The 142172-nt window shown below is 43.8% G+C and overlaps 1 protein-coding gene across 1 annotated transcript; it reads right to left on the bottom strand.

The window, feature by feature from the left end:
• Window positions 1–44844: 44844 nt before the first annotated feature.
• Window positions 44845–131268, bottom strand: LOC141019425 (RNA binding protein fox-1 homolog 3-like). Its single transcript, XM_073494337.1, has 12 exons — window positions 131179–131268; window positions 81412–81663; window positions 71644–71787; window positions 67238–67291; window positions 63393–63485; window positions 62540–62600; window positions 62392–62445; window positions 56319–56451; window positions 53923–53962; window positions 51555–51613; window positions 47107–47185; window positions 44845–44889 (listed from the first exon to the last, which is right to left on the bottom strand). Exons 1-12 carry the CDS (start codon window positions 131266–131268, stop codon window positions 44845–44847), a joined length of 1104 nt encoding a protein of 367 aa, XP_073350438.1.
• Between the last annotated feature and the right edge of the window lie 10904 nt (window positions 131269–142172).

Here is a 142172-nt window from a genome sequence, read left to right as displayed (position 1 = left end):
TAATGTGTCGTACGTAGCTCTCATGTAGAGAGGTGATGACTGTCACATCAACTATAATTCACATCAGACACCTGTGTCTGGTTTCTTTGGCTCATTTGGACAAAATATCTGTGGTTGCTCCATTTTCTGAAGGTCAGGTTTCATAATTCCTGATTCCCGCGGTGACTGACTCCTGAGCAGCTCGGCTCAGAGTTCCCCCTGTTGGCCATCTCTAAACCTGTCTGCTGATTTACTGCTCCATTCTTTATGGTATAGTTTTCTGTATAAATGGCAGGCTCACGCTGTCATGTGAAAAAGTGTACGAGCGAGCCGGTGTCCAGCAGCGTTTCCTGCTGAGGTGCACCCAAAGCTAAACCATGATGGAGGCTTTTCAGTCCAAACCACATGTGATTTATCCGTCCCTGCTGACCCCTGGAGACAGAGGGACATGAAACAGATTCACTCAGTGATATTGGCTTCTGTCACAGACTTCTGCCTTTAGCACTGCAGACATATTTAAGACATGCACGGCTCTACATTAACTACACACGACAAGTGATTGATCGGCCACAGGATGGAAAACTGTCCTGGAGAAATCCCAATAAATCTGATGTGATCTTTACCGCTGTGTCTGAGGAAGAGCAGGGGGGTTATAAGTGAAGAGGGTCCTGAAATGTCTTGTAAATTTTCACACACTGCAAGAGGAATCAATTGAAGGGTATTCAGGCCTTTGGCTGGTGTCTGTATGCATTAAAGGATTTAAATATTCAGGAGGGAAGTGGAGCTGAACTGAGCAGTTGGATTTTCTGATTCTATAGTATCTGAGGGGCCGTGATCAGCAGGTTTTAAATGCCACAGCAGATGGAAAGCGATGCAGTTTTGCTTTATTACAGTTCTGTCTTTGAAATCCCATCGAGCGCTGAAGCAAAGCAGCTCCCTGTAACTGTGATCACGTGACACAGCTCGAGTCTTTTGTGTAGCTTTACGTTAAAACAATCAAAACGCATATAAAAAGATTGATACCGCAGTAAATGAATCAATGCGGTTCGAATGAGATCATCATTTACGACAAAATGCCAAACAGGATTTTTTTTTCCCCCAAGGACACGGGTCCATGTGCCCGCTCGTCATTGGACAGATGTTTGATATATATCTCTCCCCTTTGCTTTATCACATTTATTGCGAGTGCAACGCTCCATCAGACGGCTTTGTCAGCACGCCGTGTAGCGAGATTGAACAGATTGTATGTGCAAGTGTTTGGAGGGTAATAATCTTTGCCAGATTACAGGACAGTGGTGTTGCGAATGTAATCCATTTTGCAATAACACATGGGTGGATGTTTACCTGTGGCTTACGGGCCTCCACACGCAGCTCTGATATTAATATTCCTACTTTGACCCTGCAGGCTGACCCGGCTATAAACCCGTGTCGGTTAGGTGAGCAGGAGGACCTCCGTCAGTCTTTGGCGGCCCCCGCGCTCAGCGTCATGCGCGTCCGTATGTGGAGCAGGGATCAGTGTAAGACCCTGGTTAAGCTGAAACCGTGGCTGCCCGTGCAGAACCAGACCACCCCCCCCTCCGCCCCTGCCACCGGTCCAGCTGTCACCGGCCTGCTCTCCCAGTTGACTCTGTGACTGCTGCCCACACATACAGCTGATCTCTGACATACACACACACATACACATGCTCTAATCCACATATGAGCATACCACTTTGTTTTTAATCTATTCTGTGTGCTTGTGTGTGTTCCTGTGGTCCTATCAGTGCAGTAAATTGCAATTCTTCTTCTGCCCTTCCTGCTAATGTGTTTAAAGCATGCAGGAAATAAACCCAACTCAAATCAGTTTAAAGGGCCAGTTCACCCAAAAGCACACTGCTTATTCTCAGTGGTATCCTATCAAGCAGAGTAGCTCTTCGAATGTCTGTATCTTTAGATGGTTTGTTTTCTGTGCGCTTATTTGGGAGGCGCTTCACTCTGCTGCTTTTAATCGCCAAACATACGACACATACAGGATTTGAACTTCCTTTAGAAAGAACGAACATGTAACAGTCTGTCCTTTCTGGATTAAAAACTCTGTTTTTGTTGTCAACTTTCCTATTTATTTTTTTTGCACACACCATGTGAAATACCTCTTCTCTAACTAGCTTATTTCTCTAACCGTTGTCTCTTGTCCCTAAATCGGTGCCGTAAAGGCTTGAAAAGTCAGGATTTAAAATAGAAATGCTCCATCAAATTTTAATAATACTCAGTTAAAGGTACTGAATGTTGTAGTAAGTCGTCTGGGTCTAGACCTGGACCACACTCCGCCTATTAGTGACCTCTGCCCTAAAGCGTACCCTGCTTTATCGTCTATTTTACACTAAATGGGAAAACAAACAACATGCTGTATTGAAGAAGACTTGAAACTAGAGAATGAGACCATAAACTCATTAGGAAACTGTTTACTAAGGTAATAAATCAAATGAGAAGTGGGGGTCATTTTCTCATAAGCTTACATACAATCAGTGGATTCGCCCCCTGCTGGACTTTAGAGAGAATGCAGGTTTTAGGAACTTCAGTCCGCCACACAAATCACACATTTTTACTAAAAGGGATATCGATTTTAGCTTTTCCACAGCCTCTATCACACAGTAGAGTTCCCTCAACTCTTCAAAGTTTCAATATTACATTTTTGGCCCTGAGGACAGAAGAATACCAAAACTCATAAAAACATAAAAACACATAACAACATAAAAAAATATATCTGATTTTCTCAGCTCACTGGATGGTAAATTACTGACCAAAACACCAAAAACAAAAAATCTGCCGTGAACAGCTTGTGGTATATTACAGGGTAATTTTTTATGCTTACATCACAAATATTGAACAGTGATTTAATAAAAAGACATTTAAAGTTAGTAGAATCAGAAGAAAGATCAAGGTCATCTGTTTTCCACAATCTGTAAAACCTGAGTGACTGACAGACCCGGTCCCTCTAATTGCAGCTCAAACATGTAAAACTGCTCCATGGAAAGCAATCAGAGCGTGTCGTAAACAACTCTGGCTTTTATGGTTTTCTCTCGAGATGATGTATTGATTTTTTTTTTCGTGCAATAAAGAGTCTCCAGGAAAGTGAAAACAATTCTTCATCTTTTGGGAAGGGTGTTTATGCAACTCCTAGAGCTAGTCTGGTGCCAAAAGTTGTGCCTGTTTTTAGAGCGTCTCTCTAGGTCTGTTGAGCATTTTGCATGTGTTTGTTAGGTGACAACGGAGAGTGACAACACCGATGGGAGAGGGAGGGAGGAGGCATGTGACAAGAAAGCCAGAAAAAAACCTGAAGCACGTCAGAGTCACACTCTGCCAACTGAGCCACCAGGACGCCCTGTGTCACTTTTTGTTAGACTGTCGTGAGAGTATCCAGCCTGATTTCCTTAGCTTCATCACGCAAAGTCAATTTGCTCTTTCTGTGTGGACGCTGAGAGCCGTCTCACCCCTCCTCGCTTTGCAGGCATCATTTCTAAGGTTATCGTTGTCATCATCTCTCACGGAGACGCTCCCCACCGTGTCACTGCTCAGGGCTAATTGTGAAAAATTAACCGGCACACATGCAGCTGTGAATAGAACGCAATTAGGCTAACCAATTTCCCGTATTACAAATTACATATGCACCCATCCACGCCACACATGCACAAACACTCAGGTTGGTGTCGGTATCCACAAGAGGCAGAAGAATGACAAGGAAAGAGAGGAGATGGCCCCCTCCCCGGCCCACGGCGTGTCAGTTTTCCTTCTCAACAGGGACAGGACGTTAGACGAGGTGCAAGCGGCGCTGCGCCATGAATATAAATGGGCCCGGAGTCTCTGTTGTGCCCGTGAGCGCAGCCATAAACTTGGGGAAGGGGGAGCAACACAGCCTGCCAGACTTCTTCTGCCCCGAGTTTAAGATCTCATCAGATAGCTTGCATAGTGTGAGAGCACCCCGAGGACTTGTGCATCTGCGGTATCGAAACGCAGATCTGTGCTTGAACACGTACAAGTGGCCTGTCAGGTCTCTATAAATTGGCGGGAAAACGGGTCACGTGGTGATGCAGCATTGCCTGATTCGGAGTGAAATTTACTACCCCTCTCTCATGACCTTGGATAAATTGCTCTGATATCCTGCAACCTCCGTCCCTCCCCTGCAGTAAATGTTTTACTGCCCTGGATGCTCGTGACTGGCTGTCAATCAGTGCAATATCCATTTGAAGCAGTTGTCTCAGCGAGCATGCCCAACATATTTTTCAAAATCTCTTTGGCCGGTTCTCCCAACACACATTTCCCCCTTTTCTGTCTTTCCCCTGTCCTGTCAGCCTCCTCCCATCCCTCTCTCTCCTCTGTGTCTGCAGAGACTCTGAAGATGGCGTGAGGTCTGGTGTTTTAACAATTGATTAAGCAGATCGGCTCTAAGTGTTCGTGGAGGAGCTGGACAGCTGACAAAGCAGCCGCTAACCCTGAGATACAAACCCAGAGGTCGTTTCAGTCTGCCTGCAGGCTGCAAAAGCATGTGAAGTTGCTACAGCAGCACATGCAACACGGCAGGTCATCATTTTCCCTAAAAAGTCCTGAAGAAGAAGAATCATTTTAAAAGATGTGTCTTCAGGAATTTAACACTTGAGAAGTCTCTTTTGGGTTTATGGCGTTTTTGGTGATGACATATACTTGTTCTGCACTCAGGACACTTAATCAGTCAAAGGAGGTGAAGGAACTGCTTAGCATTGCTCAATTGCCCGGGGGGAAGTAAAATGCCTCGCCAGGCTAGTAGATCTAGCAACACGCTTCCCCACTTGGGCAAGTGGTTTTTCAAGAGCTGATGGTGGAAATAGCATCCTTCTCATGTCTGTTGAGAGCACTGTGTCCTTCTGATTCATTCAAGATTAAAGATAACAATTAATTTTAAGTCTAATAAATAAAACACAGTAGATTTCTGACTTTACCAACCGGGCAAACAAAAAACGAAACACATTACCTGACATAACATAACATAACCCTGACATTTGAATGGAAACAGTAGCGAGACAGGAAAGATGAAGTTGCAGTGTTGGTGTGACACTTTGACCTTTAACTACCCAACAAAAGGTGCAGCTAAGAGACTGCATCGCCCCTGTGGCTGTCTGACTGTGTCAAGACTGTGTATTGACTACTAAAGCCACTTGTCTTTGCTGTGCCTGAGGTGTCAACTAGTCCTGAATAATTCGATTTTAGTCCGAATAAACAGAGTTACGGTAGTTAAAGTTCAAAACACAAATGCCAGTCTATACAATATTTACACGCAGAAGTTTCTTAAGACTTTCATTCCACTTTTATTGTGAAGCTACTGCAGGAAGTGTTGACAAACCTGGTTAGGTTTGCTAAGAAATGCTTAATTTGCTGTGTAGTTAATCTTAAAACTACATAGAACATCAGTACATTTAATCCATACATTTTATTGATTGAAACACTTCTGACAGGACAGCAGATCAGCAAACAAAAATATATAATTTATGCCTGCGTTCTGTATTTTAAGGGTAACCTCGTAGTACAAAGCCTTTTGCGGCTGCAGAGGAAGCTGCATGTAATCTGATAAATTGCCTCCAGTGATGTCATGACTCATTGGCTAAGTTGCATTGTGGGTACTGTAGGCACCAAGGTTTGGAAAGCAGTCCACTAACACTGTTGGTCTCATGGACATTCATAAAAACAAATGGTCAACATTAAGACAGCAGATACAGAGCTATCACCATCCTTCTTCCATACATTCTTCTTCCTTTTCAAAACCTGCCGCCTACGTTACCCACAATGCAACTTAGCCACTGAGTTGGTGGAGTTATCCTTTAAGTTCGGTTTCCGTTTTGGCTCATGAGCAAAAAGAATGAAGAAGACGGAGAGACACGCGGGGGAAATAGTCGGATGTAGGTCAGGAGCTTTTTTAAAGTTTCCCTCCTGCATGATGATTTCCTGCGGATGTAACGTTACAGCCGATCACGGCCGATCAGTACTGTCTGTAAGGATTGATCAGTATCAATACACAGGACTGATACTCCTTCATGCCACGCTGTAACCAATACATGTGTTAAACAAGGCAGGCTTAACTTCAGCTGGATTAGTGGTGACGAGCGGACGACGTTGGAAATGTTGGAGAAATCCTCGATCCTCACACGTTAAGACGTACAAACGTGAGTGTGTGTGTGTGTGTGTGTGCGTGTGTTTGGGATTAGTCGAGCATCTGTTTGAAACAAATCTGCTTTATCACTGAATGTATCAGAGGTGTTATTGATCAGGCTCCTCCTTCAGCCTGACGTCCAGTATCAGCTCCCTCCATCATGGCTGTGTGTGGGTGTGTCACCTTGTGTGCGTTACCTTGTGTGTGTGCTTGTGTGTGAGTCCTCCTGTCACATGTTGCCTCGTCACGCACATGCACACACACTCACACACACACACACACACACACACACACACACACACACACACACACACTCTGACAGATGCACGGGGGGTTCATATTGCGCTCACATGCATACCAGTACATCCAATTACTGAAACTAGGATATGGTTGGCATAACATAATGAACAGCCATTTTTCACCTGCCTAACTGGCGCCGCGCTGTTCCCGCCATCTCATTCCACACTCTCATTCACACTCAGGTGGAGGAAAAGAACATTTTATCCACACAGAGTTAAACCTCCGCCTGTGGGACGGATGATTTTCACCAAAGTTATAACCAATAAGGCTTATTTAACGACACTCACTGCTGATGTCAGACTCATTTTCAACCAAACCACAGAAATAAATGAACCTTTCTGCCTCATTTTCAAGCATCAGTTCAGCCAAATTACAAAAGACATATTTCCTCATTACCCACAAAGCTGCGAGTACCACAGATGACATTTCAACCACCTTCATCATGTTGGGGTGGAGGCAGAAATCTCAGAGACTGATATCTCAAACAGGAGCACATGAAACCAACAGCTGCTCCCATCTTTGGGTTTGTCAAACGATCAACAAGAAGTAGGACATAAGAAAGAAGAAGAAAATACAGTATTTTCCAAAATGTTTTAGTACTTCAGACTAAAAGAAACCTTTCAAATAAACAACCAGAGAAGGAAACGTTTCAGAACGTTTTCTGAAAGTTTACAGATACCGACCAACAGCGCAGTACCGCCTGTAGTCGTCGGGGGGCAGTGTAGCAGTGCAGCCAAGAGTTCAAGCAAGACACGACCGCAGGACAAGAGGAAGAAGTTTTAAAAATGGTGGAGAGGCTCTGCGAGTTGGTGAGAAGTTCATCATCTGTATGATGTAACTTCGCCCGGGCACAGAGACGAACGGTTACTACAGAACAGCTGGGAGGAGACTGGACGGATGGATTTGACTCTGAGCTGCCATCTAGTGGTTTGTTAACATCCATGCCAGCGTGAAGGACGCACAGAAGTATTTGGGCTTTGACGGTTATAACTTTTGAAACAGTCGTATCTATTTCTGGAGCTTAAGTGAGCCTCAAGTAGGTAATGCTTGGCTTTGAAAAAGACTGGGAACCATTGTTGTGTTGACTCTTTCTGAGGAGCCACAAGAACAATCTCGGGTCATTAAATGATTAACAGATTAGGTAATTAGAAAAAAATATGTATTTAAAAACCAGAGGCACCTCAAAAAGAAAAGAAAACGTTTCCAATGAGGAAGGAAATATTAAAAAGCGACCACCAGGTCTTCATCAGAGCTTCAAAATGTTTATTTATTTCTTTGTTTCCTTGTTTTTAATATTTGCTCCGGTAGCTGCTTTTTTAATTTGAATCATTAGATATTATTTACTTCAAAAATCATCTATGACTGGGAATCTATGCTCTAAAGGAATTACATCCAACCTTTTCTGCTTTCATCCTTTAAACACAGGTAACGTAGATTCATGCATCTCAGATTGTTTCATTAGAATGGTTTTTAGAGGCCAGAACTGGTTTAAATATCCAGAATTTCCCACAAAAAAGCCCAAATAAGAGACCAATCATTAAAAAATGCCAATATGTTTTGACCTCTAGTTCTTCATCAGTGCTCCAGAGTATGTATGTATTTCTTTGTTGACTTATTTATCAGATTTTGTTGTAATTTTTGCTTTTTTATTATGAATCATTCGATATTTTTTTAGTCTGAGAGTTCAACACAACTGGTCGACTTTGCTTCCTCTGAAACCAAAAGGTTTTGGGAAACTGTGCTCAAGATTGTTTTGTCACAGGTTGTATATGTCAGTCAGCTGTGAGTAGATTCATGCTTCTCAGGTTGTTTCGAGTTTTCAGAGGTCATAAGAGGTAAAACTAAAACAAAAAGAGCATTATATCTAAACGCAGCAAGAATATATTTGATTTTTCTTTCCTCTGCTCCTGTCAATCATCTTGTGACCTCTCAGATTTATCTTGTGACCCTTTGAGAAATCCCCGACCCGTACTTTGGGAATCACTGTCGTAGAAACAACTGAAGAGGGACAGCTGAGAGAAACACCTGCAGTCAGTGTCACTAAATATCCTGCTGTTGATGATCGTTTTGACCCTTAGTCGTACTCTGCATCGATAAAGTAAGCAAATCCTCCGTGAGCTGCGTGGCCAGATACCACTACAGAGAATAGTAAGCAGATACAGTATGTTTATTTTGTTTCCAATGTAAGCTGACCCTTCAAATCAAACTGTGGCTGCTGGCCAGAGAGGTGGAAAGAGACGGGTTGAGTTCTTGAAAAGCCAAACGAATCCCAGTGGATTCTTCATCTCACTGCACCACTGATTTGAACCAATCAAATACACAAACCTTCCTCTGACGTGTGACCTTTTATCGCTCTCATTTTGCAAGCTTTTTGCAGTCTATGACATAATGATCTAACTGTTACCCCGAGATAAAGAGGCAGTCATTCAGTCACTTATTCAGGATGATCTGATCAGTTGTTCTGGATGAATTCCTCCCTGTGTGCAGACGGCTTCCTCACACTTTGTAATGAGGAAACACGTTGCTGATAAATATATCTTTGTTCTTGTTCTGCCCTGCTGCTCTTGTTTCCCTCTTATCTTTTTTATTTATTGTCTCATGTGTGATTGTTTCTCTGGGTCGTCAGTGTGAGTATCGTGTCGTTAATTTGCTCTACATTTCAGTGAGTCACTTTCAGCTGACAGAACTGAGCTGTCAGTTTACCAATTCAGGTCTCATTCTCACGCCTGTTTTGTATTCATGGAGCCAAAGTGCCAGAACGGATCCTTCAATAATTACAGGAACCTCTCATTCTCACACATCCTGAAAAGTCACTCTTCAGTGGCAGTTCAATTTCCCATGCAGCATCAGCATCGGCAGCAGCAGCAACAGCAGGAGCAGCGGCGGCGGCACTATCCCAGGTCCGGCGGGCAGGTATCAAAGCCCCTCTCAGCTGCTCTAACTGTTTACAATGACGCATCGATCCGCTCTGCCTAATCCCCCGGCAGCTCAGTGAGTTAAAGCAACAGTTACAGCCACCACACACACCTACAAGAGGCACAAAAGCCAAACACAGCGTGCCGTCTGATCCCCCCCGACAAGGATCCTGCCGAGTGCTGCTTTTGATCTGATCCTCTGCGCTCTGATAATTCCTCTATTGACAGTTAGAAGACAGGAGGAGGAGGAGGAGGAGGAGGAAGGAGGAGTGGGATGCTACTTAAAAACTACAACACACTTCCCAACACAATAAAAAGCAGCAAGAAAGCATTTCCATACTTGTTCACACTCAGTTTTTTAAAAGTGAAAAGGAGCACTTGAGGGTAGATTCTACCTTTAAACAGACAAAACGCTCAGTGAGGTGATGAAGGTGATGCGTTACCTGTGATGGCAATCCACATCCAGCCCTGGCTCGTCACCACTCATCCCGTGTCTGCAGCTTCAGCTGTCCTGTCCCCGTTTCTCTTTTTTTCTCCTCTCCTCTCCTCTCCTTTCTCTTCCTTCTTCCTCTCCCCTTTGGCCCTCTTCTTCTCTTCCTCTCCCTCCCTCGTCCTCTCCCTCCCTCCTTTCCTCTTTCTCTCCCTGCACTTGTTTGAGTCTATTTCAGTGGCAGCAACAGAGGAGCCCGCTGCGACGGTGGCATGGTTTCCAGCACTTTGGCAGAAGGTCACATTATCACTCGCTGGTAAAAAAAAAGGGGGGTGGGAGGGAGAGAAGAAGAAGAGGTGGAGGAGGAGGAGGAGGAGGAGGAGGATGAGCGGAGTGATGGAGGGAGATCGAAGTGAGCAGGTGCCGGAGGAGGAGGAGGAGGAAAAGGAGAAACAAAACAAATCGTAGCTGTCCGCAGGTGCACTGGTGCTCCTGGCGAAATGTTCCAGGTTACAATGAAAGTTGAGACAGCTACCTCAGAAGAGGCTTTTTAGGTAAGACGTCCCAGAATGCTTTGAGGAGAAACCCATGAGCGTGCATATTTGTGTGTAAAGCAGTTGCCTTTTTTAAGGTCTTCAGCAGCTGCTCACCTCTGGGGAAAAGATAATTCCTTCTCTTGGCTGGAGAATGAGACTTCAGAAAAGCTCTGAAAGCTGCCAGAAACTTACACCATGCTATGTATCGGCACAGAGCAAATCCTCAACATTCAGTCTCGTCCTTCTCCGTCAATGCCCCGCTTCGTAAAGACACATGTACTCCATCTTTGGCTGAGACACCTGTCCACACTGTGAGTCCCATCTATCACAGATTGAGCAGGGTGACCCTGGTCTTCATTTCCCAGCCTCCCTTCTTCGCCCTCCTCTGGTGCGAGCGGCGCTCTCGTGGCCGCTCCATCAAAATAAGACTCGAAGATTTGATCCAGCTGCCCGGGACGAGGATGTCAGCGAGCGGCGACAGATGGCCGGGGCAGGGGGACAGATGCGAGTCAGCCGCTGGAGTTTTCTTCCAATATCTCTGTCTTTGCTGGGATCTGCCCCCTGCCTCTCCTTGAAACACACCTTGTTCGTTGTAATCTTCAGTTAACTGCACTTGTTGTCCTGTTTGTCTTTTTTTTCTGTTCCCACCTGAGCCCCTCCTTCCCCCATCAGCAGAGCTTTCACTCTGGCTTCACTGGCCGGCTGTAATCCTGATTCCTACACTCCATGTCACAGGAAGGGCTTGTGAGCTCTAATCATTATGTAGTAAGGATTTATCCTCTCATTCTCCCTCCCTCCGCTCTGTTTCCCTCCCTCCACCCATCCCGTCTATTTCCCTCCCTCTGCTGCCGGAGCACCGGCCGCCTTACAACTCTCAACATACTACAGCCTCTTTTTCACCGTATAATGCATCATCTCTCCTCACTCTTCTCCTCGACTCAATCATTTGTCAGTTCATCCTTTTTTAAATTTTTATTTCCTGGCGTCTCCCGCTCCGCTGCGTGTCTTCTCCGTCCTGCTGCAGCTCACATCAACAGGTTTGTCCTTGAAATGTTCCCTGGGACAAACAGAGTCGACGCTCGTCTTCTCCTTCCTTTCTTTCAGCTTTATTTCTTTAACTATGAGCTGTATGTGATTGTATACATACAGTGCACATGGATGTGTATGTGTACGCATGTGCGGTATTTATTTACAGTACTGTTATATGTACATTACCATACGCAGGCATACATTAGAGGCTGACCATCTGGCAGATTTTAGCGTATCAAGGATTGCCTCAGTATCAGCGACGTGTCAGCTCATACGAACGAGAAATCACAGCACTGAAATGCGAAAGATTTGATCGAGTTAGTTAAGAAACAGTGTTGTTGCCATAACATCGTCTGTCCACCAGAGAGCACAGACAAGTTTGTCCCACTCAGTACATACACATGGCCAAAAGTATGTGGACGGCCGAACGCGTCATCGTAAAACCACAGGCTTTATTCTGCTGCTGTAACCACCTCCTCTCATCTGGTTTCCGGCTTTTCACCAGATTGTTAGGCTGCTGCAGGGATTTGCTCTGATTCACATTCAGGGAACATCAGTGAGCAGAGCTCGAGACTAGCGGCATCAGTGTTGAAGTCGGCAGGAGCAGAACTAGTTAGCTGTTAGCAGCCGGGAGGCAGCAGAGTCGTGCTGTTTGTTTGTCTAACAGAGCTAAACACACAGCAGGACTGAGAGTTTCTGCTCAAAGGATCATGAAGCGTAAAACAGTGAATTGCAGTTTAATGTGACAACACAACAAGTTTACTTCTTGGAGTTTTACTTCTTTCACTTTTATTGACGGTTGGCAAACCATTGAGGAAAATTCTCGAGAAGTTGTCCTCTGTATTCCTCTTACTATTAAGTAGCCTAATAATTAAAAGCTTGACTACGCTCCCTGATGTCTTTCTGAGCAGGTTCCACAAATTAATATCATGTTTTCTATCATTTCATCCTGATATAAATGTCCTTCTTTCTTCCTCGTACCTGTTGCAGTCTATCAGTACGTGTTAAGGTCTTCCTCACATTGTTTGCACAAAGCTGGAAGAAGACTATCATCTTAAATATAGTTGCATTCTCTAGTATTAGTGTCCAATAATTAAATGATTTGTTATTGGATTGGTGCATAGACTCGTGTTCTCACTGATACCCATTCCAGCATTGGAAGCTACATTGGAGGCATTTCTGATGCTGGTGTCCATGTCGGAAAACAACCCTGATTCAGTTTCATGTTTGAATTCGTACACATCCATCTTTTCTCCTGCTGTCATTTGTAGTCTGAGTCTACATGAAGTCTACTTGACTGAGCCTTTTAGCAGAAAATAATGAAAAAAAAGAAAATGACTCCTGTCTTTTTCTCTGGAGCGTAGTGATTCATTTGGTTTCACCCAGACTCAATAAGCTGCTTGGCTTCAGAGCTGCAGGACGTGAGCCAAGTACCTGAAACTGGTGGATTTCCAGCAGGTTGTTTTTAATTAGGAGATCTTTGAGTTTGCTCACCTCGAAAAATGTTTTTCTGTTAGTGCTGGAAAATGAGAATATATACAGTTTATGTTGACATATCACTCACCCAAGTATATTAATGTGAGTAAAACCACATTCTGACTTAATTGCAGCCGTTTCATTGACTAAGTTGTACTCGATAACACCAAATACAGATCAGAGTAGCATTTGTTTCGCAATATTCATGAGATTTATTGTGCTACTTTAGGTTTGATAAATCAAAGTGAGTCCTCGGATTTAAAGTTCATGTGGTCTTCAATACATTTAAGATTGCTACGATGCTGGATTATAATGATGTAATATCATGTTATATAAAAAGTTTGAGCTAAGTTTGAACTATTTAATCTGCAAAGATTCAGTCTCTGAATCTAACCTGTTGTATACCTTGTTGCCCTCTCAATAAACGATGCAATTGTTGGGGGGAAAATGGAGAATTGCAAGTCATCCTAATAGATAATCAAGACAGGTTTTTTGATAGAAACCTGTATAGAAACATTATCTTGACATTAACTAAACTCAGTTTACTTGTTGGCATACTATGCGTTCACATACTGTCAGAATTATCGGGAAAATGTTTTTATTTGACCTTTAAAATTCACGTGAGACGGCACCTGGAAAGTCAGAGAAAATGTTTTGGCGAATTGAAGTCGAGTATGACGCTGAAACATTGTGGACGAAAGTAAAATTTAGGCTGATGGAAAGAAACTTTTAACCAAGTCATGTATTTAATCATCATTGTTTCCTTTACTCGTCTTTGTCACTTACGTACTGGAAACAGCTGTCAACGTGTTGTTTAAACGCTCTGAGCAATAGTATACAAAACAACTTCTGTTCAGCGTCCATGTTGCTCCCACATCCCAACACGACGCACATGAACACACCGAAGTCGGAAGGACGATCACAATCGGGAAATGGACCATCCGAGGAGCACCTGAATGCAGCATAACGTCCCACAAGTGAGACAGCAGAGGCTTGAACAAAACCAAGTCAATGCTACGAGGTAGTTTAGGATCAGGCTGCATCAGCTACAAATTAATTAGAATGAATTACGTGATAGTTTTCACTCGGTCCAAATTAATTCTTTTAAAATGAATTTTGACATTTAACCTTTGTGTCTAGTTTTTAAGGATTTGGAGGAGAGACCACACAGTACAAACGTAGGGAACAAAATGTTTTTTGGCAAATATTTCCTTTTGTTATCAACAATACTTGGTGTTGTGTTTTTACACTCAAACAGAACATGATGTTCATATCACCCTGGGCATTTGTCATCACATAAAGTACAAAATCTTTTATTCCTTTCCAGACCTTTATAACTTCCTGTTGTTTCAGGAATTCTGTTATTAGATACTGAGAGTACAAATAACCTGGACACTTTTCACTTCACACCATAGGTCACATGATGATGGTTACAGAAATTATATAATTTTGTGATGATAAAGTGAATCAATCCTTCAATCACATGTTTTCTCTGCTTGATTCCAGGTATCAGCTGTGTCCTGCATCCCATTAACATTTAGTTTGAAAATGTTCCATTAAGCTCGCAGCATGTACGTACAGACTGTAGTCACGGTTCAACATCTCACTGTTCCAGAAGGATGAGCTGTTCAGGAAACTTTTGACGTGCCGAAAACGGTGATGCTCTTTTATGATGATGCACCGTAGTTTGTAAAATCCACCAACCTCAGCTTTGACATTGGTTGACCTTGGTCGTCACCCAACAGTTGCTCTCTTCACTTCTCTCCTCTCAGCACAGAACCTCAGTGTTGTCGTGAGTCCGCGGGTTGTATAAAGTTATTTTGAAAGGTCACGCTGGTATTCAGGACGTGAAACAGCGCTGAGACAGACTTGACTTTAATAGACCAGCACAGGCTGTCTGCAGGTGACTCATGTCTGTTTCCTCTTTTCTCAAACTCACCACAAACCCGCTGCCTCAAGCTATCTTAGCTCCATTTTCCTGTTTGTGTCAGGGCATGATCCCCCCCTAGAGTTCAAAGAGGAGAAATGCACCTGCTGATTTGCACGAGGAAGTATTGTCTAGAAATAGCCTCCATGCTTTAAAATGCACTTTGACTTAATTCTTAACATTTTAGTGTTTTGGCCCATCCTGAGTTTACGCTTTAAAACCTCAGCTGAGACCGTCAATAAGCACACAATCATTCTGTGAGCACGTTTATGCACTTCCAGGTCACATTTGCATACATCACATTGCCAGACTGCAAACAGTCTCCCTCAGAAAGACAATTGCAAACTGTAGCAGAGCACAAAAAGCCATTAATCTTAATTTTTTTCCCCCTGTGGATGAATCCCTCGAAAAAATGAATCCATTCTCTCAGGCAGGAGGACATCAGTGGGATTTTATGAGCCTGTCAGGGCTGCACTGAGAGATGTGTCAGCAAGGCCATATTTGTTTCTCTGAGGCCGACGGTGGAGGCTGGGCAGCGTGACCCCGATCGATCGCTGTACAATAATAAATGTCCATGAACCCCGTGCTTGTGATCAACAGCATATAGAGTTGGCTTTCCTCGATCGAAAGGTTATCGATAAGGCAAACAGATGGGACTGTAAAGCAAGAGATAATTACGTGTCGGTCGGTGTGGGGTGGGTTTTCAGGTTATTGCTTGTTGTAGGAGATAAGAGGAACAGCTTCTACCTGCAGCCTGCCTGGTGATAGTCAGTCACATGAAACCACAACACACTGACGAATGGTTAACGCACCACAGCTAATGATGTTTAGAGATATCTCATTTTGTAAAAATACGTAAACATGAAAACAGATTCAGACCTTTTTAAAAGGTAGTTAAGGCTTTGCATCAAATAGAAAATCTTTTATACTATTAAGTATTACTTTTATGTATGTATTTTATAAAATCTTGTTGCACAAAGATAAGAAACAATTGAATAATGCTAGATTCAATAATCTTGTTCTAGTCCGGCTGGGCGATATGAAATTCCAGCGATCTCATTCCTTCAGTCACTACTCACAGCTCATGACCATAGGTGAGGGCTTGAAGGAAGATTGACTGAGTGAATCAAAAGCTTTGCCTTTGGGCTTAGCTTCTTCTTGAGCACGGTGGTCCGATGTAATGCCTGAAGTACTGCTGACGCTGCACCACACCACCTGTCCATCTCTCGCTCCATTTTCCCACCACTCGTGAACAAAACCCAGAGACAATTCAACTCCTTTACTTGGGGCATGAGCTGAATCCCCCATTTTACTGTTTTAAAATTCCTGATTATTAATGTAACGCAGAAAGTGTACATAAGTGCTGTTACATTGAGCCGCTTTAAAAAACAAATTCAGTTATTTTGCCTTGTGTTGAACAGTGGGTGCAGGGTTGTTTATCATGATGTGGCATGAGTCTAACACACCATCGTCAATTCTTTGCTACAGTGGTCTCAACATTAACGTTACAGTGACCTCCTTGAATGTTCCCATGTTGATAACGTTTACATTGACCAATATCTGAAGTTATTCCATTCTTGATCAGGCTTGATTTGACCCTGATTTGTCTCCTGGAGGATGTGCTTTTGATGTGCTCCATGAACTAAACTACTGTCTTTTTGAAATGCCCTTTACACTTTAGCCAGACTTGAAACAACTTATGAGTTTAAACATTTGCACCATTAAAAACATTTTACTTTTTTGGCACCCGAGAAAGAGCCACATTCATCCAATCATACTAGATGCATAGTCATCTAGTTGGCTAACTCACTCTGTTGCTTTGTTCACAAAGCAACAGAGATAGTCGGTGAGATAATGTGGAGTTTGGTTACAGAAGTCAGAGGACATTAAATACCGCGATCTCTACGAGGAGCCCTCAAGATCGACCCCCAAGTCGAGTTTTCATACGAAGGCACTTTAATATATAAGCATATTTGGCTTTTTAAGCACAGAGATTAAATGGTTGGTTTTAAAATAAGTTTTCTATTGAATTCTGTGTAAGAAGTATTAACGACAGACTGGTAATTGACATTATTTTAGAGCACCTCTGCTCCCAGTTTCTTCTCTGATGAGCCTTAATCAGACTAATCTCTGCAGACTGACACATTCTGCATACTGTTGCTGTAGGCTGGCATTCACAGTAAACTATAATGCTCGACCGAGCAGGTGGGCTGAGTGAGGAGGAAGTAACACATGTCAGGGGCGGCAGCGGAGGGAAAGGCAGGCATATGCTCTCTCTTTGTGGCCTGGCCTTCCTGCTTCACTGGACAATATGGCAGAGAAGCACATCTGACCCAAAATAATATCCTCACAGACGGAAAACCAAACGTCATCTCAGCCGTCGCCGTGGCTCAAACTCCTGGCATTTACAAACTCGCTCTCCTTTTATCTATCTGGGTTTTTCTTGGAGCTATTTTCAGAAGTGTTTCTGTGACAGAGGTGGGGAAAAACAGTGAGCTAAAAGGCCAAACTTAGATGTTGTCGATCCCAAGAGGGAGGCCAGATTTATCCCTGTCGTCTCCAAGTATTGACCAGTGCCATCTCAGCTTACACCCTTAAAACCTGGATTTCTGTGTTGCACAGCGAGGCTCTCAGTGCTCTCTGTCTGTTCTACTTCAACGCTGCTGCTTCTGACAACAGAGAATAAATCCCCAAAAACAAATATTAATCCTCAAACGTGTTGTTTGTTGATGAATTATGATCAGATGTCTTGATTTATTTGCCCTCTTTTCTAAAATGAACATTTTGTGCTTGGCTTACAGTATGATAAATAAAAGCAGCTGTTAAAGTATAAGTATTGATCTGTCTACTTTCAGGTCAAAAGAAGTGAAACGTGCTAAGATTCAATGGCTTTTTAGGTCAGCGATGTCCATCCACCTGTGGCAAGAGCAAGAGTCTTATCATCTTCAGTATCGTAGTTTTTATGTTTTCCTGTGTGGTGTCATACAGTTGTTCTTTGCGTGTTGACATTGTGGTGCGACCTAGACTTTTATATGGCTCCAATTCCATCACGAGACACGAATGCCCTTTCCTGAAACAATAACAATGGACCACATATTGTTGCATACAAATCTTGCTATCTTGTCTTGCCTGCTGAAGCTGAGTGTGCCAAATCGTATTCAAGGTGGTACACTTAGCCCTACCCCTCTGTTTTGCACTTTCATGCCCAGGGGTAGGGTGTGCCGATTCTTGATGGGATAGAGTGGTAGGGCGAATGGAGGCTTATGAAAACTGTGTTGTGTTGGACTTTGAGGTGGGAGAAAAGCTTTTTGCATCCTGTCTCTTTCTGACATTCAACATGGGTTGTTTTGACTAACATAGGACCTGTTTTGTAGTTTTGATATGAGGACTTCGGTACCAAAACCAAGCTGGGTTTTGTGTGACAGCTAGGCTTTGTTCAGACAGCAGGAATATACGATTTGCTTCTCAATTCAGATCTTTAAAATGGATCGTCAGATCAGATGTTGTGTATCCAGACCTCACCAGTCTATCTGCATTGGTTGCTTTGTTATTGATGTACCTGTAAGTAACTTTGTACGCTGATGACGCGGCTTTTAATGTTTTTGTTGTGTGTCACAATCTGCGTGTCGCTAAAAGGCACTCTGAAATCTGATTTCAGCGACCAAAGCGTCCGGACTAAGACGCATCATTAGATGTGTGAACTGCATTTAAAGTTGTATAAATGTAAAATCAAGCAACATTTCTCAAAGTAAAGTATTGCCCACAACAGTTCTCCCAATCTTAAAAAAAACATGTAATAGTGTTATGCCAGTGTAAGTTTTTGAAAAGTTGGCATTTTATCCAACACTAGCCATTTTTATCTAATTTTAACCTATAACTGCATTTGCAGTGTTACATCAGTGACAGTGGAGTACATCCATCCATCATCATCCAGTCCAGTCATACTTCCATCACCAGAGTAATCTGACAGATGCTTTCACATAAACACTGGTTGTAATTGAGAATAAGAACATGTAAATAACTTTGTAAAACTTTCTTCAAACTTCAGATCATATTATCGTCTTGAGACTGTGCGTCATGGTGTCATTCACCTCAAACCTCTTTTTAACCAGCCAGCAGCGTCTGAAGCTGCAGCCTCAGCTGGTGTGAAGAGCTGCTCTGAATGCTGAGTCCACTGGGTGTCCTGAGGCTGTCTGGTGTCTCCGTCCAGCAGCCAGCGGCGTTTCGGTTGGGGCCTGAGAGCCTGGACACAACCTGTCATGCCATTAAGCATCTGTGCACTCTGGGAACTCACGCCAAGCTGAGACCTGTTGCCTTATGGATGATGTAGTCACTGTAAACAACTCAACATCACTGCTGAGGCCTCTGCTACATTTTCTCTTTCTCCTGCCATATGTTGCCAAAAAAGAGAAACACAAAACTGATCCAAATCTACACAAAATGGGGCTCTGCTGCACTTTTACAGCGCTCGTCTGTTGGACGAGCAAGTTTATTTCCTCACATATCCATCTACCACCTGCAGCAGAGCTGAGCTGGGCTCTGTGTTCACAAACAAGTGTACACAGAGCTGATTTATCAGTTGCTTACAATCTGATCTCCGTCTTTTTCCAAACACACATCCTGATGGCAGACACCTGCCGCTGTGATCCTGTAACTAACAGGGAGAGATGTTTGCAATCCAAAGCCATTAGCTGAGCTGTCACAGAGTGATGGTAAGCCTCAGTGTTACTGGGCGGACAGTTACTGCAGCTGATTCATGTGATAGAAAACTTAAAGATGCACAAGGAGGTTCGGTCACTTCACTGCCGAGGCCTTGATGCTAACTGTGTGCTCCGACAGGACATCAGAAAATGCTTATAGTCAAGTGTCAGGTTGATTTATATAACCTCAAATCACACGAGTGCATCTGACTACTTTTGTAGCTTTTCAATTTGATAATTGTGCCCACATTCACTGCGATCGGACAGGTGAGTGGAGCTGAGGAAGTCGGCAGGGTTCAAACTTCTATCTCCGTCTCTCTTTAGTTTTTCAAACATCTTCCATTTTGTTTGAACAATGTCCAGACAGTGTGGACCAATATCCCCATTTGTACTGAAGTGAAGGCAGTGCGATGCAGCCTGAAGGAGAGTAATGATGGTGCCTGTGAGAGTTTCATAGATGACGTGGCATATGACTTAGTTAAATCCAACCATGCTGAAACCTTTGGAAACTTAAAATCAGGTTAAAGTCAACAAAAACATCTCAAGCCAAAGGCATAACTACGTGACTACTATCTAGTCCACATACTTTTGGAAACTTTTGGCCTTGTTTATCATGGTTTGGGTCAGGCTCCCTTAGTTACTGTGTAGGGAAACATAATTGCAAAGGCACACAGTGATAGTATAGACGATAGCATTTTGGGAATGCTTTGCCCTGTCTCAATCTGATGATGCCCCCATGCACAAAGCACAATCTATTCAAAAAATGGTCTTTCCAGTTTTCGTGGAGGAACCAAGCGTCAGCCTCTAGGGCTGTAAAATGAGGCCAGTGCGAGGTGCCAAAAACTGCAATTCCTTGAATGGCCACTTCAGGCTGGCTTCAAAGTGAGTCAGTCGGTCAGTCCCACAAGCCAGCTAGTTGTCTAATTAGGCTGTCTAGCTGGGCTTCATCCGGGCCGGCTCCACTGATTTTGGCGAGTGTTCAATGAGACGACGTCACTAACGACACTGTTGGCTGTGTGGTCTTTATAATGACGTATTTTCAGTCTTATATTTCATTAGTTTGATGACAAACAGAGACTTTACTGACTTGGAAAATTATCTTTAAACTGACAAACATCATATGTGTGATTCGTGACATAATTCAAACAGGATCAATCAATTATTTGTCTCTCTTAATTCACTACAAGACAAAGTTGATCTGAAAGGGTTGTGACTCTATGGCTCTTCAGAAATCTGTGGGTGACCTCACAGAGACTACGTCCATGTCAAAACCCAAACAACAATTTTGGTAGAAACTGTGAGTCAGACCTGAACACCAACATCAGTGAGGGACCTTATGAATGCTCTCGGGTTGGGGGTAATGCCTGAAACCAGAAGACTGTACTTCATTTTGGTGGATTATTTGTTATAATACCAAGAAGTACAAAAAAATGTGACACAAAAAAGCACCTGCAATACAGAATAACAGGATTTTAATACACAAACAAGAACATATCACTTACAACTTCATGTAAAAGCAAAATGTTGCATATTTACAAATTCTTTTAGACTTTAGATTAAAGATTTTCAAGCAAAGTGTGAAAGGTGTTTAAAGAATACTGACAATTGACAGTTGGACTGAAAAGCATAACAACATTCAGAGGTACAGCTTGTTCTGGTGGTCTGGTAAGTAACTCATTCTGTGAAAAAGTATAAATAAATACCTAAAAATAAATGTCTTTAGACTTCAGAGTGTGAATTTAACAAACCCATATTTAGATTTTTTCTCTCTGGTGTGATGACATGAACTAAGATCACCGTCAGATCTGAGATTTCCAACAGAGCAGCCTCCATGTTTTCCCTCCCGTGTGCCGTGACAGGCCCAGAGGTCTGATTGAGGACGCTCTCTGCAGGCGAGCGTCACTTGTTAGCACCATCCCCGAGACTTCACACACACACGCGGCGGCTGAGAAGTGTGTCCTCAGCACCTGTCCAGACAGCTGCTCTCATCACCAGTGTGTCAGCACCCTCTAAAGGCCGCTCAGAGAGAGAGAGACACCCTGACACCATTCAAACACAGTCTGATCTGGCTTTTGGCTCAAAAGTGAGAATATGGAAGGAAAAAAAAACACAACATGCTGATTGGAGGTATCAAATATATTCCACAATTTTCCGTGCTCTACATGCGGGGCATCCACCTGCATGGCCCTTTCTTGGCTTTCGGTTCTACTAGGGCAGCCTTGCCAACCCATCCTATAATCCACAGGGTGAATAAAAATGGATTTGGCTGGAACAGACGCCCAGTAAGCTGCCTTAAACCAACAGGCAGGATCGTCCACAACACAGATTCTCTCATGTACATCCTCATTTTTCACAGGTCACACTTTCCCCTGCTGTAACACTAACCTGCAGCTCTGTAAAACACATTTTTAAATCCAGATATATTTTTATCTGAAGGTAGAATTGTCACACAAAGACAAATAACTGCAGCTTATTACAATAATCCTCCTTGTCCATTTGAGACTGAACGTGCAGAATAAAGCATTTAACTCTCACTGATCACAGCGCAGATTGATCCAGGTGATCATGTGCTGATCGTCAGTTTGACAGCAAAGAGAGAAATACTTCCTCATTTGCTGACTGACTGGATTCTTTGATACCTCCTGGTCATGATTTTTTTTTCCATGAGAAAAGCAGCATAATTGCACATGTTTGTGGAGGACGGAGGCTGTCAGAGTGTTTCCTGGCACGGCGTCCTCTCCTGCCTCCGTCTCCAGAGGCCTCGGACAACAGACGGGTCACAGCGAAGCCACATTTTTAAATCCGGTGTGCAGATGGACACCAGTAGTGGTTCTAAATCCTGCACCGGGCGGCAGCAGAAAGAGGAGAGAGACCGATACATCATCGTGTCGATACTGTGGTTTTACTATGAATCACATGTCGGCCAGTTGGAACAGTTTTACCTGTGATATCAGAGCTCATTCACTGATTAGTGTGAGAGATAATTACGGTGCCTTTTATAAAAAGCATTTCTCAGTAATTAAACATGCAGCCAAGGTCCCCAGGCTGAATTATATTCTTAAAGGTGAGATGCAGTTGTGTTAATTAGAGTATATTTTTGGCCGAATGAATCCAGAGTGCTGCAGGAGAAGCCTCAGGCATCTGGACTGTAACATCTGTAATAAGACTAATGAAGATTTGCACATTTCTTGTGTTTATTCCATCCACTAAGGAGGTTTGACGGTCGGTTTGTCAGCAGGATTAAACAAAAACTACCAAACACATTTTGGCGTGTTAGTGTCTCGTATCTGCAGAGATTTTCTTATTTTCTCACTTTGTTGCTGCTCGGGACGCTTTACCAACCCAAAATGTGGCTTTTTGACGTCCTGGGAGACTGAACAAATCAACTATCTTTGTGGTGCGTTCAGGAACAGCTGGGACAAATCCTACTGATTCTACCTTTAACTTCAATAGTCTTTGAATTATATTAATATGACGTGAGCTTCAGTTAGCTTTGACCACAAATAGACGAGACTTTTTACTGTGATACTCTGAGTACATTTCAGAGCCTGTAATCTATTACTTTTACTTGATTTCTAATGCAATCACACTTGAGCTCTCTCTGCTTTTTATATCACCTTCAGAAGTGCAACATTCTGCGTCAAAAAAACAGTTTTAAGAATTTGCGTACAGCCACAAAATATCAGCTATAAGCAATTCAAACAATAAAAAATGGTTTATGTTTCAGTCATATGATTTTTGTGGAGGCAAGGCGTGATTCAGTCCGAGAACAGAGGATCAGGAACAGCAATGAAACACAAATCTTCAGGATAAAGTTGACAGAGTATCAGATCTCTGATGAAGGCCATGAGGCTGAAACGTCAGCGTGGCCAGAATGAACTGGTCTCCTTCGACCCTCCATCCTCAGAAAGATCCTTTCTTTAAGCTCATCTCATCATCAGATTGCTTTGTCAGATACAGTCTTCCTTCTTCTCACCTCTTCAGTCTTGATTTACCTGTACTGTGGTTTTCTCTTTTTTCTGTGATGTGCTCACATCTTTCTCACTCACTTCACTCTTCGTCAGAGCTTGCAGTTCTCGTGGCTGTTACAGATCGAGTTAATTTTGGAGATATAAAAAGAAATCGCCGCAGGAACTAAATTTAAGAAAACTTAAGGAGGCTGTTTTTAGCCTCAAACTGGAGAACGCAGCAAAGAGAAGAACCACATCCTCTCCTTGACCTCACTGTTGTTCCACTAGATTCTGTAACTCTTCATGTTTTTCTCTGTGACACTTTTTCTTAGGCTGAAAACATTCCTGAGATTTTACCGACCATATTATGAGATAAATGGGACCCACTGGACCGTAAAACTTATCGTTATCCAAAAATAAAAACTGTATTTTCAGTGTGAGGATTCAAAAACGACAGCTCATCTGAGGTTTTAACAGCTGAATAAAACTCATGTTTTTGGTTCGTTTTCTATTAAATTAACACATAATGATAAAATGACTCGATGTATTAATTAGTAGTGGATTAGTTAGTTAATCAATCATTTGTAATGTGTCAAGAAAACATCCCGACCATCTCTGGTTCTGACTTTTTAAATGTGATGATTTACGGTTTGTCAGATAAAGCAAATGAGTTCAGAACGTCTCTGGAGCATTTTTCACATCTTATTTTGGTCTCAAACAATTAATTGATTGATCAAAAAATAGACATTTTAGTTTTATTTATAATGGAATAATCATTTGTGCAGACCAGAACCCTCACCGACTCCTTCTTCTCTCTCCATTTCCTTTTTCTCAGCTTCCTCTCCTCATCCCTCCATCCGTCTCTGCTGTCGTCGATTTCGCCGCCTCGTGCCAACAAAATTAGTTTTCTAACTCGCAGCGCTCAGATCACCCACTTCCTCATCTGACCTTGCATTACTCCACACGGCTGCGGGTCATCGGCCGTGCGCTCGCCTAATTCCACAAATTGTGTCTGGGGCTCGTGTTCTGTCGAGCTCAGCACTTTGGTTTCCTTTTATAGCGCCGCCGCTTTTCAGGATTCTTATCATTATTTCTCCTGATAGGTTTGAAGGAGGGAAGGAGAGTTTTCAGGCCGGCTGAATTGCTAATGACAGCACCTCCACTGTGTCTGTTGTAATGGGTATTAAACCACAATCGTATTAAGCCGTCCAGAGTGGAGCGAGCGTCACGCGGGCCGGTATTTCTTCCTGCCCGTGTGCTTCATGTTCGCCCTGCTGACGAGGCCGAACACACGACTCGTTCAGAGGAAGTGTCCGGCTGAGAAACGTACAGACAGCAGGACGTTCAGTCAAATCAAAGCTGACGGACGTATTTATTTATTTTTCTATTTTAGCTTTTTGGAAGTAACGTCAACATGGTTTTATACTTTTTCTTTTGAATTCTTTTGTTTTGAAAACTTTTCACCATAAAACTTTTTAAAACTCCTCTCAGAGTTTTTGACACCATCATCACAAGCAGCGTCCTGCTGTTCAGTAATTCTCTCGCCGTTCAGCCCAACTTTGTTCAAACCCACAGAACTTTACTTTAAAGACTCGTGGTGATCCCAGACTTTTCCAAAGGCACCAGCCTGTCAGGATTAATAATGTGTATTAAAGTCTTTGGTTTGCATATTTAAACATTACATAGCTTCAATAAAGAACTAGAACACAGTAATAGAGAATACATGATCCAGTCAGACAGTGTGTGGGATGACATAAGGCCGTGAGTGCTAATTTAGGGAAAACTAAGATATTATATATATTTTTTAAATTTAATTTAACCTTTAGTTTACCAGGAAGTTCCATTAAGATCAAAATCTCTTTTACAAATTAGGCCTAGAGCCCTACAACATCCCATCATCTTAAAATGCAACATGCAACACAGAATTCAAACACAGTGGCCTCTGCAGAAGAACAATGATGTGGCTCTTTTTAGGCCTCACAAATCAACTTTCTTACAAATCGGACCTTTAACATCTTTAAAGAGTTAAAGTTGGTTGAGTTTGCTAAGATAGACTATCCTCCACATTTGTACTTTTCAAACAGAAAACATGTTTTATACTGTGATATTTAGATGTTTCTATGCTGGAAATCTCATACAATATTTGTGTTGTATTGGTTCATTTCAGCACCTCTCATCCACAGTTCCTCGTCCAGAAACTCGGCATTGTATCGCCCGAGGCCAGTTAGGAAACTCTCGGAGTAAAACGATCGTTCGCTCAAGTCGTGTGACAAAATGTTCTTTACTGGTTTCACTGCATTTTTTACAGATAACAGAAGAAGTGGCAGCTTCTTTATATTAACTTCGGCCTTCAGTCTTCAGCTTGCGCTTTAAGAATCCTCCAGAACTTAAATAAAAGTACGAATGTTTCAGTGATGTGGTCTAAATTATAGAGCTTGTTAAGATCATGAGCCTGATGTGTTCACTGTGTTCTCCCTGGATGTTTACAGCTCTGGGATTTTCAGGCGTTTGTCTCCCTCTTCTGGATCAACAGTGCAGTTACAGCCTGTTAAGTCGGCTCACACAACATGAGAACCACAACATTCAGCCCAACAATCACCTCGATCGATGCTGCAGACACAGCGTTCTGCATTTTATTTGCCTCTTCGCAGCTGCTTTGTTTCCAAACCGACATGTCACCACGTTTCAGGAAGTCGCTCCTCTTCCTTCTTTCTTTCTAAAAGCCACTCAGCACTTGTTGTGAGTCCAGAGTAAAAACTTCACAGAGCGATGTGAATGAAGTTGGCTGCAGATGGCACTTAGCAGGGCCGAGCGCCGCGGCGTTAGCAAGCAGATGGTGGAGCGCCGAGCTGATGGATGCTCCGTCTAAAGCTCCAGACAAGAAACCTGCTGCTCCCGACTCCGTCTGAGATACTCAGAGAGGAGGAGAGTCTGCAGCTCCCAAACATCCAGATAACAAACACACATGACGGATAAAACATGATGTTGATCATGCACCTGATAAAAGTTCTCACAGTCATGGAAATCCTGGAATTTCCTCTCTTTCCAGTCCTGGAAAATGAATGGAATCAGTAATATTAGTGAAAGTTTTGGAAAAGTCAAGGAATTTTGTTCTGTTTAATAAAATCAGTAGTACAATAATTCCACATAATGTTACATAACATTGAATCTATGACTTGATGCATGTTTGACTCCACAACACTTCATTTATAATCGTTTCATGTGACACAAATAAATCAGCGCCTCAATGTGGATAATGCACTTTAATGCAGTTTGGGTAATATTTTGATAAGTTGCTCAGCCCTTAATGTCGGGCAAGTGTGAATCAATATTTCATGGCTCTCTAATGGTGATATGAGCTTTGGTTGGAAACAGAACAAGTGTGTGATTTAGGCTTTACAAACAGAGCTCTGATATGTACGTATGTATTTGGGAACGAAACATCGGACATGAACATTTTGGGAAAGATGGCGTACCAGTCCAAGCAATGAAGTTCTCTTCGTGTACTTACAGGTTGTGTGTGGACACGGGTGTTTAATTATGAGGCTGTGAGTTCATCAAGGTAAATTTAGGACCTTTCTAAAAACACATCATCATACCTCAGCCATAATGGAAAGCCTGCTGTATATCCTGATATATCCTGGAAGTATTTACTGTTATATTTCATGTTTTCATTACTTCACAGCAGTCGACAATTACTAATTATGCCTAAATGCACATCAGACTGAAAAGTCTGTTGAAATGTTTCCGTGTCAACACAACAGCCTGCAGTCACGCAGCTCTTGATGAAACGCAGTTACTGATGTTCATGCTGTAATTCACCAGAGAAAAAAGGCGTTGGGGTTCTGAATTAATTGATTGAGAAACATATTAGTGTATTGGCTCGCTCCCTGTCTGTCACACCAGCTAGATCATCACTGAAAATGTCCTGGAAAATGATCTCTAGAAACAAGAGGGAACCTTGAAGTAATGCTGTAACAGTTTCAAGCACTTCAACCAAAATCCAAGTACTCTTCAAACCTTGAAAACACCAGAACAATATTCCAGCGTTTTCAAGGATTTCCAGCACCTGTATGAACCCTTGTCCCTTGTCTCTGCAGGTAGATTAATCAATCATTTGAAAAATAGTGGTTCGTTTGAGCCCTACAATAATCTTTGTGAATATACTTCATTAAATATATACTTTTTTGTGTTAACGAGTGTTTAAAATAACTCTAATAATAAAAAATACGGAAAAGAAATATACAGTATATACAAACAACATGTAAACACACTGTATGAACATACATATAAGAAACATTTACATAAAAAATGTATGCTAAATAAACAACCATCTGATATATAGTCAGTTTTGCACAGTTACACACATGTATATCCACTGATACACTGCAGGATATACACAAACAGTAGCGGTGGAAAAAAAAAAAAAAACCCTCCTCAGCAGCTCTCTCATGACAGCTGAGATTAATTAGTGTCATATAAATACTTGAACAAACTGAAGAGCTGACTGTGTTATCAGCTGCTTTGGCTTCAGCCGTCATTCGGCTCATGAATCATCTTTGTTAATTTCATTTGCCACCAAAATTACACGAGGGAATCCTGTACCTACAAAATTGATAGCGCCCCACAAATATCTGCGCCGTGTTTTTTCTTTGACACCAACAGACTTGCCGTTTTGTCAGCCCGCTCTCCGCTCCCCCTCTGCTAGATGTGCCGTGACTTGATATATCGGGTCTTTTAGCCCCTGCTTTGGCTCAAATCCAAGGCCCATTTGTACAGATGGGGTTTTACGTGGGCCATTTTAGCAAAGCACCCTCCCCATAAAGCCAAAGTGTCTCATCGCTTCATAATTGTGTGATTATGGTCAATTGCTGTGGTTGGGGTGACAGATTCTATTCGAGCCCAACAGATGCTTTTATCATATTTTAGATCCCCATTTGACCTTAATCAACCGTTACATGTATGAATAAAAGAGAGGAGATAATATTTCACTCCGGAGGTGGATCAGGTGTCTGAGAGGAGCTGCTGGGACAGAGAGACGCCGAGGCTGCGAGGGAAGATCAAACACTCGAGTTAACACCGAGCGGAGCCGGTCGGAGCTGAAAACTGCTGCTGTTGGATGAATTATACAACTACTGAGGCCTGCAGGAGAGCTGCAGCAGACAGATAGATGGTGCCACCCAGTGGGAATTAGAGGACATTACACTTACTGTATGGGCGCTTAATGTATGTGCAAATACAAACTGTAATTAAAGACCTTAATTGAATAATGTATTACAGGCAGCTGCTTCAAATCTCTGCAGTGTCGAAATCAATTCAGTTTTTTACAGTTTTTCTTTATAAAATAGTCGTTTTCATAGAGAATAAATACCAGTGAGACTTTCTTTGTGATTTTTGTCTTGTTCACTGCTCCAGGATGACGATATATCTACTAAATAATACAAACTATCTAACAATCAGCTGCAGTACAGCTGTGTCCCAATTTAATTTTATGTGCAAAGAAAAATACAACGTGCTTACTGTTGGAAACAAAAACAAAGAATTATACTAGCGTCAGTATAATAGCATGATGATTATAATTCATTCGCCAGGAGAACTTTTCTAAGACCTGATGAACTATTCAGAAGTCAGGAAACTTTTGTATGTTTCAACTGGAAACATTAAATTAGGAGAAACTTAATAAGAGTGAAGTATTTATTGCATTATGTGCACAATAAACATGAGAAATGTACATCGTCTTTGGCAATTAGACCCCATTGTGACATCATCATATTTTATAATAATAAACTTTATTTGTATAGCACCTTTACAGAAGCAGAGTTTACAAAGTGCCTTCACAATCAGACAAAAACAGGAAACTCGGGAAGACAACATGACAGAATAAACTGCTGAACGCAAGGAAGTCTCGTCTGAGGTGAGTTTAAACAAGAGGACGGAATAGAAAATGTAAAAACAAAAAAAGTATGAGTCATTACATATACGAACAAAGATTATGACAATAAATACATTAAAGATAACAAATAAAAGCAGTAAAGGACGGTAAGAAAAAAGGAAAGGAGGCAATGAATCCATGTGTGCAGTGCTGAAAGTGTCTCGCTGGTCGAACACAAACCTCCACGCTTCTGTACAGCATTCAGCAAATACTGAGCGCCACTAAAATCAGCAACAATAAAGCTGTGTGACGTCCAAACTAGTCTAAAAGGAGCAGGATATGTAGAGAGCATGGGGGAGTGAACAGAACATCAGTAACAAAGGTTTCTTTGCTAGGATTATCAGTGACGTCTTCATTGTTTGTTTTGTCCCACCAAGAGCCCAAAACCCAACACACTCTTCACTCACTGCCATAAATCACAAAGGAAAACAGAAAGTATCAAAACAGTTGGCAACTGACTTTCTTTTGGTCAACTGAAGTTGTTTTAGCTCGAATTTGCATCCGTTTATTAGCTCCGTTAAAAGTCAGTCATGTCAGAGTAAAGAAAATAGAAATACCTGGCAGAATTTAGGTTCTTTTGACTTCTCAAAATCCCGAACTCTTTGTTTACACACTGTTTATTATTAGTGTGTAGTATAGAAGGTGTTCTACTGTTCGTAGACCAAAGACCTAAACCAGGTGATTCCTTACTGTGGTCTACGATAGATCTCACATGCTAAAGCCTGGACTGTCAGAGGAGCTTTACACAGCAAAGCTACTATCATAACAAAACAATATAGCATAGCAAAGACGACATATACGATCAATACTTACACTTTATGAACTTCAATCTTGCAAAGTCCAGTCGGGTACGTTTCGTTTTAGGGGAGTGAATATCAGTACTTCCGACGAACCGGTGCTTCTACAAAAAGTAAACCGGGGCGTAGACCATCCATGGCGTGGTCCGGGACACTGAGCTGTCACTCAAACGACCATTAGCCAATGGGGCCACCCCACCCACACGAAACGTTTGTGCCAGAATAGCAAACAAAAAGTCAGGGAGTGCCAAGCAGAAAGCTGGCAGCGTAACCATAAAGCTGCACGTGAGCATACAGCTGGGCATACACTGTACGAGTTTAGAAATGTTGTTGTTGATTCCAGCTCATACTGTACGAGTAAACGGTGATGTAAAGCCAAAGCTCACGATTAATGTGATCACACTGTACGGTCCGATCGTCAAGCGACGACCTGAGAGCTCACAGTGTACGTGTAAAAATGGCCCGATGAAAGCTCCAAGGCAGCACCGATGCTAACAAGGCAGTAGCGTGCTTCCTCGATAATCTGTTCAATCCTGTGTGCTGAAACCTCCAAGAAAAAGAGGCGCCGGTATATATGGACTCGAAGATGGCTCGGAAGCCGTGGACAGTGTGGCTTGTCCATTTTGCCACTTTGCGCGGGCGCTGTCAGAAAAAAAAGGCGCTGACGTTGGGAATCGACTCGTGGCTCTGCTTCAACTGCACGAGGGCTTGCGTTGGCCGACCAAATTTTCAGACAAGTCAGAAATCCATCCGACTGTCAGACGGCCGTTCGGGAGCAGATAATCGTTTCTCGTTCCCCCTGTACACGGGTCAAAAAACAGGCTAAAATCGTACAGTGTGTACCTGGCTTAAGTCTGATCATCGGGAAAGATCCAGAGTCAACTACAAACTAAAGGACATGCTATCTAAAAAGTAAAAGAGCAAATAATTGCAAATAATGGGGAGTTTTTTCTTTACAGATGACTTTGTTTTTTGCTTCTGTGAGATTTATTTTCTCTCAAATTCTTATTTCTATTTGATATTTATTGGCACATATCTTATTCTACACTGATCACTCAGTCCAGATGATGACAGTAAGAACTGAAAGTCTGATATAAATGGGTTCCAGTTGAGGCCTCGGGTGAAAGACACTGAAATCTAAGCAGGATGTGTCGAACATTTACCTTCCTCACAGAGCAGGCTGAGCACATTTTGATGTGCCGTCGCAGTGACACAAATAACAACAGTGTTTTCTGGATTGTCAATTTTTCTTTCCATCTTTCTTTTTTGGGGGGCTGTGACAAAAAAAATCCCATCTCCCATTGTTTGTAGAGGCTCAAAGGATTAAACAAAGTCAACAGTGATGGAGAGGCACTGATCTTTTGAAGTATTTACATTTGTGTTTTTTCGCCGCGCCTCCGTCCCCCTGAAGGCGTGCGTCTATATTTTTCCTCTCGCAGAGTTTGTCTTCGCTCCGCTTAGGTAAATGGCGGCCTCGGCGACAGACAGGTGCTCTCCATCTTGTAAACCCGGAGGGGTTTTGGCATAAGACAAATGGGTCTGGGAGCGTCACCCCTCCCTGTTCCACCTGGCTCATCTCGTATGGTGTTGCAGCGATGTTGTGTCGTGGGATTTGTAGTCTTACCAGCGGTCCCAGTCCGCCGCCGAGCACGCAGAAACTCATCACTCACCACAAAACAGCGCACAGACACCGAGGCTGAAGTAGACAAGTTTATTAATGATAATAATGAGGATGATGAGGATGATGATAATATTAATAATTAGTCATAATTATAATAACGTTAATGTCATAATAAATAGAACTCTTCATCTGAAGCACGTAAAGAGAAGCATACAGAAAGAGAAAAAACAAAAACACAAAGTTCAGAGTACAGAGCCAGAGGAGGGGGCAGGGACTTCTAGAGACATTTTTTTAACCTTTCAATATATCCATTTAATTTTTTAACATTTTTAAACTTTATTTAACTGGAACATTTACAAAAAGGAGAAAGAGATAGATTTTAAAAAATCCTTATAAATAAATTTTGTCATTATTAGAACAAAATACAAGATTTCGGGGAGTCAGAGGATGTAGTTTTTTTTCTTTTTTTTTTTTTTCTTCTTCTTTTTCCCCCTGAAAGGACAGCTGGGGGAGGAGGGGTGAGGAGGGGGTGAGGGTTATTATGTACAGAACACCAGGAATACAAAAGGGGCCAGTCGACTCACATACTAGAAGGCTATGGGGGGGAGTGGGGATGGCGGGAGGAGGGTATGTCGGGGGGTCAGGGGGGGGAGGCGGGGGGGCTCTCAGAGGGGACATCCTGCTAGTGTCACAGCTCAAGCAGTTGTGCTCAGGAAGATCAGGACCAGTTCATTATACTGAAGGCATCTGAAGGAAGGAAGGGAGGGTCGCTCTAACCCCGGCCCCCCGCTTCATCCCGCTGCTGAGGCGCAGGCTGGAGTTTAAGACGGACATTTTGTTTCAGGCAGGACGTCTCCGGACGCAGAAAATAAAATCTTGTAGTCGAGTTAAAAGCCGAGCGGAGACGGAAGAACCACAGATTTACGACAAATGAAAGGAAAAAAAAATAAAAATAATGAATGATGGTTTTAAATCAATAACCACTGATGCTAGTAAGGCTACTAACATGGAAGACCAGCCAGACTAACGAGTTAGATTAGATAAGTTAAAATACTGATAATAAATATTCTTCATATACACAATGAGTCAAAGGATAACGCGAGACGTGAAACAGGTTATCACAGAAAAAATTCTAAGGCAATAAAATCTCAGGTGCATCTTTAATTGATTATTTTGTTTTCCTAGCGAGAGAAGAAGAACCAAAACCTTTGAGAGAAATAAAGTAATATTAGGGATGCACGATACATATCAGACCAATAAATTATCAGTTCATATTATTGGATATGTATTGGTGGAATTAAGGCCGATGAATAAAGCCAATAATACGAAGCCAAGCATCTACACACTGTGATACAGTTGGCGGTATGCACCTTTAAAGTCGTTTTTTACGATCTGCCAATAAACGCGAAGAAGAAGAAGAAGCAGAGCCCGCCAAACATGTTGTCGTTGATGTAAACGTTTCTGCTGAAGACAACACGACTGCAACTTCCTGTACATGTTCCCAAAGGGCCCCATGAGGAGGATAAAAGTCTTCCATCTTTGCTCCCGACATCTTATCCTTCTGCAGCCTCAGGTGTGTCTGAAGTAGGTCAGGACCTTTTTTTTTTTTTACAAATACAAAAATGTGAAATTATCGGTCAGCTATTAAAGTGTTTCTCAAAACTAGCACCTTGAATTTAAGGCTTTCAAAGTCTCACCAACGTTAACATAGAGTAGCGTTAGCATAGTCTATTTAGCTCGCTGTATTTGTATTGTTTTTTTGACCTCTGCTCGGATCCTGATAAAGTGGGATTGTGGGATTCCTCTGAGTACCACTAGAGGGAGCATGAGTACCCCACTTTGAGAAAACTGTTACTGTTATCAGTATCTACCACAAGAAGCAGGTAATTATTGGCTCTATGCATCGTTTAATATCTTGCATCCCTAAATATTACAGTGAAAACTAACAGAACAGGAGCTAACGGGGAGCTAACGGGGAGCTAGGGCGGGGCTTCAACCCCCAAAACATGTGGCTGCACCAAGAAACTCAAGAATCTTAAAGTCAAGAAGCTGTTTCATAGTTTGTTTTTTTTGGCTCTTGTTCACAACACATATTACAGGAAATATAATATTTTCATAAATGTTAAAGAAACAAATAACTATGATTTTAAAACAAATACTAAAACAGGAAGTGACTTGTCTTACATGTTTAGTGTTAACTGTGAGCTGCAGATGAAAATGAGCTTCAAGCTACCTTTAGTACAACACCTAAAAACACTTACGACACTTAATACTGATAAATAATACGTTACTAGCTAATAATAACACTAAAGAGACTGATATCTGTACCACAGAGCTCCATTTTTGTCTAAAAACTATTTTTGAGCGTTTTATACAAATTTACATCTTCAGTGGGAACCAGTCGGCTACAGACAAGAAGTCAGAAAGTATCGACAGATGGACAAACACGTTGTTCGTTTTGGTCTTTTCATGTGATTTGATGACGAGAAGAGAAAAATAAAGAACAGCACCAGCCTTATTGCCTCAGATGTAATGAACTACTAGCTAATAAGAATAAATAGATAACAGTGGTGTCTTCCAAAAATGTGCCTCTCACATGTGACATCATATTTGTTTTTGTTGCAAAGTGCATAGATCAGTCAGTGGACGAAATCAGATCATGTGACCAAACGTTGATGTGAAAAATGGAAAAATCAAACTGCGGTTCTTCGTCTCCGTCCGTTAACTCGACCGCTCGGCTGACTCCAGAGCAGCTCTGCCTCCCAGGAAGTTCCCGTCAAAGTAAAACTCCAGCCTGCTCCTGAGTCGTCTCTGACCCACCACAAGTCTGTAAGTAGGCCAGATGAATCATGTGACTCTCAGAAACAAACCTACAGGTATAAAAATGCTAAGCCTGCATATGATCGCTGCATGGGAGAACAAATGACCGACTTTACCCCAATTAGACTTCACAACAGTTAGTTGCCATGATATAGATACTCTTTGTAATATATGAGAAGCTGTCTACAGATGAACAGAGGTCGCGTGGGTAGGAGCCCTGATTCAGAACAAGATTTTTTTTTTTTTAAACCTGAAATAAGATGAAGTTAATCAAGAAGTGTGAGGTGATACTGTACAGGATATTAACAGTACACACTGTAGTTTTGTACAGGAAGTCAGGAGCTTAACCGAGTGTTACCCTCTTGGATCAATTCACACAAAACCACTACAAACTAAGTAGTGTACCCTGAACTCTCAAACAAAGTTGTGCTTCACCCGAACCTGCTCGCCTCTGATGAAAAAGTTTCTTTTCAGGGCCAGCAGGTTACTTCCAATATGCAATAAAACTGCCCGCCCACCAGGGTCAGCATGAGAACAGCAGTTCATAAACCGAGGGCTGCTGCAGGAAGCTGCGAGCCGGGGCCTCGTCAGCGCGGCTCCTTATATTAGCAGAACAGCGAGCTCTTCCTCAGCGGTGATGAGCGAATGAAATCTGGGTCACGTCAATACACATCCGGGCACCGCCGTCATCACAGAGTCTCGCTGTCTCCTGATCAAAGAGCACTGAGACTGTGTGTGTGTTCAAATCATACTTTGGTTCAAGTAAGAAAAGAAAAATCAATATTCATAAACTTTGTATCTGACACCCACAACACCTTTGCGCTAATTAGCGAGTCTTCCCAGCTCCAACGAAGGGCCGAAAAATTACTGCAGTTGCGATTTCTTTTTCCTGAAGTGTTTGTCGGCTAAAAGTAGGATGTGATGTTTTTGCATTTGATGGGGTAAAAATGTAGCGTGTGTGTGTGTGTTGTCAGTCTATCTGCACAGAGGGTGTGTGTGTGTGTGTGTTTGTGTGTGTGTGTGTGTCTGTAAAAGGGGGGTTCAGGGGAATTCAGTTCACACTATCACCATCACACTTTCAATCATATAACACATGATCACATGTTACAGTAAATATCAGGGACATATTTAGTTGGAGGGGGGGGGTCTGATATCTATGTTCGGGGGCCAGAGGCTTTCCTGCCCACCCCCTCTACTCCCTGACATCACCACAGCCCATATAATAGATATGTATATATATTTATATACAGAAAAAGAATACATACTTATTGGACACCCTAGACATTAATGTACATTCAAAGAACTGAACCAACATTCTTGTTTAAACACGTTTACAGTGACTCTCCTGATATAAAGAATTAAGGTTTCGCTTCCACCAAAAGTAAAACTTTTTTTTCTCTTTAAAAGTTTTCAGTGCTGCAAAAAAAAAAACAAACGAAAAAACACACAAATAAATATTCTCAGAATACATTGACAAAAGAAATTGACATATTTTTAGCCCTCGTTCCTTGTTACCGTTGGATGGGCACTACTGTATTTCTATAATGTTTTTATCTAGCGACATAGTCTATATGCCTCAGGCTTGTGTTTTGGTTATGCACCTGCTGATGTAGTACAATGGGATTATTCGATTATAATTCAATTTGTTACATGGACATTGATGAGTTATTCTCGTCAGGTGGAAACGTGCATCCTTGGTAGTAACGCACCTTCGTTATCGCGTCGGTCTGATAGTTTGTCCGTCGGTGCAGAGTGACACAAAGGCTTGGGCTCGGAGTCTGGCAGGTGAGTAAAGTCGGCGACTTCTGCGCCATTTTCTCTAACTAGTCCTCAGTCATTGACCTCTGCTGGGGCGTGGAGAGGGGCAGACCGGGGAGGCTCGGCTTTATACCGTCTCACCGTCCCGCCGTGGCTCACCCCCCCACTCCCCAACGCTGTAAACCAGTGACACTGCCCATTGGGGAGGGCGGGGATGCCCAATGGTGCTGCCAGGAGAAAGTGACATCACGACAGTATCCACGGGGGACGCTGCTAACAGTAGGCGCTGCCGGTCAGTGACACCGCAACAAGGAGGAAGGAGCGACATCACCGGCCCGGAAAAGGAAGGAGCGAAGTTTAAGGAAGGAGGTCGGGGAGGTTGGAAGGAAGAAGGCGGAGCAGTGAGACCAGGAGGCTGACCTTTGACTCCACCCACAGGAAGTACAGCGTAGAAAGTGCTTCTGCCTGGATGCCGAGCGCTCCCTGCCACCTTTCTGTTTATGTTTTTGTTTACACGACCTCGGCGACAGAGCAGTGTGCCATAGAGAGAGGAGGGGGGGTTTGGGGGTCCTCCCTCCTCCTTCCTGCATACCACAGAATCAGCATCAAGGGCCAACTGTTCATCTCCCTTACCAAAAAACATAAAAACAGATTTGTACATATATACTGCTTTATACACACTTTTTACCATTGTAAATCACAAAAGTATAGAAAAATAAAATGTTTTATAATAACGGGACACTTTTCTCTCTCTCTCTGTCTTTTTCTACCCGGCAAAAAGGTGGTCCCTGGTGGAAACTGGCTCACTCCGTCTGTCAAGTTTGTGGCTGGTTTGACACCGCTGCCGCGGCGCCACTTTGTACGCCTCCCGTCTTCCCTCGCCAGCCTCAGTAGAGGGACTCCTTCTCGTCTTCTTCTTCTTGTGTTATTTTCTTAAAGCTAGTTCTCCTCCCTTCGTTGTTTTCATCTGTGATGTCCATCAATACTGAGTACAGCTCTTCCTTTTGTATTTACTGGAAACAGGGGAGAAAAGTGGGGAGACTGGTAAATATGCAGAAGGTTATGTTTTTCGACAGGCATACATAATGAGAGGTGCTATGAAAAGTCAATGTGGAGCAGCTCAGTGCAAGTTTATTTCTTTCTAAACAAGTTTTTTCTACGAGTGGGGCTCTTGTCACAGAAAGTATAGGCTTCTTTGAAAACAATATGAGTAAACATATGAGATAATGTATGGAATAAACAACACACACTCCCTCTAAAGTCCTCCCACCACAACATGTTCTCACATTTATGTAATGTACTGTTACGAGAAGGAAAAAGTTCCCGATGTAATGTTAAAGAGACGAAAAGGAAACAAACGCTCAAAACTCGGCTGGAAAAAAAAGTTTGAGAGCAGAGAGACAACAGCTTCATTCACTTTTCATCCCCGCTCTTGTAATGTGGCATAAAAGAAGCGGGAGCAGAGGCCTTGCGCCTGCCAAAACTAGTGCCACTGCTCTCCCCAGAATAAAGATCAGAGCTCGCTGTAATCATACAAGTGGAGATCGGCACTTTGGCAGGGCAAAGTGAAAAGTCTTAGTGTAATGGGGCTGGATGGAAGCTGAGAAGGGAGGGCGGGTTTGTGTGGGTGTTTGGGGGGGCAGGCGAGGCGAGCGTCCCAGGACCCTCGTCATGACAGATGCTCGCTAATTCGGAGTGATCTTCAGCAGCTCCGCGGAGCCTCCGACAAAAAAAATAAAGAAATGAAAGAAGACGAGGCTTTAATTTGGAAACGCCTTTGTAGTGCATTACCCCCCCTCGCCCTCCCCTCCCCTCCCCTCACCCACTTCCAATCCAGAGAGACAAACAGTCAAACAAGTGGCGTGCTCAATCAGCATCCACCCTGCCTCCCCTTTGTATCTGAGGAGCTGGCCCGAGCCTCAACACCTCCCCTATCTATCCTATACCTCAGATTTACTGAGCGCTCGCTGGGGACCCACCATACAAAAATATCCACAGGCAGGCTTATAGCTCAGCGGGGAGGGAGCACAATAGCGCTGGAGCTACATATAGTCCTCACTGACAGGCAGCCTAGAACTGAAAGGGCTGCAGAGACAAATATATTAATCACCCACGGACGTGAAGGAATCAGGGGAGGGTTAGTTCAGGTGTTGGAGCCGTGCTTCTTTCACTCATAGTTTGTTAAAACAAGTCTATGTTTAGCAATTAAAACTTCAGCCCCCTATAGCGTCGGTTCACCCAGATTACAGAAAGATGCTTTGGTCTACGTAGACCTAAAAATATCGCGCCGTGCAGATAGTGTAGTGCAGGAGTGCGTTTCTTGAGATTTCTGCTGCTGCCCCCAAAATAAGTTAGGTGAGTGGGCTTTAGTTTGTTGCTCTCACAGCTTTCAAATGTCAATATCAGATTTCCAGAAAACTAAGAAGGAGGACGGGTCTCGAATGTGACTCTTGTGTCTTTAAATCGACACAGTTGCGTTGTTCTGATCCACGCTAATCGACGTTTTTCGGTCATTACTTTTCATGCTGTCTTGCTGGCTACGTAGTGAGGTATTGTCTCCATTCTTAAAGGTGTGATTGTAATATGGAATTACAAATCTTACAAATTGCACCTTTAATCTTCAAATTATTTGAAACAACTTAAGATACAGGCTGTGACCGGCAAGGCCATGTCAATGCAAACACTTCATCAACAAACATTACTGGGAGGAAAACTAAGTAACTCATCTATATTTAGTAACAGGCTGTATCTGAATGTGCTCCGTCCCGATTGTGAGGTGGTAAAGATGTTTTCTACATTTGTTAATTTCTTTAGTAAGTTGCCTTGCACTGAACTTTCTGGGCCACCATATCAATAGGAGTCAGTGAGTAAATGTTTTAAAGAAACAGTAATGTGCACATATACAAGAAAAAAAAAAATCTAAATCAGATTATGATTAAAAAAAAAACCCTTTTGTTGACAACAACAGCAACAACATCCATGTGTGAAGGCAGACATAATGTTCTTATAACTGCTTTTATTCTGACACTCAAAAACAATCAGAGATTACTTATATGTCACATATTGACAACAAAAATAATTCATGAAGAAAGAAAACGAGTCATAATAGTTATACTTTTACCTATGAAATTAATCCAAAAGAAAAAGTACTTTACACCTGTCAGACAATATATTCTCATGATAGAAATTACATACAATTCAAGAACAAGTTCAGCTGAATTGAAAATACACAGATAACCCCACTTCATATAGGAATACATATAAAACAGTTACTCAGAGAATTTGCGATATATTGTGTGTGTATATACATTTAAATGTATTTACAGGTACTGTAACTTTTTTGCTTGGTTCTCTTTTTGTACAAATCTTTTTAAGTGGATTAATAAATGCACCTGCCAGCTTATCAGGGCTTTAGTGGATACTTGTATTAAATATAAATGATGGATAAAGAGTGTTTTTCCATGTAAACATATCTCAATATTTATAGTATTAATAAGTTTGGATCAAATAGAGGTCTGGTTGCATATTAAGCTGGTTATGGAATACAACGAAAGCAAACTCAACGCAAAAATATCAAAGTGTTTGTTTCTATAAATTCACATTTAAATTACGTTTGACTGACTGTAAGCGTAAGTAAACGGCTCAGACCTCTACAATACTGACTACCAGAGTTATTTACATGTTATGTCTTTAACATTTAAGCCTTGATAAGCTGACACTGAAACAGTTAAACAATGCTTATATTAACTTTTTTCTGTAAACTGTCGACAGACCCGTGCAGACTGATAGGGAGCAATTCCAGATGACAACACTCAACACGTCCCTGTGATAACATGACAGCAGGAATACATGATAAAAATATAAAGAGGTGTGAGTCTGTAAAGGACCCTCATGGTGAGATATGTTCAGGATACGATCATGACTCTGTTTTCTTTATTTTCTCGATGTCTTGGTTGACTTTGAGCAGTTGACCAGCAGGTCTTTTAACATCAGGATGCACAACAGCAGACGTTCGTTATTTTGGGAACATTAATTAGCAGGTTTATGAGGCGCTGATGAAGATGAATAAAGTCTGCTGGCTTAAAGTGTGCCATTGCATATGCTGTTGCTTTAAGGACCTCAAGATGGAGTAGAACAGTGTGACTCGCGTGTCATTCAGAGAAACTATTAGTAATCTAAAGTTGGATCTGATTTATAAGGCAAAACAATTGAAGCTATTTATGCTCCAGACTCGAGGGAAGACTTATCTGCCACAGAGGGCCTGTTTTCTGTTTTCATGAGGATTCATGGTGTGATACGCTCTGTGGTGCCTCTCAACAAATGTTTTTCTGTCTTATTTTAAGCTTTGAATTAAGAAATAGAGATTTTGTCTGTTTACCAACCTGATATGGCTGATATGTGTCTCTTAAAAACACAATATATTCTTTATTCAACATTACATCAACTGGCCAAGCGTATATTTTTACAGGCTAACATGTCTGCACATTGCTATGATTTAAGTTTTTAATTATTTAAAAAAAACTGCTGTAAAAGAGCTTGGAAATGATCAGAGGTACTTTGGACCTGTTGTACAAGAATATTGTGTTTGCTGAAAACAATTTGATTTAATTTTTAGAGAATTTTTAAATCTGCCAACGTAGAAAAAGAATGGGACATTGTTCTGATTTTTGCATCTAATTATTAAACATGTTGTTGTTAAGAGAGAGTAAGTAATAATAGATGTAGGTGTATGTATTTCAACAAAGGAAAATAAGAAAAAAACTAGAAACTTTCCAGTTTTAAACAACCTTTGTGGCCGTTGGAGTACAGATTTTTGAGTTTACCAGGTGCACTTGAATGCACCATGGACCCCCTGACTACATGCTCTGCCATACAAAGAATTGTAGATATGAGAGGTAACGAGGTGTACCTGAACGCACCATGAAATCTGTGTCACTCTGTCTATTTTTTTTGTAAACAGTGTTGCCAGATTTACTCACTAAACGGACAAACTATCCACAGTTGGAGCTTTACGGGTCTTATTTTCTGACAACGAGCCTGATAACGTGACATTTTCTTCATTTCAGGACAATTCATCACACGAGTACTTATAATGTACAGAAAAGCGTTAGCTTGTGCACCTGCTGTGCTCTGAAACTAGTTAAGGAGATGAAATGGAGATGAGATAAAGCTCCCAAGAGCCCTGTAGTCCTTCATTACGTGAGATGAGAGAAAAATGATTAAAGGTTATGAATATTTATTCCTGCCCCTGATACGTTTGAGGTCAGAGTTCAGCTGCTGTGATGTTATTACAGGGACTCAGAGTGAAGTCATGTAAACTGTTAGCTTACTGCAAACTACAGTATGTTAGCAAACCGCCCTCACTTCCTCTTCCTCCGTCTCCTCCTCACACGCAAACACACACTCTAATGCATATATATATATATATATATATAGATATATATCCTCTATATATATTTATACACACACGCATTCAGATCAGAAAACAAAAAAAATCTATTTCATTCCAGTCTAGCTTACTAATAGTGGTCACTAACTGAACACCCACACATGTACTCTGCTGCAGAGTTTATACGAGAAACTCCTACAAATGCACAAACCACTTCTCCTGTTTTGAAAATGGTAAAAATAATATTCAAAGTTCGTTTCGACTCATATAAAAAACCCCAAACGGTGCGTACGTACTAGCATATAAAAGGAAGAACAACGTTTGTTAACCCACATAAAGATTTTCTTAAGACTCATGAGATAAATGGGTTAATCTTCTTTTTTTTTTGATATACAACATTACTCTATATCATTTTTAACATCTCGACTAAACATAACTAGCTTTATATGATACTTTTATAAATATGTTACATCTCGGAAAGTATTGAAAAACCAAAAAAAAGAACAAATAAAGTGCAACAAACATTTTTTTTTTTTATCTTTTGAGACCACAAACACTTTTGTGAGTACATTTAAATTAAATATTATTGGCAATAGCTTTGAGTCGTATTTCCATAGCTGCACTCAAATCTTGACAGCTAGCAGGAGCTACACAGAGAGTTTCTTTTCAATTCACCTCACGTAGCACAAAGTTGTAATAGAAGCCGATGCAACCACTGTATGTCGACTAAGAGGCGAGCACTGCTGCACTCTACACACATTAACACTGTGCCTCCTAGCTCCTGGGTGCTTTTATATTATATCTTACTGTACTTGTGTGTGTGTGTGTGTGTGTGTATACAGTTGAAATGTTTTATACAGTATATGTCTACATATATATAATACAGTAGCTTTAATAAAGAAACAACAGTACAGTCTTATTTTTATCTACCGCTCCTCGGGTCTCTGCTTAAACAGAAAATCAAAAAATAAGCTCTTCTAGAAAGCCGTGTTGCAAAGAGGAAACAACCTGCTGGTTTGTGTTAGAAATGAAACTATCCTGCCTGCTGAGAAAGTGAATAGCTCTGTATTCTAGTTTTTGTGAGTTTCAGTTAGCTTATCCTGAGGTAAAACATTTTTGTGCAATGCTTAAAAAAGAGACCGGTGACTTGTAAAGCAGAACAGCCCTCTGTCAGGTTCACCCACCTCGGTGCTGTGTCATTACTGTGAGTGTGAGAGTCGATGTGGGAAATGTGTTTCAGTGCTCCTTGAGTACAGTTTATCTGCCATGGTGTATTAGTGAGGATATGCAACCGTGTCTTCTGCAAATTAAGTTCACGTGCAACTATTTGCTTTCGGCGGTCATGTCGGGGGAAACACTCGCTGCAGACACTCAGACAACCCTTAAATTTAGCAGATCTGATAATGCTTTATACTACGCAGTTATTACACTGACTTTAAACTTTTATATCAACGAATTGGTCATTTATTTATTGATTCTGCAGTTTCTCAAGCAGTTTAAACATCAGCACATCTTCATTTTTTAAAACAATCAAGGTAATCGCTTGTGATTTTTAGAAAAACATTTATCTGCACCTTTTTTCCCGTTTACAAACATTTAAATGGACTATTGGGTGCAAGTTAGTCTGGAGCACCAATACGATATATCTGTATCGGACGATATATCAGTCAGGCGCTAGTTTTTTTTTCAACCAATGAACGAAAGGAAAATTTGATTTAGAATATTGTATAAAAGGCAAAAGCTGGAATAAATACATTTTGGGCGTTTTTCCGAATGTTTGGCTTAAAAAATGTTTCTTTTTTTTCTTTTGGATTATCAACTAATAAGATAATTGATAATAATCCAGTGCTGTCTTGTCATTAGGGATGCACAGTATTAGATTTGATTGGATACTGGTATATACACTGCAACAGTAAAGCTACAAAATGTCCCAGAGAACTGACACAGAAACTGAACTTGTTAAGAGCAATAGTCTGATTCAGCCACAACTATTAAAAGTGGATTACTTCTACAATATTTTTGAGCCTCATAAAGTCTGAAAAAAAAATCACAGTAATGATGCAATAAGTCTATAAATTTTCAAAAATCCTGCATTATGAACTGAGAGCGGAGTTTAAAAAAAGACGTTTAATGAAAGTTCACTTTAGAGTAAACTCATTTGAGGCAGCTCAGGATTCATTTGGTTCGTTCACAATTGCTCCTGTGAAGTATTAAAAATATCATCGCTAACCTCATCCCACCATATTTACCCTCAGCTCTACAAGATTTTTGTCCCTGAACGCACCCCATCCAGAGTTACATTTCCCCCCGTAAACATAACCGCCAGTGCAGAACAGTTGCATGTAAACGCAGAGTAACCTGCAGGAGACTGGGCTGGAGTATGAGCATCGTGAGTCCAAGACAGAAATCTGACCTTCATGACCTCTTTACTCTGCATGCTGTCATACCACATAGTACAGCTCGTAAGGCTCCACTGCAAGTGCACAACAGTAGGACTCCAACGTTTAAAGGAAAACAAAAGCAGTCAGAGCAGCGCCGTCTTTGAACTAAGAATCACCGAGGCATGTTGGTCAGCGCTCGGACTGAGCTTTACTTCTGAGCGTTAAATAGAAGATGAAGGTTAGAAGATTAAACAGACTGAGATGGATCCGTGATCAGACTCATCCTGATCACACCTGGTGTGTTTGTCATGTTTATATCATAATAATAAATGCCCCAGTATATTCTTAGTCAGATGACAGCGGCTGCGTAACACACCTCTGAGCATGCATCATGCGTGCTGCAGTAGGCTCACATTGGTTATGGTGACACAGCACCCATATACAGCAATCAAGATAATGCACATGTGCATAAAACTTTCCAAAAGAAAAACCAAAAGCACAAAATGAATACAAAAACAAGAGCAGACCAATGATGACATCAAATAGGTTGTTGTAGAAATATCAGCTTGAGAGGGTGTCAGGGGGGAGGGGCTCAGGATGGGGACCTGGAAGCTTTTAGTTTGATTTAGCTCTCCACCAAGGACCAGGTGTTCGCTCGTTATGAGTTTTTTTTTCTTTTTTTTAAGTTTGTCTGTTTTTTGTTTGTTGGGGAAATGTCTCTGTCTTTTCTCGCTTTTTTTCTTTCTTTTAGTAGGGAGTGAAGCGACTGTACCCTCCTCTGTATAGGCTAGCCTGCAACATCAAAGATGAAAAAGTACCAATCAGTATTCAGGTGACAGCTTTAGTCGGTTTTTCTCTTTGTCCACAAATTTCCTTCCGTTTTCTACGCGACTTATTTACGTCTGTTTTCACATCAGGCACATTGATTTAGTTTATTATATATTTAAGCCAATGATTAGAGTGTGTGTTAGGACCAGGGTCATCTGGAGTTCTGGTGGATCGGTGGACTCGGAGCTGAATCGGTGCAGTTGACTTTTTTTTTTTTACAGAAGCATCAGAAGCTTTCTTTAAATAACACTGAGCCTGGTCTGAAGTATTTTCCTTAATTTATTCCATTTAGAAATTAATTCAAAAATAGTGCGCTTTGTGCTTTTCTTTTTTTTTTCTTACTTGAGGAAACCATTCCTTTTCAGGCTGTAACAATATCAGAGATTGAGCCAAAGCAGAATAAGTTCAGAGAGGTTTAATCACAGCTCCTTTTCAAGTCTGTCGGAGGTGTCTGCACCTTTCTGGAGGGGCGAACCACCACAGGATATTAGCCCTTAGATTTAGCACCATGCTCAAGATATCTAGGGCAGACACACACATAAAGCATGCATGTGGGGCCTATGCATGCACACCTGCACATGCACACACACACACTCTCTCTCACACACAGGCTCTCCTCTCATCTTTCGGTGGCTCTGCTGCAATTAAGAATTCAGACTAACTCCAAAGGCTACTGAATGTCTTCAAAGGCTAATTTTGCCTAATTTCGGGGAGCCCTCATGCTTGTACAAAACTTTCATCCATATGAGATGATTCTGTATGCTGGAAATGCGTAAAGAGAATTTTTCCAACCTCAGAGGAACTAATTATTGTATAGCTTTTAAATGCAAAAATGACTCCTCTCTGCTGGAGAACCATTAATCAAATATGATTAAAGAATTAGGAGCCAAACTGGTCGTTTCTCCTCAGCTCACGAGTTTATTCGATGTCGAGGCTGAGCACAGCCCTTCTCCCTGAAGCCTCGCCATTTGCTCAGCACCACACGGACGCACACACGTGTACACACACACACACACACACACACACACACACACCCTCTCGAGTCTGTGTTAGCTCCCTGAGCTCCCAACACACACAAAACATTAGCTCTGATATTTTTAGGGGGCCAAATCCTGTCTTCTGCTTTTTTTTCATCGAGAGGACGAACAAAGTGTCAGAGAAATGGAAGGAAATTTGGAGGAAAAAGAAGAAAGAATAAAAAACATTCAAGCACATTTTTTTAATTAAGTAAATGAAGAGGAAAAAGAAATGTCTTAATTAATGAAAGCTTTTAGCTAGCAGCTGCACCGGGGAACTATACGCTTCTTCTTCTTTCTTTTTTTTTTATGTTGTTGAAAAATCGCATGCATGCCGCTATGGTAAATTTGAGTCATTTCTCAAGCAGAGAGCACGCCTCCGATCAAGCTTGTGGGCAAGGAGGGGAGGGCGAGACAACTCCCTCCCTCCGTCTCGCTCTCTCTTTTATGTCCCACGGCACACTGCTGCATGCGTTTGATGGTCCTTAATCTCTAGGTTTGGTCTGTGAGGCCGGTCCCATCCCCTCATCATCATAACACAAAAACCAAAGAGAAACTCTCTCTCTGTTTCAAAAAAGATGCTCTTTTATTCATCATCACTTTTCATCTTTGATGTTACAGTAGCTGCAAAAGCTAGCTAAAAACAGACATTAACAATTCAACTTCATCCCTTCAAGTTTGGTTTGGCTGAATGGGAAAAAAAATAAAGATGATGAACCAACTCACTCTGCAGCGAATTGAGTGATGTAGAATGAACAGAAATGTAGTTTGTTATGTAAGATGCAAAGTTTGTGTTAAAGAAAAACACGCTGCAGTAATCACTCATTCTCATTTCAGGAGGAACTCGTGTCAGATTAATGTTGCATGAGGTGAGCTTGCGTGGCGTAACATAAGTTTTGTTGCACTAAATGTCTGAGCCACTTTCCACATGCTGGGGTTTTTACAGTACTGCTCAGCTCCAGCAGGGTGTGCCAGATAGCATGACAAAAAACTAAATCAATTGATGAATAAACACATAAATAAAAACCAGCGACTGCTGCAGCCTCTGGTCTTTATTTTTGGAGTGTGAGTCGTGTGTGTGTGTGTGTGTGTGTGTGTGTGTGCTCGTGTTGTGATGTTTCACACAGGGTGCACACAGAAACGGGCGGCGCTCTCAAAGACTTACCATAGTCCCCACACTGTATGTGGCAGCAGGGCCAATCGTGTGGTGGTAGGGGTCTGCTGTTGCATAGACTCTGCCATAGCTGCACAACGGGAGGCACAGAGAACACGGTCATTGATCTATCATTGACTAGGAGAGCAGAACATTTATGCATGCTTGTTTAATGCTCAACCCCTCAAGTCAACTCTTTCATGTCTCTAACACAATCAATTATTTCCCTCCTCGGCCTCCTGGGCTTCCTACATTATACAAGGTGGTTCAAAAAGGGGAGTTCAAAGGTTGGTGAATTATACTTGTCTTTTCATTGTCATCTTGATTAGTTGGATAGAATAGGTAATGAGCACGGAGAGAGACAGAGGAAGAAGGATGCAGAGGCACCACAGTCGGTGCCGGAGGGCTTGGTCTCTCACCCTGTTCTTGTTTACCCAGGCTGCACACTGGGCTCACGCCCCTGTCTTTTCATTGTTGCTGGTTTGGAACTAATCCTTCCAATTTCCTTCTGAGACAGGACAAGATGTGTCTGCTTTATTTATTTATTTATTCGACTTCACATATTCCTCTATTTACTTCCCTTTTTTTTTTTTTTTTTTTCAATGCTCGCTTGCAAATGAGGGTCTGCATGGAGCAGATAAGGCACACCCAGCCAAGGACTGAGGGCACCAAATCAACCAGGAATAAAAAAAAAAAAAAAAAAAAGAAGAAGTGGAGAGAGGAGGAAATTCTCCTAAAGGAGACAACAAGACATACAGCGCTCATGCCTTTCGCATGAGCTTCATCGAGTTATATAAGATCTAAATATGGCTCGGCCCATTTAAGTCCAGCAGCACCCAAGGTCAGTGAGCAGGACGTGAAATCAGAAAGGGCTGTCTGGGCTCCCTGGGGAGGAGGCCGGTGCCATGAGATGGTCAGGGGAAGTCTCCGTGGTCCTCTTATCTTCAGTGAGCACCGAACCCCACAGGCCCTCTAAGGCTAATATATCTACAAAATGACTCTCGCCAGAGTGGCACTGCTGACGACCAGCAGGTCAAACCACCCTGTGCAATGTCACACAGCCTCCACAGAGCTGATTGGAAGCTAGCAGGGTCCCTCCAATGTGACTGGCTCCTCACAAGGCTCCTCTGATGCATCACACTCACTGGTTTTAGTTACTTAGAGGGCTTTGGTAATGCAGCCGGTGAGCACTGTAGGCTTTTCAGATAATAAATGTTTCATATTTTGCAGGGTTTCACACGCCTTTCACAATCCCGGTGACCTCTTTTTATGATTGGCTGACTGCTCCGCGGTTAAGTCTGATAAGGTATTGCTGAGACAATACCGACAAACCCTTATTGATCCAATGGGCATGACCGCTTATTCAAAAGGAAACAAACAGACAAAGCAAAACAAACAACTTGGGGGCGAATTACATTAAATCTCAGGGAAAAGTATAGGCAAGAGAAACAGGAATTAAATCACTCTGAGAGAAAAAAAAAGCTGCTGTCCAATTTCTGCTCTCGCCGAGCACGGCTGCTCATAATTCGAGCCGCGGCGAGGCCTGATAAATCTTACATTATCGATATGATCTTCAGGCTCTCAGGCAGGGTGTACGTTATCACAAGTGACATGCTCAATCCTTCCCAGATTAGATTCCCAAACCAGCCCACATCCCGGCTGACAACGGCTTTCAGGGGCCGAAATGAATCAGCGACGCCTCCTCAAACGGAGCACACCTGAACCAGAGTGACATCACTCAGAAGTGATAGAGTTCCTGCCGGTCCATCTCTCCCCCTCTCTCTCTCTCTCTCTCTCTCTCCGTCTCCCTACCTCCCTTCCACAGACCTGAGGCCATTCATAAATACCGCAGTGATATACCCACTCTCCCATCACAAGCAGAGAGTCACGACATATATCACTGCTTTTCTCATTGAGTCCAACAAGGTTAGTCTTTTTTTTTTGTCTTCTTTAGCTCCGAGCTAAAAAGAATACAGCGGTTTTCCTAATAGAAAAGATAACTGGAGAGGAAGAAAAAAAAAACCCAAGAAAACCCCAAATAACCTACGTAGAATATTGAAAATATAGAACACGCTGTTGAAGCAGCGCCTCATCCATCATGTACATTATTCATCTACGATTGTTATGAAGGAAACGCTTTAATTACCTGAAACACAAACCCACTGCTTTTATATTGTTAGATATCATTCTGTGATGCTTATTCAAAGACGTGTGTGGTGCTGAAGTTTGTTTTTAGGGCTGCAACTTATTGTTCTCACTGTAGATTAATCTGTTGATCATTTTCTTGATTAACTGATTAGTTGTTTGGTCCGTTTTGTCCTCAAAGATATTCAGTTTAGTGTCGCAGAGGAGGAAAGAAAATGCTAACAGTTAAGAAGCTGGGATCAGAGAAATTTTACTTTTTCTTTCTCATGAAATGATTGATTAATCGATTTATAAAATAGTTGCCGATTAATTTTACTTAACAGCAACTTAGTTTGATTGTAGTGGGTTATTTTTTTTAAGCTCTACAGTTTGAGTGAAAAGCTGAAACATTAATATCTCAGTATTTCCTCCTTTTACTTTAATAAGAGCATGCACTCAAGCTGGCATGGACTCCACACAGGATAACACAGGTTATCAGGTTTTTGCACAAACTTGTGGAGTCCATGCAGGCTTCGAGTGCACGCTGTCATCGAAGCAGAGGAAGAGGAACAAAGATTCAACTTTTTACTGGAATTGTCAAGCTTGTTTTAGCAGTTTAATCCGAAACGAATACTAACTAGAAGTATATTGACTTGTGGTCTCCTTACTTGATCTCTGCTTCAGTTAGTCATGTCTTGTGTTTGACAGCCTGCAGAATCAACTCGTTGTTCTCAGTCAAAGTTCATATTAAAGGTCCTATTTGTAAGAAAAGTTTAAATACGTCAAATACTGACACTTTGGGATTGTGGGTCGGGTCGGTCCCAAAGTTTTTGATGAGTTGGGCATGACAGTCAAAAATCTACTTTTCTAACAAAAAGGACCTTTCAGAACAAACAGAATAATAAAGTTGTTTGTCATTTTCCTCTGAACTCAACATTTGTTTTATCAGATTTACATTCTGGTTCTTCTGCTGTGAAAAAACTAGGGCTGCACAATTAATCGAAATTGCAGAAAATGTTTGTTTTTTTGCAGAGATGTCCTGGACTGCTAATCTTGCTCTGCAGATGTAAGAGAACATGTTTGTTGAAATGAAAGCTGCAATGCAAAAAAAAATCATTTCCACTAATCGTAAACCATATCGCAGTCGTAACTAGACGTGGGGTGAGATGAAAAAATCATGTCAGGATTATCCCGGCCAAATTGCGACTTGTGATATTATTCTGATAATCATCAGAATACACTTGAAACTCTAAATTAAAGGGACACTAGGATGAGTTTACCTTACATCTTATACGGAAACACATCTTCTTTATTTGTCCTTTTAAGTAAAACACAAACTTAAAGGTAATAATGAATCTTAAGGTTCTTCTGCATGAATAAAGGATAAATAAATGTTGAGCACCTCACCCCCCCGCCGTCCTTTAGTTGCAAATCCAGAGTATTTCTCAACTGTGTTTCACTTTTGTGTACGAGGGATAAAATTTGTAAGTTGTGCCTTCAGTCAATGACTGAAAGAAGCAAGTTCCTTCAGCGGCAATTTAAAAATAAATCAGGGAAATTAATGTACGACTGTACATTATGAGGCTAGACAGCTTTTTTAAAGTCACTCAGGAGGATGTTCGGTTAACTTACCCGGAGTGTTTTTATTGCAGTTCGTGATAAAATCTTACATTGTCCTCGTCCCTAATCATAATACCTGTCAGAATAATCGCAATATCATCTTCTTCTTTTTTTTACCTTGTCGTGCAGCCCGACTTGATATTATTCTGTGATGTTTGTGATGTTGCATTAAAGTCTCATTTTCCTTCAATCTTCCTCATCTATTTCTACTTCAGCTTCATTCATTTCCTCCATCCGACAGCCTGCAGGATCAAACTTATTGCTCTAAATCAAAAGTTCACATTAACAAAGATGGCTTGTCGAACATAATATAGACATGTTTATCATTTTTCTCTAAGCTCATTATGTTTCCTCTGCCTACTGCTGATGAGTAAAAAAATGCAATCTTTTCTCCTCTACGATGGATTTCTTTGTATCGTCTTGAACAGAAAATCGTAGCTTAAAGAAGATGCTCTTTTTTTCTCCTGCTCTAAATTGCATTTGATCTTTGCAGGAAATCTTGACGTGGCATCACTTTGTTTGTGCGTGATGGAAACATCCCCCCCCAAAAAAAATCACAAAATGGACCCAAGAGATTAAAGAAACATTAATCTAATTACGTTTTTTCAGGGTTGACTGAATCTGGACGATGTGGCTCTGCTGAAGCATGTAACACTTTACACGCTGGTACATCTCTCAATTCAGCCCTTTATTAAAAAGATGTAAGAGCTCCTCACCTGTCACTGTAAGCAGCGGTGGTGGTGGGCTGGGCAAATCTGTATGCTGCATAGCCACCCTGTAAAAAAATACCAGAGTGTTAATCAATGATTAAGCTCAACCTGTGCAGAGAAAGGTTAGATCTGAGAGACACAAGGAAACAACAATACACATGTAGAGCTTTAAATTGCCTTAATAGTTAAATGTCAGTGCACAGTGTTTGGTCATCACCCCGACTGCAGGGTCCCTATCAGACACCAGAGGGTGCTGTTTGATATATGGTGTATTAAGCGAGTGGTGGCAACTGGGAAATGAATGAATATTCGGGGGGAGCGAGTCATTGTCACACTAGAGTAGCATAACAGCATAACAGAGGCCACGTGAGCCCCACATTCAGCCGCTTTTTTAGATTGAGGAGGTTCTGCTGCTTCATTATTGAAGAGCCCCTTTTTTCCCTAACACGACCCCCCTGGCTCACAAATGAAGTAAGAAAGGCAGAAGACGGTCGGACCGTTGGAGAGTCAGGACCGCTGTATTAATTTGCCAGAGTGGGGAAGGAATTAAAGACCTCATTGTGGAGTGCTGCTATTACTCTCTTTGAAAAATGAAGCTGTTCTCCCACTGTTTTTCTATTAGTGCCAGTGGAGTGTGTGCCCATCTGCGTCCATACGGTGGATAGGTGGCTTTTAATAATGCATGTTTTCATTCATTTTTAAACTCAAGGGGAAAGACGTCCGACGGAGAGGCAGCGGTGTGATGGTCGCTGCCACGGCTGCACATGAAATCAGGTCAGGGGCCACAGCGATTGAATCTCGCTCCCCCCAGTTCCCCCTCAAGGTTTCCTCCATAGAGACAGGAAGTAGCTGCACTCGAGGCAGATGACTTCCTGTGGGACGGCCATGCCTTGGGACTGCGCTGATTACAGCAACAGCCTGAACAAACACGGACCAATAAATCACTCTCCCACATTGTCAAATCCTGCACACAACAGTGCAGCACATTTGTTATTTTGTCGTGCCGAGTGTGTGTTTGTGCATTCATGTATGTGTGCGCTCATGTGTGTTTCGACATGAAGGTGCACGCATGCATATGTATGAGCGAATGCAACGCGTGGCGTGTATATTTCCATCCGGTTTGCCTCCCTGCTAATGTATTAGCAGGTCATCTGTTTTCCAAGACGAAGCTTCGACACATCAACCAGCTGCTTCTGTGTCCACTGAATGATTGTGGGGGACACTGAGGGCTGAGGGACGGCTTCCTCTTGGTCGCTCGAGACCTTCGTGCACACTCAGCCAGTCTGAAGCAGTGCAGCGGCCAGTGCCAAAACTAATGGCAGTAAAGCACCAGGGGCTGGCATGACGGGTTGAGTGATGGAGCGACCTGGCCGGGCTTTGGTCAGGGGACGTCGGGGTGCAGGACTTAGCTGGAGGTGGCTGAACGAGTGTGAGAGACAAACAATATCACTCAGAGCGCAGCCCCGGTCTCGTCTACGGTGGTGGATGTCGCCACAATAAAAAACAGTGAAATACTGTCCTATCATGCGGGCTGCTGTGTAAGCCATATATCACTGGGTTTCGTTCCCAGACACTGGTCGTCGTCGGGGTGAAAGTGAGAGGCAACTGTCATTGCTGCCGTGCCCCGCTGTCATCTCGCTATCTCAGCAGACGGCAGAGCAGGGGGAAAAAAACGCAGCAGAATCAAAGGGACAAATTACATCCTCCCACAAACGTTTGGACTAATGTCAAAGTGGGGCAGCGTGGTAATTTCAGCATTATCTCCACAGCGGCCGCTCTTTTCTCTGTCAAGGGCGACGTGCAGCAGGGCCGGCCCCTGATGTGACCCTGCCTGCACGGACAGCTCCGGAGGGACAGCTAATCCCTTTATCTGCTGCCGCTCCTCTTATCTCCCACACGGTGATGGCTGGGAGGAACCGGCTCCACTCAGGCCCGCACAGACCCCCTGGGGGCAGGCAGGGATATCCCGGCCAAACCCTCCGAGTGTACACAAACACAACACAGGAGAGGGGTAGCGGGGAGATGGGGAGGAGGGGCTGCAGAAGACAAGCCACCTCAAAAACCCAGACAAATCTAAAGTAAGAAATGACCTAACTTGACACGGGACACTGAGCCCGGGTCTGCCTCTTTGCCAAAGTCTGAGATCATAGGAAGGGAGAAGAGAGAGAGGAGGGAGGAGCTGAGGGGGTTTTAAATTTTGTTGTTGGGTTTCTTGGCACAGTAGACAGAGGCCTAATCGACGCCGGCTTGGCAGCGAGGCTGGGAGAACGCTGGGGGCTGAGGAGATCACGTTTTTGTCTCCAGGGCTGGGCTTTTTGTCTGCTTTACTTCTGTTTCATCTAAGCAGGCAAGAGGAAAAGCCAACTGTACTTACATAGATCTCTGCACCATAGAAGCCATCTTGGTACACCACCCTGTGAAAGGAGAGAACAGGAAAGGGGCGTTAGTTGATTTCGGCGTACGTGCCACTGATGTTCTCACTATTTCAACCTTCTGTGGCTCCGTTGGGTCAGCTCGCAGCAGCTTTAGTCTACTGTACCACAAATAATGAATGACACATTAAAGGGAAAAGTGCAACCGTTTCACATCCCCGTCCAATTTTCTGCTCTGGTAAAAATTGTTGTCTTTCCAGTTGCTGCAGTGTTGTCAGGAGGGCTGGTGGCGGCGAGGGAGAGGAGGGGAGGACAAAAGAAGGCAGCGAAGGAGCTCCGTCACATGACTCCGCTATATAAATCAACCAGCTGCCATCAGTAGCAAAGGGCCCCGTAGTGGGAGGGAGGGGAAAGGGGACGTGGGATTTCCAGTTCCCGGCTTCAGCGGCGAGTCTCTCTGCAGTAAGACGGATCCTGATCTAATCACAGATAGACAGCTATACTGGGCCCTCGGCCGGTCTCCGTCAGACCTCTCCCACGGCCACACAGACCACTGCTGATAAGAGACGAGTGTGAGGCAGCGCTGCACAAAGCCAGGAGATCAGCATAGGCCCTGGTCACAGTCCAGTGAGATCTGCCCAGTAATACGCTATCTCAGCTCTCTACAGCTCTCCCTGTGGCTTTGTTAGTTCCTCCTTTGTCAACAGACAGCGTACAAATATAAGGATGAGCAGAGTACATACCTAGATACCAACAATGATTCTACTCCCCAAACACACCTCCAGGAGGGATTATAAAGTAAATGGTCTGCAAAAACCTGAGACCAGCATTATTACTTAAAAACAAACCTACATTAGTTAACTCTGTTTTTCAAATTAAACAGATTTCTATAATTGACAATGCGTGGTCTAATCCTATAATAACGAGGGCTGACCGAAATGCTCTGAGGATTCAGAGCTTCTACAGTTGCCATGGTAAGCAACATCTAAATCCTCGTGTTTCTGCGTCGACTGCAACAGAAATGAGGCAATAGACGGACAAAGAACAATAAATGGACCTTATCTGTGGCGTTCAGTCTAAAAACCTGATTTATCACCCTACTTCCTTGTTGAACATGAAGTCAAGGGTCTTGAGACATGATCACATCAATATCTGCTTTGAAATTGTAATATTACAACGACCGGCACACCTAAATTTAGAAGGAAATGCAATTACAGCTTGTTCAACTCCAACATGTGATTGCAAACAGGTGTACAGTCAAACACAACTAAGGCTATATTCAAACCTTTTTCTTTTTTCTTTTTTTATTTGCATATCCAGATTGATTTTAGGAAGTCTGGACAGCAAAAAAACGCATGAAATGTAATTTTTACAGATCAGATCCAAACTAATTGTGGAGGTGGTTTGAAATGCGATTCAAATCCGTTTTCTACAGATGTGTCTCAGTCCGGATGCTCTGGTGTTCATATCAGATTTCAAATCTTTTTGCCGGTCACGACGCAACACAACAGCGACAACATTGAATCAAAGGCAGAAAGTTGCGGCAGATTTTTAAAGTGCATCGGCTGCAGAATCGATGCTGCTACGAGAAAAGCTTTATGGGAGACAACACAGAGAACTGTGGACAATCATGTTGAAATAAAATAGTGTGATTGTTGTCAGATGATGGATCTCCATTTCTCACACTTCTAGTGTTAGAAAGTCACCTCAACACTGTATGTAGTTACTGACGCCTACGTTGTTACCACAGCAACACAAGCTGATAGGTTGGTGATGTCTGGACACAAAAATCGATCTGATCACTTGCAAGTAAAGGTCTGGCCCTATCTAAAGTAGGGCTGCAACTAACAGTTATTTTCATTATTGATTAATCTATTGATTATTTTCTTGATTTATTGAATCGATTAGTTGTTTGGTCTATAAAAAAATGTAAAAGCCCAAGATGATGTCCTCATATGTCTTGTTTTGTCTGCAAGCCAAAGATCGTCCGTTTACTGTCATCCAGGGTTGCAGTGGTAACTGGTTTCAATGTATAACGTGCTATGAAAGTTAGTGTACAGTTTCATTTGCTTATCTACACTAAATAAAATATATTCAAAGTTTATATCACTTTTCACATCGGTCAGGACAACATTTTGTGTGTTGCATCACTTCTTGATACAGTGAAACTGATATTTTCTGATTTATACTGTTACAACCCTATTGTCATAAAGAAACCAGAAAATATTCATATTTAAGAAGCTGGAATCAAAGATTTTTGACTTAGTTTTCCAAAAATGACTCCAACAGATAAATTGACTATCAAAAAAGTTGACGCCTCATCAATCAATCATTAAAGCTCACGTCTGAAGCGCTCATTGTTGTTTTTCTGGATTCAGGTTATAGATCTGATACTCACGCTCCATAAGCTGGGATTGGTGGTGGTGGTGGAGCTGTGCGGAACGTGTTGTACACAGCCCGCCCTCGACCTCGCAAGTGGGCACCCCTATAGGCCACCGTAGCGCCTGTGGCAGGGTAGGGAAACCCTGTGACTGGAAGGAAACACACGAGAGAAGAGAAAATGACTTTCAGAGAACATCCTCGGCTTGGCATTGCTTACCTTATGACAGAATACATTAGAGAGAGACGTGTGGCACTGCTTTCCCTATGACAGAATGCATTATGGGGAAGACAAGGAAACAATAGATTTAATCTTTTCTAGGTGCGCCTCATCGAGCACTCTCCCCTTTCCCAGCTCGCTGCTTTGTGCCGTACTCAGCAAGGATCCACATTTGCTGTACGCATCCTTTCCTGATGCCTGGCGAGGGGCAGCCTTGAAGCATAGGCAGGTAATGGATGCAATACCACTAGTTTCGCACCACGGCTTTTGCATAGTTTAGACACAATGGGCTAGCAGCGAGGAGAACAGTGGGAGGGTGGACGGGGGAGAGGTAGAGGGCGTTTCTAGGTGTTGGCGAGAGTCAAATGGGAGGTGAATGTTGTTGAACAACCTGACTAGATGTTCAGAACTTTCCCCAAGGGGAAATGGAGCAGATGGGCCGGACAGCCAAGGCCCAAACCTCAGCATGACCCCCATCTCCAAACCCATCTGGGAGCGTCTTTAGCCAATCGCACAGCTACATATGTCCTCTGCTGACGGCTACGGGTGAATCCGAACGGGAGGGCTGGGGTGAAAGCGTCAGAGGTTGGTGTGATGGTGCGACAAAATGCCCGCGGTCACAGATTAGAGGACAGACGATGTGATCCTCGGCTCTCTACTTAACCTTCAATCAGTCCAGTGGCTGTCTGATTACAAGCTGTGGAGGTGCATACAAACACTCCGGACTCCAGACATGATTAAGTTGGCCTCCTCTATTCCAGCAATCGAAATTCCCTCACATCCCCCCTTCGCTCTGCTCCTCACCCTCAGCCCATCACAACGCAGTCATCCCCATTATTCTTCATCCCCAGCGACGCCCCCTCATCACCCTCCCCTCACCTTATTCTTTTTTTATTCATTTCCATGACATGTTTTGGGTGAATTCATCACCGACCACTTCAGTTTCTCCAATCAGACATCACTGTGTGATGGGGCTCCTGTCTGGTCTTGTTGGGGTGGGGGTGCGGCTCAGTTGGGGTTAATAACATGAATCCAATGTGTTTCAAATGAACCCGCTGCCACAAAGGAGACGGCAGGCAGTGCCTCGCCATCGCAGATAAACTCCACTGCAATGAAGATCCATGGTAGCTCGTATATAATCACGGCGTATATGTTCCTGACGTGCCGGCGTTACCGTGCCGTGCGCAGCGTTAACCCTGCAGGTGGACGAGGCCAGTGAGCGCCCTAATGAACGATGCACACCCGAGCCCCGCTGCTTCAATAAAGCTGACAGGGAGACAGATTAGTGGTGCTTTTAAAAACACAGAGAGCCAGGTTTAATGTCTTCTGCCATTAACATCACGCTCCATTAGTGGGTCCGCACACATATTCAAACTCTGCGTCTCATTTGGCCAGGTAACGCCCACATAGCTCCCCTCAACACACCCGCCAAGGTGCATGGCACTTTGTTTGCTGCCAGCGTACCAATAGACTGCCTGGACTCGCAGGGTGCCCCCTTTCCCCCAAGTGATTTATAATGCTGACCTTGACATTTAAATTAGTCTCTTTTTTTGGAGCAGTGGACATCTGAGCGCAGTTGCTAAAGGGCAAAAACAATCCTCTTTGATAGTTTCCGAGGTGTGTGTTTTTTTTCCGCCCTGCTCTTAACAAATCACTACTGTTTCTGGGCCCCAGAGAGTCCAATTGCCTCTTTTCTTTCTTTTTTGGAAATTTGTATGCAATATGCATGCGGTGATGTATGTGAATGTAAACTTATAATGAGTTGGCGATAGGCTACACTGCTTCAATAATAACCCATAAATCAAAGGCACTGTCACACCTTGGTAAGCCTGTGAAAAGCAACAACAGCCACGGTGTATGAGAGCACAAACCTGGTCTAGCCACCAAAGTCAAACACCTTTTTCCGGGAGGGGGGCTGGGGGAAAATATGAGTTATGCGCTGGAGGGCGGCGGGGTCACGCTGCACCTCATATGTCATACGTGTCAACTTGAGAGAAGCTCAATACCTGCAGAGCCAGTTGGACCTGAGGTAATCCAGCTCTGTGCCAATGATGGGGTCATAACCGGCTCCCATAAAGAAAGATCTGATTTTCCACAAGGTTGATCTCTCTAATACTTCCTGCTCAAATACATCGGGCAATGAGCACTTAATCCACGCACTGGGGACCAAAAACAGCTTAATCTAATCAAGAGTCTGGAGCTTAATTATCCCCCTAACGTACACTCCGACAATGAAAGGATCTGTCTACATATATTAAGACGGCAATTAGCCTTTCTTTTTCTGTCATTTACACAGCTGGTAGCTTTCCTCACACGTCCTCAAGAAAACTCCACCTTTGTAGCACAAAATATGAACTGGTGAATGAACAAAATTCTCATCTCCTGTCTCCACGGGAAGGAGCTGCAGAGGAGAGACTCTCTGTTTAGCCTGAGGGGAGCGACCATATGAGAGGGGGTTTCTAGGTGGCAGCTGTCCACGGTGCTGAAAACATCCAACACGAAGAAGGATCCAGAAAAGTTGGCCAATTCTGGTAAAAAGCGCTCACAGTGCAGAATGTACTGCGAGCAGATCTGCCTCTCTTCTTCATTCAGTTCCATTTCTGCGTGTTTTCATCCAACATTCATCTCTGTGACTGATTTATTATTTAGTGTAATAAATGACAAAGTAAGTTTAAATCTGGAAATGATCCATATTTGATCACATACACGCACAGATACATGCGTGCACAAAGATAAACATGTTCTTCATCTATGTAGATACAGGGTTTGGTAGTAACAGATGACATGTAATCAGGATTACCTAATCAGATTACAAAAGAGTAAGCAACTATAAGCATTAGACCGTCATCGATACTGGATTTTTGGGGCTGACACTGATACTAGGGAGTACAAAATGCAGATAAAGGTATATTTTGGCCGATTATAAACATGTTTTCTGTAACAATCCCATCAAGCACACAGGCGAGTGGTGGAATGTAACTAAGTACATCTACTCAAGTACTGTCCTTGTAATTTATTTAAAGGTTTCCATTTTCTGCTACTTTATCCTTGCACTTTGCATTATGTATTTTTTACTGCTGCGTCAGAGTCAAAGTAGCACATTTTAAAATTATTTTATTTTGTCGACAGCCGAATTAAAAACACACTCTGATAATCAGAAAAAGATCAGATAATCAGCCAGGCCAAAAATCAGTTGACTGATAGTATACAGTATATACATACATGTAAATATATGTATAATTTACTTTTACCTGAACTTTTTGATACTTAAGTACATTTTCTATCATATACTTTTTTTCATCAATGAAAAAGGAACTTTTTACTTCCTAGTATCAGTGTCTGCATCTGCCCCAAAAATCCAGCATCAGTTTAGCTCTAAAGTACATAAAGTATTCAGATTACTTTTTCCAAACATTGCCACGTAATTTGTGGTCAGTAACTGATTACATTTGAAAGTAATCTGAACCAACCCTGCCCACACACGAACATGCTTATCAGAAACAATAAATTAAAACTTCATATAAAGATATATATCTTCAGCTGCACACCCACTCCTTGCATATATAAATATAAACTGTATATGCAGACAGGTCAACATGTGTCTCTAATAAAATAAAAACAGACCAGGACGACGACAGTCAGCTGGTTGTTGTTATATATGAACAGATATATATAGACGAGGCGGAGGAGGACAGATTCTGGGGTTTGCTCTACAAAACTTTTCATGTAAACCAGATCAGCGCTCAGTAAAAGAGGACAAAGGTGAGCGCAGACGCTGGATGCCTACCAGCTGCCACACACTGTGATTTGTGCCATTGCCATGTTTTATTGCCAATCCCTCCATTTGACTGGGAACCCAATCACCTTGCTCCTCTTTCCTGGACCACCACCACCCCCCCTCCTCCCTCCATCGGGGCTCTGGGGGAGGTTTGGGTGTTCGGTGGTAACAGAGGACATGGACTCTGGGTTGGCGCCGCATGCCTGTACCCTACTGACTACTCCACACCCCCACCCCACCTCACCACCACCCTCCTCCAGCGGTAGGAGGAGCCAATCTACCCTGGAAGAGGTTAAGAGCGAGGAGCCGGCATGAGGCTCTCATCCGTCATTCTCCTGAATGGGTTTTGAGGACAATAAACCTGTAGCGCCAGGACGAATGGAGACGAAGTGTGCTGTCACCGAGCCAGGATTTATGGCTCCCAATTTCACTGATCTCCCGCACAGAAATGAGGACTGATAAACAGTGATTAATCGCCTTTATATCCCATTTTACTCCCACCAAAAGTATATTAACTGTAGCTATAATGATTTTGGAATACGTCCTGAATCCTGCGAACCTGATTTTTGTTTTCTTTTTTTTCCTCTCTGAGAGGTATGGATCATCACAGGCGAAGGCTCACGGTCAGGGTGTGTCTTTTTTTGTTTTTTTTAAAGAGCTCAAACGGCCTTTTGCTGCTCATCAGGGCGGTTTTTGTTTCAAAAAATGTATCTCTTATTTATGTTTCCCATCTTCCCAGCTGGCAAGCATATGTTGTCGTTTAGGCTTGGCAAACTCCAGTGCCATGTCAAGACGACTTGAAAAATTAGCAGCCAATAAATCACCCAACCCCTCCTGCTTCCCCTGCCTGGAGTGGTGGACCACACTCCCTCTGATTTATGAGATGATTTGGGAAGTGTGTGTGTGTGCGTGAGTGTGTGTGAGTGTAAAATGAAGAAAGTGTGCATGAAAGAGGGGACATGTATTAGTGTCTGTGTTCTACATAGGTTATCTATTTCTGTGTGCAGGAATGCTTTGGTCTGGTTTGGTCAGGGGATAGTGTTGTGTGTGTGTGTGTGTGTGTGTGTGTGTGTGTGTGTGTGTGTGTATATGGGTCAGTGACTGATTGTTAATATAAGTTAAGACTTACTTAACGTCCAGATTTTTAATTTAGTGAAAATTCCACCTGACCACGGCGTAATGTATGTGTATGTGCACCCACAGAGGCATGAGAGCGTGTTTGTGTGTGTGTGTGCATAATTATCAGGGGGAAGTAGTCGAAATCAAGGGAGTGTAGGGGGGGAGGAGGAGGAGGAGGTGTGTGGGAGGCAGGGGAGGAGGCATGGAGAGGGTGAGGGGTTGGGGATGAAATAAAAATGATAGATGACTGCTTTCTGTCATGGACAGTTATTTAGAGGTTCGCCGTAAAGCTGTCCGGGGAATGAACAGATTTTAGTCTAATGAGCAGAAAGGAAAGCCGTTAAAGTGGCGCGATGTGCTCAGCACTTCTTCCAAATGAAATAGTACCATTTCCCCCTCATTAAAATGCAAAGGGTTCATATAACATACAGCAATAAAGCTGGCATGTCGAGGCAGGGAGAGATAGGGAAAACCCCACTGAGCTCATCACATTCCTCCATTACTGAGACCAGAAGGAATAGCGGCCTTCGACAGGGTAGGTGCCAACAATATCGCTCACTCAATCTCCCTTATTCGGTTAGCTCTGTAAAAGTCAATCTGGCGCACTTGGCAAATCCATCCACAGCAGCAGCCTCCACAATCTGATAACAGTTGCAGGGGCGCTTGCTCTTGAAATCATTTTTTTTTTCAGCTTTACAGTTGCACACCGCGCAAACAATGGCTCAGGCTCCCTCAGCCACTCAGAGAGGCTTGGATCATCCACTGCTTATCTGGGCCCCTCTCAGATTCACTTTGATTTGAGGGGAATTTCATGTTCAGTAGGTTCAGGATGAGCCCGATTGTAGAAATTCAGGGGGTCAGATTGGGATTGGCCGCGGCTGATAGTGGCCTCAGGTACGGTGCGGTGCATGTGGTGGAAGGCAGAGAACGAAAAACACTCAGGAATTCGAACTGCGGGAGCTGGAGGTGACTTACCGGCGTACAGTTCAGGACCGTAGACAGCTCCCACCACTGGATTCAGCTTCCAGCCTGCAGAGAAAACACAAAACACTCAACTGAGAACAAGAACAAAATGGAAATGTTATCATTTTTTATGGTTTTAAGATCCAGTTGGGGCTCTTACCGTTCGTGTAAGGGTTGGCAACTTTCTTGTTTGTCATCACTCGTGCTGTTGCATTGTTCACCTGTTCAAGGCAACAAAACACACACAGCCCGTTATCACTGACCTTCACATGTATTAACCAGATATCCAGTCTGATGGGCTAAAAGCAGGCAGCAAACCAAGACGACTGAAGGCAAAAATTCATAAAATAATAGATAAATAAATAAATGATTATGTAAATGTTTGTAGCACTTTGGCGTGATTGAGTTTGGGTTCAGCCTTTTCATGAATTTATTCATCGTTTCAATTCTCTTACACATTATTAAATTACTGGCAAGAAGAGGGGAAAGCATGCACCAATTACCCACAGGTATGAATAAAAAAAAAGGAACATCCTCCAAATTCAGTAATTGGTTGGATAAACAAATGGATTCCAAAAGAAAAACACAGACAGTGCTTTGATTTTTCTTCTATTGACCTGATGAGAATGACTGAGTGGGGGCTCGGCTTCGTCGTAAACAAGAGCAGAATTAGAGCAGGCGACACTAAACGATGGTGACAGGGGGGATGCAGGTCTTCTCAGATTTGACAGGAACCCAGAGGATGATGGCATGCATTCATTCTGCATTGTCAGGTAATGATGGACAACTGGCGTGTTCAGGTTGACATGTATGGATCCCACATTTTCTACTGAGGAACCAAGTTATACGCACCATTATGCATGCATGCATCCAGGCACACATACATTCAGGGATGCAGATCTCCACACACACACACACACATACAGCACCCACATGCTAATCCAGGGGTTTTATAGGTAGGAGGCAGCAGGCAGGAAGGAGAGAAAGATTTGAAAAAAGGGAAATGAAAGCACCTCTATTTTGCGTCCCTCTACGATTGTACCGTTTAGTTTCTCCCGTGCACGATCAGCATCTGTGCTTGTTTCAAAAGTTACAAACCCAAAGCCCTGAGAGCGCCACGTTAGAGACCAGCAGAGAAAAACAAGGGAGAAGGATGGACACACACACACACACACACATATTCAGACACACACGCACACACAGAGAGAGAGAGAGGAAAAAGAAAGGGGAAGGGAGGAGAGAAGGGAAAGAGAGGTGAGAAGAGAGGAGTAGGTGAGCAGCAGCGGCGGCAGAGTCGAGTTGTAAGCAGCCAGATTAATTAGAGGCAGTTAGTGAGGCGTCAGGAAACAGCAAACAGAGAGATCCGAGGAGGAGAGGATAACGGTGACATGACCTCACACAACAACACCAACAAACCTGCCTGCTTTACCCAATTAAACAGCACAGCACCGGTGCCATGGGTGAATGTCAGGAAGCCGTGGATGCAAAACACTGTGTTAGCTGCCATAATAGTCGTATAATTATCTACACAACTCCGGCAGCGCGGCCGCTCAAACGGCCCGTCTGCCTTTGAAGAACGTGGGCAGCGGGAGAAGGACTGCGAATCCTCGGCGGAGAGATGTTAACTTGATCTCTGACTATTTCTAATGCACTGCTCTAATAAGTCGGACATTTTTATGGATGCAGAATTACAGCGGCCCATTGATGCGAAAAAAGTGAAAGGTGTCACCGCAAATACCATCCTCTGTGATAGAGAAGAGCGAGGATATTGACTTTAAACCCCGACCAAAATATACCCAACCTCTCATTTCCATCTCCCTCCCCTCCCCCCCACAACTCTCTGTCTCCCTCGCTCCCCTGGGGGGTTTGTCACTTCCTTGAGTTATGTGGACTGGGATGCTGGACCTGAGCTCTATAGTGGAAGCATTAAGATATGCTGGCCAAACAAGTCCCATTCCTTTGGTTTCTATATATACTTCTAGAGGTACGGGCAGGGGAAGAGGGAGCATGGCCGGCGCTGCCTGATAATTGCTTGAGGATGTAATACATGTGAGAGATGGCGAGCGGTGTGATCTCGTATGCATACACAGGATCTCCGGGGCTGCTATTCCTAGCATAAATAACACGGGACCTGTCCTTGGGGAAAGAGAGATAAAGAAATAAATTCAAAAAAGGAATTGAGGGCAAAATTAATCCTTTGGACATTCACCCGACTGTGGTTACCCCCTCTATCTTTTTTTTTTTATCATGCACAAATAATTAGCTTACAAGAGGGGAGAGCAGAGCCACCATTTTTCAAAGGAGACAAACATATTGAATGCAAATTGCCAAAGCTTCATAGGAAATAGATTGTTTATTAATGGCCTGGTAGGTTCATTATGTAGCACACGGGGTGCGGGAGAGAGAGAGAGAGAGAGGCATCATGGGTAATGGCTTTGTAGGGCACAAACAATAAATGCTTGTTACGGCGGAGGAGGCAGGTTTATCCGGTGCTCAATCTTGTCTGGCAGAGGGGGCCGAGTGCAGCAGCGTCGCCTGGTTGCAGGGCTCCCTGCATGCCTGTGTACGAGCCCGAACTACTCCCAGGTATGAATGGGAATCAATAGTATTCATGCCTCAACACCCAGCCAGGGATCCTGTCTGCTTTATGAATGGGAAGCTGTGGAGCTTAGTACACTCTATTAAATGAACAGCTGGATGAGAAGCACTCGGCTGTTCACACCACCGCAAGCTTCACCTGTCCATGGTAGGTGGTTAGGAGACTGATACTGCAGTAAGGCTGCAGCGCTGTGGCTATTTGTCTGGTGGCTTCTCGGTGCGCTCGGGTTTAAGAGTTCAGATTATCTTGGAAATGCATACTTTCATGATCAAAACTGTTCAAAACAATAATTTAGGAGGTTAGCTTTGAAGGATATTGGATATTTCTGATTTTCCGTACAGCTTACCTTAAAAAATCAGGCTTCTGTAGTGTCTACTGGGAAATGTTTACATGCTTTAATGTTCCAGAAACACAATATTTATCTCATACTGCCCATTTTTAGTCTCTTTAAGGCCCCCCTCATGAAAAGCCTAGTCTGCTCTGATTGGTCAGCTCTCACAGGCCTGAGTGTCACAGTATTTATGTAGCACCCAGACCTGCTTTATAATTAAAATAAACATAGCTATAATAGCACCTTTAATGTAAACAAATCCCGTGAAAAGACCAAAACCACCGTGACGCCTCTGTGCCATACAGCTTCATTGTTGTCACTACGAACACACACCAGTTTATTTTGACACAATCCCACAAACACAGTCCTGCCACTGGCAACACTCAATGGAGCGCCAAATGTAGATTAATCCGCCGCTAAAAATAGTCCCAGACAATGGCACACTTCAGTCCTGATTAAAGGTCCAGTGTGTAGGATTTAAAGGGGATTTATTACCTTGTGAGGCAGCTGGATTTGTGAGATCCTGTGATCATGTGATCTCGCAAATCCATCTTGCTGTGAGCATACAGTGGTTGAACCGATAAGCGTCGTTTGAGGAACTCCTGGCAGCTATGTGCATGGTTTAGATGTGACGACCAGTTTGTTTGAAAACGGCAATGGCGGCAACTCAAGAGGTTAGCGTAGCTGCTATAGCATCAGTTATATCAGCAGAGAACAGCACTAAAGACTGTCTCGATGAAATAGATGTTTGGCTCTGATGGTGGTACCACCCTCCTCCGACTGTTGGATCTGATTGGTTGAAGTTACCCTGCAGGTGATAGACAGATGGTTCATCCAATCACCTGGATGTTTTTTTCCCAAACAATTTCAAAGAGTGCCTTCCCAGATGGTTTTGTGAAACAAACCATCTAGTGTGTCAGCTTCTGGGATTTAAGGACCAGAATGAAATATCATATTTATAAATATGTTACGCCTAAAAATAAGACTTTTCATTACCTTTAAATGAGCCTTTCAGACACTGGCTATAGTCTGGACTTTTGTGTTTTTCGCCGCCATCTTTCTTGAGTGTGAGACGAGGGGTGTTGAGTTGGTTGCCATCTGCAACCTCACTGCTAGATGCTACTAAATCCTACACACTGGACCTTAAAGTAATGTTTACAAAAAGCTGCAGTGTTTTAGGAAATGACTGAGCTTTTTAAGAATATAAATAAATCTGTATATAAATGACCTCATTTTAAAGATTTACTGTACGTCTTCAATAGGAACCAGTGGACTTCACACTGAGACTGACTAACACATTGGTGGTTTTGGTCTTTTCAGGGGATTTGTTGACAGTTAGAAAGTTATACCGTTTCCACTCCATTTCTAGTTAAAAATGTTAAGATCCTGGATGTGGCCATTAAATAAACATGTCAAAGCTTCCATATATCAAACAGGAGACGTGCTGATTGTCCAGAGCTTGAAGTGTGAGGTGAAAGTAGGATTAGCCTTCAGATGTATTCGCAAGACATCCAGGAGAGCCTTATTCTTATCCTGATTTATTGTACATTTAAAAAACAAAATGATAAAACCTGAATAATGTAGGACCAACAGCCAGGCTTCAAAGAGGATCCGGTCCCTAAACAAGCAGTTTCAATTCCATAAGCTTGAGGACCTGCAGCCTGCTGGCGGATTAAGTGAATTGTGAAACAGCTCAATAATGAATTGATTGACAGGGCTAATGATTCACAACTTGGGTTAGAGCTGCAACAACAAAAACAATAGGGAGGGAGGGAGAACGAGAACGAGAGAGGCATGGTGGATGCAGCTCTCCAGGACCAGGCTTAGGGACCACTACTCTCAGCCAATGTACACACTACACTAATGCCATCATTAGGAAACAGAAGAAGTACATGGTAATGAAGCAGCTGGCGTTCTAGTTCACTTACCTTGGATCCTCGCTCATTAAAGATAATCTCCACATCTAAAATCTTTCCAAATTGCTGCAGAGAGAAAAGAAACAAGAGAAGAGAAGAGCGGGGCAGAGATGGAGTTAGAAAGCCTCACTGACTGTGAATTCATGAGAAGGACGACTGGAGAAAGAAAAACCATTAAGGCAATATGGAAGTGTTACTTTTGTGAGGAGATGGTGGTCAATTTGCATTTGTTAGCTCGGCAAACAGTTTCTTGAAGCTGGCTGGCACGCCATAAAAAGAGAGCTCATCGCTGCTGCTTTAATGCATTTCTACCGATGCTATATGGAAGGAGATCACAGCGTCTGTAAAAAATACTGGATCTTTGATTTGATATCAGCATTTTCTGATGTTTGTTTGCTCGCTTGTTTTAACGCTAAGAGAAAAAACAGAAGCATCAGATAAGATTTTGATGTTTTTGAGAGATGCGAAACCGCCTCCACCTTCACGATCACCTGAGGAAAACTCGCTTCTTCACGTCTCACCAACAGAGAAAGTTTTTTGGGTGGATCAGCTCCAAGTGCACCTCGCTATCCTTTTATATCTGCCTCTTCTTCATTCTCTCTTTCTCTCTTTGTTTGTGTGCTCTCACAGTCAACAGGACTAAGGGCCAGTCCCCGGGGGTTAACATGCTCCAGCCTTTCGATTTAACAGGCCTGCCTCTGGATCATTAGAAAACAGAGGAATGAAAGTAAACTGTAAGTTCCTCTAATGAGTGGAGTGAGAGCGACTTTTAATTGCTGTCTACAATGGCCGTATTATTTCATTAAAAGTAATTACCCTGTCAAGCGGTCCGCGTCGCCTTCATTTCGGCACAACAGGGAAGAAATGGGCCTTCCATGTGGTCGACGCTCAATGGGAATGGATGGATCGTTTGACTGAGCCACTAATAGGGGTTAGGAGGAGCTGGCTATTATCTGGCTGAAGTGAGTGGAGTGGGCTCGAGGAGGTGAGGGTTTACGGGTTAGCGAAAAAACATATGTCGCCTCCCACTTGAAAAGGTTACGCGGTGACCTCACCACAACAAGTTAAAGGCAAAAACAAGGCTCGGTTATTTAAAACCACCTCTGTTTCAGCGAGCTGCGCCTCCTCCCCCCTATACATCTGCTCTGGAGAGCAGATTCCATAGATCCTATCCACACATCTGCCTCATATGGCGCTCAGCTTCATTGATTCGAATGGGAAGCGTTGGCTCGATCGCACACACAGGCATTTATATCCCAGCGTGATGCCCCTTTCTCGCCTGAGATGACAATGCTTTCCCCACGCAATGTGCAGATGCTAATTGTTTTAACCGAGCGTAATGGGCTTGTGGCGTCGATTAATTAGTTTCAGAGGAAGTCGTCTTTGTGGATTTCCACATGGCGCTGGGGACTGCTCGCTGCTCACCAGTGATCTCATGCACTCCCATCCCCACCCACCTACTCACACACACACACACACACACACACACACACACACACACACACAGAAACAGCTGCATCAGCAGCACCGATAAACAATAGCTTCAATGGGAGGAGCCTCCAGAGGGAGGATGGGGGGGAGGACTGATGTCAGCTGAGAGGCTGCAGCTACATCCATCCATACATGGACTATAAGAACTATTCAATATTGTTATTAAAATATAAGTTATATTACAGCTGAACATTTTGCAGATTGTGCTGCTGCATTTAAGACCATTGGTTTTCTTTCATTTTTATTTCCACAACGCTTCCATTACATTATTGAATTACGCCGTGCAGAATCATTCTGCACTATAAATACAGAGAAATATGTTGGATTAATATTTGATATTTACATAGAAATGAACAGAAACCAATGGCAGCCTGGAGTAGTTAAAAAGAATCTGCAAATGCACAGCATGAATACAAAAATAGGAGGCACTAATGTTAAGTATAGTGCATGATTCGCAGTAAACACACTGGCACAGTCCTTTGATATGGCGTGGCCTTTCTCCTAAATGAAATTACAGCACGCCTTAAGCCTCAGAGAGTGGAAGCAACAAACAAGATCGAGGCCACTGTGCCTCCACCTTTGATTAGCTTGAATATCTTTAAGCTCTTCACAAGCCTATAATTACGCTACAGCAGCCCTGTGTATTCAAACAGTAGAGTGCCAGTGTAGAGCATGTTCAGACGCAGCAGTCAGTGTGACAGCAGGATGTGGGGGGAGGGCAGAGGTCCTGATTGCTCGGGGGAAATGCTGTGAGAGCCCTTACATGCACTGAGAGAAGCGCTGCTGAAGAACCCAGTCGCACAAACGAGGGCACCCTCAAGCAGCGCAGCATGGGCGCCGCACAGAGCTCGCTGGCTCCCTCGCGCTTGGAGTGTTTTCATTTCCCCCGCACTTGCTAGCTCTCAGAGATCACAGTTTCTAATTACTGATTAAGGTCCGCTGTGGTCGTCCTAATGAGCCCTTCATTCAGCACCTCGTTAAAGGCTCACAGGTTTCTCCACACCCTTAATCCTGTGGCGTGCAGGGTGCATCTCAGGCCATCCCGTCGTGTTTTAGGGTGCCAGCTCCGAAGCTTTCTACTGCTGGTGTCGCCGGAGAGTTTTTTCTCTCCGCGACTTTGCTCTGCTGTGGGGTGGGCTTTCTCTAGCAGCACCTCCACTCTGTCTTCCTGCCTGCATGTGTGTGGGGTTTCACTCATGCGCAACAGTAATGGTGTATTGAGCCGGTGGCGCTCCAGAAGCCATTAGAGCTAGAGGGATGAGGCTTTGCACACGCTGATCACACAAAGGCCCATTGTGGAGGCCATGTCAGAGGGTGGAGCGGACCAGCTATCTCCCTGCCAAGCTCTACCCAAGACAATCAATCCCACAATCCTCCACTATGCCAACCACCAAGAAGGGCAGGGCATGTACCAGGAAGGACCGGGCACCACGTGGGTGAGGAGGGTGATTGAGGGGAACTGGGTGGGCTGCGATCAATTTTGTATCGTATATCTGCATGCGGCCGGCCAGGCACACAAAGCCTCCGAGCTAATTACTGAGGCGATTTGGATTCCACACGACCTGCACCAGAGCTGGGAACAATAAAGCCAACAATCAGAGAGAGAAAAGAGAGAGAGCGAGCAGCCATGTTGTCTGCAATTTATAAAGCCACAGCCAGGGCCTCTCGAGTAATAAATATCATCAGCTGGATGTTGTCTTCATAACGATGAGAATTAACGCCTCTGGGCTCTAATGGTCCAATTAGCGCATAACATTTAAAGTACATTTTTGGCAATCGTCTCCATTCAGATCCATTATCGTTATTGAATTGGGGATGTTTGGTTCAATTCTTATTGAGGCTTTTGTGAGGCACAAGGGGTGAGCTGCTGAACTATTCATTGCCTCATTAATTGGGCGAGAGACGTAGAGAGAAAGAGAGAACTTCTTTTTAAAGGACCTCCGGTATGCTGACGTTTAATCTGATTGTCTGCAGATGACCGACCGCTGTGGTTGTGTAACCTCTAAACTGGTAATCAAGAAGAAGTAAAAAAAGAAGATAAAATAAATTCTATTCATTGTTCTCGCAAGTTAATGCTGTGAGATCTGGAGCAAAACATGTCTGACAGGGCGAACAACTCGAGCAGTCAGAAGATCAAACAGGTTTGAAACCAACCTTAGGTTAGTTAAACCTCTTTTGGGAAAGACAAACACTAAATTATTACCGTGCTGGGTTTCATATCTCAACTAACTGGTGTCGGTGCAGCAGTTTTTTTCTTATATACCAGCTAGCCTTCATGACTGATTCGGCTGTTTTTCTTTACTTTACAAGGTTATTTTTACCCGACAGTGTAGTTACTAGATTCTGGTTTGAGCAATCGCCTCACTCATTAAATACGTGGTCTTTGTTGTGTGATTTATCCCCACTGCTCGTTTTCCCCCCGAAGCTTAATAAGCAAAATATTCTATTTAATAATAGTGTAATCACGTCTACTGATTCCAGTGAAGGAGCTGTATGTTTCAGTGGAGGTGGAGGTGCATCTAGCATAAAACTCTACGGGACAACCTGCAATAATTACCAACATTCCTGCTATGCTAAATTAAGCAATATTACAGGAAAAGAGTCTTGCCAATAATGGCGGTAAAGCACACCCTTGAGTATAATTTTCCGATTGTATAACTTTTACCGACAAAATAGAAGATAAAATCTAAATGTGTTCATGTTGTGGGGCAATAAAAAAACTTTCTGCGTGTGTTATTTCCGTTTCGTACATGGGGTCTGACTAATAACTGCAACACAACCATGTCACGTCAGTAAACTCCTCTGTAATGAAACCTCCTCCAGGAATTAACTTAGCAAGTGCAGTGTTTTTCATCACAGATATGTAAAAGGCCAAAGCTGCAAAAAAAAAAACCATGACACAAGTTGTGATGCATCCTGGTACTCACCCCAAACATTTGCCTTAGGTCAGGGTCCCGGAAGCGGAAGGGAATGTTGGAGACATGTAACCTTTTGGGCTGCTGCTTCTCTGAAGAGTCTGAGTGCTGGAGCTGGAGCTGCTGAGAGCCCTCTGTTTGCGTCACATCATCTGTCTGCCGGAGGGAAACAAACAGAGAGAAGACACAAGCTGCTCATTAGCTGCTACAGTATACTGTACCTCCCGGTCTTGAAGTATGGGCAGGGTGGGGGTTTATGAAACAGGAGGGTGGGTGCGGGATGCGGGGTTGGGGGTGGGAGGCCCTGGCTAACTAACTTACTCAGCGTCTGCCATTTTTCAATCCGCCGAGAAAGCCAAAGCGATAAACAGCCGATGACTTATAGTGTCAAACCTGAGGTTGTGCATTACAAATCCACTTATTAATCTCTTGCACTTAGCTCTTGAGCAACAGGGAAGATTGAAGGCGCTGACAAAAAGGCGTGGATATAGATCCCACAGAGCCCTGACATGTCTAGACTAAAGACACATTATTGGTGACGTTTGCACACAGCCATCAGAGTGCGAGGCCCAAAGCCCTCAGCGTTGTTGTTTCCATCATTATGCGAATGCTATGCTGACATTTCTATATAAATGACGCGTCGCGTGTCAATGACAAATTCCACTTGTTTCTCTCTGTGACACCAGTGATGGATTTCACCGAGGGTGCTGCCGGCTTGTCTGTTTAGATGGACCTTGTTTTTTTTGAGGCCGTTTCTTTTTCTGATGTGTTTTTCTGTGGACAAAACCTCATTGGTCCGAGGCAGAGATTATCCTCTCTTTTAATGTAGCATTGTGGGGTTAGTCTCCCGGTCTCATGTCTTTTAAAATGCATTTGACTGTTACACAATATAGGTCACAAGTGTTTTCTCATCTGCCATCTTTGTGTTTAGGGTTTGGTTAAGTTTAAGCAACTGAGACTCGTTGGTTAAATGAAGGAATGGTTAATAAAGTTCTACATTTTCAAAGGTTTCAATTATTTGCTTTCTTTAGGGGAGTTAAAGGCCCTCTCGGCGGAAATAGAATATAAATTATTATGATTTCCATCGTGTATAATCACCTGAAACTGAGAATCATTGTGTTTTTGTTACACTAGAATGAGTTTTATATCTACAGAGGGAGCCGGTCCTCTTCAGGAGAGTTCAGGTGAGAAGGGTTACCTTTGTTGGTTGCGTTGATCTACAAACCTCACCGCTAGATGCCACTAAATCCTACACACTGGAGCTTTAGATCACAAGATCAATATCGATTTCATGTATGAACATTAAGAGTAAAGATAGCGCTAGGAGGAAATTAGCCTAGCTTAGCATAAAGACCGGAAACAGGGGAACAGCTAGCCCGACTGTGTCTGAAGGAAAAGAAAGCGTCTCTAATGCTCACTAATTAACACGTCTCATTGTATAATTGGTACAGCTACACAGATTAGTCGATCAATCGATTGACAGAAAATTAACTGCCAACTATTTTGATAATTGATTAATGCTTTCAGCCGTTTGTCAGGTAGAAAATGTCAAACAAATTTAAGATTCCAGCCTCTTAAATGTGGACGGTGGACAGAAAAGTTCATTTTGCACCCTGAAGCGACAAATTTGGGTTTTAGGTGGAGTTATGTTCTGGCACTGGTTTGGTACCATCTTGCCTGAGACCTTTACTAGCAGCTGTAACTACCAACTGCATTTGGCAACCCGGTCTAGAACTGTTTGTTTGTCAAGAAGCACTGAAAAAAACACAAATTCGAATTTTTTACATTGTATAACAGACTGAAACAAACGATTAATTAAACTGTTAATTAGCGAGCTCTATAGATGTTGGTAGGCACTTAGGAGAAAGCCAGTCACGGTTAGAGGAAAGCAACCATCAGCAAACCTCTGAGCTGCATGATTTCCTACCTAAGAGGTTTTGCAAATCTATAACACTGGACCAGAGGACAATAATTACTCCTGCGGCCACAAGAGGTCACTCGTCAGGAAAACATAGCGTTTGTTTTTTAGCATTTGAACAAAGAGCCAGTGCTGCGTTTTTAGTGATGGGAGCAGACTTCGTTCTGCAGCAGCAACAACACGATTAAAACAAATAAAATTCAGCCCTGATTTGGTGTAGATGACTCGGAGGGGGACTAACGACACACAGCGAGGAGGGGAGCGTGAGAGAAAACGAGAGAGTGGAAGTGGCAGATATTGAGCACAAAAGCTGTTTGAATGTGATATGTAAACTGCAAGGTCTCCTGGGAAGTGCTCTCTGAGCATGGCAAACACACTATACACTGGCTGGGAAGTCACATACACAGGCACAATCTTGTACTGAGATACAGACGTGAAAAGGGAGTAGGTTGTTGCCAGAGTACAAACGGTTCAAATGACACGCACGCACACACACACACACATACACATACACACCAGTCACACACACACACACCAGTCACACACACACACACACACACACAGTGATAACCCTCACCCTGCTCTGAGGCTGTCAGATGGCTGCAGGCCACTCTTAGTGATACATTTCCCACCATTTAGGAAATGGGGTAGGGATTTATTCATTATAATTCATCATCACAGTATTATCATTATCATCATGATCGTAATGATGATCGCCTTTATTATTCTCATTATCATAATCACAATCTCCACTGTAATGGCCGTCATTTATTTGGTTTTTATGGCCCATTCCGAGACGGTGACATACATTGTTAACAGTGACAGTTGTTTGATTCAAGGTCCCACTCCGTCTCCCCTGCAGCCATCCAGGTAGGGCAGGTGGGTGGCAGATACCTAAGTCCCGCCTAGCCTTGACGGCGTCCGGACCAGAGGTTAACAAGTGGCGAAGGACACGGGAGCCGGGGAACGCGGCGAGCCGGCCGGCCGGCTGGTAAGGAGTGGATTTGTGACAGAGAGGGACGGGCGGAGGGGTCTTAACTCTGCCGTGTCCTCGCGTGCTGGAGGTTAATAGCCTGAGTAGCCATGTTGGGCCCCGGGGGTGACACATTGCAGACAGATGCTGGGACCGTGGAGGGTGACAAGGTACCAGAGCCCCGCGGGTCAATCTGTTTCATCGGTCACACATGACACTATCGACCTTTAGCGTATGTTGCCAGACTACTGAGCACCTCTGTCCTCCAGCTCTGTCTGTCTGGCTTTTTATCACGGCGAGCGCAGTCGCGTGTTTGCAAACATCCAGATTAACTTTCACTCGGCGCTCAGACAGGCCGGCAGCACGTTGACATGGAGGGCAAATACACATATGGAGAACACAAATACTGAATTGCTGACTCCAGAGCGCCCCAGACTGCATACTACTAACTCAATAAGTTGGAGTGTCACTGAGATCCGGGATGCCTGCCTCTGCGCTGCTGCTCCCGAGGCTCTAGCCTGCCTGCCTGGTTGTGAGATGGTGGTGTTGCAGTGGAAAATAATTACCTCCGTATTACCATAGGAGGCCACCTTCAGTGGCACTTTACTGTCCCGACAGCTGCTGTCACGGGGAGGAGGAGGAGGTGGGATGCAAAACATGCCGTCACCGCCGAAGCCAGCAAACCAGAGAGTGAGAGAGCTGTCAACTCCGGCAACTCTCTGGCTTCCTGTTCAGTCATTTCTCTAAAAGACTCCCTAGCTGTTATTTGCAAATCGCCTGCAAAGTGCTCTGCTCAGCACTTTCCCCCTCCTCGCAGAGTGGCATTACAAGAGCATAATTGAAACTATCTGATTGGAATGCTGCCAAGCAGGTAGATTACATCCGATTAAATAGGGGGGGATACTGAGTCTTCGCTCACAAGAATTATAATGCCTGAGCTTTAATTCATTATTTTCCTCTCCCAGTCCTCCACTGTTTGTTTTTCTTTTTCTAAAGAAGCTGTAAATATATCTCCTCCATCACCTGAGAGGGAGCAGGGGGTGTGACGGGAGGGAGTGTGGAGTGGAGGGGCCGCCCCCACCTCCTCCTCCCCCACCTCCTCCTCCCCCTCGTTCATTTAAAGTAGTGAAAGGTGGAGGAGTTATTTTAGGCGACAGTCACGTTCATTTTCTGCATAAACAATGTTCGGTGATTGGGAGTAGACGTGCCAATAAAGTTTGAATGGACCAGAAAATCTCCTACTACGGCTGTATTATAAAAATATTTGGTTCGTTAATTATAAAGAGGCGAAGGTACAAGTGTGGATTTATGAGAAGTGAAGGAGGGAAGTCGACTCGAACTCTTGAGCTGCAGAAACATCGCTGAGCTGAAATTTGAGATTCTGGATGAATTCAGAAACTATGGTGCAGTGCTCCTCCGGTTACAGCAGCTGAGGCTCATGGGTATTGTAGTATTTAGATCCAGCCTCCATGTTAAACTGACCTGATGACGAACTTTAAATATTTTTAAACGCACAGACAGTAATTTCTCATCTCTCAATGAAAACAATAATAAACAAACATACGTAAATAGATGATGTCGTGCAGAAGCGTAGGATTATGGGAGTTGTTGTCTTCCACCATTTCTGATAAAAATCTAATTAATGCGCCTCGGGGAAAAAATATTTATGGATGAGGTCACTATTTTGATTCTGAACCGAAAATCAATCCGAAGGGAGCATCTGTGAAACTGCCAAAGATCCTTTATTGATTTGCTCGGGAAGAGCTCACACTCAGGTCAGATTTGAGAAACCAAACTTTGTAACAATCTGATGTTTCCTCTTTTGTTGTTAATTGTTGGTATTGTTTGTTGAACTCTGGACTCTTTATTTTATATTATATATTACTTGAAGGAAGAATCAGGATTAACTGGAGCTGATGTTGTAAAATACCTCAATGGCAGAGCCGTAATTGCTGAAAACAAATGTTTGTATCGGTAATATAATCAAATCAAATGGTGGATTTTGAGAATCATGACAACCCTACTTGTTACATTATGTTTTTTACGGCAACTTCCCCTCTCACTCTCTGCCTTACCATCTTGAATAGTTTTTTTCCCAACTGGTTTGAACATGTTTGGCCACATTTAGTAAAAGTACACAAAATATAAACAAAGGTGTAATTGTGTTCAGACATTTTAAGGTGGACAAGTTACTTATTCTCTCTTTAAATTATATATTTGGTGATATTTGATTTTTTGTTTCAACAGATCCCATCAGAAGACAAAACAAAACAAAAACTTCTTTATGTTTCTTCCTCCTCTGTCCCACCGAGCTCCACTGTTCTCCATAAACTATTAAAAACACATCAGTGAGCAGTCCTGCTGGCCCAAATAATCACTAGAGCACCAAATGTGGATTAATCCGCCACGGAAAATAGTCCCTGCACTGCTAAACTGCACAATAAAATGCACAATTTCCTCCTGTTTGTTTAAAATGAGGGAGGTTTTTAAAGTTTAATGTCTTCAGTAGAAACCAATCAGCTCGGAGTTGAGAGCAGGTTAAAGAAAATATGAAAGTTTCAGGAGACGTTGTTGGTTTTGGTCTTTTCACGGGATTTCTTGACTATATGAAATATCGAGTAACAGCAGCCTCATCCTCTAAATTATCAATGAGAGTTTTATGTTGGGGAACACTGAGGATATCTATAATATATTTGAAATGAGGGTTTACAGTGGGGTGAGAGTCATGTGGCTCCTCCCACCTCCTGATAACGCAGTCATCCCTCTTTATAAATGGTGGCCTACATGCTGCCATCAGCACCGCCTCCGAAAGCTACACCGCTCACGAGAGACGAGAGTGCGCGTGTGCGTGTACGTATGAATGTTTGCATGAGCTCGGCCATGTTTTCCTCATGCCCCTGTGTGTTTCGCGCTTGTGTGTGTGCGTCTATGTTATCACAGTCGCCCAGAATACCCTTTGGAAAGTCTTCACGCCGCTGACACGGGCTGTGAAAAATCTGGAATTGAGTGCTGCCCTAACGCCACTGCCTTAATTTGTTATCTGAAAAGAGAATGATTACTCATGAAATTCAACCAAACCTCAGACTATTTGAACTGAGCCAGATAACGAGCTCAGTTTTTTTTTTTTCTCCCTTTCTCCAGCAGAGCTCCCTGGCAGCCCTCTGCTACCCTCATCTCTAAGGATTTGGAGAAAAGTTGGGGGCTGCCTCTCTTCCTCAAGTCGCCTGCTTTCAAGTCAGCTTGTTTGAACATGGCACAGAGCGAGGTCCCATAGGTCTGGCTCTGGACAACACCACCTTCCCAGTATAGACGAGCGACTGGTAGACACAGACGGATACAGAGAAGCCGACAGAGTCCCCGCGCCTCATTAAAACATACACACTATCCGCTCTCTGCGGGGAATTCACACAGAATCCATACGTTTCACTGAATTCTCACTCTCTCTTGACTCTTTTTAAGTCCTTAAGTCGAGAAGATGTGCAGAGTAAAGCGTCGTCGTGGGGTAGAGAAGCTGAGCGCAGCAGAGTCGAGCCAAGGGAGGAGGGTGAGGATGGTGAGGAAGGGGGGAGTCGCTGATCTGCTCCCTCAATCTGTGTTTCTGCAGGGTGCCCTAATCAAAGGCGCCCGTGCCCGTCTGTGGCACCCAGAGCAAACAGGCTGGGTCTGTCATTAAAGCTGGGGAACACAGCGGTGGGCGACACTACACCAGCGGCCCCTGAGGATTAGACTCTCTGTTTACACCCCACTAATCTCATCCCTCTGTCCTGCCTGAGAAAAAGATGGGTGGAAGTGGGGGAGAGCGTGGATGCAGAGAATGAAGATGGAGGAAAAGCGGGGCCGGCGCGTGAGAGAGAGAGAGAGAGGGGGAAGGCATGAAGGAAAAGCAAGGCGAGCTCTCATCTCTCCATGGCCACCATCTCTGGGCTTTCTTCACAGCGGGTGAGCAGATGAAATGAAATCAAATGCGAAATGGAGAGAAAGAGAGAGAGAGAGAGAGGGGGAGACGGTGAGAGATAGCGAGTGTAGGAGTGGTGCACAGTGTCGGGAGGGAGGAGGAGGAGGAGGCTGAACCTCCTGCCAAGTCTCTCCTCACTTTAAACTCTCTTGTGTGTCAGCCATTACTGTAAGTGCGGGCGCATAAGCACGGAGCAGTTGGAGAGCGTCACACGAATCGTCAAATCAAACATTGCTAACATTACGGGGCGGCGATAATACGCCACGCAGTGCGATTGCTCTGCTTGTGCTGCATAAGCACTTTTTTCTGGCACCAAATGTTCGTCGCCGTGCGGTAATTGTGAGGCTGGGAGAAATGGAGTTATTAACAACGCTCTTTATGAGTGACCCAGATCCCTCTCAGGAGGGCTGTGGCCTCGCCGTGACCTCTCCCAGCAGGTGTTTTCATGCTAAAGGAGAAAACGAGGTCTGAAGGTCTTTTATTTTTTATCATCTCTGCCGGCATTATCTGTCTTTCTAGGCGCGTCTCGAAAGTTTGGAGCTAAGTCGTCCTCCTTTTTATCTACATCTGCCTCTTGTGAAGGTAAATCCCAGGTCAAGGCATTTCATATAAGAGTATCAGCACACGGGAGTGAGATGTGTAATATATAATTCAGAATTTCACTCTCTTTCCCAGCTGTGTATCTCAACGTGCAGCATTGCCAGGGGTTTGTTTTACCACTCGGAGTGCCAGTAAATTTAAATATGTGCACACTTATTGTGAGGTGAAAATGAGTGAATTAAGGATTAGAATCAGGTCCTGGCACAGTTACGCAGAGGATATTATCTTACGTTGAAAGGAATGTCTTAAACATTTGGATGCAGTTACGAGGAATTAGCTGATCTGACTAAACAGCGATTGGTTTTGGCTGGTCGAGAGAAGAGCGCATCTCTCGTTTGCTCTTTTAACAGACCTCCTTTCAGAGATCCTGAATCATTCATGTCTACAGCCTGTCACATCTCCTCAGGTTTACATGTCTTTTAGGGTGCACTAAATGGCTCTTCAGAAATGCACTTTTATTTTATGAGCACATTTTCAATCAAGTTCACCTCCAACGTCAAGCACAAAAGCATTAACGCGACATCAAAGTCTTCTGCTTCGTGCGGGAGGATCACGCGCCGCTTCACTTTTTAGTCTCAACAGTTTTGTGTCTTGATGGAGGAAACGTTCAAAAAAAGGAAAAATTGGAGGATTACTTGGAAAATAAGTAGGTGGGGCCGGAGATGTTCTCCTCTCTGAATGCAGCTGTGTGCAAAACTCACCACAACATGTTAGTTTATGAATCAAAAAAATTAAATATACATCATAATGGACCAAATTTGCACATGAAGCTTCTTAAGCACTCATTTGGCGCACCTTGTTTGAAATTATGTACAATTTTATAATATTATAATGTATGCAATGTATAATTAAAGGTGTAATTATTATTAATGCATTACCGCTTTAATTTTTAAATTTTGTGGAAATTTAACGGCTATAAACTTCCAGTATTAAACCAACGGCAAGATATTTATCATAACGAGGTGTGCAGCTGAGCTGGATTTGGGGCAGATCTTTAAATCTCGCTTTATGGCACCAAACAGGGAAAAAAGGGGCTCAAATGAAACTGAAGCTTTCAGGCTTTAGGCAAACGGCAGACGATGGAGGGAGAGAATGAGGAAAAAATCTAACTTCTCTCAGTGAAACAAAGAGTCAGGGAGGGGAAACAAGTTGCAAGAAACATGCTGACTTTGTCTGGTTTGTTAATAGAGCTGCAACGATTAATCGATTAGCTGTCAACGTCTAAAAGAGAAGTTCACCCAAAAATGAAAATTCTAGTCATTATCTACTCAACCCCATGCTGATGGGAAGTCGGTTGAAGTTTCCTACAAAACATTTCTGGAGCTTCACAGCAAAACGGCGTTCTCCTAAACATCTGAAGTAGCTGGGAAAACTGTAAAAAAACAGTAAATAAATGAATCCACACAGCTCGTCCGGTGTGATCCAAGTCTCTAAAAGCCCTGAGATCCCAAATCGATTTGAAAAGAGGTTATTCAGATCCTTTTGTAAGACCAAATCTTCACTGTAGCTGCTAAGTTAAAAAGCGTTAGCGTGCACCCCGTCTGAAGTGGGTGCAAGAGCTCAACCCCACATCAAGGGTTTAAAATAACGTCTTTTTAAAATCATTCTTGGATCTGAGGGCTTCCAGAGACATTTGTATAGAGCTATTCGGAGCCATTTGATGTTTCCTAGGTTGTTTTTTACGTTTTAAAACAAGTCTCCAGCTACTTCTGTTATTTAGCAGAATGCTGGAAGCTCCAGAAATGTTTTGTGGACTAAGAAACATCACCTGACTTTCTATCAGCATGGAGGGAGGAGATGAAGACTGAATTTTCACTTCTGGGTGAACTGTTCCTTTAGGAGAAATAAAGGCTATGATCAGTTTTATACTTTAAAAGTAACGTCAATAATCAATTAATTGGTTAATGGAGTAATTTTTTGAAGAAAGAAAAGTCAAAATTGTCTGATTCCAGTTTCTTAATTGTGATTTTTTTCTGGTGTCTTTCCTCCTCTGTGACAGTAAACTGAATGTCTTTGGTTTGACAAGACATTTCAGGAAGTCATCTTGGGCTTTGGGAAACACGGATCAACATTTTTCACCTTTTATAGATCAAACAACTAATCGATTAATTGACTCTGAGAGTAATCATTAGTTGCAGCCCTATTTGACATTTTTATCATGTTAAAAATAATAAACTACTTGTTTTTAAGCACCTTCAAAGACAAAGCTTTAAATAACAAACATTATACTTTTGCTCTATAGATGTAAAGAAAAAGGTAAATAATGATAATAATGTCTTTTACTTGCTGACAGCGTGTTGAGAACAGTGTTTGCAGGTGATGAAGGACACTGACCGGTGCGGTCGTGGTGGCGGTGATGGCGGGCGTGCTGTTGTCAGTGCCGGCCGGCTCGCTGTGCGTCTGTGTGGGCGTGTAGAGGGTCATGGCGTGCTCAGGAACCCGGCTCTGCCCGGTGTAGTCCTGTGTCGGGAGCGGGTGCGGTGCCGCAAACTCTGCGGGGATGCCATTCTGTGGGGGAGGAGGGTACTGGGCTGGGGTGTACGGCTGGGCCATCGCTTCTGGGGGGTTGGTGGCCTCTTGGTTACCCTGCGAGAAACACACAACAGGAGGCAAGCGTTAGAACTACAGTCGAGATCAAAGTTGAGTACATTGTTTGATTGTACAAGCAGCATGAAAGACGTGCGAGTTCATCAGCGCGAGTTGGGAAAAGCAACTGGGGAGAGTTCTCCTGCAAACCAACTAAGTCGGGGGGAAACAGCCATCATATCACATCTCAGCTCGGATTAAAGAATTCCTTGATCATTGCTAATGAACACAGTTTATGTTGTAGAGCATGGCTCGCTGTTGGAGGGGCAAGAGTCAGGGGGAATCTCAATTGCACTTGTGGCAAAGCACAAGAGGAAAGATCAATTAATTGATAAAATTTTGATTAGGGCCTTTGATTCCTATGACAGGTCTGTTAAAGTAGCAGCTGCTCCCTCTCCGAGCTCCACTTTCCTACTTTTAAAATTAACCTGTGTCTCACTTTATCAGCTCTCCTACTGCTCTCTGTCCCTGCCTTTTGTTTCTGTCAGAGAATATTATTTGAAATTGTTGGATACGAGTGCCAGAATGATACCAGAACAGTGCTTTTCTGCTGCGTTGTGATACCTCTTTGAAATCCCAGATGTACTCAGGTTTAATTTGGAAGCAAAAGAACCTCAGATTTTTGTTTCAATCAAGAAAATTTCGACACATTTCGCTGCGAGGAAAAAGCTCTCGTCTTCTCTCCTCGTCCATATGCTTCCAGAACACACACTATGTGGTATCCACACCACATACTGTGTGTTTTTTTCGTCTCTGCTCTTGACTTAAGTGATAGATGGCCCTTTGCAATGAAGCAGTTTCACAGACCCTTTGTCTCGTGTGGATGCTTGAGATGATGAGCTGCAGAAATAATGGACTTTTCTGGCTGGTGCACATTGTTAAACTCGGTAATGGCTGGACTACAGAAGTGCATGTCTTATTGTTGCGAAGCGCTCGGCTCTGCGAATCCAGACTAATGAGCAGAACAGTGAGATCAGTGCTGCTGGAGCGGATATCCATCCCAACATTAAAAAACGCAGAGGGAAAAAGGTGAGACAATAACACCGAAATCCAATAACACCCCCTGCAAATACCCTCAATCAAATTTAAAGATACAGATCATGCGAGCACAATGCATAACTCTTTCGATAAGAGAGGAGGAGGGAAAAAAGCACACAATAGCAGCCAGAAGTGAGGGTTTATGATTGGAGAAAAACAATAACAGTAAACAGATAGAGAAGTTTCTGTCTCTTCCTTTACAAGCTGGCTGGGGATGGTGAGATAGGAGATAAATGTGTTTTATTCTCTCTTCTTCTCTGCCTTTTTTTTTTTTTTTTTGCTGCCGTGGTGTTTGGCCTCTTTCTGGAGATTTCCACAGGAAGCTCAATCTGGGCAGGAGGACGCCGTGGTTTTAATGAGAGAGCTGAGCAACACTGTGCTGTAAATGTAGTGGAAATAATTCTACTCTGACGTGTTGGCAAACAAACCTCGGCCTAAACTGTGCTCTGCCAATTAAGGAAATGCTCCATTATCTAAATGAAAAAAGAGAGGAGCCTTGAGAGAGGAGGAGGAGGAGGAGGAGGAGGAGGAGGAGGAGGAGGAGGAGGAGGATTGACCAGCTTCTTGCAGCCTGCCGGGCCTCAAGGCTGCTCCTGCTGCAGGAGTGGACCCTCACTCCTGCCTGACCTAATCCCCCTTCTCTTTTTCATTATACTGTATTTCTATCTCCTCTGTCTCTCCCTCAATCCCTCCGCCCCCCCTTTCCCTTTCATGCTCATCTCTTCCTCCCCCCCCCCCCCCCCTCTCTCTCTCTCTTTTTATGCAGAAACTTTTTTAATCTCTACCCCTGTGCTCTACTTTTCCTCTCCCTCCAGTCATGGCATTATATAACACACTTGCATTGCGGGGCATCCTAATTCAAGGAAGCTCTTGATGTTGGCAATTTTCAACTTCTAAGCGCCCATTTTAAAAAGGAGAATGGGGTTGGTTACCTAAAAAAAAAAAAAAGATGCACCTCCTGGTATGACAGCTGAAAGTACTACCAGATCCCGCGTCCTCCTTTAGCCTGTGAAACCATCAACACGTCGGTGCTCGGCGGTCCAGCAGAGAGAGAAAGCTCAGCAGCCCGGAAACCCGAAGGTGCTGTGTTCGACTGTTTGTACATCAAACACTGCTCATGTCATTAACGAGATCAAAGCTGCAGTTATGTCTTTTTCCGGAGTCACTGTCAAGATCTCTGCCCGTGGTCCTGATTGGCGTTGTAAAGGATTTGCTGAGGAGTTACTGAGTGTGTTTACATGATCACTCATACACGGGGTCATGATCAAACATCAGATAAACATCAACTCCCGGTTTCAAAATTCAGGACAAACCTGTTTTTCCCAGGGTTGAGAAACCTGGTTATGCTAGCTGGGCTTTTCTGATTTAATTTAGGATACTCATTACTTTTTCAATGAGACCGCTGCATTAGCACTTCATACTCGATGGATGTATTACTGAAATTGGACTTCCTGGATCATATTTCATACACCAGTATCTGTTGCTAGGGCTGGTACTAACAGTTATTTTCACTGTTGATTATTAAAGCCCAACATGACACAGAGAAGGAAAGAAACCAGAAAATATTCACATTGAAGAAGCTGGAATCAGAAAGATTGTACATGTTTTTTCTTCTTAAATCACTCAAACCTCCACCAACATGGTGTCACTTTGGTTTTCTGATCATGGTCAGCCAGGTGCATGGTGTGTTGTCACTTCAAGCTACAACATTAGTTGATCAATAAATCAAGAAATGATGATCTATGTCTCTGGTTTACTAGATAGCACCAAGGTGCCAAAAGTATTGAATGAAACCGGTTCAAGAACCAGCTAATTTCCACCAAATTATCTCTGGTTCTTGAACGGGTTGCTATGTAGCGAACTAGCTCGTATTTCCACCAAAGATGTAGAATATGACGCCCACTTCTGTTCGCACTTTAGGTCTTTTTGGATCCAACTGGCATCCGACTTTCGGGTGTTCCCGAATTCTGAACCAATTTATTTTTAGTTAAAATGCTCAAAACAGTTGAACTGCTTCCATGTTGGTGGAAAAGCCCCAAGAGTGTCTAAGATGCTCGTGCATAGATGGTCAAAAGTGTGGAAATTGTTAAAATCCAGTACACACAGAGCTGGAAACCCGGTTCCTTTGTGTTCCATGTCGACTTCTGAATGTGATCAAACCAGGAGGAGACTTTAAATCAGGACACTAGTGTGCACGTAAACCAACACACTGTGTGAGAGTGTAGACTTGGACTGTGGTCCTAATCAGCAGGAGGTGTCAACTGTTTTCTCAGTTATCTTCACTTCTTTGTTTGGTCATGAACATGAACCTTAAGGACTTCTTGGGTTCTTTATTCTGCCTTGTTGTTTCTGCTGAGCCAGTTTTCAGAGGGGCCTCTTGTTTTTAGTTTGCTGTATCCTCAGCTGTTTGACAGTTCCTTAGTTTAGGGAAATCTATGATGTAGTTTACTTTCCACGCTGGCAGCCCTGGTTACTGTTTCTTCTTCACGCCTCAGTTCTGCATTTGTCCTGACATGTTCTGCTAAACTTGTTAAATCATCATCTGCCTTCCAGTGTCCCCCCTGCGCTCGGGTCACAGTCTAAATCGTTCCACTCACGGGGCACAAAGGCCAGTGTATCTGTGTCAGGTCTGTTGCCATTTGAGCTTTTTAAACAAGTGCAAAAGGACTGAGACAGAGCCAAGTGACACACAAACAGGATAACAGCCTGGAGCTCGGTTTTGGAGAAAGAGAAACTGCGAGAGTGTTGTAGCGCCATGTCGTCGCTGTTTCAAAGGGCAGCAAGGCAAAAGCAAGGAGGCGGAGAGTACAGGCCTCATTAGTGAAACACAAAGTAACACTAGCTCTCGTATGATCTTCGCCTTCCTCTGATGTATGTGACAAACGAGTTATTCAACTGGAAATGAACTGGGAGAAGAAAAAAGGGCCCATGCAAATCAGGGGAGTTGTGTTCGTCCCAGTGCGACCACGAGCCCTTTTCGCTCGGGCTGACTCGCAGTCGTCAAGATAATCTGCGGTGCCTAATGAAAAGCCCTCCACGACAAACCAGTCAGGTACACAGCACATCTCATTCCGCTGAAACAGATTGCTGTTCATTACGGCTTTCGAACGAGCTCTACGACTTGTTGTTATATTGGGATGCTGGCGAGTGTTTCTCTACCTGCGGGCCTGTTTATGGGAAAAGAGCAGGTCCCCTTGCGGCACTTTAATGCCCCCCTTATGTGGCCCGCTGCCATGAGCCGCCTAAACCTCGCTCGTCCCCACGGACACAACGACGACGACGACGAATAAAGGCAGCGGCAGAGAGCAGCCTTTATCGATCTACCATCCTTTCCAGTCCTCTTTCCCTCCTTCCCTTCATCTCTTCTTCCACCCTTTCTACTCCTATTACTGAAGAGCACAATAAAAAACACTATCTCTAATCTTAAGCACTCTCCCCGTGTAAAATTGGATTGGAAAACCCTTACTTAAGGAGATCACTTCTGGAGCGGAGTTTTTTGTTTTTACAGTCAGCATCAGGAGCCAAAGAGGTCAGGAAGGCCTTGTGGTAATGCCCACTGCTGAGGCTGCCAGTCTGAGAGACTCCCAGCGTACAGTACTCAAAGAGGGAGAGAGAGAGACGGAGACTTTCACTGGTGCTAAACCCCCCCAGTGTGGATGGTCAAGGCTATATTCCATCTCAGCAGGTACAACGACTTGGCCGCTCGCCAGCGATCCGTGATCCTCTTTAGCAGCGCTGTGAGGGACGGCGATGAGAGGCCAAGAGGAGATGGGCTGTGCAAATACAGGAGCTGTTAGGAGGAACTCATATCGGCAGAGTGCTCCACTGACTCATACGTGCGATGGAGGGTCAAAGAGCAACGCAAAGGCAAAATACGGCAGGCGACTAATTGCGTTGCATTGAATCCGGAGGGAAATCACTCAAATGGGAGCGGGCTGATCAATCTTAGCAATCCCCGGCCGTGATGGAGTGGGCAGCTTTATGGCTCCAGCTCAGTCACATGCAGCTTGGATCATTTTTCAGCGAAGGCCTCCCTACTTTACATGGATCCTTACTGTATGACACTAATGGTCCCGAGCAAGAAATGTTCCTCCTGATTCTATACGCTAAGCAATTCACGCAGATTTATGAGCAGCTCTGCAGTGTTTCTGCATAATCCAAACAGCATGAATAGTTAAATGTTGACTTAACATAAAGCGTCGCTGTCCCATTCCTTCACCGAGAATGTACACAAGCAACTTGCTTTGTCAGAGCACAGATGACATAACATTTTCTAATTTAATCTTAAGCTTTTCAGTGCCTCATCTAAAGCGTCATGCCGCACAGCGTTCCTCTCTAGAACAGTGCTCATTTGGTTTTAATGACCGTCTGACAGTGACAGTGGCAAACTTGTGACAAATCCCGCTGGGCCGTCACAGCACAGAACCGAGCAGAGTTTATGGTGAAAAGTGTAATGCAGCACAGCGGAGGCCAGCGTGCGGCAATCAGTTGACGCAACACAAACGAAACACTGAGTGGTTTTCAGCCAGCTGCATGAAAGCCTCTTGTTGTCCCCGGCTCTGCTGCTGATGCTCGGTTAATTGTAGCCCCGCACACAGACAGGCAGGCAGGCAGGCAGGCAGGCAGGCAGGCAGGCAGGCAGGCAGGCAGGCGAAAAGACGGCCTGAGATGATTTCCACAGGCAACTGGCATTCATTTTGTCTTGAAGGCGCATAAATAAAGGCTGTCTAGCCGGGTCCATTTTAATTAGGCGAGCCACATGATCTTACTCCAAGTCTCTCTGTTAACACTCACCAGAGGCTGCAGCATGTGTTAATTACAACCACATGCCACACAGTGAATCCAAGGTGAGCCAGAAAAAGAAGAACTCAAAAAGCGGTAAACAACAACAAGAAAACAAAACACCTTCAGCTGAGTTTCTCATGATGAGGCACATATTTGGTGCAACGGCTATTCCCCTCCCCCCAGTCAACCAATTACAGCGCGATGTTGGTAGAGAGAGAGGGAGAGAGAGCGGGGAGATGTGGAGAAGCAGCCCTATTTAATGCAGATTCACAAACACACCCCCCCTCCAATCTCAACAAAAGCCCGGTCTTCCTCACCATTACAGTAGGTTTATGATTTCAAATAGGCTGGGGAGAGGGTTATTGTTTTGTCTCACATTTCCTCCCTTGCAAACTCCGCTCTTTCCATTTTTCCACCTCATTTGTGGAAAAATCAATCCTCGAAAATAAACACTTGGTGTCTTCGCTCCGCGTCCAAGTCAATTTAGATTTCGTGCATGTTTTGTGCCGCTCTTTTTCCGAGAGGCTTAATCGTTTTCACATGTCACATATGTTTCATCCCCTCTAACGTGATTTTTCCTCGTTATTGGGAGCGCTTATTTGCTCCACGGCCCGGGATGGAGGTATTAGAAAGAGAGTTCATTTTCCTCAATCCCTTGCTGATTTCTTCATTACGTTGCGGCGGAGGCGCTGCACGCGGCGCCTCGCACCGAGATGGGGCTGCTCTTAGCGATGCGACTGCGAGTGTTACTATACCTCAGAGACGCTGGAGCGCCACTTAATAAACAGAGTAGACAGAGGATCACTTTGAACTCCTGTGACATGTAATGAACCTGTCTGTCTCAGCCACAGCTGTGTCTGGGCTCAGGCTCTGCATGGTAAAAATGCAGGTAAATAAATAAATAAGCTAAAACACATCCAAATAAGCCTGGAGGCCCTGTGAAAAAGCCATCAGTTACACATGGTTAGACTCATAGCGTTTCGCCAACGCCATAAGAGGAGATAATTGTCTGTTGCAGTGCTGTTGCCTCTTTTGTTGCATAACAGATATTTACATCTGGGACTAATTACTCCAGTCTGGGTGTCAAAAATTTGGATTAACTTGTGGGATGCATCCAGTTTGGTGTTTAGACTCATTTATTAGCGCGAACAGACGCCGTGTTGCTTTGACCCCATCAGACGAACACACCAAAGAACTTTTTCAGCTACTTTTTTCTCCTTTCCGCTTTTTTTTTGTTTTTTTGTTCTTCCAAAGTTGTCAGAACAAAGTGATATCGACACACACTCTATCAAAAAAAAAAACCTCCCAAAACCGAACGACTTTCTTTGAGATTGCTATTGATCACTTAGATAAAGACCTGAGCGGAAAATGAAAACTGATAACTGAAATGTTGGGACTGTTCTGTCATTCTGGTCATATAAACCCATAAATCAATTCCACATGGTCGTCATGCCAGCGCAGCGCTCGTCAGACTGCAGATGAGTCTTCAGAAATCCTACGGGGGATAAAAAATGCCAACATTTGTTTTAGAATCAGCTGATTGTCATGTTAATTCAGTCTTCTTCCTTTTTTTTTTACGCATGCTGGGATTACGATACAGGGGCCAGAGTTCCTCGTGGGGACAAAATGCCATTACTTAAGCATGCAGGAATCTCAACATGACATTCCTTGACCGCTGTGACAATGGCAAACATATGCAAATGAAGGAGAGTGCCACTCTCATTATGACCCTGTCACGGAGACTCTGACACCTCCCACCGGACCCCCCGAGTGTGTCGGAAAAAAGAGGGAAACTGAAAACGGGAGATAAACGGGGAAAGAGGGCGCGACGACGACCAGATTCCAGCGAGGAGAACAGGTGTACCGTTGTTGTTTGTGTTATCTCGGCTTCTTCGTCATTCTCTCTGCTCTCTCATGATTCCCTTTTGTAATTTATTCCATTGGCCTATTTGCCTCGCTGAGTCTTTCTCTTTTTTTTGTCTTTGCTCTGCAGTGGAGGGAGGGACAGGTTTACATGGGCGGGATTCTTTGAAGTGAAAATGCCGACTACTCCCTGCTGTAGCCAAAGCTCATCTAATCAGGGGCTAATTCCAGTTATTAAGATTTGAGAGATAACTTTGATTCATCACAGTCCATCTACCCCTATCGGTTAATCACTGTCGCGCTAAGCTCTTTTTTAGTCATCCTTTTGTTTCCACTCCCTCTGGCACGCAGAGAGGGGGAATAAGAGAGATAGAAGAGAAGGAAAGGGAGAAGATATTAACAATATTAATGACCCGTGATTCTCGTCTCCTTAATGAGAAGGGTTATTAACTGTGATTATCCATGATGAAATGGTGGTAATTCTTGAAAGCTTGAGAAAACTTGTACAATCGCTTGTCTGCTGATTTGTTCCTGTGATGTTTAAGAAAAGGAAAAGGTGAGCGCGGTGAGAAAAAAGAAAGAGGAATTTAGAGGATAAAGAGGCAGGGGCAACCTGGGGAAACAGAGATGCTCGCAGCAGGAAGCTAAGAGGGATTTATTTATTTTTTTCTGTTTTAAGGAGGGCTAAGGAAACCGTCTCCAGTCCCAGTGCTGCCGCATTTCAGACAGTTAAAATCTGTCTTCCTCACAGAGATGAATCCAAACTCTGAAGTGTTTCTCCCTCTTAAAAAACCCTCAGCGCCACGTCGCCTCTCGCTTCCTCTCCACGGTGGCTAACGAGTGGGCCAACGTACGCACCCAGTCCCCCATCTGCTGGTTGACACTGCTGAATGGCTGTTTGAACACCTATGCTGCTCTCGCCAGATCCCTGATACAGCATTTCCACCACTCGCCCCTTTTTTCATTCCAATTATAGGAAGTTGCATGCTTGTGGAGTCCCTGTCGGCTCCATATGATTCCCTCAACGGAGAGGAGGAGGGGGCGGCGGTGGTGGTGGTGGATGGTGGTGGTGGAGGCGCAGGGGGAGGGGGTGGGGGTAGCTGTCTGGTGAATCATTGATGTGCAGTCAGACTGTTTCATTGCAGATCTGTGTGCAGTGTGTGTGTGTGTATGGGGGAAGAAGGGGGTTAGCAGCAGACAGATAACAATCCTGAATTATGCATGTCTGTCCCTTGTGAGGAGATGCGGGATGGGGGGGGGGGGGGGGGGGGGGGGGGGGGGGGGGAGTGGCGACGGGGATGAGCCACACTCTCTTATCCCCGGGGACAAATTTGGATAGAAAAGAGCTAGGTGTGGAAAAGTCGGGACCACCGTGGGCGCTACCTGACCGCTTCAGACGCCTCTCTTTAGCTCCACGAACTCCTCAAACTGTGATGGCTGCCGTCTCACGCAGACAACTGCAGACGATGCAGTCACAGGGAAATCAGTTCTGGAAAACGGCCGCCCGTTACGAAGCCTGATCTGCCGGTAATAATGCTAATGGGCAGGAGTGGAGGACTTGCCAACTTATTTGTTAGATGTTCCTTTTAAGAGTATCTGTGGGAATTTAAGCCCGGACCCCGCGAAGCACTATCACCCCTCCTAAAATTACACTGCATCACAGAAACACCTGCTGGGCCCATTTTAGATAATAATCCCATTTCTACATGCCAGTACGGCTCTCAGACGGGAGAAATTGGATTGTTTGCATTACTGACCTGTGGAGCAAGGCAGTCTGGGAAAAAGCAACAGCCTTGAGGCTTTATTAGATTCAATCGGTCTTTCATAAACAAAAACCTTACTTTTCGAAAAACGGTACAAAAAAAAAAAAAAGAAAAGAAGAGAATCTACTAAATGTGGGTAAGCCAGCACTTTGTGGACACACTCCATTTATTTTCTCCAATTAAATCTCTTTAATTGGATTGAGGGCTGGCACCTGGTTTACACTCTGTCAACCACGCAATCCACAATAATTGATGCCAGAGCCACCGTGTGTGTGTGTGTGTGTGTGTGTGTGTGTGGGACGTGTAGCGATGGGGGAGGGATTTAGAGCATGTCTCACTACTCCACAATTTCACTGTGATCAATTTATCAATGGTCCGCCTCGCTGTCCACCAGCGTCCACTGCACCGAGATGGGAAATACCTTAGCAGTTTCACGCGCAGGCGGGCAGGCACACACACACACACACACACACACACACACATATATACAAAAGCAGTGATGGAGGAAGCATTCAGATCTTTTATGTAAGTAAAAGCAGCGATACTAAGATGTTAAAGTGCTGGTGTTGTCTAGATAATGCCGGTCTTATTAGCCAAGTGTTAGAGAAGTGCTTATTTTGTGGAAAAGTTTTGTGTTGTCTCTTTTGTGAGACTGATAATGAATTGAAAGTATTTCCAGTATCTTTTATTTCACACACACACACACACACACTGTCCCGTTGCCCCAAATACTCACCAGAGCACCAAATTCTGATTATTCCGCTGCAGAAAATAGTCCCCTAAAACTGCCCTGAATCCTCCTGTTTGACTTTTGTTTGCTAAAAATTGCAGCGGGCAACTGTTTTGGGAAAATACTGGACCTTTTCTGAAGTTATACTTTATATGTGTGAGCCATTTTTAAAGATTTACGTAAGACAGAAAGGACAACATCAAGTAAAATATTGGAAATGTGGAATAACGCCAGCCTTATTCTTTACATTTTAAGCGTGTTCATCATTTTGCACTGTTTTCACAACGTCTTTTGAGAAATATTATTCTCTTATTATGTACTCAAATTAATACAAGAATGATGGTCATTAACAACTAAGTAATTAACCATTAAAATCCAACACTTTGCTAATAATATGAGCGGTAGAAATACAGCTTTTTGCTATCCTACAAGTAATGTACGAACGATCGTCATTAACAAATAATCAGTGTCTATAAAAAGTATTCTTAGAAGTTGTGCATGATTTATCTACTTAAAAGATGAATAAAAGTCGTTTTTTAAAGTGGATTTTTTTGACATTGATCAATAGAAAAAGAATGCTTAATGTCAAACAGACACAGATCTATACATAGTGATCTAAATTAATTACAAGTACACTTTAAAATGCGTCTTACAGACATGATATAGTCCCGTACACAGTGCATTAGTTAATGATTTCGCAGTTGCATAAAATGGAAATACTCAAGTTTAGTACAAGTACCTTAAAATTGTAATCAAACCCAATTACTTCACACATGTACACATTAAAAGAACAAACCGGGGCTAATGCAGCAGATTTTACATATATACTTGTGAGCTCTGTAACATAGGAGCATATGCACACCTACAGAACGAACTTGGCTCCGCTCCTGAATACAAATGCCCGCGTGGAATACAAATGGTGTGCGCCCACACGTGGAAACACGCAGAGATACAAATCCAAGAGATGCATCACGGCCCGCTGACAGCACCTTTAAGACACTTTGAGAAACACCCGGCTCCTGAAGCGCCGAAGCTCCGCCGCCGCCGTACAAATGGAGAGAGGCAGAGACAGAGCGAGAGGGAGGCCAAGGGAGACCCGACACAGTAAATAAAAATACAATTTCCTCCAGTGACATGCCCATTCTGTTGGAAGCCTGACTCTAATTATTCTAAGCACTTTGAGGGATGGCTTTCCACTGCATTAATCTACACATCCCACTAGCCCATCCACAGTCGATGCACTTTTAACTACCTAAGGACGCCCCGAAACTCTTCTTAAAACCTCGGGAGGAGGAGATTGACTTTGTACAGTGATGGGGTAAAGTGCTTTGCCTGAGTGAATCTTTCTCTAAATCTCACAGCACAACACCGTGCAACAATTTTCATTTTCAATTTCAAATAGCGCGTCTCTCCCTCCCCTCCCCCTCCCAAAAAAAAGATCAAATTCGAATGGGAGAGTGTACGTCGGTGCCGTTGCGGCTCAAAATAAGTCGGTGAATTCTCATTACAGGGGCTTGTGTGAGAGTGCGGTTGTTTTCCTCTGGGCAGGGAAAAGCACTCGTAGCTCATTTGGAACTGAGATGAATCGATAAATCACCGGGGACCATCAATCAATCAATGAGCCTATCAATACTCGCTGGATGAGACTCCTCCCACCGGCGAAGAGGCCATGTTGGCTAAGAATATGTCGGGCAAATGGGCTTTTAACATAATAGCTCAGTCCACTTGTGCTGAGTGCAAGATTGATGCCGTGCAATGTTTACATGTTGACACAAGCTGTAATAGTGATACACAGCAGGTCCCGTGTTTACGTGTAAAATAATCAGCAGCACACACACACACACACATAGATATACTGTAATGTGAAAGGCCGCTCACATTCTGGTCATGTTTATCAAAATCTAAACAAGATCAAACCGTCTTTGAAAGAGCTCTGCTCTCTGATCGAGCCTGTATATTTGGCTTTGCTGCACTGCAATATCTCCTCTGTATAAACATCTGCCCCCCCTCGGCGGAGAGGGAGAAGGAGGGGATGCAGAAGTAAATAGGCGGAAGCAGAGATCTATCTCTCCTAATTAATCACCACTCGTTTTTAAGTAAAAAGTTTGGAATAATGGGGCTTCCAGCTGCTGCTTATTTCCCCGCCGAACAGACGCCGAGGCCAAACTGCACGGCACATTATGAGGAGCGTGACATTTTGATATGAACTGCAGGGCAGACGCTCCCTGTGTTCAGTATGCTCAAGACAAAACGCAGAGTGAGGATGTTAATGTTAAAGCATAGAGCTGGTGATATCCTTTTATTTCTCTTAAAGGAACAGTCCACACAACAATGTACAGTCAGCTCAGTGAAGATGGAAATTCAGATTGAGTTTCATCGTCCACAAAATGTTTCTGGAGCTTCACAGTAAAACAGCTGCAGCATTCTGCTTAACAACTGAAGTAGATGGAGACTTGTTTTAACATGTAAAGCCTTGAGATCCTAAAATGATTTAAAAAGACTTTATTTACACCTTTTGTTAAGCTGAAATCTTCACTGTAGCCGCTGAGCTAAAGGTGCACCCTGTCTGAAGTGGGTGTACAAGCAGGTCGACCTCGTGTGAGAGTGTAAAGAAAGTCTTTTCAAATACATTTTAGGACCACAGGACCATTTCATGTTATTTTCTGTCGGTTTTTAAAACATTTTAAAACAAGTGTCCATCTTCTTCAGGTGTTTAGGAGAATGCTGTTTTGCTGTGAAGCTCCAGAAATGTTTTGTGGGTGAGTAGATAAATAGACATTTTGGTTGGACTTATCATTTATAGTCCAATGAGTCCGATGAAAAGAGTGAATTGAAATTATTTTTAATAGCTTCTTTTTTTAAATCAATCCCACCCACATAAACCGTCCCGCTGACAAAAATACTCACTAGAATGTGGATTAATCCGCCTGATGAAAATAGTCCCCATTAATGCTCTGAAGCCTCCTGTTTGCTAAACATTGATGTGCCCAGCTGTTTTAGTAAATTACTTGTTAGCTTAGCTTTGTTTTTAAAAATAAAATGATATATTTGTGAGCCATTTTTAAGAGGTGTAGGAAAATCAGAAAGTCGAGTCAAGTAAAACATTGCTGGTTTTAGACGTATCCTTGAAATTATTCCTAGAAATATGATTGATACATAATTTGAACGTTACACCTCATTCATATACTGCATGATACTTAAAAACATTCACTAAGAGGAAAACATTTGTTATCAGAGGCAACAGAAACCTGAAACGTCGAGAAAATTCCTCCTGCTGAACATAATTCCTCACACTGGCTGCGAGCATAAAGTGTTGGCAGGTAAATTAACTTCCCTCCAAGTTACCATCTCCAACCTACGTGCCCTTCAGCAAAGCACTTATCCCCCTAACTGAGCTGCTCGGTGGCCATCAGCAGAAAACTGCACTGAGAGTTAACGTGCTGTGTGAGAGCACCGCGGGGCCGATGCCTGGCTGAGAAAGAGGTTGCAGACTCAGCAAACACGTGTTGAATTAAAAAAGAAGAAGAAGAAGAAGTAATGAATGAATAAACAAGCGAGCAAACGAATGTATAAATAAAGTTGTCGTGTTTTTTATTCAGCTGGAAATTACTACACAGACTGTGAGCTCTTTGTTGCTTAAACTAGCGTATTACAAACACTGATTCACATTATGGGAAAAGAGGCGGCTGTACTCTTTTAATTCACACACCTAATGAAGGATTTGCCTGGAATTCAGAAGATGAGCCGGTTGCAAAAGGAAATAATGCTGTCAGAGAGACAAAATGGGGCTTGTGTGGATTTCTACTGCAGCATGAACGATGTAAACTGTGTGGCAATGCAAAGATACGACATGACGTGCAGCTGAAGAGAAGGAAACGAAGTGAGAGTGGTCATTCAGTTTGAATGACGAGTGAGAAATGTTTGTAATTTGATGTTTTTCTTTCTGTGAGACACTCGAGCTGCGAGACCGACTGTCCTCGTCTGCTGATGATGATGGACAAGTAGTAAAAGGATGTGCACGAGCTGGTCTGTGTGTTTCCATCTGTGTGCATGTTTCAGACTACATCGCTGGGTGTAAACGGCTCAGTAGGATTTAAGAGCATGAACTGAAGGTGTCCTGAACACCTGAGAGGGAACTTTACATCTTCTAATGGTTGTTCTCAACCAACAGTCCCAAACCCAAACAGTCTTCATTTACTGTCTTAAATGACAAAGAAAAGCAGAATTTAAGAAGCTGGAAGCAGAAGATTTGTTGGACATTTTTGCTCGAAAAATGACTGAAATGATGAATCTTTTGTCAAAATAACTGATGATTTATTTTCTTTCGATCGACTAATCGTTGCAGCTCTAATGAAGAGAAACAGAAACTGCTTTCTGTCGTTCTGAAGCGTCTCACAGTAAAATGACTGATCCTACTAATTTAATCCAAATGTTTTGTTTTATGATCCACATGGACCCAAAACAAACTGTTACAATACTCAAGAAAATGGAAAAATTAAAACCAACACTAACACAACGGACATAAAAAGAAAATGATATGTGGGCCACATTACCAGACGGCACAACACTACTGCAGCAGTGCTGTTTGTATACTATGATACTCTTTGTCAAGTGTCCCTTTAATGATGAGGGCACTTACACAAGCTTTCGTCCAATCACAAGTACTTCTAAGAAGCATTCATACCTCGCCAAGGCGGCACAAAACCCTAAATCTGTCTGTCTGATAGGAGAGGATGTTCACTCTGCATCTGGATTAAGATACACGTGTTGACAGACAACTAGAGGTTGTAAAAATGTTGAAAGTTTTATCTAAACGCTCTGTTTTACAATCAAAAATGGACCCAAAACAAACTGTTTAACTTCACAAAAAAACGGAGAAATAAAACTGGGTTTCAGAGTTTTAGGAAACATAAAAAAGACTGCAAGTTACAACCACAGACGGCCACTCCTGTCGAGCATCCCTTAATGATGAGGGCACTTACACGCTCTGCTTCTAACAGGCATTCATACATCGCCAAAGATGCACGATCCCCCTAAATTTGTCTGTCTGGTAAGAGAGAATGATCCAGTCTGAATCTGGATTAAGATGCACATGGTGACAGGCGATTCACATTTGCACTCGAGTCAAATTAGAAGTGGTTCATGAGAAAATAGTAAAAAATGTTAAATTCCTTGCAAAGTTAGGATCAGGGCTGCAACTAACGGTTATTTTCAAGATTAATCGAGTAAGTCTATAAAATGTCTCAAACCCAAAGCCGCTTCATTTACCGTCATTGACTAAAAACGATTATTCGATTATCTTTATATATGTTGAGAAAATGTTCATGAGAAAATTGTGGAAAATGTTGAAGCATCCACACCCAAAACTAATCACTTTAAGTTTTGAGATTCTGTGAAGATTTTCAGATACTTAATCCCGCCGGCTAACAACCAGAACATCCACCAAATTGGACCCAAAATCCCTTCTCAGCAGCGGAGTTAAGGATCCGGACCCCTTATTAATTTAATTGAACACAAGCCTACATCATATCTGACAATCAGCTGGATGTATTTGGTGTAACCCGAGTACACAGACCTGAGTGTGTGTGTGTGTGTGTGCCGAGGCTGTGAATGCGGTTGCTGCTATGTGGCAGCTGACACAATGGAAACAGATTGCCACGGTGGCTGTGCAGCTCTCCATCACATCGCAGCAGATAGAGGGAACGTGAGGCCTAAGGGTCAGCGCTGTGGCTGCCTGCAGACACAAGGCACCGGGCCCAGCCATTACTGTTAGCTAATTGGAGTTTTCCTCGGGGTCAGGCTAGTCATCTGTGCTGCCTGTACCAAGCGAGGACCCCCACTCAAACCCCCCCTGCATCATTTTTAACACTGTGTCACCGCTTGACGGGACTCTCTTTCTCTCTTTCCCCCCTTTAAGGACAGGGAGGTGGAGGCTGGAGGGTGGAGGAGGGGGAGGGAGGATTAAGGAAAGAGTGTGATCTCCCTCCACCGTAGCTGGTTAATAGGAAAAGTCTCTGTCTCCTCTGTGCACCATTCATCATGTCAAATGGTAATATCTTTAAAGGTCAGGCCGAGTCATAAAGAAAAAAGAGCCTTGGCTAAACTTTCCCTGGGATTTCCAGAGGTCTAATCACCAATCACCAAATCTGAAGTGTCTCTTTTGATTGGCTTTTGATGGCCTTGTTTCAAAGTGAATCATTATACAGAAAAAAGGGACATTTAGAAGAACGAGAGTCAGCTAATTTTTTTACATAGTAACAGGAAGGGATATTCTCTGGATTGAATTAACCAGCTCGGCAAAAAAAAAAAAAAAAAAAATAGAGGCTGGAAGAAATATGAAAGGAAAAAAAAACCCTGCAGTTGCACGATTTATCCAGCTGACTTGAAGCTGAAAAGCAGCGGGGGTGCACAAAAAAAAAAAAGAAAAAAAAAACGGCGCGTAAAAAGCTAGATAAAATAGAAGAAGAAAAGGTGGCAGGAAATAAAAGAGAGGCAGAGGAGCTAAAGACTGCTACTGTCTGACAAGTGTCACACTTGCGCTTCGATCCAGCCTTCCTCCTGCGCTAATGACTGTCAACACGACAAGCAGGGCCGTCTGAAGGGGGAGAAAATTACTCGCTGAAAAGCAATTGACTGACCCCCATCATTTCTCAGGGAACCAGTGACCTGTGAATATTTCATTATGGGGAAAGTCGTGAGGCCCATATAAATGGGGGGCAGAGAGGGGGGGTGTTGATCTGCCGAGCTGCCGTCCCGAAGCCGGAGAGGGAAACTGGGGGCAGACCTGCCTGCGTGCCTGCCTTGTAGCCTTTTCACTACTCCAACAATGCATATCTCAGCCGGAGAAAGAGAACAAATGAAAGGACTCTGTTTGGAGAAACATTTTTTTTTTTTCTTTCACCAGAGAGCGAATGTAGACAGAGAGGGGGGAGAGAGAGAGTGAGAGAGAGAGAGGTGCTTCCCTTTACCAGCATCTGAGGAGAAAAGAGAGGACTTAAAAGGGGAAGAGAAAGAAAAAGAAGAAAACTAAAAAAAAAACAACAACCCTGAAATGTTTTGTAGGTGTGGGTCAAAGCAAGCCATTCTTTTACCCTCTGCGCGACATTCGTCTTACATTGAGAAACATCAGAGGCCTCGGAATCGAGAGGGGCAGGAAGAGAAAGAGAAGACGAGAAAGATGAAAGAAAATCAATCCCTCGGCAAGCCTGATTGATCGGTGGAGTTTTGGACAATTTCATCAGGAGACTCCACTAACCAGAGATGACACGACCCATATTGGAGGGAGAACGCATTGTGGAGATTAATACCCGCATTAGAGGCATCAGGTCGGATAAACGCGGGCTCTGGCAGTAAATACACTGGGCCCGCGTGCCCCCTCAATGACGACTTAATGCCAGAAAAATCCTTGCAACCCACACTTTACTTTTCAAACTTTGGCTGGACGGGATAATTGAGTCAATTAGGAGCACCTTAATCCACGGAAGGGATCTTCAAAAGAAAAATATACAGTCAAGGTTTGGGTTTGGTCTTAAGGATATAAATAAAGAGAGCTTGAAGATTGTCTCTGTTTATCCAACGATGGAGGGAAAGAGCAGGAGGATTATATCTGATCTCATTCAGGAACCTCATGTTACATATTAACTTCTACTCTTGACTGTTTGAGTAAAACTTTAATTCATCATTTTGGTGGGAATAACACTGTTTTATAATTACTTTCTGACAGTTAAGTATTCGTCAACATTGAATCTGCACATCTTGCGCTGCGGAAAAGCACCGAGATAAGATCGGGAATGAATTTTAATTAGATTAGAGCAGGAGAATAGAGTACAATATCAGTTTCTGGTCATTCTGACATTTCCCTTTATTCCCCCATTATTCTAAGACGAGCTTCAAAGACGAGAGGCGAAAGAAAGTCAATAAGCGCATCATGATCTAAACTTCCACTGAATCCACGTCGGTGAAAATAAAAAAAAGCAAGTTCTCTGCTCTCTGCCGTGTATGTCAAACCAATGGAGGGAGGAAATGGACAGGGTGAACTAGGGGGAAGTGCAGAGGGACAGAGGGAATACTGCTGATCGAGCAGATCGGGCAAGAAAGCATGAAATACTACATTACGGGGGGAAAAGGACAAAAGCAGCCACCAGGGCCTGATCATGTAGGCCTGACAGGGAGGCAGGGGGTGGAAGTAATCGAGGGTCACGCAGGCCAGATGACTGATCGGGCGACGTCGGGCAAAGTGACAATTTTTGCGGATGGTAAATATTTCAACAGTGCTCGGTCGTGCGGTGGAGGTCAAGCAAGCTCCATTTTAAAACACAATAGACAGACACCTTTAATAAAACATCCCACATAAACACACATCGCAGAGCAGCTCACACACACACACACACACACACACAGACACACACAGAAAAAACTCTCACTGTTCTTCTTCTATGCCTTAATGGTCTAATTTCCTCGGCTGCAGCAGCCAGAGGAAGTTGCCTTTAGAAGCGAGGGGATGAAATTCAGGTCTGCGCTCATAAGCAGGTGTGGGGGGGGGGACGGAGACGGGGGGACGTGACCATGACTGTCGGTGACATTTCGCAATGATCCACATTTCACGCATTTTAATGCAACAAAAAGGCCTCCTCAGTCACCCTCTCATATCTGGTTTAAAAAGCAAAGCCTTAAAGAGCGTGTAGGATTCTTTTTGCTCTGCTGACGAGGGGAGGAAAAAAAAGTAAAATGTGCACAAAAAAAAAAAAAAAAATCCTAGCTTCCAGCTCATCAGACTGGCATCCCTCCAGACGAGAACTGGAGTGTCTCACTGATATACAACACCAGTGCCGGTGTGACAGTGCACATGGATCTCATCCATGTATCGCTGGCTCAACATCACTTGCAGCAGCTCCTGCGGACACGTCCAACTCAAACCCTTTGTGGAGTACCCAGAGTGCCCCTGTTCTCTTTGTCCGTCAGCACAGGTTGCTAGTCAAAGCGCAGACTGACAAAGCCTGAGTCTGGTCCAGAGGCATTTTGCTGCCCCCCCCCCCTTCCCTCAGCTCCTGTGAACTTGGCAGCTGATGTCAGTGGGCACTGAGTGGGGTTGGAAAAGCTATGTTCCCCATTTTGCTCCTCATCCTCACCTAGTCAGTGATAAGGCAGTAAGAGGGGAGGTGGTGTGGTTGTTAGATGGGATTGGCCGCCCCCTCCCATCCTCTGTTTTACATTACTGCATATGTGCAGGAAAGTTGATTAAAGCCCGTTTGCAGATGTGAACTCGTCACCTGCTCTGCCTTTCATCACCGTTGGGGTGGGGAGGTTGGGGTGGGTCCTCCCGCGCCGAGATTATGACCATGAAGGCTATATTACGGTGCCCTCAAAGGGTAATCAGAAGCTCGGGGTGGGTGGGGATAGGGTGGCCTGGGTGTGGGTGGCTGCAAAGAGCTGGAATGGTGGGTGCTCATTTATCAAACACCTCCAGGATAACCTCCCTTCTCTTTATTTCTCCTCCATCAAAAATGTGCCATGCATGAAAAAAAAGCCTCCGCTGCTTCTCAACCGGCTCCGCTTTGAGCCTGAACCTGCGCTTTCTGCTGCTCTCGTCCTTGTGGCAAATTAGCACTCATAATGAGCTGGGATCCCGTCCTCCATGCTGCCATTAAAAAGGGCCCTTGGGTTCTCGGTAGAGTCACTGACAAGCCCATTTGTGTATTAAAGCAGTGAAATGCATACCCTAGACCTCGAGCATGTACCAGCTGAACTCTTGACCCCCACCCCCCGCCCCATCTACATCTCACATCGGGCCCCTCTGACACGGTTCCTCAGAGCTGTGTTTCCTGATCCCAGAACCCATTCACCCATTTACCCATTTTGAAACAATGAAATGGCCACAATGACTTCTTGGACCGGATTCAATAGGTACTTCAAGAAAAGGGAAACCTGCTGGGATTGGCTTAAATGATGAAAACTATTGTGCTCAGAAAGAATCAATCGGTGCTTTTCAGCGTAATTCGATTCTATCCACAAAGGGGCTCGGGAGGCAATCTTAAAATGGAAATGCCACTTTGCTTGGAGTGGGTGGGGAAGAGATGAAGAAAAAAAAAGAGGGATAGTTTGCATGGCAAGACACCATCTCCTACATTTAGTGCGCCTTTCAATCACGGCGGTATGTGTCTTACAAACCGCTGAAGAGTTTGTGCTGAGTGCAACAAAACTCGACGAAAAGTGGGTTATCGCTTTCAGCCGAATAATTACGGAGATGTGGGTGGGATGCACCACACCTCATCCCTTACATCCACCACAAAGCAGCCTCGCGGCGGCTGAAATTTTAAATTGGTCTCTGCTTACATTTTCACAAAACCACAGTCCCTTTAATTGCGCAATATTAGAGCAATTTAAAAGAGTTGCATGTTGAGTTGGGACTGCAGATTGGTTTCCTGAAAGCAGAAAAAAATGGCCGCTGTATCTGTTTTTTCGAAGGAACGTGAATGCTGCAGCTTCAGGTAGCAAGCCAGAGAGCCTTACAGGTATTTACTGTTGGGGGGGGCTGTGTTACATATGGTTGCATAAGATAGGAGAATATGACATCCTCACAATAGCAGCATGTCGTTATCTAATCATGGCAGAGGAACAAATTGGTGCATTCAGCTGCTTTGATAAAAGAAGACCAGAGGGCAGCCGTGGCACCAAATACAAGCAACTTTTTTTTTTTTTGCTTTAATCAAAAATGGCACCTTTTTTCTTGGATTGAGCTCTTGTAATTTTTTTTTTGTCTGCACCTTGAGTCACACCGGATGAAAAATAACTACACATGCACAAGTTGATCCTGCAGAAGTCGAGCTATGATGCGTGAAAAAAGAGATGAATGGCGGTGCAGAAAGGAAGACCAGCTCTCCTCTCCAGCGCCAATCCAGCAGGATGTCGCTTATCTCTCTGGCCGGTAAAGTGCGGTTGAGGCTCCGGTCAGCATCCTTAACCGCTATCTGTCACTCTACCTCCTTCCCCTACCTCCCCCTCACCTGCCTCCCCCCTTTTGCTGCTGTGGGACCGGCTCAGTTTCAACCTGGCTGCGGTCGGAGACGGACAGGATGAGGTAGACGGGGAGTTGGACTGAGTCTGCAGCCAGGCTGGGGTGTGTTGAACGTGCAGAGGGGGGAGGTGGAGGGGGGGACATTGTTAGAGGCTAACCCATGGGGCTGTTCAGTTCAGGGGCCCTTCTCCTCTCCCTCTGTCTGTCTTGGCAAGAGAAGAGGTAGTGTCTCTTGAATCATTAATGAAGGCGGTTGACGCCCCGTGCAGCAGTGCCCAGCAGCCAAAGTCTCTCCTGCCTGCCTGCCACCAGCCTGGAAGTTTGAAAGAGAGCTGATGTAGTGTATATCCACACTATGGTAATGACAGAGGTAAAGCCAGGCCTCACTCTACTTTGGCAGTCCATGCTGTATAATCAGCCATGACGAATAGAACTACTCGGGAGATGGAGAGGTCTGCTAACTTTGGGCTGGCACACGTTGGACTCCATTGTGAAGTTTATGAGTAATAAAGGAGACATATTCAAAGAGAATCCATCACATGAAACTTCTGAACATGAAAGCCGCCTGTCTGTGTCTATGAAATTTAATCTAAGCAGCGAAGAACAATGGACTAATTAAAAGATACTTTTTTTTTTCCAGAATTCAAGTTTGATTGAATCCTGGATAACATGCGTCTCAAAGAGAGATGGAGGCTCTGTCAGAGACTGTTTACTGTAAAATGCATGATGGAGACAGACAGACGGAGGAGGAGAAAAAAAAACTACCTCGACTCTCCTTTCATCTACAGTGAAGACAACCATGTCACTATTGTTGCCTCCTCAAATTTCCTGATCAAAGTGCCTTAGTTCAGTTCCGAGCCTTCAAATCACATCCATACTTCATTTTGGGAGTTGAACTTTTCCGTCGGCGCAATCGATACTTCTTTTTGATTTCAGCTGAAAATTGCCACTTCTCAGAAAATCTCGGCGAGCAGACGACAGCAACATATAAACAGTATTTAGAGGCCTGTAATTCAGAGATAAACACAGGGTAGCCCCGCTAAAACGTCCGAAAACGAGCGCCAGAGAGCTATCATCCGTCTGACGCCCCGATATGAAACATCCTCGTGTCACAAAGTGGGACAGCGAGGTCTGACGGTGTATTACAGTTTGTCAACATTGACTTAACTCATTTTTGTTGCACACCCAGCAGGAAAGTAGAGACTAAAACCAGAGCAGATCTATTAGCTGCCTACTATTTAATTCATTTCCAACCATTCTGATTATTGATAATCAGTCTGAGTAAGAAGAAAAGGTCAACTCTCTGATTCCAGCTTGTTAAATGTGAATATTTTCTTTCATTTTTCACCGTTTTCTGACATTTTATAGATTTCAAGGACCCCTGAGCTCCTATAGACACAGAGCAGGGACCCCATATTACACATATTGTATATTGAATATTAAACTGTAATGTCTGCTATTATATTGTCAGTTCTGATATCTGTAGTGTTTGTCTGAGCTACGTCTGTGAAGATTTTAGGGCCTAAAACCTAAAATAATTCACTTTTATTTGAAAGTAGACTACTTACATTATGTGACACAGTTCATTGTTTAGAAACAAAATACTATTTTATGTTCTTTAACAGTTTTTTTCACAAATAAATTTCCTAAATGCTTTCATTTCCATTGCACTGTGTTCACGATCCTGTCTTAATCACAGCCTTTTCTTTAAATAAACCTTTTTGACCACAAGGTAAGATTGTCATATTTTCATGTCGTTCATTGTGAAGTTTATCCTCACACATCCCTGTTTTTGTAACATTTGATGTTCTTGAAAAGTAATTGATAAGATATTTTACAGTAGAGAGGGTATTAAGGAGTCTTAATTATTAATTTTCACTTTTACTTTAACGATATATGAAACTCAGTCGGAGGCAGAGAGAGAGAAAGGAAACAGACAAGTTAATTCTTCCTGCAGATAATTCCTGTCTCCATTTGTGGTCTTAAACATTAAGCTCATTACACACTTGCGGATACACCGTTTCTTACGTGTAGCAGATAATTAGCAATAAAAGCAGCTGACCTAGCTTTACTTGTAAGCCCTTCAAAACCTTCGGTGTTGACGTTGACAAGCTGCCTGAATCCTTCAAAAATGTTTTCATGAATTCACATATTATTATACATGAAGCGGCGCTGCACAGGAGGCGTACAGGTACATCGCATTGTCAGCTTTGTTTACTCCAGCGACATATGGAGTGGACTTCACGATACACTATATGCGATGTGTATGTTCAGAGAGTGTATGTGCCATTAAATATTTTATTCCCTGCCACCTGTTTTCAGGGACGAGCGCGGGCAATCAACCTGCGAGCGTCTCTCCACACAGACAGTGTGTTTGCTCTGTCAGCAGGGCCAGCTGAAGATTTCAACACGAGAGTGACAAACTGACAAAGTAACAAAAAGCCTAATTTCCATCCTGAAACGTTAAATTAAAAGAAAAAATAAAAGAACAAAATAATTCTGAGCCTATTAAAACAAACTTGCATTCACCGAGGATTTTCACCCAAAAAACTCATTCAAACACGCAGATAGATCAGAAAAGAGACATTCGTGCAACTGTTGACAAAGTGCTTGTCAGTTCCATTCAAATGTGAGAGAGGAGAGAAGACTCATGCTAATCGACATATGAATGAAGCCAGGGAGGCGAGCTTATTCAGGAAGTGTACCACTGCAGCCCCTCCACTCCCAGAATAGCCTCCAGCTTTACTGTATCTCCGGCTCTTTGTTAGCGCTTCGCCTCTAGCCTCAGCCTGCTGCATCTGCGCAAAAAGCGACAACAAAACACTTGTTTTTAGAGGGAAGAGCCCGAATCTGATTCAACTTCAGAGGATTAGAGTAACAATGGGGAGCTCGTGCACTCAATCGCACATTCACACACACACACACACACACACACACAGTGTTACTCTCACACACACATGCTGGAGCAGTCCCTGCCCAAGTGGGAATGAACTGCTCCAGAAAGGCCAGGGCCTTGGCAAGGTAATTAACTGAGGGTGCTTGTTTCACATGGCAGAGTCCATTAAGTGCCATGTCACACTGATGTCAGGGTAAAGGTAGCACGCGCACACGCACGCACACACACACACACACACACGAGAAGACACACACACCCTGCTTTCAAATGGGGGCAAGAACGTCTGAGGTGGAGATAGTGAAGTGAGAACGACAGAGGGGAAGAAGTGGCTGTGGCTTCTCCGGGGCTCTCTAACCGATCCCTCCCTAATCAGCAAACCCACTCCCCCTCCTGGTCCAGCCATCGATCGGCAGCACCACCATCCCAGCGCCGTGATGAAAAGCAAGGGGAGAAGTGGATGTGTTACCCCTCCGTATACCCTCTAATTGCCCTGCCTGGGTTACCACCACCCAGCCATCCCGGCAAAATGGCCCCCGCACTCACTGATGGAGCAACAATTCTGCTGGCAAAGCTCGAAGATGGGCCCCGACGTAAGCCCATTAGGCACGGATGACCACACCAGACGCTCCAAGAGTGGAGGGCGGTGGGACGAGTGGGAAGGGGTGCATTAGCCGAGGGAGGAAGTGGGTACACTCGTCCACATAACTACAACAGAGAACAAACCGCGAGGGCGCCACACACCTGAGAGTGAACGCACATCTGCGAGTACGAACGCACACATCTGCACACAAGCATATACCTTTCCTGTGCTTCTTCTCGGAGTACTGCTGCATCTCAGATAACATTGTCCCCACTGAAGAGACTTCCACACAAGCTAACTGAGGTTTATCTCCCACTTAACAGATGAGCCAAAGGAAACCAGAGAGGCACTCAGGGACTGAACGAAGAGAGGAATGAGGAGAGAGGAGGGGACAAAGTAGAGGTAGACACACACAGAGAGACAAAGCAACATATCAGTATCAAAACAAAAAAGTGCTGCTGCCTGCAACACGCTGCTCGATGAGAAGGTAGGTTTCTCTCACTGCTCTTAAAAAACGATGATCACACTGAGCATTGCCTTAAACTTGATTGCATGGACTGTGTGTGTGTGTGTGTGTGTGTGTGTGATGTGCGCGAGCGTTGGAGCGTGGCGGAGAGCGCGGTGACGGATGGATGTGCGCCCACAGCCCTATGAGCTGCCGTTACGCTGCCCAGAGCAGCATTGCAATTAAACGAGTAGAAGGCCTGGATGCTAAGACCGGAGGAGCAGGGGCCGGAGAGCTTTGGACGACGAGTGCTGAACTGAACACTGTGCTGATTTGTGCACTGACTGTCCCCGAGAATAGGGCCATGTATTTTTAATCAATGTCAAAGTGATGAAGTGTGTGTTTGCCTCAAAAAATCCCCTGACAAACACAAATAGAGAAAGACAAACTCCCCAAGGGGCCCCCTTTTGTGAATGCGTGCACACTCGCAGATATAGAGCGCCACAGTGCAACGACTGGACAGAATATTCCAGCAACTGACCCGAACTGCCTCCGCCATCTTACAACACGACCTGATATGAAAACCTACTTCCTCATTAGTATTACATAAAAACGAAGAGGAAAAGCAGCCGGATTCAGAATGCAATTAGCATTTTTAATAACAATAAATACTGTTCGGATAAGTGGGCTGCTGGCCGATAATTAGAAATTGGCGGATCCATGGCCATCCCTCAAGACAGACACATGCTGACTTTTCTGCAGGTTATCTGGTATTGGGAATCATTCCTGAAGCATAAACAAGCCAGGGAGATAGGCTGGCTACCCTCCAACAGCCTGTCTCCTCAATTTTACAGGCTTCTTTTCCCCTTTCAGCCAATTCAGCCCCAAATATCGATCAGCCTGGAGAGAGAGAGAGAGAGAGAGAGAGAGAGAGGAGAGTGGGAGAGAGAGAAATTGAAAGAAAGAGATGGGTAGAAAAAAAAGAGAAAGGGGGGAATTGCAGAGATGGGATGGGGTGAGGGAGGAAAGGCGGAAATGGAGGCCAAAGAGGTGAGGTATGTGGGTAAGTTGCAGAGAGGCAGAAAGTTTCTTAGTGAATTCAGCACACACACACACACACACACACGCACACACACACACACCGCCGTGTGACATGAGTAAAAAGAGTGGAGGTTGTGGATACTGTAGAAGAAAGCAACCCAAACGGAGGTGTGTGAAGGATGAGAGATCATGTTGTGTCTCAATCCCCGGCAAACAGACATCTAATACTGAAAGCCGTGGCGCCGTAATAAGATCATTAACCCAAAGACCACTGACCTAAGGAGAAAGCTCAGTGATCCCTGACTGAAACGCGGAGCATTAAGGAGGCTTCTGGATGATTGCTTGAGAATTATGGGACCACAGAACACGAGCAGGCGGACTTGTGGGCGTAAATGAAGCCACAACCGCAGTTCTGTGATACATTATTCTCATAAGTTCTCTCAGCTTTTATTGGACCCTTTACAGCCCTGCCCCCCCATTTGGACTCCACTGTGCTATATGTAATTTGACAAGAGGCATCACAGGCTTGATGCGATTATACGAAATGAAATTACAACACATTCAGTGCGCCGAGGCGCTGCGCCTTATCAAAAAGACCAATTGGAATGCTACTTAAAGGAGCGCCAGATGTTATGTGGCGGAAGACTCGCGATGATCTTTGACCCCGTTGGAGAGCCAATCAGTATCAACGCAGCCGAGGACCTCCAGCCGCAGGAGGGGGCGGAGGAGCGGAAAAGGGGGCCAGTCAAAAGGCAAGGCCGTACATAGTTTTACACACTATAAAATATGCATTTGCTAAGTGGTACAGCATTTTGCCCTTTGAGAGGTTCATGCATTGTTTAGGTGGCGGAGCAGAGGAGGAGGAGGCCGGATGGTGGTGGAGGAAGTGCTCGGTAATGGGGCCAAACAGGAGTGCTGATTTATGTGCACAGTCACCTAGGTAAAAGAGGAAGAGAGGGCGGAAAAAAAGGGGAAGAAGAAGAAGAAGAAGAAGTGTTCCACCGATGCTCTATCTTCTAAAGCAGTTCACCTTCTCTGCACTGCACCGTGTTTGGCCCGACTATCAGCCCACAACGATCGCTCAGTGCTCGTGCTGCTGAGCGCTCCAACATTGCTACACTAAAATCTTCCTAAATTGCATCCTCTGTATTTTTAATGGCTTGTGTTCTCAACTGTCGGTTACGCCAAAGCCGAAGTTAGAACCTAGAGGACTGGTGTTTTTTCGGCGAGGCGGCAGATGGTGGGCTGCAGAGTACTGCCCAGCAGCACTGACTGATCTGTGGCATGTGCCGCTGACAGCCACACAGCCTCCCTCACTGCTGCACAACACAATGCAAACCCTGTGATACTGTCATCAGGGTATTATGAAATAAAAGGCCTGCCCACCCCCCCACCCCCCACCTTTATACCATTCTGGTGCATTTAAACCAATGTTATGGCAGCCATAAGTAACATAAAAACAAAAAAGCTAGAAACCAGACTAGAGCGGACTAAACTCTCCAAACGCAGAGGTACCTTCAACTGAGCTGTCTGAGCACCAGGACCCCCCAGGCCTCCAGGCCCGTAATGCAGTGGCCCCTCCCTGCATCGCACATTCACAACAATAGCATACGCTAATGCACAGGCCAGAAGTGGTCGCCACATTCCTGGCAAACACAACCCAATCTTTAACCTCTTTACAGTGCACATGATATACTTTGCAAGCCAGGGCCAAGGGTTTATCCATTATGAATGAACCCATATTACTCCAGGCATTAGCAATGTATGAGCTGGGCTTTAGAAACACAAGGTCTGGGGTTTTTCTGCCTGCCTCCCTGCCACTCCTTCCTTCCTCCGTTCCTTCCTTGCTGTTTTCTTCCCTTCCTAGCCACGTGCTGCTGCTCTCACACAGCCTCCCATGGATGCCCTGACTCCTGCCTGACAGCTCGTCTGGGCTGAGCCCCGCCTGTCCGATCGGCAGCTCCGTGAACGCAGGGAGTTTGAAGAGGCAGGGCCACGCCCGGGGCTGAAGCCCTCCACTGATCTTAGCTTTGCTCGCTCTTGAGCTCACGACTCCAAACCCAGCCGACCCTCGACTCGCTCGCGCTGCCTTGTCTTCTTCGGTCTGATTTCAATGCATCTACTGCCTTTGTGATGGTATCTGATTTCTCAAAGCCAGCCGACTGAAACTTTAATGAAATGCAAGCATGAAGAAAAAAAATAACATCAAGGCAGAATATACTATTGTGCTATGCTTACCATCCACATAGCTTACAGCTTTCAATACATTTTTCATAAATGTGCCAATTCACACAGCCTTAATATGGATTATTTTGTTCGCTGATGTGCGAGCGTGTCTGGCAGTTTATGTGCTCGTGGGCAGAGTTTGTTATAAAGTACTCATGTTAGAAATGCCAAAGAGACCACAACAGCACGTCACAAATCTGTTAAAAGGTCATCCACTACCTACAGAAAAGAACGGACGACTTCTTCATTTCATCAAGCGCAATTCCTTTCTCATCAGATCTAACGAACAAATCAATGAAGGCAGAGCTTGCAAAGGAGCGGTTGTGATGACTAGAGCATCTTTACTGCTTACTTTTAGCATTTTGGCAGCGCAGAGTAAGGTGGGGAGATGGAGAAAGTGCTCTCAGCGGAGGCTGGGACTCCCCAGGGCTGCAGCCCCCTTCTCCACCTCCTCTCTTCATTCCCCACTGTGGGACAACGAGATTACAGCAGTCCCCGGGGAGAGCCCAACTCCCAGCAGGAGCCACAGTCCCCCGCTGGTTGCCCATATGAGAAAGAGAGCATGCTTCAAAATCCCTCTCTGGACCTAACATGGGTCAGCCTGATAAAGACTGTCTCACTTTTAAATGAACAAAACAACACACTCAAGCCATTAACCTCTGCTAGAGTCTTGCATCGCATTACTACACAACTGCAATGTGATTACAGGCTAACAGAGTCTGAACAGTGTGGTCTCAGAGCCCGTTAATGATTGGAAATGTACAGAATGTTATTAGCTACAAGGTAAAATATGAGCACTTGTCCCGTGTTGTCCCTGTGTAAAAAGGAAATTAACATAGTTTCAGCTGCGTTTCAGCCACAACAAATAGCGGAGGACAGGAAGGAGTGTGGTGAGCAGCCGAGCGGCAAGAGGCCTGGACAAGGCCTATTATGACAGGAAGCTCGACTCATCAGCCATTCAGGGCGCTGTAAGAGGAGACATAAATCAATGGTGTGCCAATTATGACACCACACTGAGCCGTGTGAGTGCAGGGAATTAGCCGCACAAATCTCAGTATCAGGTTCAGTTAGATGGGCTGCTCTGGAGTGGGGAGGGAATGCCAAAGAAACACCACAGGGAGGATAGAGAGTAGGCAGGGAGAGGAGAAGACCTGAAGCGAACGCTGAAATGTGAGGCAACTCATTATAGTTGATAAGGAAAAATCAGCCAAATGCATTCCTGTTTATCTCCTTTGTTCCCTTTTCAGCCCATAAAAACCCATAACATACATGGGAGGAAGGTAGCCGGAGAGGCTCCGCAAGCCGCCCCATTATCGGGTCTGCACTGAAGCAGCGAGGAGGCAAAAAGCATCTGAGGTGAAAACTGTAAGACTGCAGTCGCCACACATCAAGCATGCTTCTCATATTTCATTCTCTCACACTGAGATTTCTCTCTTAAGAACATTAAACTTCACCTGACACCTCCCCCCGCTCTCCACACACACACACACACACACACACACACACACACACACACACACACACACACACACACACACACTGTCAGAGTGCAATCAAGCATTCGTCTCGGCCAGTCTCGGGGAGGCTGGGAGCGCGGGTTTGAATCAGGCAGCAGCAGCAGCAGCAGCAGCAGCAGCAGCGTTCAGCTGGGCCTGAACACGATGCCTCGACACCGCTGAACACACAGCTGTATCCCAGAACTTAGATTCTGATTAAATGGAAACAGAACAGCCCATTAAAGTCATTCATACATCTAGAGTATGCATGGGGGGATGTGCACCAAAGGGTGTGCATGCACAGTAATGTAGCGCATATATTAAGAAAAGATCCGCTGATAGAACTTGAAAGAGCATATCTTGCAAAAGCTTATATATATTATTTATCACTCAGACATCAAAAAGGAGACTTTGTAATGACCTTTTTAATTCATATGCAAAGGTAATGCAGATTCTGAAACTGGAAATTCACCAAAAAAGCACGAGCACAAGAGGGGTGTAGCATGACTGCAGCGGCCTGTATGTTTAATTTAATGTCATACTGGAGATTGGCGCCGCTTTATCTCGCAGATTATCATGAGGCACATATGCTGCTTTTAATTTCTGAGATTAGGATATGGTAGTTATCTGGCTTGTGTGGAAAAAAGGGGGAGAAAACGTGCCAGGAATGTGCGACTAATACGAGAATGTTATGTTAATTTATTTCTTAAATAATTTTGGTGATGTTAACAGAATCTAGTGCAGAGAAATCTGAAATTTAGCAAATACATACGTCCACGTTGTACCATTATTTTCATACCTCTGTATCGTAGGTGTCGTCTTTTCCTGGTTTTAAAGGCCGCAGTACAGTAAAGTGATGATGATGACTGGTTCTAATACTTGCTGAGGCTGCAACTGACGACTGTTTTTAGTGATGCATGATAGATATCAAAACAATAAATTATAAGCCCATAAATGAAATTATCAGCAATAAATAGAGCCGTTAATACGAAGCCACTTGGGTTTGCTGAGCCACAAAGTGTAGATCATAGAGCCAGACACGTCATCGCTGTCGTTAGTGGCCGTCAAAGCTTTGTTTTTTACAGAAACTGCAGGTTGTGAACTTTTTTTAAAAATACAAAAATATGAAATTATCGTTGATCTTATTGGCTGAAGAAAACGGGATGGTGGTAGGATTGATCTCTCACTGGGGAAATTCACTTGTTACAGCAGCTTACAGCAGTTGTTTAGTGATAGATGAAGAAACTGAAACAGGACAAAAGCAAGAAAAAATAGAAATTGTGCATCTTATTATTTTCATTGTCGATTTATCTGTTGGTAATTAGTTGTCTGGTCTGTAAAATGTCAGAAAATGGGTAAAAAATGTTGATTAGTGTTTCCTAAAACCTAAGAAGATGTCCTTAAATGTCTTTAAGTTTGGTCCACAACCCAAAGATAATCAGTTTACTGTCAGAGAGGAGGAAAGAAACCAGAAAATATTATGTAGTTCACGACCGATCGATTCATCGTAGCAGCTCTAATACGTGCCTTTACCCGTTCAGTCATTATATCCACATTACTGATGATTATTTATCAAAAATCTAATTATTTAAATTGTTTTGTGAAAGTATGAACAGTGGAGCGATTTCAAAATATCAGTGTGTTGTGTAACCCGATATAACCAAAAAATATTGTGATTTAATTTTTATACCGTATTGCCCAGCCCAATCTTAAGATTATCAAGTAAAAATACAAGTGTTGTTCACCAGACTTATTTGTTTTCAGGAAGTAATATCTTCTATCAGCAGCACAAACACAAACATTAACATAGACAGAAACATCAGAGCTGTGAGGTGGAGATGTATCCTGTGTGTCTGATAACTCATCACCTCCACACACTTGGGAGCAGCAGGAGCCCGAGTGTCACTCTGGACCTGAGAGTTATTTGATATCCCCTGTGAGCTGCTCAGGTCACACCCCTCTACAGTGTGTGTGTGTGTGTGTGTGTGTGTGTGTGTGAGAGTGTGTGTCGGTGTGTTGAAGTCATCAAACATCAAGGTTTGTTGCCTGCGATCCCTGCTGATTTTGGTTTCTGTTCGTTGGCTGATAAATCATGAATGTTTTAATTGTACGCTGACCTTGATGAAATGAATGAACATCATTTATCAATTAGGAGTGCAATGGGGTGATGTAGGGAGAAAGTGTCTGCTGACAGAATTATTTTTCATCTCGTCTTTGGCTCGGTCAGCCTTCCCTCTCTATACGCTGCACCTTTTGAAAAGGGATCTCAGGTTGAAACAATTTCCATCCTGCAGTGATGATGTTGTTTTTTTTTATCTTTATTATTGTCATTATATTCTCTACTGCTCATAAAATCCCTCCCCTTGGTACAATCTCAGCTGTTTACCAAGTATAATTCAAAAAGGAAAAAATAAAGAAAAAAAAAATGTAAAAATGGAGAGCGAGCTGGTATGACCAGCCTAATCTGTGCGTGGGCGCTTCCAGTGTGCTTGCACAGTATGGCTTTTCATGACACGAACATCAAATCCCCAGAGAATACAGCTGCCACGATGAGATGTGTTTTTATGGGGATTTAGGCTCTGGAAGAGAGATTTGAGTATTACCTATTGTCAAAAATGTGCAATGTTAGGAGAGCTGTAGCGACGGAGGATGGGGATATTAAACAGGCCTGTTAATGTTTTACACAGTGTTGTTGATGCTCCTGTAGACCTGTAAAGTCTTCACAGTAACTCTTGGTGTTGAGTGGTACAGGAGACTTTTTGAACGGTGGCGAGTGGGAGGAACATAAAGGGAAGATAATTCTGCTCCTCCAAAGGGTTTAGAGGAGCTGCAACCCCCCACCCTCATCAGCCGTTTCTTCCTCAGAGCAGTCTTGCATGCAGAGGGACATCGTTTTTCATCCCTCACAAAAGGCTCAGTGAGCCCTGTCTTTAACCAGCTAACAACAGACCAGCCTACCCTTTAGTTCTTCAGACATCTAAATGCTGGCGGCGTTCATTTTAGTCGGGCACTGGAGAATCGGCTCGGGCCGGTTTTTCTAACCTGGAGTGTAGTACAGCAACATACCCAGATAGATGTGTGACCACGAGCCAGAGAAGGCCAGTGCCGACCTTTTTGAATGGTGGGCTGCCATTCTCAAACACCGGGCCCCAGATTGACTTCGCCCTCAGCCAGATGAGAGAGCCTGCTCATGTGTGAACAGCCCTGACTGCCTGCATTGGCTCGCCAGATCCAAATGCCCTGCAGGTCTGAGGGAGCATTTTACAGCCTGTTTAACAGTAACTTCAAAAATCCCCCCGTCCCATTTTTTTCCACAAAGAGATTTCTCAGACATCAGGCCTTGGTTGCTGATTGCCTCTGAACGTGGTGTTGATTAAAAAGTCAGCATTGTTCAGGCTTTCTTGTTTTCTCTTTCTTGTGGATCCTGGGAGTACAAACAGCTCGATAGGCTGCGTGTGAAAGTCTTCGGGCCTTGTGTCTGACGAGGGACCCGCGGTGAGAGAGAATGGGGCCTGCTTGCCCAGCTTTTGGAATCCAATAAAGTGCTTTATTCCAGGGCTGGGGCCGACGTGAGGCTAATCTTTGATCTGAACTGGAAGCTGAGGGCTCCGGAGTGGGCCACGCTGCCCGATTATTTATGGGAACTTCAAAGGTTCCGCTGATCACACTTGTGTCTCTTATCTAGCGAGCGAGAAACAGCCACAACAACAAAAAGTGACTTTGTGAGGAGAGTGGAAATTCAGAGCACGGAGAGAAAAGGTAGGGATAAAGGCGTGAGCGTTTGAAATAGAACGGGGGAGGGTTCGGCGGCGCTCTGTGGGGAGATCTCCAGATTAGAAGTGATCAGGCCGATGTATATGGGCCATCTGCCTGGGAATGCGCCTCTGGCTGCGTCCGAGAGACAATCGGACCTGGGGAGGATAAGTGCTCCTCTTTTTCCTCTCTGTTCTCATGGAGGAGGAGAGGAAAAAGGCCGACAATATCAGGGAACCCCGCTCTCCTCTCTTCCGCAATCCCCTTTTTGTCTCCCTCACTTCGTCTCCAGCTCCACCCCCCCCCTCCATCCCTCCCTTTCACTATCACCACCGCCACCTCCACATCACATCAGAAATGTGACTGGGCTCAAACTGCTGACTTGCTCACAGTCCATTGAGTTTCCTCTCCTTATCAAATTACAGCCACCTCAATAACCCACTCGCTGCAGCACGCCGGAAGAAATGAGGTTTTCTCCACCGCCCGCCCCTGGCACTGCACTCTTTCCCTCACTTTTTTCTTCTCTCACATTTTTCTTTCAAAAACAGCAGACAGGGGGGGGATGGAGGGGGGGGTGAGAGGACGGGGGTGGCTGATGTGAATGTTGGCGTATATTTTCGAGCGGGCGTACGATCGTAATGTTTCGTACGAGCATGTGCGAGGGGGGGGTAGAGATGGCCCATCGGATGCACATTGCTGATTTGCAGACATGGGCCGATGTCCAGATGGCAGGCGCCTTCGGGAGACTGTTTTTTACTTCCACATCAACAACTGCTCAGTTGCAGCAGCCCACCAAGAACCCCCAGCTACCTCCCAGCATCATCTATCCTGGGTCACTTCTTTCTTTGTGAGCCACCAGTCGTCAGAAACGAGCCGGCATCTCTTTCTACGAGCCAAATCGTCTTTCCCTTCCCTTCGCCCCTCCAACGAGAGAACCACCGCCACGTCTCAGTGGGGAAAATGACACAGTCCCATCACCTGTTATAAACCTGCACTGAGAGAGCTTTGGGGGAGCCTACGGAACGGCCCTCGCAAGGTCATCCGTCTCATTTTGTGAGTGAAGCTGCAGTTATTACAAAGTCAAAATGAAAAGCCTCATCCCCAGGTCAGCTGTCTGACAGCTGATGGATGTCATTTAACCTTCCAGCAGCTGGTTACTGGTTGAGACACCAAAGTAAATAAGGCCGAGGGAGGAAAAGTTGAAAACACCTCTGCGGGGGCCTCGGATCCATTTTCTCCTGATATGATATAGTCGCCTTCGAAGAGCATTTGATTTATTTTTAACGTCAGCGGCACATTGATGTTTTTTTGAGGTGGTAATTGCCCCGCGTTAATGCATGCAAATGAGAGTTCAGGATAAATTTACAGGAACTTGTACCCCCCACGCCACCAACCCGCCACCCCCCCGACACGCACACACACACACACCACTCCTCCAATGTGAATTAACATCAATATTTATCTTAGTTCTATTATCCAATTCTTACCTCATTCACATGCTAATTGCTACAATTACCATTAAATAAGGGCCCCGGTTCAGAGGAAATAACCTGCTGCTGAGCACTTGAATTACTGACTCGTCACCTGTGCGCACATGATGCATACACTCACACACACACACACACACACACACACCCACACAGACAGCGAGAGAGGAGAGTAGAAAGAGAAGGTATGTTAAAATCTGCCTTTTTAAATCCCCAAACACCTGACAAAACAATGCAGCCACGAGTTTATGAATATTTTTGGAAACCGATCCTGTCAGTGGCATCACGGTTGCTTCTCTGAGACGACAGCAAAAATAACTTGATTGGAAGAGCGGCCTAAATCGAGAATGAGCGCTCATGTATAATGATGGGAGGGAGCCCGGAGAGGGTTAACATGAAAGCCCAGCAGAGTGCCAGCCCCAGTTACCTGCAGAGCCGCAGCCGACGTGCTCTGCCTTCACCTGTTTTATTGGAGACGACGCCGGCGTGTCAGTGACAGCCAATGTCCAAGTTGAGTGGGAGTAGATTAGATTAACTCCCCTGTGAAAGAGCCTTGTCTGCTTCCATTGTGCATCCTGTCTAGTTAAAACTACACAGGTATGCCACAGCAATAAGCAGGTGCGCTGACATCAGAGTCGTGTTGGGAATACTGGCAGTGATTGGAAAACCTTTAGAGTATTCCTCAAACACAAACACGCGGCTGACGAACAGCTCCCACCTCCCCGAACGAGCGTCTTGCATGAAGATCAAGTGAGTGATTCTTGAGAGCCACCAGGGTACAAACTGTACTGCACTGCACCCACCGGACTTTATTCTCGGTCCCTTAAGGGGACTTTCTCCCTGCGAAGACATCCATTTTGTAAATGGTGGAAGTGCGACGGTGTTATTGAGAAAAGGCCTTGCAGGGAGGAGAGACTAGAGGCAATGTTGCAACCAAAAAGAACGGCCTAAAAACCTAACTGGATAGAGACACACAGCCCGGTACTAACTGAGTTGTAAACTTCTATTGCCCTAGGGCTGCAGTCATACTCTGCTCATTGAATCAGCTTGTAACATAGAAGAGTGAATTCAGACCTTGTCAAAAAAAACAGAGAGACAGTGTATACAGAGCGAGAGAGAGAGAACACGAACAATGCAAACGAAATAAGTAAGAAAAATAAGTAAAGAAAAATCCAATTCTCCCTTCAGGAGCAATATCAATGTGTTTGAAACTTTCGGAGAAAAGTCTTTACTGTAGTAATGCATGGAAAGAACTGACCTCAGCAACTCATCCTGAGATGCTGTGTTTTTTTTTTAATGTATTTCTTGCTGGGATGCGAGGCTAGTTCTCTAGTTTAGTACATCTGCTAACCTCTCCTCAAACAGAAATATGCATGAAGAATGATTACCAATGTCGGAGCCGTCTTGCCTTTTGGCCTGGCCTCGCGCTCGTACAGCACAATCAGGGGAGCTGATGACCTTTGCTGATGGCAGAATACCTAATCGCGAAGGCTCCTCAGTTGTAAAGTAGTAGACGCGCCTGCACAAGATCTATTAGTTTGCTCTTTTATCTGTAATAATCCTGACAGAACAAATAATACCCAGGCATATTCTGAGCAAAAAAAAAAAAATAAAGGGTGAGAGAAATTATCATAATCATTCAAAGTGATGCTTTGGGAATGAAAGAAATGAATGTGAAAATAAATTCAGATTCGATAAATCGACTGCACTTGCGGGGCTGAAGTGAACGGAGGGGCTGTGGAGTGGATGGATACCACGGAGCACTGTCTGTCTTACGCACACAAACCTCCCTCGTAAATTATCTTGAGCAATGTAGAATTTATGAGGCAGAGATATGTCACTGCCGGCCTATCATTTCCATGGCTCTGTCACCGTAATTCTCTCCAAAACTGCCCAAACCCATAGATAAAAAAAAAAAAAAACGGCCACTACAGCTACAGATGAAACAGCGAGAAGAAGAAGAGGCGAGAAGGGGGGGGAAAGCAAGTGAAACAGTCTGGATGAGGAGGCGGTGGTCTTGTTTTTTCTGACTCAATTACCCACTACATCCGGGTAGAGGCGACCGAAGAATATGCAAAAGTAGAGTAGAGGAGAGGGACAAGTGTGACAATTAGAATTTGCTCTGTTTATGTTGCGTGAAATCAAGTGTCAGGGGAATTTGGCGAATTGGAAGATGAGTCAAATTGCCAGGCATACGCTCGCTCACATCTTTACCTCAGCTGGCGCGGCTCCTCAGCCTCGACAATAGCTTTTTTACCTTTTGAAATATGTGTTTGTGTTTCTCTGTGTCAGTGGGAGTGTATGTGAGAGAGTGTGTGTGAAGAGATTTGGGGGAGCTTTTAGAGCGCTATCATAGAGTAGGTGGAGGACGGTGGAGTGTATCAGAGAGGGCAGTCCGCACATGCTGCCCTGTGAGATTGGATTCTCACCCATGAAATGTAAGCACACAGAAAAACGCTCTGCCGCAACAACCTCCTATTTACACAGCAATTTTCCACTCGCTCGCGACAGAACTAAATCGCATTTGTCTCCCTGCCGTTGATACCACGCTGCCCTAGAATTTCATTCATATCCAGTTAATTAGCACTTCCTCTCCCGGCACCAGAAAGAGCAATCATTGGACAAAAATGTGCGGAGTAATTTATTACAGTTTATTACAGTTTATTGAAGGAAGCCAGAATGTGTTGGATATTAGAATGATTACTTGTGTTTGCGCTGATAGCAGTCTGTGTGACAGGAAGAAGAAGAAGAAGGAAAAAAAAAGTTATTTACCAAAAACAGCTGGACGGATAAATTAGGCCCCTTTCTCTACATGACAGTATCTCCCACGACTGCGCTGTTTCAACATTTCTGGGTGAAAAGCGACGTCTCTCAAGCTTTACTCCCTCCTTTGAAAACGTTAATTGCTATTCATTACTCGCTATTGCTGAATGATAACAATGTTGGAGTTACAATTCTGAGTCATTAAATTAGAAGGAAGGGGGATGAATAGGAGGAGTGGGCAATTGAAAATCCTCATCCCTGTTGAGCCCTGACAACGTGTTACGGTTTAAAGGGTCGCTTCACCCAAATTAAGGGGAAGAAAAGCTCAATTTCTTACTCACCTCTCGCAGTATCTCCAGCAGGAGTACCGTGCAGATGGTTCTGGTTTAATTTGTGTTGCTCAAATTACTGAAAAATGAGGAAAATAAATACTTCATCACGTCTTTCCAGTGACATCAGTACGTTAAGGTCCCTGTATTAACCCTTACTAAGTCCTGATAAGATGTTTATTAACATTAATAAGATTATATAAGCGTTAATTATGGCATCACACGCATTTTTGTTTTTATTATGCTATATATAATAAGACTGGGAGACTTTAACTGGTAATAAATGTAAAATCAAGTATGTATTAACCAAATTAAAGCAACAAAAAGCTAAGAAAAGGTTTAACAATGACATAATGGGTAAGATATGTTAGATAGACTGAATAAATATGTCCGAAACATTATTATAAACGATTGTAAGAAGTCTATAAACTGTTAATCTAATAATCTAACAATAGTTTGTGTTTATGATGCTGTGATAGTCTTACTAATGTTAATAAGCAGCTTATTAGGACTTATGAAGACCTTATTATTGAATAATTAAGGCTTACTAAAAGGAAATATAAAGTGTTCCCAAGTAACGAGAAACTCAATAAATGTGTTTGCAAAGGTATGATAAACAACTGTAATAACTTATACAGCTTTTATTTACATTATTAAACATCTGTAAACTGTAAACATTTATATATAACTGTCTATTACGTCACTGTTAAACCTTTACTAAGCTTTATTGTTGCTTTATGAAGATACATTTGTACTTTATTTTACATTACTTGAGAGGTAAGTATGTTTAGTGCAGCTACCAGATCTAAAGTGAGAACAATGTCTTATTAAGGTTGATAGTTCCTTTATTATTCACTGGGGATAGATCGATTATCAGGGCAGATATTCAGCTTTTTCCTGATAATCAGTAACTGTTTTTACAAGTTACAGCCCATCAACACTGCATAATCTGCATCTGCAAAGTAACTAAAGTATCACATAAATGTAGTGGAGTGGAAGAAAATGGAAATACTCTAAATTTTGACACTAAGATTTGTATTTTTATTGCACATGTATCAAATATCAGTAACTGGCCTACAACAACATATTGGTTTATCCTTATTATGCACTTATTAAAAATAACAACACGTGTTTATGATGCTTTGATTATTACTCAAAGAGTCTAATTCATGTTGTAAAGCAGCTTCTAAGCGCCATAATGTGTTTGTTCCTCTGGATAACTCATAGAACTCAGTGTCAACAGTTTTCACAGGGACTGCACTTAAAAAGTTGTAACGCTGACGTTTCTTAAACTGCCAAATAAAACTAAAGACATCTGCATGGACACGGAGCCTGTTCTCTAACATTTAAATTTATAGTTTTTCAAATGTGTTTTGCTGCATGAATGATCTTTTCCCAGTGTTCAGATTCATACGGAGGTCTTTAACACGACAGATCAAATGTTTGTTTTTTTTGCGTCCTGCATTAACTCTGCTTTAAGTTTTGCCAGGAGCTGATATTGCAGGAAAAAACATATTAAACGTGTTGTCAGTGAATGTTCTGCAGATGCGTTAAGTGTGAACAATTTGTGATTTATGTTTCCTCTTTATGTTGATAAGAAAAACAGGAAACACGAGACGCATTTCAAAACGTGTTTACAGCTGTAAGTACACCCTATATAAATATAATTTTTTCAGCAGACATCATACCACTGAAGGGTAGTGAAGTGTGAATTTGTTTATCTTTGTGTAATTTGGGTGAACAGACCCTTTAAGACTGAATATCATCAACCTGGTAAACGATGCCTCCTGGACCTCCTCCTCCACCCACCCCTCCACCAGCATCACTAATGCAGCACTCCTCCAGCAGCTGCGGACATAAACACATTCATGTGGGGCAGCTTGCACCACCTCTCTCCACACACACACACACACACACACACACACACACACACACACACACACACACACACACACAAACCTTCATCAACTGGCCACACTTGCACCTGTCTCCGCACACACACCAACACACACTCGGAGGCGGATGCACGCGCCTGCGGAGGCTGTAATCTGTAATTTGTAAGTTCCATTTGTTTTTAACACACACCAAAGCAGTGGTCCTGTGGGACCTAATAAAACCTCATAAGCACACGGAGAGGAAGCCCGAGGCGCTGCTCTTTCCCACAGATCTCACCTTGATAGATGATTTTAGAAAAACACAGAGGCGTGCTCCACTAACAAAGTGCTGCGAGAAAAAAGCAGTGATATTTAGACTCTCCATCTGAGGAGAGGAAAAATGAGGAGGAAGAGGAGGAGGAGGAGGAGGAGGAGGAGGGCTAAATTATATGAGCTTCTCTTCTTTCTTACCGATTACAGGAGAAGCAGAGTAATCAGTGGGGTACCTGTTTGGTTGCCCGTGAGGAGAAGGGAAAAACAAAGTTTGAGCTTTTGCTCGTTTTTTTATGTCTCCTGCTGTTCGAGCAGCACAGAGCTCAGATTAAGCAAAACGAAGGCCCCGTTTTTTATTTTCAAGTCCATCCCATAATCATTTGTTTCATAGTGTTAAAGGGAGTAGCCAGTGGAGAATCATGGCCATTACTTTATATTACTTTAGGTCTCTAAAAACGAACGTGCCATAACTGGCAATTTCGGACCCCCAGCTCTGCAATATAGAAATAATAATAATAATAAAAGGGCTCATTTAATTTGGAGAAACAAAAACAATTATGAATCTGCCTGGGTGGAGGTCATCTCCCCTCTGCGGCACTTCTCCTCGTGGTTTCATTTCCCAATACCTGTAGACTTTTTCAAGGAGAACTTGAAATCAATTTCAAGCCCCATTTAATTTTATACACCCGTACATGCTGACCCACAACAGCATAGTTCAAATATTGATCTTCTTCGGCGGGTGACCCAGGGTGCCTCTCGGTAGTCAAACACTCTGTACAGATGCATCCGTTAAAAAAAACAAAAATAATGAGATCAAAAAACGAGGAGGATAAAGGAAACTTCTTAGGCCCGTTTGATATGAGAAATAATTCCCTCAAACTTGGTTCCCATGCAACGCGCCTGCTGCTCCGATGAAGACAGATAACGACCTTTTGAAAAACAAAATTTCAGCGTTTGCCTGGAGATCTATTTGTCAGCAGCAGCAGCAGCAGCGTGTCTTCTGGCAGTGGAGAAATCAGGCTTGCAGGAGCACAAGGAGAAGCGGTAATAATGCTTTGCTGTTCACCACTGCCATTAAGCCGCTGGTGATAAAAAGGTGCAGTGCTTTTAATGGCTTGTGATAGCTTCTTCTTTTTTTTTTTTTTCTGCTTTCACTTGTACGGCCACTCTGTTAACTCAGCACACAGGGTAATACGTCTCATTTGAGAGGATCCCACCGAGAGGAGAATGCTTGAAGGACAGTATGAGAGTGACACTACATTATAAACATACTAATCACAGCTGGCTAAGATACTGCAGTAAAGAAATAATTGGACTCAAGCTGGTCTGGCTGCTTGAGCATTTTAGCGTGCCATTTGCAGAAATAGAAAAACCTCGGGACACATTATATTCTCAGGAAAAAAAAAGAAAGCACACAATCGGTTCCACTGCGAGGTGATCCTCCCGTCTTTATCCTCCTGTAACTGTATGAGAGAGTGTGTAGAAGTGTGTGTGATGTAGTGAGAGCTCCCGCAGTGTAAAGACAGGGAGGTGTTGTGTCGTGTGTCTTGTCCTCCCCCCCTCTCTCGTCCAGTCCCTGTACTCGCTCACGGTCTCCGTTTGGCCTGAAGGAGCGCTGAAGCGAACTGAGCAGCAGAGATTTCTAAACCGAGCGCACATTCCTGAGCTGTATTAAAAACGCTGGGGTGGGAAAAGAAGGCCACCGCAATGCAGATTTGACAAGAGTGAGTGTCAACCGCCCTCTGAAATCAGCAGCCTTTATCTGACCCTTGTGAAGTAATCTGATTCCAATCTGAATACCTTTGTAGCGCTAAACAAAAATGTGTCTTTAACATCATGCCATCAAATATCTGGTCAGTTGTGTAAGCTGTGATCTGCAGGTTCCTGATTTAAATCAGATCAATTTCAGGTGATTTGCTTGTTCGAAGTTCTCGTACAGCTGCAGAAACATTTAACTGTCACCCCAAATCGGCAGGTTTTCTTTTATAAAGTCACCAAATTTTCAACTGTAAATGTTGCAACACCTAAAGTTAATGTCCAGCTGCATTTACTTCAGTTAAATGAAGACTTAAATGCAAAAAAAGATACCATTGATATGTCGTGCCTCTCCAATACACGTACTCACTTTACCTTAATCTAAAAAAACATGAGTTATTTGTAGCTTTTCTGTTATTTAAAGTGACAAAGTATCATCTGGTGCGACCGTCCGGCCGTGAACGATGTTTTGAAAACTTCTTTGAAATGACTCTACTGAATCTACTGAAATGTATTTTCTGCACCATTTCCAAAGTGTTTTCTAATTGTGTACAAATTACAAAGCATTTCCATCCTAATACACAAACAAACGTTGTCCGCTGATGTCGATTTTATGAAAAACAAAGATGGTGCGACCATCAAGAAACAACCACTTTAGGACTTTTGTGTTGAAAATCCTTCAAAGTGAGGAATTTGTGTCATATAGCAGTTTGCCAACGTCTCATGGAGGCAGCAAGAGGGTTTGTAACGCCCTGTACTTCGCCCTTAATTCTACAAATGTAAACAGGACTTTAAAATTTCCGACGGTCCTTGAAGTGACAAGGTACTATGATTGATTAGGTCAGGGACAGTAACCAAATCTAAGCTTATAATCGAGTTATTTCATCAAACGTTGCTGCAGAAAACACATGAGTTCTCCCTGCATTAGCCATGATTGTGCTGTTTCCAAAGAGGTGCAGGACCAATGTTTTTCACTAAAAATACGACAGCAACAAAATAAATAAATGCCCACAAACTGCCTGGAGTTGTGAGGGTTAAAGTTTGAGACGAGGCTTCACATCGTCACCACTAACTACACATGATTCCCAGCCCAGCAGATAAACAGGTAACACAGAAAATATCTCCTGCGGTGTCATATTTCTCTCCCCAGCAGTAATTGTTTGACGCTCACGTTAATTAAAAGCTTCATTATAAATTTGCCACCTTCGAAAAAAAAAAAAAAAAAAACAAGCTCGGTAATTATTGTGAGGTGAGGACATCTGCAACTGCAGCTTTGTTTTTTAACCAGAAGTGGAGTATATTAGCATCCGCAGCACTGTGAATGCTAATTCACTGGCACTGTAGGTCCAGGATATAGACAGGAGCACTACAGGCTAACGCTCAACATTAATGACTGGAGGATATTTAGCATTATTGGCAAAATGTAAATACACATTTATTGATGCAGTGCACAGCAGCGTGCATGCAAAGCCCTGCGAGCCTCCACCTACAGATGACAAGAATTTCCTACATATGTAAGCTCAAATGTGGACGCTCGCATTAAAAATACAGCCAGACCCCCGGTGGAAAGGCTTTGTTGGTGAGTAAATCTATTGCACTGTTTGTGCCATTCTTCTATACAGGGAACAAATTTAATTTTGTTCCATTTACAAAGGTCTAGTGGAGTAAGACGGTGGGTAGCCTTAAGAAAAAAAAAAACCACACAAGTCAGCCCGACTGTGAAGTCTCTGTGAAGAACAAGGCAGCACTCGCTCACACACCAAATGAAATTTCAAAATAAACGACTGAGCTGTGATTTACAATTCTCCTCCGGGCCAGAGAAAAGTGAGAAAACATTTCAATCAGTCCCTCCGCCTTTGTTATGCTGCTATGAATCAGCTGTTTAAGGGACAAAACAGCTGAACGGCGGCGAGAGAAAGACTCTGAGTGATTTCACACCAAAACATAGAACATATTGAGAGGTATATTCCAGGGCCCATGAAATTGAGTTTTAAGTTTTTTTGATTTGTGCCTGATTGAATCTGAGTGAAATGTGCTCGACTAAATTGACTGAAAAACAACAAAGCTGCCACTGCTTTGTGATATAATGGAAATATTTCAAATATAGCGTTTACCTATAACAGCACAACAGAGGAGAGTCAGATAGCTTGTGAAAACAGATGCAACAAACGCCTCAATCACAACGTCTGGCTTTGAATTGCAAGTGCTTCAAGTACGAAGCTGCTTTTTGTTAACAATTCACCATAAAGCCCAAAAACCAACGACGTGTTAGTCCGTCTCTCAGTGACTTCCTGTCTGTGCCCGTTAGTTTTTATTGAATCTTTAAAAAAACAAACTCACAAATCCATCGTTTTTAAAAAAAGAGTCATTTCTTTAATAAGCTGGTCCTGTTGGAGTTACAGCAGAGACTTCTCCAACACGGTGCATTAGTAGGGACTATTTTCAGCTGCAGATTATTACACATTCGATGCTCTGGTGAGTATTTCCAGCAGCAGCAGCAGGACGGTGTATGTAGGATTGAGTCAAAATAAACTATAGTGCAGCTCATTGATGTGTTTTTGAAAATCTGTGACACAAGAGGAAGTCGATCTATCAGGGCTTCGATTAGGGCGGGAACTGCTGATTATTTATAATCTTAATTTATCGATAATAAAAAATAATCCAGTTAGTTTTCAGGTGCCAAGTTATCGTCTACTTCTAAAGAGCAGCGATAGAAAGCATTCTGAGCGGGAATATCAAAATCCGGCTGTTTATTTTCACGATTAAATGCTCAATCGTGGATAAAATGTTATAAAAATAGTGAAAAATGCTCATCGGAGCCAAAAGTAAGGTCTAACACCCAAACACTCTTCATTTATGGTCATAAATGACAACGAAAGCAGCAAATCTTCACATTAAAGACTCATTTTCTGATCGACTCATTGTTACAGCTCCAGCTTCTATACACGCATTTCCTGTTAGATGATACGTTCACTGTTGATTTTCATGTGGTTGGATGACGATAAGACAAACTATAAGATATCACCAACCTCAACCTCTCAAGACGAAGGGAGGATATGAATAGTGAGAGTCGAACAGTGGATCGAAACAGAACCAACTATTGTATGTTAACCCTTCTCCCGAGAGGTCAGGTGGTGGGGGTGGCGGTCCCATATGAAGCCCGGCGAGGCCGCGGCTCATTTCTCAAACTCATCTCCGATGCACCCACACCGGCCTAACGAGAGCCCATGTAGGGACAAAAACCTATTAGGCCTCCCCAGTTACAGACAGCATCTCCATTTACAGCTGTCAATAGTACAGCTTGGCCTACAATAATTATCCCCCAGGAAGGAGCCGTCTCTGCGCGGCTCGCATTAGTCCGTCCCCGAGAGACCGCCAACCTGAATCCTTCGATATCTAAAGTCCCCGTGAATAGCAGCGCTTTGGGAGGCAGGATCAAGGCCTGAACCGAGGGGGAAGTGTGTCACGAGTATTCCCAGTCCTCTCCGCTCTGCATCCCTCGCCTTTAACCAGATGTATCAGTGTGTGTGTGTGTGTGAGGAAGGAGGGAGTCGGTTCCCAGTGCAGTTGTAGAAAAGAGATCAGCATGAGTAGGAAGAGGAGGAAGAGGAGGAGGAGGAGGTGGAGGAGGAGGCCGCTGAAACCAGAGAGCCCGGGCAATTCCTCCCAGGATCCACCAACATAAAAAGGATCGCCTCCTCTCGGTGACCTAACCATTTAGAACGATACCGAAGCCGTGTACAGTTAAGGGGGAAATTCAAAACAGGCCCGACCAAAGAAGCCACAAAAAAGAAATCAATAGATGCAACAATAACAATAGACATCAGCGCAGCGGAATGCCATGATAGAAAATCCAATTACAAATCAAAGAGAGGCAATTTTAGAAAACGGGAGATCTGGAGATAAGTCCGAGGCAACGACGGAGAGAGAGATGTGACATCAAGACAATAACAACTGCTGCTTTTTCCTCTTTAGACATAACTAACGCCCTGCTTCCCACCCAACAGCATCGTCTTAGATAATAGAGTTACATTTACGAGCGTTGCCATATGCCCACCCAGTGCCTGGTAAATAGAAAATCCATGAGATGCCATGTTTTTATGGCTCTGAAGACAGCTACTAACTACCATGAGCAAACCTGAGCTACCCCGTCAGCTTCGGCTCGCACCATAAATATATTTATACTTTAATACGGGCCTACAGCGGTGAGCATTGCATCCCGTAAAAGCCTCACCACACTGTAATTCATAACTCCCTCAATATCCAGCGCCATAACTCATGAAATGAGCCACTACAATACAAATTGACGGTAGGAGAAAAGTGACATCATCCTGCGGAAGGATGAAGCCGGCACCCCGTGTGGTGGAGAAACTCTCTCCCTGTCGAGAAGAGGGACGGCCCTTCAGCGGTGCTGTGATACCGCCACTTTTTTTTGTAATCAGAAGCCCACAGTTCTCCCACCACACCGCAGGGAGTCTCTCCTTGTGTTAATGAAAACAAACATTTAGCCGGGATTTATACGCGCCGCAGCCGACTACAAAGAGCATCAAAGCAAACTGCCTGGGAACACACACCCAAACACTGCTGCACACAAATAAAGGCAAGGTATGCTTCGCTAATCTTTTATGTAATAAACTCCTGTCTTCCTGTGATATCATGCGGCGCCATGTTCACACATAATAAGCAAAGCTGTTCCGAGCCCAACTTAATACAGTGTCTTATTTGAAATGCAAACAAACTGTGAGGCAGAGGCTATCACCTCAATCTATTCCCCTTCTGTTCTCTGGCTGTCATCTTACACGAGCCGACGCTGCAGCCCTGCACTGTGGCAGGGGGGGGGGGGGGGGGGGGGGGGGGGGGGGGGGCTGGAGAGTGGCGGCGGTGGCGGTGGCGGTGGTGGTGTGGGGGGAGGCGGGAAACGGGGGCAGCATCCTACGAAGGATGGGTGATGTGGGAGGAAAGGGATGGTGGTGGTGGAGGGGGGAGGAGGAGAGGGGGAAGCTGGCCACAGTGTGATTCAGAGGGTTGTTTCCCCTCGCAGCGCTGCAGGGCGAGGATTTACCGCAAAGAGAAAAAAGAGAAAAGAGAACAAAAGCTGCTGATACATTAAAGGGATTTGAAACAGAAAGGGATGTTTCATGAAAATAGCACACAGGAAGTGTCAGTTTCAGCTCCGTCTTGGACTTTTTAAAAGGAACCTCGTGTGGACGTAAACACACCGACACACACACGTGGACAGGTACACATGCACACACACTCAAGAGGCTTACTGGCCATCCTGAGGATTTGGATGTAACGGGGGATGTAGTGGAAGGTAAACCCACCTAAACTCACGTTGCTAACATTTTTTTTTTTTTTACTTGTGGAGAAGCAGCTCGGAGGGAAGCTTCTCCTCACAGCCTGACATAAAACAAAAATCTAAGATGTGAAATAAAGCAGTCATCGAAATATAAGCTATTAAAATGTTCTGAATCTGAAGATTAAGGTGCTCTTTAGTTTAATTTAATCAGCAAAATAATTAATCTGAAAAATGTTTTCCCACCATCCTGAGGTGATAGATTATCCTCCAATTTGTCACCACTACATACACCGAGCCCGAAATCTAATTAACTGAAAAATAAAATCATCACAAATCTTTTTCTGCTTTATATTTCTGCACGAGAGTGAGACTTTGTGGCCTTGGCTCCTCTTCGGTGTGTGTGTGTGTTGGTGGCACCTGGTTGTCCACATGCCTCCCCCCCACCAGATCCCTGGCGGGGTGTGCCCGCTCTGGACAGATGGGTGGGAGGGGGTGAGGGCCATTACCATGATGGTGGGGGAGAAAGGGGGAGGGGGTGGGAGTCAAAATGAGAAAGCAGGAGTTTCCATCGCGCACCGCTATTTCCCCTCAATCACTGCAGTAACACACACTGTTTACTGCAACACATGCTGCTGGTAGTAAAAACAGAATTGGACGCTCGACCCCCCGCCTCACCTCACCCCCTCCTCACCCGCCTCACCCGCATCCTATCATCCCAGCACTAACTGCAAACCCCCCCAACTCTCTGAATTAACACACGTGAATAATTCAGCAGACCGACAGGCGTGCGGCCTCTTAAGAGTCACCTTGTTGTTGATTTTTTCACCTCCCTTCACAAAAAAAAATGCCGTCTTCAGGTTTCACAAAACAAGAGGATCAGTGACAGAATCAATTTCCAAAAGGAGGAGCACACACACACATAAAAAAAGAGGGAAAATCAATGTTAATTTGCGGAGATATATAATTATTCAAAGTGCTGTCACTTGGTGGTGATCACCATTAGAAAAATGAAGGGGTGTTAAAGAGATTGAAGAGCTCTCTGTGATGAATCCAGACGATATAAAACATAAAAAGAAAGTTTAGTGTAATTTTGCAAGGCTGAATATTTTAAAACAAATCTATGGATTTTCTTTTCACCGTGTAAAACAAGATATTTAATTCAAGATAAGACAAAAAAAAACTGCGATAAGTAAAGATATAATCACTCGAGAGAGAGTTTTGTTTGTGTTTCACGTTACAAAACTAAAACGCTGTCAGACTCTCAGACTGGAGCCCAGCACACACACAGTCCTCCAAATTATTTAAATACCAGCGAAAAATCATAGAACTAATGTTACACGTGTTAATCCCAGAGGCCTCGCAGCTCCGACTTTAAGATTTTTAGGAAACTGAAATGTGTTTCCAGAAAAAAAAATAAAATCAGTGAGTTGTGTCGAGCAGAGCCAGGCTGGGGGTCAGATTAGGTAACACCGCTCAGGAACGACATGGAGATAAAAATCGAGGTGCATAATTCTCAACCCAAAAAAAAAAAAGCTGCAGAGAAAGTTGACATCAAGATGATTTATGGAGGAATCTTTCATTTTTAAAAACACACAGCTCAGCGTAAGGACAGCCCTTATCTTCTACAGCAGAGAAGTGATGAGGAAGTCTGAGCAGCAACACAACTGACCGAGGAAACATTTCCGAGCACAGTGAGTCATGAAGCGACTGTACACAAACACTGCACGTCACACTGATCGCTAATTCACTGCTTTAATATCAAGAAGAAGAAAAGGAGAGGAGGAGGAGGAGGAGGAGGAGGAGGAGAGGACACGAAGAATAGATTTAAAGAGCTGAACCCCTTCACCTCCTCTCTCCCCCCTCAAAAGCAGGGTGAGGGTCAAGGGTTAGCAGGGGGGTGAAAGTACTCAGGGTAACAACACAAAGCAAAGCGCGATGCTATCACGTGCCGCCGAGGAGCGCACGGAGGAATGAAAAAAAAAAAAAAGGCACACGGATGGAGAGAGCATGAGGGGAGAGAGGAGAAGAGGAGGAGGAGGAGGGGGTGAGGAAAGAGAAGAGCGTGAGCGAGGGGCGACAAAAAAGCGAGCTTCATTCAGTCTTACCTCGGGCAGGTAGAGGAACGCAGGGGGACACTGGAGCGAGTGAGGTAGCATCCCGGAGCCGGAGAGCAGCAGGCAGCCGGAGTTGGCCATGGAGCTCAGCGTGGGGTGACGGGACGCTTTGCGCATTTAGCAGGGAGATCCTTTCGCTCTACTCTCTTTCTTCCTCTCTCTCTCTCTGGCTCGCTTGCTCCCACTCTCTCTCTCTCTCTCTCTCTTCGGATCACTTCCTTTCTTCAGCCTCCTCTTCTTCTTCTTGGCTTTTTAAATTTCCCTTTTCGCTGGCTTTTGTGTCTCTATTGAAGATGTAGCAGGGAGGCGAGCGGTGCGCAGACAATGTGCATGTTCCACCTTTATCACTAATGCACTCTCTCTCTCTCTCTCTCTCTCTCGCTCTCTCTCTCTCTCTCGCAGTCTCTCTGTGTCTCTCTCTCTCTCGCTCTCTCACTATCCCTGGCGCGACTCTGTTTACTTTGAGCGCGATAAAAGCCAACATAAGCATTCAGACACAGAAGGGGAGGTTCTGTGCAAGCCGAGGAGGAGGAGGAGGAGGGAGGAGGGAGGAGGAGGAAGAAGAAGAGGAGGGGTTGTAGAGCCGACAGGGGGTTGGGTAGGTTAGGGTGGGGTTATAAAAGTGGTGGTGGTGGTGGTGGTGGTAGCATTGAGGGTGGGTTGGGGGGGGGGGTTACTGATGAAGTCCCCGATGGATTCATACATCAAACGGGGCCGGCTGAATAACAGAGGGGATGTGAATGACATTAGAACAGCTGATCCTGGGCATTAGCACCTCGTGGGACACTGCATGCTGCCTTTTAATTGCGGGCCCCCCCAACCCGCAAACACACACATAAACACACACACCCCCTCGGTGGCCGGCACCACCTCCCCTCTCCTCCCTGCGTGTGTGCGTGCTCAAGGACACACACTGGTACGGCATGTATAACAGATATATCTGCGAAGCCACCGGGAAATGCATTAAAACAAAAAAGCGCGGCTGCTTTCAGGGGCCCCGGCAGTGACAATCCTTCTTGCATCTTCTGAGCTGTTAATATGCATCCAGCCAAGCATGTATCACCGAGCACGCTAAACTGTACAGGCAAAAACAACCCAGAGCTTCCTTTTAATGTATCTTTTTGATTAATTCTGTTTGATACGGCTTTAAAAGAAGCAGACAAAGAGAATGTACAAGATGTATCTGTTACATCACAGGCGCCGGTTGGGTGTGGAGGCTCCATTACCTTCAAGTTGTTGGAAAACACAAGAAATATGTCTTCAGTCTGATCCGACAAAACCTCGCCAAACCTCAGAGATCGGTGCAACGCGGGTCATCACCGCGGTACCGCACCGTGCGGTTACTCTTGTGCTCTTGATCTTGTAATTCTTCTTAATACAATCAAGTCAAGACGATTTATATTTATGAGGCCCAAAGTTACAAATGACATGCCCTCTTTAGATCCTGGAGCACGACGCCGTCACGTGACGTTAAGAAGCGGGCCGGAGGAATTAAAAGGGATGGATGGAGAGTGGTTCAACTCGGCCCTGACATGATTATTTCTATCTATTGGGTGGCATTTTTAGTGATTTTGTTTTTTCTCAGTGACTCAAAGATCCGGTGCACATTGATAGCTGTTCCCCTGGTTGAAAACACCAGCTAAGACAATCGGGGCTCTTTAAGCAGGATTAAGAAACAAGGATGTTATCTTCGTGTGCCAGAGCCAGAAGAATGGCAACGGGAAAAACTGCCACAAAGAAGAAGACATGCATGGGTGAGATTGATGCAGCTGTACAAGTTGCTGTAAATCAATGATCTGAACGTGCTGCTGCTGTCTGGATGTAAGCGAATCTGCACAAATGTGTTTTATTGTTGCTGTTGTTGCTCGATGCTCAGGTCTGCACAGACCTAAAATCTCTCTGCGTAGACGCACTACTTTTACGGCAAACAATAATTCCTAAGATTTATAAGAAGTACTGAATGCAAAGACGGCGCCTATTCGGCCCAATGAGAATTGCTTGCTTCCTGGTTAGTTTAATCTGTCTGCCCTTATTTTTAAATCACTTTTCTGATCTTGAAGATAGTTTTACTAATTTAAAACCCCTATAAATCAAAAAATCATGATAGAAAGAGTCATGATTGTTTGGTGTCCTGTCAAGCAGTGTTACAGATATGTCTTTTCAGCCTGTTCTCACTCCCAACACGTAAAAAATACAGCAGCGTGGTCAGCTGCATGACGCAGTGGTTACCCCTGTAGCATCACTTCTTGAAGCGCCCCTCTTGTGCAGCGGTACAAAGAGCGAGAGAAGTCAGAGTCAGGGGGGCGTTGGAGTCGAGAGTGAATTTTTTGTTATGTAAGTCAGTTTTGGTGCAGTTTTTCTCGCCACTGTCGCCAAGTGCTTGCTCATGGGGGAAATGTTGAGACTGTAAATAAATTAATTAAAGAGTAAAGTCTGGACCTGCTGCAGCTGGGAAGTGTCATGTGATACGCTTTGTTGTGAAATGGCGCCAAACACATAAAAATTGACTTGACTTGAATAAAACCAAACCAAACCTGCTTTATTATGAAAGCCTAACTGGACGTTGCATATTGCGTATTACTGCTAACTGAGGGGCAGGTAGCGCATCGTGGTTTGAAGCTTACCACCACTGACCAAGCTGCTGTATTAGAGGAGTTGAGAATGAGACGTGTCGGTCTTGTTGCTCTATGCAGAACATGTTTTTAGGGCTGCAGAGGGATCTTTTGCTGCAGTACTGCGAGCAGCCACTGGGCAAAATTGGATGTACTGTGTGGCTGAGCGGCGCCACCGTGTCCAAGTCTACAATACAGAACTCCTAAATCAGCGTCTTGATTCCTACCACAGCTCCTGCGTCCACTAAAAACGCCACAGTCGGGTCAGATAATGTCAGAAATGAACACAAAGCAGCGAACATGAACACAGTGTCGTGCTGTAAGGTTTGCTGCAGTACATTACCTGCAGTCTCACCTTCTAAGTTTTGCTCCTCCGGCCACACTGACAGTAATAATAGGCTCCTGCTGTGGGAGACACAACACGAGCACAGAGGAGAATTAACTCACTCTGGGACGCTCCCGCCGCAGATTAAACAATTCCCAGCATGCAGCAGGGCGACGGCTGACCCGCAATTACACATTCGTACTTGTATTTTCATGAACTCAACAGAAAGACACAAAACATCCACTGGCAGCCATCTTCGATGCAGGTATACAGTCTCATTCCTGGATAATTGGCCCGACTGTTTGATGCACAGATCAGTCGTCAGGTACGTGGCGTGGCCGAGGCTGAACGGTTTGGCATCGCCTCCTAAAGACGGGTATCCATCTCCGTGTCTCGCCTCTGTGTGTTTTTCTGTCTCTCGCTCTTTTGCTCTCTTTTTTCTCTCTGTCTGTCTCTGTCTGTCTGCCTGTCTGTCTCACCCAGTTAATAATTCAAATGAGCACTGCCAGATCACTCCCTTCAAAGGGGAGTTGCTGGAATGTTCTCAACGGTGCCTTTTTCTTTTTGTCATGTGAAATCAAAGCCCTCAAACGCGGTGGAGATATCCTCAGTTAACTCCCCACGCTGCTGTTCTGCCAATTAAAGAAAGATCAACAACCGCTGCGAACGGCTCACAGTTGATCACCAAAAGAGAAAAAAAAAAAAGTGATCTTAGTCATTATCATCCTCATCATCACTTTTGTCACTGTCGCCCTTTGTCTTCCTCTATTTCTTCCTTGCGGCGCAATCACCACATCGCTGTGGCAGCCCTGTAATAATCAGCATAATCATTATTACCACAATCACCATCATCATCACTGTCACTGTCGACTCTGTCACGTCTGTCTTCTGAGGCTGTGTTGCTGGCCTGCTTTAGAGCGGGGAATTACCCTCCGAGGCAGGACTTAAGAACGTTTGATTCTCATTCAGTCTGCATGTGTGTGGATTTGTGCAGGTGTGTACGTGTTTGTGTTAAATCCTGTCTCTGAGATTCAGCTGATTTGAAGCATTACAAGCTTTTTAAATCCCGTTTTTAATCTCCTCTCAAAAACATCCACTAACACATCCGTCTGTGTTCGTGTGTGTGTGTGTGTGTGTGAGACGCGAGAAGATATGGAGTGGCTCGTCTTTCTGAGCCTGTGTTATTTTAATGTGCTCCTCAAAAAAAAAAGGTTGAAAGCAGCAGTTCTAGCAGTAAAAAGCCATCACATGCACTGGGAGCTCAGTCAGCAATAATCAAAGGCAATACAAGCGGCGACTAATGGGGCCCAAACGATTGGCGGCACATTCCTGTTCTCCACTGTTTATCGTATGACCGCTGATCAATACCGCGCACTTGCACCAATCTTCATAAGAGATGACTGTTTATTTCCCTTAACTCCCATCACTCTGACGGTGGAGGAGGAAGTACTCACATCCTTTACTTAAGTAAGAGAAGCAATAACACAGTGGTGTAAAATAATCTTTTAAAAGGAGTCCGGCTTGAAAAACATCTCTTCAATCAGCAAAAAGAAATCGTTACGTAGTCAGGATCTCAGTGTTTTAACTGTTTGATCTATAAATACCACATTTTGTACACGGATCAGATGTTTTATGTCAAATCTTCAATGAGTGTTTCTGTTTTAACTGACATAATTACCATGTGTCATCCTCCCTGTGGCTTCAAGTTTATTTTTCATTAACTCCCATCACTCTGACAGTGGAGGAGGAAATATTCAGCTCAAGTAAGAGGAGCAATAACACAGCGTAAAATAATCCTATGTACAACATCTCCAATGTGAAAGTGTGTAAAGTCTGATGAGCAAAATAAATAGCATCAAAAGTAAAATACTAATCATGCAGAGTGTAGTCAGGATCTTGATGTCGGAGCTGGTTGAGGTGCTGTTGAGTATTTTATCTATAAATACCACACTTTGTAAAGAGATCTTATGTTTTATTTGCAAATCTTAAATGTATTTTACTGTTTTTATTGTCCTCTGTTATTATTTTTAATCTCTGTGGCTTCAAGTTTCTTAGTAGTCAGATCCTTAACTGAAGTAACAGAAGCAATAACCCAGTGAAATAATCCTGCATTCAACATCTCTTATGTGAAAGAGCAAAAATAATTTAGTTTCAATCAAAATATCAAAAGTAAAACACACATTAGGTGATGTTGGGTATTTGGTTGCCACTTTTTTGGTAATCGTTTAATCTTCTCTGTCATTTTTCAATAACAAAGTCCAACATTTGCCTCTTAAATATGAGGATTTGCTGCTTTTCTTTGTCATTTATGACAGTAAATGAAGAGTCTCTGGGTTTTTTGACTGTTGGATGTGATGTGAAGACGTCACTTTGGCTTCTGGGAAACTGTGATGAGATTTGTCACCGTTTTTGACGTTTTATCGGCTGAACGATGAATCGATGGGTCGTGAAAACTCACAGCCCCAAATGTGAAATCTTAAAGTGAATCTTACTGTTTTAATTTACATTATTGTCGTCTCTTTATCATTTAAATAGCCCCCGTTTTAAAATATAAAGTCTTTAAAAGGGTTTTAATAGTTTGCATTTGTCATCTTTTATTCACTGTTCAATCGCAATTTTTTAAGTTTTATGTCTCAAAGCCTGTTTCAGAAGTTTCTCTCCACGCTGCCAAAGAATAATGTTCTGGTGGGGAAATACATAATCTATAAGTTTTTAGATTAACTCATTGCCTAAAAGTATAGAAATGTGAATATAGAGCGTCTGAAATGACAGAAATGAGTTTATAGTACGCTCAAATATTTGTACATTTTTAATGATGGGATGTAAAACACTCCTCGGGTTGCTAAACTCCAAATTCTGAAAAATGACTGAAAAATACGGAGGACGTGATCTAAATTGAAGTAACTGCTCTAGTTTTGATCACTTAGTAACTACATGTGTCAGATTTATGTCAAAGTACAACATTTCCTTTTCTAAAGTAGTAGAAATAAGTAGGGAGGAGCAGAAACTGAAAATACTCCTGAAGATGGTACAGTACTTCTGCACTTCACTATGGACACAGCTCCCCCAACAGGACGACCACCAGAGTTAGAAAAACACAAACATGTGAGAATGGAGATTATGCAATATTATGCACAGACACAAACTTTGTAAATATGTATGAAAGTAAACACGGACCTCTGTCACATTCTCCATTAGTCACAGTGTAGGGCATAATTAGCCCATCTGAGCTGCTGCTGCGATCAGTCGAGCTGTAGAGAGAGATTGTCGAGTCCGAAGGGGGGAGCAGCGTGTTTCCCTCTGCACACCCACCACCCACTCCACCACCACCCCACCGGACACTCAACCAAGACCTCAGGAGACGCACTCTGAAGAAAAAACAAAGCGGCAGTGTTTGGTGCTGGTGGACTTCGTTGAGAAGCAGCGAGGCCTTTGGAGGGGCACCCTTGAAGTGCCCCTCTGACAGGCTTCCTCATTATCTGGCATCTCCAGAGTGCCAGCCAACCCCGCTGTAGAAGAGGGGGCACGAGGACGCCTCAATCAGCCGCCCCGGGGGTACCCAGAGAGGGGAGGGTTGTGCTCTCGCTAAAGGTCCGCTGATTATATCTCAGGCCCAGAGCTTCAGGGATCCCCACTAATTAAAGGTTGTGTCATATCTGTTAGAGATAACAAACCTATGTAGCTCATCTTTTTTTTTAAATCAAGGAGTTCCCTCCCTCCTCCCCGCCGTTATCTGCGCTCTTCTGCATCATGTCAGGTTGCAGGCTTTGGTCTGTATTCAAGGCTGACCAGCTTTCTGCACCCAGAGGAAAGGGTTCCTGTTTAACCTGCCCTCACCCATCTCAGCGTGCCAGCGGTGTTGTGGAGGCATCAGGGATCCTTTGTCTAGAGGCATAATTAAAGCTCTCGTTCATTATTTCTTCACTTTGAGCGCAGATCTGAGTAATTAGGAGGCAGTGCCACGGGGAGGAGGCGGAGGGGGCTTTCATGGAGGGAAAAACACGCACACAACCACACGTCTGCACTCATAAACTCCAGAAGAACGTGTGCAGGGGGGGAAAAAAAAGCACTTGTTCAATCTCAGCACCAAATGAGTCGCATTCATCTCCCACCTATCTTTGGATGCCAATATCTGGCACCGAGTGAAGTATGCTTTTTCTCCCCTCAAAGCTGTCATGTACTAATGCATTGATTAAAAATTTTGATTAAATGGACAGTTAAGGGAGGAACTGCAAGAGTGATCTGCGATCCATGCCTCAATTGGACGCTGGGATAGGATGTGGGGGCCTTGGCTTTTTTGCTGCGTGTGGAGCTGAGGCACTTGCTTCTCTAATGGATTTTGAAACAGAGCTTGGCTTTTATATGGTGTCATTCATCCTCATATGTTTTCGCCTGCCGCGTCTCAAAATCACTGCTTCTTTATGGCAAACTAATGCACCCGCTGCTAAGATCAGCAGGTTGGCTCCGGCCATCGCTCACCGAGCTCCGACCAGGTATCAGGACGTTTTCAAAAAGCTTCCATCGGAGGAGGCAGAGCAGAAACCGAAGGGGCACTGACTCCGTCTCCCACACCCTCATACATCAACCCCTCCACGCCGCAACGTCTACACCCAACACGCACATACACACATCTCCTCCTGCTGCTTTGACAAGGCAGGAAAGGAGGGGGTGATGGAGCTTTATGGCAGCAGACAGTCATGTCAATACATCGAGCGTTTTACCACCCTCTTATCCAAAGGTCTGGGTTTGCTTGTCGCCACGAAGCACAGAGGCCAGAGGATGTGTGATAGTCGTGGTGGTGGGTGGAGGACAGGGAAAGGTTTTGTTGAGGCATGGTGGGAGACAACAAACGGGGTTGATGGCTCACGCCCTGCTGGCCCTCTAGGCCGAGAGAGGCTATGATGGAGAGAGAGCTGACAGGGCAGAGGGACGGCCAAGCATGGAAATCACATCAGATCAATGATGAAAAATTCAGTGGCGGCAAGAGTCGCTCTTGGGGATGAAGTCACATGGTGCATGTAAGCGTGTGACTACTGAATGTACATGGGGAGGCTAATGTGTCAGCCAGCAAATATGCATTCACCCATTTTGTCCTCCAGGGTTGGAGCGGTTAGTTAGAAACGAGCTTAATAGCAGGCAGGAAATGAATGTAAGAGAGACAAAAGGACACGATGGAGGAGCTACACTTGTATATGCAGACTTCTGTCGGTATTTAAAATTACAAGTTTGTCCCCGGGGCTTAACAGTCTGTCACACATCATCCTCCACCCCTACCGCCTCGTTTCCACACAGTTTTGTTTTGTGTCTGTAATTACGGATGTTCGCCTCTAATATTCAATGTAAGGAAATGCATTTCTTACGGATGAATAGAAACACCACTACAGACATTTTCCTGTTTTTAGATGTGCATTAAGGAGACCAGCGATGCATGTCGACAAAGAAGTGAGGAGGTTGGCCTGTCAGGTGAACCATGCTACCGCTATGCATGTTACAAAGCTAGCATACGACATGTGTTAGCGACATATGCTACTGAACTGTTTACTGGGAAAAAAATGTATTGAGGAGTTTCCTGAGGTGGTTACCAGGAAACGATTAAGGGAGATGCTTCCGGTGCTTTTGGCAGAACTGGCATAAGTTCAAGCACTTTCAAGGCTTTAGAAGCGTTAGCTAAGTGGGCTAAGCAAAAATAAAAATGATAGTAGTCTTCACTCGATAAAGATGCTAACCTACATCATAGTAAATGAATGATACGCCGTACCAATCACTCTCAGAAACATGATAAGCGTCCTGTTGCCGTGGAAAACGCTGGTTCCTGTTAGGAACTCACCAGATGTTCGTCCATATCCGCGCAAGGTAACATCTCTGATTTCCCTCACTGATTTTTGAGTTTGAAAAAAGGCAAATAAAATAAATTTAAAAACTCCATGTCATAACCATTTTAAGTTTAGAGGAGCACTGTGTAATATTGGAAAGAAACTCAGAAAGGTAATGTTTACAATATTGATAATACAAACTCAGAAACATTTATAATAAATAAAAACTACATAGTCAAGGCCTTAATTATTATTTATTTGTATTATTAAAGAGATGATGATTTCACAAAATATTTAGATATTAATTAATGATAAGTTTGTTTGATATTCATCAAGTAATAAGATAATCTTTAGAGTAATCCATAAATTAGTCATGAGATTAATCGACTGATTTAAATCTGAAGAATCGTTAGATGAATTGATAATAAAAGATTCATTACGTGCAGCCCTACATGTTGTTGATATTTCACACACCATGATAAAAGATTTGATGTTGTCGCCTCTTCCCAAGTACAGGATGTGTCTTTCTTCTGACATGTCGATGCTGACCATTGCTGCTCTTCACCTTCCCCTGTACTGCTACTAACAACACAGGACACAACGTCTCCTTCTGCCTTCATCTTTCCAGGAGATTTCTTGCCTGGTTGCAGACAGACCTGCATCTTGAGAGTGAGGTTTACAGGGACCCAATCTAAACACTGACGCCGTCCTTACACAGTGCAATCAACATTTACTTCATGATGATATGTTAAAGCAAAAAACGTGTCTAATGCCTGTTTGAACCTCATCCTCATCCGTGCCTTCACTCTACACTCAACTCTCAGCTCGTAGGAGTGAAGCTGCTGTACAACTTCACTTTTGTCTATTTTTATAACGCAGAAGTGCAAGAAACACACACGCACAACCGAGCAGTACTGTAATCATACTAAGTTACCAATCAATAAGTCAGGCCAATGTTCTCACATCCAATCCTCAGAGTCCAGACTACTGCTGCTTTTCTCTTCTGCCACCTACTTAATTGCATTCACCTGTTGTCGCGGGCGCTGAATCCGAGAGTGGATACTACCTGGCAGCGCCGCTCTGGACCTCTGGATGCGTGTGAAGGTACAGGACGCGCTGCTCGACAGGCACACATTACACGTATCAGCCGTTCTTTATAGCCCCAAAAAATGTGCCATAATTCATATCTATCCACGGCAATCATTCTCAAAATCTACCATCTTCGTGCATTTCAGATTTCATTGACGTTCTGTGGAAAAAAAAAAAAAAAAAAGCAACCTTAACCATAATGGCTGCAGCCCAAAGCGAAGTCAATTACATAGATTGGTGCAGTGACATAAAGTGTATTCCATTTGGGAGCAGATTGGTCATGCCCAGTAATGTTCCCTTCCAGCAGGCATACCTTTGACCATTACTCTAAACAGGCAGTTGGGGATCCAGAGACCTATTTCCCACAACTGTGAGCGCTGCTGTGTCTCCCAGAGGGGTCAGGGGTTCACACTGCTGCTACCATGCTCTCATATTTAGCAGCGGCGAGTGAGAAATGGTACATCAATACTGCCAGACGCGCTCGGGCCACAGCGGCACACCAACACACACATATCATATCAGAAGGGAGCGGGGCGTGTCAGGAGATGTGTGAATATGTCTGCAACTGTACGACTGTCGGCACGTGAAACACCTCGACTACACGTGTTGTGTTCGCTAGATTTTGAACCGCTGTTGGTGGATTTTGCAGTCGTACGTTAGTGCATTTAAATATGTATGAATGGTATAAAGATAAAGATATGATATGTGACATTTTTAGATTTTCATCAGCAGTGATAGTTGTTTAAAACAACAACTCCCATGATCCCACGCTACTTCCAGACTTTGTGTTTAGGACGATACATCCCATAAACCATACTGCTTCCTGTCAGAACATTTCTTTGAGTTCAACTCTCAGTTTGTAATTTCTGCCACAGTCCAAACAACAGGAATATACCAGAACTGTGTGATTTCGTTGACGTCATTAAGCAGTGTGGGATCATGGGAATTGTAGTCTTCATTGTTAAACAACCATCGCTGATGAAAATCCATGTGACGTGACTCAGGTTGAGTTCATGAACGGGATTACTTAATCAAAGAATGAAATGAAGAAGAAATGTAAAAGATACATTTAGTAAAACGGGGGATTGCAAACAGGAGGAGAATGTATAAGCAGAAGTGTGACACAATTTTCATAATTGTTTGTTT

The sequence above is a fragment of the Pagrus major genome, chromosome 23, assembly GCF_040436345.1.
Source record: "Pagrus major chromosome 23, Pma_NU_1.0".
NCBI lineage: Eukaryota > Metazoa > Chordata > Actinopteri > Spariformes > Sparidae > Pagrus > Pagrus major.
Note: the sequence above shows the minus strand (reverse complement) of the source record. Positions and strands in the feature narration are given on the sequence as shown.

What these genes read in the sequence shown, in the direction of transcription:
- LOC141019425 (XM_073494337.1), bottom strand. Translation starts at nt 131,268, where the DNA reads ATGGCCAACTCCGGCTGCCTGCTGCTCTCCGGCTCCGGGATGCTACCT. An exon ending in ACCTAAGGCAAATGTTTGGG is followed by an intron (nt 67,292 to 71,643) that starts GTGAGTACCAGG and finishes TTCTCTCTGCAG; the next exon opens with CAATTTGGAAAGATTTTAGA. An exon ending in CATACAGTGTGGGGACTATG is followed by an intron (nt 44,890 to 47,106) that starts GTAAGTCTTTGA and finishes TTGATGTTGCAG; the next exon opens with GCTAGCCTATACAGAGGAGG.